The sequence below is a fragment of the Podarcis liolepis genome (assembly GCF_965112155.1).
Source record: "Podarcis liolepis genome assembly, chromosome: 2".
NCBI classification, from domain to species: domain Eukaryota; kingdom Metazoa; phylum Chordata; class Lepidosauria; order Squamata; family Lacertidae; genus Podarcis; species Podarcis liolepis.
The window spans coordinates 108,183,361-108,304,478 of record NC_139555.1 but is presented as its reverse complement, the minus strand read 5'-3'; the positions used below and the strand labels follow the sequence as shown (position 1 = coordinate 108,304,478).

Genomic DNA, 121,118 nt, shown 5'->3' with positions numbered 1-121,118 from the left:
CGCTACGCTTAGCTCACGCCTGGCCGCTTGGAGTCTGTGTTTTGCTCTGCTTCAGTTGTGGAGGTAAGTCCCACCTGCAGAACATAAAATAAGGCAGACCACCAGTAAACATGTGCTGTATGTCCTTGGAGAAGAAAATTTATTCCTGCCAGCAGCACTCTGACAGAAGCATCTTCTGTCCTTGTAATCCCTGCACAGTCCCAACTTTGGGTAGTTTTCTGCTGGAATGACGTTATGTTGGGTGGTGGGTATTATTTACTTGTTTAATAAATAGTCTCCTACAATTTCAATTTGTAAAAAAACAAACAAAAAACCCAACTTCCAAGCAGTTTACTGTATTCATAGCACAATCTCCACCCACATCCCTGCAAAAACACAGTTCACTGGCTAAGTATTCTGCAGAAAGCGTTTGATAATTGTCTGCCTGTTTCCGGCAGTGGAAAATGGCTGATCCCACACGATCGGACCTCAGCCGTTCCGATAATTCAGGGCTGATATGGGGGTAATTAGCCCTGGCAGCCACCCCAGGGCAGGGGAGGACTGTCTTGACGACCCGCGGTCTGCCCCAGATTGCCGATGTGGCAGACGGCAGGGGCACTGGGTCACGGAGCAAGGGGCGGTTGACACTCCTGCGACGCCACCCCATAGCCGGATGCATCTGTTTGGGAAAATATAAAGATTTGGAAAACAAACAGACACACTCTGAATTGAAGAAGCTGGGAAAAACCTGCAGTATGTACAGTCTCTGGTAAAGGTAAAGGTAAAGGTACCCCTGCCCGAACGGGCCAGTCTTGACAGACTCTGGGGTTTGTGCGCCCATCTCACTCTATAGGCCAGGGGCCAGCGCTGTCCGGAGACACTTCCGGGTCACGTGGCCAGCGTGACAAAGCTGCATCGGGCGAGCCAGCGCAGCACACGGAATGCCGTTTACCTTCCCGCTGGTAAGCGGTACCTATTTATCTACTTGCACCCGGGGGTGCTTTCGAACTGCTAGGTTGGCAGGCGCTGGGACCGAGCAGCGGGAGCGCACCCCGCCACAGGGATTCGAACCGCCGACCTTACGATCGGCAAGCCCTAGGCGCTGAGGCTTTTACCCACAGCGCCACCCGCGTCCAGCGTCTCTGGTACCAGCGTCTCTGGTACAAAACATCAAACTTCAAAGAGATCCTCATCATGACGTTTGGAATGTGGGGGGGCTTGGTATGTAAAATACATTATTTTATCCTTAACATCAACAATCCGTAATGCATGCCAAGCCTCATTAAGAATTTAAATTGCTCTTCAAAAAGTGAGTTCAGATGGACTTTCATATATAATTGGGATCTACTCGCAGCCGCTTCTCTTCTAAGACCGGAAATGGCTGTTAAAGATGAAAACAAACGACAAAGGACAAAGGACAAAATGGCTTCTACCCACCACGTCTTTATGGAATATCTGAAATACTTTCCTGATTAAGAGAAACAGGAGCTAACTGATGGTTGGTTATAAAGACTGGAAACAATATTACATATACAACTGTTTGCAAAAAGATGTTTTTTTGATTACGAGCGAGAGGGGGGCTAAATGGATGTCTGGCAGCCCCCTTCTAGGGCCTGGAGCGGGGACGGGGAGGATTCCATTTTTTAAAAAAAGATATTTATTAAAATTTTCAAAATGTTACAAAAAGAAAAAACAAAGAAAGTAGCAACAGAAGAAAATACACAGAGTCCCCTTCCCACCGTGTAAAAAAGAAGAAGAAAGAAAATTCCAAAAATTAAAAAAAACAAAAAAGTGGCAAAATTACAAAAATCCCAAGCTTTTTAAAAAAAACGTTTAAAAAAGCAAATTCATTATTTTCAGACCCTTGACTGTCATTACCTTCTTTCTCAGACCTCCTCCTCCTCCCTTCCTTTGTATCCTAGTTATTAATTATCCCAGCGAATCCTTTCCTTTCCATGTTTCATAAAATTCTATCATTACAAAACCCTAGACTATTTTAATCCTATCTTTCTATAATAAAATAAACCTTAAAATTTAAAACTTAAGTCTTAACCTTACCAGCTTCTTATAATCATAATATTCTTTCATAATTCTTTAAGCATCTTTGCTAAAGCCAGGTAATTTCTTCCAACATTTTTCTATCATTCATCAACTTTATAAAACATTCTAATAATGAAAAAAAGAAAGAAAGGTATAAACAAGTCCAATCTTTATCCAACGCCCCTTCCTCCTGGTTCCGGGATTTGTCAGTCCTTGTTCCCATCAGTCTAACCCGGTAACCTTATGTCCGAGGCACTCAAGTCAATCCCATGGCCCTTCTGCGGCTCTTCTTCATATTTGTAGTTGTAATTTCCCTTATCTCCTGCTCGTGGTAACTCCAGCTTAACAATGTCTCCTGCTCCTGGTAGCTCCAACTTGACAATGTTTTTAGCTCTTCTCGGCAGATCAGACCCTTTTCCGTATTCATCGCTGCATTCCATGTAGTATTTAAAAGCATGCTTTAAGGGCCCTCCAAAACTGAGAGCCCCCACATTCCCAAACATTTCGCAGCCCATTACCATATTTGAAGAGTCCAGACATCCCAACATAGGGGGGTCGATCCAGCCCCCCATTTCCAAACCACGCCAAACTTTTCCTTTCCAAATCTGGCTTTTTCCAAATTCATTTGACCATTCTGAAAGATCATACTCCTGTTGGGTCTGTTCTGTCAAAACACACTCCTGATTTAATGCCACAAACTCCTGTTCTGTCAAAACACACTCCTGGTTTGAATCCTGAGTGGGCTCCACATATTTTCCCACTGTCTGGTCAAAACATTCCACTGCCTGTTTAAGATTTCTAGTTGAAATGACTACCTGTATCCAGTTCACCTTTTCGTGTAATTCTTCCAGTAGAGCATTTGTTTTGTAAAAAGCAGACACCAAGGCTTCTGGATACATTGTCCTGCAAGGTCAAATACTTTCCCACGGTTATTCTGTAACAGCTGTCAGTTCCCTGAAGTTAGTTACAGTTTCACAAGCTCCCCCTAGGGGGAAGACTTATGTTTATTCTTGCTACAGAGTTTCCTTTTTTTAAGATGCTTTAGATACTTTGTCCATATATATTCCTTTAAAATGCGAAAGGAGACAGTGGAATCGCAAGGTTTCTCTTCTTTTAGCTATCTGTCAAAAAGTGATTGTCTTGATGAATTCCACGTCAGTCCTGACACCCCGCTCCAGGATCAGGACGGAGGAAAGTTACTTCCCTTTAAAGTCACTTCAAATAGTCCAGAAAAAGATTCACAATTTAAAATGTTGAAATCCAATCTTTTAAAGACGATTTTCTGAGCTCTAGCATAAATTGCCTTTGCTTTATTCTATTTACAAAAGAACGAAAGGGTGACTTCCTGTTTAGCCCTTCCCACTCCGTACCAAATGCAATAAAAAATTTTATAGTCCGATTCTGTCCTTCTCACAAATCTTTGTTTCATATCCAATTGTTCAAGTTTTAAGTACTCACGGGTGCTTATTTTAGAGTCCAAATTGTTCCAGGAAAAAAAGGCAGCACTCTCCGGCAACAGCTATGTGGCTTCGCTCCACGGAAATAGCGATTGACTCACAGCACCGCGCCACTTCCCCCTCCTCACTTCGGAGCCCGTTGGTGGGTTCCTTAGCAGATTGGGGGGGCGCTAAAGGTGCCCGCCGAGTTCCACGGTCACAGGATTCATCCGCCTGTGATTTTAAAAGGGTCCCCGCTTCGCCATAGTGGAGAAGACCCTGTTTACCGCGGAGGACTGGGAGGATTCCAAAGGCCAATTGCTAACTGTCTGATATATGGCTACATTGCAAACAGTCTGTTTAAGATAAATCAACAAGGAAGTTACAGAAGGAAATTTCTCTCTGTTTCTTTGATAACACCTGGACGGGAAAGATTAACGATCTGGGAGCTGCCAAAATAACAACTCTCAAAGAGCTGGACAGAACTTTGAAATTGGATGCAATTAAATGAAGTGGTGCAATGAAAAAACAGCTGAAGGAGTACAATATACGGACAAATCTGCACTCCATGGGCGGGGGGAGTATCTGTTTTCTGACATGAATGAGGATCGTAGAACCAGAGTCAAAATGTGGAGGGGGGAAATCGGACATGGAATTATGAATAACATTGAGGATGATGAGAGGCAGGACTATGATGTTGAATGCGCTTCGAAATTCAGACCGTGGGAAGTCAAAACAAAATTATTACAATTTGGAAGACAATTGGACCTTTTTTATTTTTTTATTTTTATTGGATTTGATTTGATATGTTAATTGGATGTCTTTATTGGAAAATTAATACACGCTTTAAAAAAAAAGATAATTATCTGTGTGGCTTAATGTATCAGCTGCAGGCAGCACTCCTATGAACACGCCTTTAGAGTTTAATGTGTGCAATCCAGTGGAAGCTGCAGCCTCTGCTCCTTCTAAGACAGATGCCCTGTCTCCTTCTGTGGACTCTCTACTGTTAACACTTGCTGAAGCTGCCATTCCAGCTGCTGCTGCCTGCCACCTGCTACTCACAGGAGGCTCAATGAAGGACGCTTTCTCCAAGATACCTTCAATGCTGGAGCTGTCCTGACAATTAGATACCTGTTATGGGGATGTGGTTGTAGGCAGCCTGAGACGCAGCCAAAACTCATTGAAAGGAACAAGCATGCCTCCACAAAAGATAGCATCAGATGGCCCCAGAGGTCTGGGACATTCTGTAGAGCATCCATCAGAACCCATGAGGATTTGTCCTTAACAGCTGAAGGAACCACAACCTCTGCTGCTCTCCAGAGCAACCCCAACTTATTGCCAGAGACTTCATGTACCTTTCAAGGCCATTAAAATAGGGTGAGGAGCCAAGAAGGCCCCTCTTGGCCTTATATAATGACTGTTTTTAGCTTGGCTCCACAGACAGAGAGTTCAATAAAGACGGAGCTCTTCCTCCTTCTTATTACCAGGAAGCCTAGCCTGCTGTCTCCAAGTTTTCAGCCTTCAAAACAGTCTTTCTAATCGGACAGGGCTTTTTCCTTGCTAACATGAAGCCACGCTTGGCTCACGTCTGGCTGCTTGAAGTCTGTGTTTTGCTCTGCCTCAGCTGCGGAGGTAAGTCCCACCTGCCAATGGAAAAACATGGTAGGCCACCAGTTCAAATGTGCTGTTTGTCCAGCACCTATCTTCCTAAGAACTAGCGAACCCGTAAGCTATTTTCTTTTTAGCTCTGGCACCTACTTGGGGGTAATCATTGAAAGTCTAACTTTGGAAATAACGCAGACCTGGAGAAAGGTTTAGATGCTATTAAGTAACAGATCAATACAGGCATCATCACCCACCATGCTTTGGTCAATGTCAGGTTATTGGCAGAGATGATTTCCACAGATAACGCTATGCCTCCTGTCCTTGTTATCCCTGCACAGTCCCAACTTCGGATAGTTTTTCAGTGGAATGATGCTCTGTTGCCATTCTAATGAAGTTGCTGTAGGGTTGCCATATGTCGGTGTCCGGGTGGAAATCGCTAAAAAATAGCAACCCATGTTGGCAGTATCGTTTTTGGCGATTTCCCTTTAAAATGGCTCAAAAACTTCATTCTTAACTTTTTTTAGGTTTTTCTTTCCAATTTTGCCCAACAAGGTCAACAGCTTTGGCCAAAAGAAAATAATAATAATAAAAGATCGACATCTTTTGTGTTCGGATTTTCACTTTTTGAAATATGGCAACTCTAAGCTGCTGCTTGGCACCTGCCACTCTCAGGAGGCTCACTAGAGCAGTGTTTCCCAACCTTTTTTGGGCAAAGGCACACTTGTTTCATGAAAAAAATCTCGAGGCACACCACCATGCCAGATGGGGAAAGGTCACTTTTTACTTATGTAAAAATAGTAACAGCATAGAAGGTAATGGTAGATGACTGTTAGGGTCTCCCCCCAAATGCAGAATTCTATTAATATCTTCCTTAGCGAGCCGCGTTAACCCCTGTAATGCTTTCTATAGAGTAAGCATAGGGGACACTGGGGGATGTGGAACCAAGGGGGCAGTGGGCCAAAAGAGTTCGGGATCTACTGCTTTAAACAGAAATAAGAGCCAGTGGGTTCTTCCTTTTTTAAAGTATCGTTTCAGCGGGGACAGCAGTCCGGATTTCCAAAAAGCGGCGCTTTTTTGCGTCTGAGCAAAGAAGAGAGAGAGGGGAAAAAAGAGAGAGAGATTGATTTGTGGCTGCGCAAAGGGGGGAGGAGCCCAGGAGTAAAAGTAGGAAGGACGAAGGGAGGGGAAAGGAAAGTTAATAGAAGGAAAGGCGGGTGGGAGAGAAAGAGAAAGAAAGAGGGAAGGAAGGGGGGAAGAGAAGTGGAAAGGAGGGAGACTGAGGCGGGGGAGAAGCGTCTGGAGAGTTGCTCCGAAGTTTGGGGGGCCGCGGGGGTGGGTGCGCGTCCCAGGAGGCGAGGGGGGCCGCGATCCCGCGCGCCGCGAACATGGCCTCCTTCCCCGCGGGCCCCGCCGAGCCCCCCGGCCGGGGAGGGCGGCGCGCCCCCGCCGCCGGAGGAGAGCAGAGGCAGGAGGAGGAGGACGAAGGCGCTGCCGAGGAGGCGCGCCAACTTCTGCCAACTTCGGCGCCCGCCCCGTCGCCGCAGGCTCCTCCCGGCCGAGTCACGTGGCCAGCGTGACGAAGCTGCTCTGGTGAGCCAGCAGCAGCGCAGCACACGGAAACGGTCCCTATTTATCTACTTGCACATAAGGGTGCTTTCGAACTGCTAGGTTGGCAGAAGCTGGGACTGAACGACTGGAGCTTGCCCCGCCGCGGGGATTCGAACCGCCAACCATGCGATCGGCAACCCCTAGGTGCTGAGGTTTTACCCACAGCGCCACCCGCATCCCTAGTGCTGCATGGTACAGCATAATTTATCATCTCCCCACTTCTGATATAAATGATATACAGAGGATGTAATTGTACTAAAGTTACATGAAGAGAACTTTTAAAATAAGGTTGTCTACAACTGCTTGTCGTCGTCCCCCCCTGCACTGGATCAGGGGTAGGGAACCAAGCTTCTTCTGCCTAATTTTATGCTGATAGGGGAAGTCTGGAGAGAAAGTTGAAAAAGAAACAGGGGGGGGGGCAGTCAAGACAGACAGAATGGTGGAAAGCAGGGAATCCTCTCAAGTCCATCACATCTGACCTCTGGCAAGAGCAATCTGTTCCTCTCCAGGCAGAGAAAAGAGATGGCCTGGCATTTATAGCTAAATAAAAAAGATAAAAAAATGTAACTTATTGATTAGTGTCAAAAGGATGTTAAAGGATATGTTGATGGTTCAAAGGGGAGTCAAGAGAAAACTTGCTTCACCAGCAGATCAGTAAGCAATTAGGAAATAAACTTTGGTGCTCTGAGGTATACAAAAGTTAACCGTGGAAAAGAATGTATATGCTTGCTGCAAATAGTGAGATGATGCAACATTAGTTATGGGGGCGATCCGTCCAAATGTAACACTTTTAGGTCATTTTCAGTAGGAAAGATTTAAGAATGGGTTGCATCTCCCCCCCCCCCCCGAATGGCTTCAAATAGTGATTCACTTGGGTTGCACACCCTGTTCGATGCATTTGTTGTTGAGAACTGGCGCATCTGGGACTCCTGGGCCAGGTGAGAGGGACGTTGGCTTTGCCTCTTGGCGGTTTGAGAAGCATCCCTGACCTTTGCGGGTGTCCACACACTTCCACGTCACGCTCCTGGGATCGTGTGGGGACTAAGAGACGGCCGGAGGGGGATCTGGCGAGCCCCTGTGGATCCCCGCAGGATAATCCTCGATTACAGGGATCAGGGGGCTCTTCTGAGGGAAAAGCGGAGCGCAAGAGGGGGGAGAGAGCGCGCTCCCTGACAGAACCGAAAGGAAGAGCCGGTTCGGGGCAGGGGGGAGCCAGAGCAGCGGCTGCCCCCCTCCCGGCTCCCACGGGGCCTTCCGCCTGAGGGAAACCCTTTTCCCGCCCCCGGAGAGCCTCACGCGCGGGGTCCAGAGGGGGGAGGGGGAGAGAGGCAAAGAGCAGAGGGCGCGCACCCCCCCAGCCACGCATGCGCGCCTCAGCCGTGCCTGCTGGGCGGTCCTTTCCCCTGGGCTCCGCCCCTCGCGACACAGGCCGCCCGTCGCAGCGTCGTCCCGCGGGGCTGGCGCCGGGCGCGGCCACGGAAACAGCGAGCGAGGAGCGAGAGCGGCCCGCCCTCGGCTGGCTGACTGGCTGGGCCGGCACGGCGAGGGGCAGAGGCGAGAGGCTGCGCGCGGATCCGGCGGCGGCGCGCCCCCGCCGCCGGAGGAGAGCAGAGGCAGCAGGAGGAGGACGAAGGCGCTGCCGAGGAGGCGCGCCAACTTCAGCGCCCGCCCCGTCGCCGCAGGCTCCTCCCGGCCGAGAGCCAGAGGACGGCGGCGGAGCAGGAGGAGGAGGATCGCGTTTGGCAACGGCTGCTGCGTCCTCTCCAAGCGCGGGGCTGGCCTCCGCCGCGCCCGATCCTCTCGCCGCCCGACTCGCCCGCCTCCCTCCCACGGCACACCAGGCAACGTCTCGCGGCACACTAGTGTGCCGCGGAACACCGGTTGGGAAACACTGCACTAGAGGACCCTTTCTGCAAAGTCTCTACAATGCTGGAGCTGGCTGCACCCTCAGATGCCTAAATAAAAAAAAATCCTTCCAGTAGCACCTTAAAGACCAACTAAGTTAGTTCTTGGTAACTTAGTTGGTCTTTAAGGTGCTACTGGAAGGATTTTTTTTTTTTTTTTGACTATGGCAGACCAACACGGCTACCTATCTACTACTGGAACCTCAGATGCCTGTTATGGGGATGTGGCAGAGGGGAGGGTCTCCTGGTTCTAGGCAGCCTGAGACACAGCCAGGCACGTTCTGCGGAACTCCGTGGGGCTCAATTTACACCTTCTGTAAGAACCACCAATGTCCTTTTTAGACTCAGGGCATCTCAGCATTTTTCTTCTTTGAAGGAAACAACGAGTTTGGTGACTTAGACTTTCTTTCTTTTGGTGACTTTCTTTCTTTCTTCTTTTAACAGCAAATGCCTTAAAATGCAGTGTGTGCACTTCAGGAGGTCCAGAAGAGCCGTGTCTACCACATCCCCCCAAAATACAGACATGCACTGATCATCCAAAAACAGGACACCCTGCAGCCTGCGTCTTGTACACAATCTCAGCAAGTGAGCAATCCTTCTCATCTTTCTCTCCCCCTTATTTTCAGTGCATTTCCATGGGTGGGTGGTGGGCATGGCTAGTACAACTGGGTGCAGAGGAGGCCGGGGATCTTGCAACTTCAATAGTACAAGAACGAGAGAAGCACCTTGTTCAAATGGAAGCGCTAAGCTATACTCATGCAATCTCTATACGAAACCTGATTGCAAGCACTCAGGAACATGACGGCATGTATCCCCCTGAAAATTCTTTGAAGCAACAATACCTGCAGGCAGTGAGAGAAACATGAATTTTCTAAGTTTACTTTTAATTCTTGAGGTATCTCGAGTCAGGGTCCAGGTTGGGCCCTCTAGCCAGTGGCGTCCCAATTACAGTGCTTCACCTAATGCCAGGGAAGAGTTGCCATTCATTCTTGAGGATAAGCAGGGGGTTGGGTGCTATACCTGGCAACAGTGGTGGCAATAACCTGCCTTTCAGCACAGACCTCCATTTCCCCAGCTGTCTCTGATGCAAAGAGTGCATCCTTCCGTTTCCATCAGGCATCTTTCACTACTTGTTAACAGTAACCCAGATACTTTTCTTTCTCTTCCCAGCGTTTTCCGGTACTAAAAATGTGATGCGCTACTACAAAAAATGTGGCTACTATACAAAAGCGTGTGGAACTCGAAAAGTCGATAAGGATTTACCGCAAGAGTATGAACTCAAGTGCTGTAAAGACAGAGACCACTGCCTTTGAAAGCAGTCTAAGGAAGATGCTGTATTAAAAGAACTCCTATGTAAACAAATGGCTGTGCAATTTGTGTTACGTTGCTGTCTAGGGATGTCTATGTGAGTGGGCTCTGTGTGTGCCCAGTGGCGTGCGTGGGTGCAGGGTCAAAGCAGGTGAGTGGGTGGGCATCTCAGGTGAGCTGGGATGTCAGCAAGGTTTCCCCTGGCTGTATGCCATGGCTGCATTGAGCCTGGGTCTTCAAACCCAGTGGCGTAGCGTGGGTTGTCAGCACCTGGGGCAAGGCAAGTAATTTGCGCCCCCTAACCTGTGGATTTGCGCCCCCTAACCCGTGGATTTGCGCCCCCTAACCCTAACCACCAGATGTTGCGCCCGGTGCGGCCGGCCCCCCTGCACCCCCCCACGCTACGCCACTGTTCAAACCAAGTGACATCTTCCTTATTAGAGGTTCAGCTACTATGACTACTTATTGCCTGGTATTTTCTGCCTAGGAACAAGTGGGTGGGACCACCTCACCACAACAATCCTTTTGCAGAGAGCTGATTATCCAGAGAACGGGAGATTGACAGAAAAATATTCAGGATTCTCTCTCCATTGAAATTCAGTACTGGAGGTTGGGGAAAATAGAAAGAGTGTAGTTTGGGGATCTAGTGGAAACTTGAAAATAAGTAGTAGTAGACCAGCCTCCCCTGAACTTAGTTTTTACATCTGGAGGGAGGACTGCTTTCCGTTCATATCTTTCTGGTGAATGAGTGATTGGGAAAATCCAAAACTTTCTGCCATGGCAGAGGTGGGGCAAGAGGCTTCGAAACTTCTTTCTTTCTTTCTTTCTTTCTTTCTTTCTTTCTTTCTTTCTTTCTTTCTTTCTTTCTTTCTTTCTCCCTGTAACACAATACTCATAGAATCATAGAATCATAGAGTTGGAAGAGACCACAAGGGCCATCGAGTCCAACCCCCTGCCAAGCAGGAAACACCATCAGAGCACTCCTGACATATGGTTGTCAAGCCTCTGCATAAAGACCTCCAAAGAAGGAGACTCCATCACACTCCTTGGCAGCAAATTCCTCTGTCGAACAGCTCTTACTGTCAGGAAGTTCTTCCTAATGTTTAGGTGGAATCTTCTTTCTTGTAGTTTGGATCCATTGCTCCGTGTCCGCTTCTCTGGAGCAGCAGAAAACAACCTTTCTCCCTCCTCTATGTGACATCCTTTTTATATATTTTTCATATCTTCGGTTCATTGTAAAATAGCCTTCTACTGAGGATTCTGGATTGAAGTCTATTTGAGAGGGAAAGGTTCCATTTAATTAGTCCAACTAACCACCCTTGGGAGCTTCTGAGGCTGTACAGAAAGGACCGCACAGAAATCCATTCAGGGGCTGCAGGGTCAGTAGCTGTGTGACCTCCCAGCCCATTCACCCGGTAGCGCTGGTGAAATATGCCCTTTAGGTCCTCGAGTGAAATATACCTTTCTGTATCCAAACCTTTTAAAGTAAAAACTGATCTTTGGTCCAGGTCTAATGGTCCCTAGTCAGCTGACATTTAGTGTGATGCAACAATCACGTATGCCTGGCTGCAGCTTCCTGGTGGGGAACACATACTGCAATCCTTCCCCATAAGATAGCATCAGGGGCCCAGGGAGGCCTAGGACTATGAAACAACCATGTGAGTAGCACATATGGGCCTGGCTGAAGCTTCCTGGTGGTGAACAAGTAATCCCTACATGTAAGAGGGTTGCTGAAGTCTGGGACACTCTGTACTGCATCTGTCTGGTATCTCAGCTTCAGCCCATTTGGATTTGTCCAAACAAGCAGTATATTATGCACTTATAAAACTCCTTGTGCCTTTCAAGCCTAGCAGGGACAGGTGCCCTGACGAACAAAGATGGTGCCTCTGAGCCTTATATAATGAAAGTCTTGTTAATTGAAAGGAATACACTTCCTTCCCATGTAAGACAGCATCATTTGGAAGATGAGCTCTAGGACATTCTGTACAGGATTTCAGAATTTCGGGTTGGATCAGTCCCAGCTCTGGCCAACCTAGCAATCCAAAAATGCACCAGTGCAAGTAGATAAATAAGTACCGCTGTGGCGGAAAGGGACGTTGCATTACCGTGCACTCTGGCTTCAGTCATGTTGTTCCGTTGTGCCAGAAGCAGTTTAGTCCTGCTGGTCACATGACCCGGAAAGCTGTCTGTGGACAAATGCCGGCTCCCTCTGCCTGAAAGCGAGATGAGCGCCTCAACCCCATAGTTGCCTTCGACTGGACTTTACCGTCCAGGGGTCCTTTACCTTTTTACTGGGGTATTACAAGCACTTAGGATTGTTAAAATTAAAAGCTGTATGTTCTGGGCCTCAGAGCCAAAGCAGCTACTGAACTTGCCTACCCTGGTGCACCATGCTCCTGTTTTGGTTTGTGTGGCTCAGTCAACCAAGAAATGTGGAGCTGGGGAAAGAACTCATTGAAAGGAATGGGCATGCCTCCACAAAAGATAGCATCAGAGAACCACTGAGGTCTCAAGGAACTACCACCCACATCTCTGCTGCTCTTCAGAGCCAGCCCAGAGTCCTCTTGTAGGTGAGCCTGAGGCACAAAGAAGGTGCCTCTGAGCCTCATATAATGAAAGTCTTGTTAAGTGAAAGGAATACACTTCCTTCCCATGTAAGACAGCATCATTTGGAAGCTGAGCTCTAGGACATTGTAGGGACGCAGGTGGCGCTGTGGATAAAACCTCAGCGCCTAGGACTTGCCGATCGCATGGTTGGCAGTTCGAATCCCCGCGGCGGGGTGAGCTCCCGTCATTCAGTCCCAGCTCCTGCCCACCTAGCAGTTCGAAAGCACCCTTAAGTGCAAGTAGATAGATAGGTACCGCTTTATAGCGGGAAAGTAAACTGCGTTTCCGTTGCTGCTCTGGTGCCGGTTCACCAGAGCAGCTTCGTCACACTGGCCACATGACCCGGAAGTGTCTGCTGAGAGTGCTGGCTCCCAGCCTCTAGAGTGAGATGAGCGCACAACCCTAGAGTCTGTCAAGACTGGCCCGTACGGGCAGGGGCACCTTTACCTTTACCTCTAGGACATTCAGAATCTTGAGTTGGGTCAGTCCCAGCGCCTGCCAACCTAGCAGTTTGAAAGCGCACCAATGCAAACAGATAAATAGGTACCACTGTGGGGGGAAGGTACATTGGTACCTGAGATTAAGAACTTATTTCTTCCTGGAAGACCGTTCTTAACCTGAAACTGTTCTTAACCTGAGGTACCACTTTAGCTAATGGGGCCTCCCACTGCTGCCGCTGCACGATTTCTGTTCTCATCCTGAAGCAAATTTCTTAACCCAAGGTACTATTTCTGGGATAGCGGAGTCTGTAACCTGAAGTGTCTGTAACCTGAAGCATCTGTAACATGAGGTACCACTGTACAGGGTGTTTCCATGTGCTCTGGCTTTTGTCATGTTGTTCTGTTGCTCCAGAAGCGGTTTAGTCATGCTGGCCACATGACCTGGAAAGCTGTCTGTGGTCAAACGCTGGCTCCCTCGGCCTGAAAGTGAGATGAGTGCCTGAACCCCATACTTGTCTTTGACTAGACTTATCCGTCCACAGGTCCTTTGCCTTTTACCTTTTTACTGGGGTATCACAATCACTTAGCATTGTTAAAATTAAAAGATGTATGCTCTGGGCCTCAGAGCCCAATCAGCTTCTGAACTTGCCTGCCCTGGTGCACCATGCTCCTCTTTTGGTTTGCGTGGCTCCGTCAACCAGGAAATGTGGAGCTGGGCAGAGAACCCATTAAAAGGAACGGGCATGCCTCCACAAAAGATAGCATCAGAGGACCACTGAGGTATGGAATATTCTATAGAGGATCCAGCTGAACCCACATCCCATTAGGATCTGTTAAACAATCAGGACATAATGCACTTAATGGCTCAAGGAACCACCACCCACATCTCTGCTGCTCTTCAGAGCCACCCCAGAGCCCTCTTGTACCTTGAAGCCCATTAGAATGGGTTGAGCAGCCAAGTAGGCCCCTCTCGGCCTTATATAATGACAGTATTGAGCCTCAGAAGGAGAGAGGTATTTGAGCTCTTCCTCCTCCTTATTACCAGGAAGCCTAGTCCTCTGTCTCCAAGCAATCACTCTTAAAACAGTCTTTCTAATCAGACACAGCATTTTCCTTGCTAACATGAAGCCACGCTTGGCTCAGGTCTGGCTGCTTGGAGTCTGTCTTTTGCTCTGCCTCAGCTGTGGAGGTAAGTCCCACCTGCCAATGGAAAAACATGGTAGGCCACCAATTCAAATGTGCTGTATGTTCACCACCTATCTTCCTAAGAAGTGGCGAACTCTTTTTAGCTCTGGCACCTATTTGGGGATAATGATTGAAAGGCTAACTTTGGAAATAATGCAAACGTTGCCTGGAGAAAGGCTTGGATGGTAACAAGTGCCAGATCTATACAAGCATCATCACCCACCGTGCTTGGGTCAGGGTATTGGCAGAGATGATTTCCACAGATCCCACTATGTCTCCTGTCCTTGTAATCCCTGCACGGTCCCAACTTCAGAAGGTTTTTCAGGGGAATGATGCTCTATTGCACAGGGCGGGGGGGGGGGGCGGCTTATTTTAACATTATTTATTTACTTATTAAAACATTTGATTTAAAAAAACATAGTAATTTGCAATAGTCATAAGTGCAGCCTTTCCCCTCCCCATGCAGTTCACCAACTAGTTTTTGAAAAATGTTTAATTGTCTGCATAAACCTGGCAGCTTAAAATGGGAGCTGTAGGCAGTGCTCCTTCTAATATAGCTGCAGTGAGACACTCTCTCTCTCTCTCTCTCTCTCTCTCTCTCTCTCTCTCTCTCTCTCGTTGGTGCAAACTCTCTGGTGTTCACATCTATTGACGTTGCCCATCCGGCTGTTCTAGGGTAGCCATACGTCAGAAGCAGTGTCCAAACAGAAATCACTAAAATGTTCATGGAAATCCAGACATATGGCAACCCATGTCAGCATTATCATATTGGGAAATTTCCCTTAAAAATAGCTCAAAAAGCTCTTTATTCTTTTCTCTCTTTTTTGCAATTATATCCCAAAAATCAACAACCCTGGCTAATAAGGAGAAGAAGAATAAAAGCTCTACAACTTTAGTGTCTAGATTTTCACTTTTTGAAATATGGCAACTCTAAGCTGCTGCTTGGCACCTGCCACTCTCAGGAGGCGCACTAGAGAACCCTTTCTGCAAAGTCTCTACAATGCTGGAGCTGGCCGCACCCTCAGGTGCCTGCTATGAGGATGTGGCAGAGGGGAGGGTGCTCCTGGTTGTAGGCACAGCCAATCACGTTCTGCGGAACTCCATGGGGATCAATTTACACCTTCTGTAAGAACCACCAATGTCCTTTTTAGACTCAGGGCATCTCAGCATTTTTTGTTCTTTGAAGGAAACGAGCTTGGTGACTTAGAAGCTCAGGAAGGGACAAGACATGTAAACAAAGAAGCATGCCTTACAGCATGTGCCTCCCTCCCTCCCTCCCTTCCTTTCTTCTTTTAACAGCAAATGCCTTAATCTGTAGGAAGTGCAGTTCAAAGTATTCAGGAGAGCCATGTAAATCAAATTTCCCACATGAAGAGAAATGCCCTGATGATCCACATTCAGGACACCCTGCAGCCTGCGTCTTGTACAGAATCACTTCAAGTGAGTGGTCCTTCTTGTCTTTCTCTCCCCATCCCCCTTATTTTCAGTGCACTTCCATGAGTGGCTGATGGGGCATGGCTAGTATGACTGGGTGCAGAGGAGGCCGGGGATCTTGCAACTTCAGTAGTACAAGTAGTACAATGGAAGCTTAGAGCTTCCATTGGAATGAGGTGCTTCTCTCGTTGTTCAAGCACCTCGTTCCAATGGAGCTCTAAGCTATCCTAATGCAGCCTCCATACAAAACCTGATTGCAAGCCTTCAGTCACATGACGGTACATATCCCCCTGGAAATTCTCTGAAGCAACAATACCTCCAGGCAGTGAGAGAAACAGGAATTTTCTAAGTTCACTTTTGATTCTCCAGTCAAACTCTAGCATGCCAAGGTACAGAGGGGATCCTGGATAAGTCCATGTGATGCAGTCCACCTGGCTGAGGTATCTCAAGTCAGGGTCCAGGTTGGGCCCCCTGGCCAGTGGCGTCCCAATTGCAGTGCTTCACCTAATGCCAGGGAAGAGTTGCCATTCATTCCTGAGGATAAGCAGGGGTGCTGGGTGCTATACCTGGCAACAGTGGTAGCAAAAACCTGCCCTTCAGCACAGACCCCCGGTTCCCCAGCTGTCACTGATGGGGACCTAGCAAGGGGTGGATCCTGACATTATCATCAAGCATCTTTCACCAGTTACTAACAGTAACCCAGATACTTTTCTTTCTCTTCCCAGTGTCAACTAAACGTGTCATGAGCTACTACAAAAAATGCGGCTTCTATACCAGCGACTGCAAAACGCGAAAAGTCCACCAGGACGTAGAGGAAGTGCACGAGCTCTACTGCTGTAACGACAGAGACCACTGCCTTTGAATGCCGTCTAAGGAGGATGCTGTATTAAAAAAACTCCTATGTGAACAAATGGCTGTGCAATTTGTGTTACGTTGCTGTCTGGGGATGTCTATGTGAGTGGGCTCTGTGTGTGCCCAATGGCGTGCGTAGGTGCTGGGTCTCATCAGGTGAGTGGGTGGCCATCTCAGGTGAGCTGGGATGTCAGCAAGGTTTCTCCTGGCTGTATGCCATGGCTGCATTGTGCCTGGGTCTTCAAACCAAGAGACATCTTCCTTACTCAAAGTTCAGCTACTATGACTACTTATTGCCTGGTATTTTCTGCCTAGGAACAAGTGGGTGGGAGCTCCTCCCCACAACAATCCTTTTGCAAAGAGCCGATTAGCTAAAGAGGGGGAGATTGACAGAAAAATGTTCAGGATTCTCTCTCCATTGAAATTCAGTACTGGAGGTTGGGGAAAATTGAAAGAGTGTAGTTTGTGAATCTAGTAGAAAGTTAAGAATAAGTAGTAGTAGACCAGCCTCCACTGAACTTAGGTTTTTCATCTGGAGAGAGGACTGCTTTCCGTTCATATCTTTTTGGTGAATGAGTGATTGGGAAAATCCAAAATTTTCTGCTGTGACTGAAGCCAAGCAAGAGGCTTCGAAACTCATTTCTTCAATTCATTGTAAAGTGGCTTTTTACTGAAGATTCTGGGTGAAGTCTTTTTGAGGGAAAAAGGTTCCATTTAATTAGTACAACTTACCACCCTTGAGAGCTTATGAGGACCGTACAGAAATCCACTCAGTGGGTGCAGGGTCAGTAGCTGTGTGGCCTCCCAGCCCATTCACCCGGTAGCGCTGGTGAAATATGCCCTTTAGGTCCTCGAGTAAAATATACCCTTCTGTATCCAAACCTTTAAATGTAAAAACTGGTCTTTGATCCAGGTCTAATACTGCCTAGTCAGCTGAAGTTTCGTGTGATGCAACAATCACGTATGCCTGGCTGCAGCTTCCTGGTGGGGAACACATACTGCAATCCTTCCCCATAAGATAGCATCAGGGGCCCAGGGAGGCCTAGGACTATGAAACAACCATGTGTGTAGCACATATGGGCCTGGCTGAAGCTTCCTGGTGGTGAACAAGTAATCCCTACATGTAAGAGGGTTGCTGAAGTCTGGGACACTCTGTACTGCATCTGTCTGGTATCTCAGCTTCAGCCCATTTGGATTTGTCCAAACAAGCAGTATATTATGCACTTATAAAACTCCTTGTGCCTTTCAAGCCTAGCAGGGACAGGTGCCCTGAGGTACAAAGAAGGTGCCTCTGAGCCTTATATAATGAAAGTCTTGTTAATTGAAAGGAATTGTAGGGACGCAGGTGGCGCTGTGGGTAAAACCTCAGTGCCTAGGACTTGCCGATCGCATGGTTGGCGGTTTGAATTCCCGCGGCGGGGTGAGCTCCTGTCATTCAGTCCCAGCTCCTGCCCACCTAGCAGTTCGAAAGCACCCTTAAGTGCAAGTAGATAAATAGGTACCGCTTTATAGCGGGAAGGTAAACGGCGTTCCGTGTGCTGCGCTGGCTCGCCAGATGCAGCTTGTCACACTGGCCACGTGACCCGGAAGTGTCTGTGGACAGCTCTGGCCCCCGGCCTCTAGAGTGAGATGAGCGCACAACCCTAGAGTCTGTCAAGACTGGCCCGTGCGGGCAGGGGCACCTTTACCTCTAGGACATTCAGAATCTTGAGTTGGGTCAGTCCCAGCTCCTGCCAACCTAGCAGTTTGAAAGCTCACCAATGCAAGCAGATAAATAGGTACCACTGTGGGGGGAAGGTACATTGGTACCTCAGATTAAGAACTTATTTCTTTCTGGAGGTCCGTACTTAACCTGAAACTGTTCTTAACCTGAGGTACCACTTTAGCTAATGGGGCCTCCCGCTGCCGTTGCGCTGCCGCCGCACAATTTTTGTTCTCATCCTGAAGCAAACTTTTTAACCCAAGGTACTATTTCTGGGATAGTCTGTAACGTGAAGCGTCTGTAACCTGAAGCATCTGTAGCACGAGGTACCACTGTACATGGTGTTTCCGTGTGCTCTGGCTTCAGTCATGTTGTCTCGTTGTGCCAGAAGCAGTTTAGTCCTGCTGGCCACATGACCTGGAAAGCTGTCTGTGGACAAACACCGGCTCCCTTGGCCTGAAAGTGAGATGAGTGCCTCAACCACAAAGTTGTCTTTGACTGGACGTAACCGTCCAGGGGTCTTTTACCTTTTACCTTTTTACTGGGGTATCACAAGCACTTGTCCCTCGCAAGCACTTAGGATTGTTAAAATTAAAAGCTGTATGTTCTCGGCCTCAGAGCCCAATCAGCTTCTGAACTTGCCTGCCCTGGTGCACCATGCTCCTCTTTTGGTTTGCGTGGCTCAGTCAACCAAGAAATGTGAAGCTGGGCAGAGAACCCACTGAAAGGAACGGGCATGCCTCCACAAAAGATAGCATCAGAGAACCACTGACGTCTGGGACATTCTGTAGAGCATCCAGCTGAACCCAGATCCCATTAACATTTGTTAAACAATCAGGACATGATGCACTTAATGGCTCAAGGAACCACCACCCACACCACCCCAGAGCCCTCTTGTACATTGAAGCCCACTAGAATGGGGTGAGCAGCCAAGAAGGCACGTCTCGGCCTTATATAATGACAGTATTGAGCCTCAGACGGAGAGACGTGTTGCTCAACAGAGATAGAGCTGCCCCTTCTACTTACTGCCAGGAAGCCTAGTCCGCTGTCTCCAAGTTTTCAGCCTTCAAAGCAGCCTCAACGTACCAAAAGTCTTTCCCATGGGTCAGGGCTTTTTCCTTGCTAACATGAAGCCACGCTTAGCTCACGCCTGGCCGCTTGGAGTCTGTGTTTTGCTCTGCCTCAGCTGTGGAGGTAAGTCCCACCTGCAAATGGAAAAACATGGTAGGCCACCAGTTCAAATGTGCTGCATGTTCACCACCTATCTTCCCAAGAACTGGGGAACCCATAAGCTTTTTTCTTTCTCTTTTTAGCTCTGGCACCTATTTGGGGATAATGATCGAAAGGCTAACTTTGGAAATAGCGCAGACCTGGAGAAAGGTTTAAATGCTATTAAATGCCAGATCTATACAGGCATCGTCACCCACTGTGCTTGGGTCAGGGTATTGTTGTTGTTGTTTGGTCGTTTAGTCGTGTCCGACTCTTCGTCACCCCATGGACCAGAGCACGCCAGGCACTCCTGTCTTCCACTGCCTCCCGCAGTTTGGTCAGACTCATGTTTGTAGCTTCGAGAACACCGTCCAAACATCTCGTCCTCTGTCGTCCCCTTCTCCTTGTGCCCTCCATCTTTTCCAACATCAGGGTCTTTTCCAGGGAGTCTTTTCTTCTCATGAGGTGGCCATGAGTCTTGGAGCCTCAGCTTCAGGATCTGTCCTTCCAGTGACCACTCACGGCTGATTTCCTTAAGAATGGATACGTTTGATCTTCTTGCAGTCCATGGGATTCCTCCAGCACCATAATTCAAAGGCACCAATTTTTCGGCGATCAGCCTTCTTTATGGTCCAGCTCTCACTTCCATACATCACTACTGGGAAAACCATGGCTTTAACTATACGGACCTTTGTTGGCAAGGTGATGTCTCTGCTTTTTAAGATACTGTCTAGGTTTGCCATCGCCTTTCTCCCAAGGAGCAGGCGTCTTTTAATTTCGTGACTACTGTCACCATCTGCAGTGATCATGGAGCCCAAGAAGGTAAAATCTCTCACTGCCTCCATTTCTTCCCCTTCTATTTGCCAGGAGGTGATGGGACCAGTGGCCATGATCTTCGTTTTTTTGATGTTGAGCTTCAGACCATATTTAGCGCTTTCCTCTTTCACCCTCATTAAAAGGTTCTTTAATTCCTCCTCACTTTCTGCCATCAAGGTTGTGTCATCTGCATATCTGAGGTTGTTGATATTTCTTCCGGCAATCTTAATTCCAGTTTGGGATTCATCCAGCCTAGCCTTTAGCATGATGAATTCTGCATATAAGTTAAATAAGCCGGGAGACAATATACAGCCTTGCTGTACTCCTTTCCCAATTTTGAACCAATCAGTTGTTCCATATCCAGTTCTAACTGTAGCTTCTTGTCCCACATAGAGATTTCTCAGGAGACAGATGAGGTGATCAGGCACTCCCATTTCTTTAAGAAGTTGCCATAGTTTGCTGTGGTCGACACAGTCAAAGGCTTTTGCATAGTCAATGAAACAGAAGTAGATGTCTTTCTGGAACTCTCTAGCTTTCTCCATAATCCAGCGCATGTTTGCAATTTGGTCTCTGGTTCCTCTGCCCCTTTGAAATCTAGCTTGCACTTCTGGGAGTTCTCGGTCCACATACTGCTTAAGCCTGCCTTGTAGAATTTTAAGCATAACCTTGCTAGCGTGTGAAATGAGTGCAATTGTGCGGTAGTTGGAGCATTCTTTGGCACTGCCCTTCTTTGGAATTGGGATGTAGACTGATCTTCTCCAATCCTCTGGCCACTGCTGAGTTTTCCAAACTTGCTGGCATATTGAGTGTAGCAGCTTAACAGCATCATCGTTTAAAATATTAAATAGTTCAGCTGGAATATCATCACTTCCACTGGCCTTGTTGTTAGCAGTGCTTTCTAAGGCCCATTTGACTTCACTCTCCAGGATGTCTGGCTCAAGGTCAGCAACCACACTACCCGGGGTGTACGAGCCATCCATTTCTTTCTGGTATAGTTCCTCTGTGTATTCTTGCCACTTCTTCTTGATGTCTTCTGCTTCTGTTAGGTCCTTTCCACTTTTGTCTTTTATTATGGTAATCTTTGTACGAAATGTTCCTTTCATATCTCCAGTTTTCTTGAACAGATCTCTGTTTTTTCCCATTCTATTGTTTTCCTCTATTTCTTTGCATTGCTCGTTTAAGGAGGCCTTCTTGTCTCTCCTTGCTATTCTTTGGAAATCTGCATTCAATTTCCTGTATCTTTCACTATCTCCCTCACATTTTGCTTCCCTTCTCTCCCTCACTATTTGTAAGGCCTCATTGGACAGCCACTTTGCTTTCTTGCATTTCCTTTTTGTTGGGATGGTTTTAGTTGCTGCCTCCTGTATAATGTTACGAGCCTGCATCTATAGTTCTTCAGGCACTCTGTCCACCAAATCTAAATCCTTAAACCTGTTTCTCACTTCCACTGTGTATTCATAAGGGATTTGACTTAGATTGTATCTTACCAGCCCAGTGGTTTTTCCTACCTTCTTCAGTTTAAGCTTGAATTTTGCTATAAGAAGCTGATGATCTGAGCCACAGTCAGCTCCAGGTCTTGTTTTTGCTGACTGTATAGAGCTTCTCCATCTTTGGCTGCAGAGAATATAATCAATCTGATTTCAATGCTGCCCGTCTGGTGATGTCCATGTGTAGAGTCGTCTCTTGTATTGTTGGAAAAGAGTGTTTGTGATGACCAGCTTGTTCTCTTGGCAGAACTCTATTAGCCTTTGCCCTGCTTCGTTTGGAACTCCAAGGCCAAACTTGCCAGTTGTTCCTTTTATCTCTTGACTCCCTACTTTAGCATTCCAATCCCCTATAATGAGAAGAACATCCTTCTTTGGTGTCATTTCTATAAGGTGTTGTAAGTCTTCATAGAATTGGTCAATTTCAACTTCTTCAGCACCAGTGGTTGGTGCATAAACTTGGATTACTGTGATGTTAAAAGGTCTGCCTTGGAATCGTATCAAGATCATTCTATCATTTTTGAGATTGCATCCCAGTACAGCTTTCGCCACTCTTCTGTTGACTATGAGGGCCACTCCATTTCTTTTACGGGATTCTTGCCCACAGTAGTAGATATGATGGTCATCCGAACTGAATTCACCCATTCCCATCCATTTTAGTTCACTGATGCCCAGGATGTCAATATTTATTCTTGCCATCTCATTTTTGACCACATCCAACTTACCAAGGTTCATGGTTCTTACATTCCAGGTTCCTATACAATATTTTTCTTTACAGCATTGGATTTTCCTTTCGCTTCCAGGCATATTTGCAACTGACCGTCCTTTCGGCTTTGGCCCAGCCACTTCATCAGCTCTGGATCTACTTGTACTTGTCCTCCGCTCTTCCCCAGTAGCATGTTGGATGCCCTCCGACCTGAGGGGCTCATCTTCCAGCGTCATAACTTTTATATGCCTGTTGTCTTTGTCCATGGAGTTTTCTTGGCAGGGATACTGGAGTGGCTTGCCGGTTCCTGCTCCAGGTGGATCACGTTTGGTCAAAACTCTCCACTATGACCTGTCCATCTTGGGTGGCCCTGCAAGGTATAGCTCATAGCTTCTCTGAGTTATCCAAGCCCCTTTGCCATGGCAAGGCAGTGATCCATGAAGGGGTCAGGGTATTGGCAGAGATGATTTCCACAGATCCCGCTATGTCTCCTGTCCTTGTAATCCCTGCACGGTCCTAGCTTCAGGAAGGGGAATGATGCTCTAATGCACAGGGCAGGGGGGATTATTTCAACTTTATTTATTTACTTATTTTTTTACTTATTAAAACATTTGATTTTAAAAAAATCAAAGTAGTTTGCAACAGACATAAGTGCAGCCTTTCCCCTCCCCATGCAGTTCACCAACTAGCTTTGAAAAAATGTTCAATTGTCTGCACAAACTTGACAGCTTACAATAGCAGCTGCAGGCAGTGCTCCTCCTATTATAGCTGCAGTGACACACACACACACACACACACACACACACACACACACACACACACCGTTGGTGCAAACTCTCTGGTGTTCACATCTGTTGATGTTGCCTATCTGGCTGTTTTAGGGTTGCCATATGTCGGAAGCAGTGTCCAAGCAGAAATCACTAAAAATGTCTGTGGAAATCCGGACATATGGCAACCCATGTCAGTATTATCATATTGGGAAGTTTCCCTTAAAAATAGCTCAAAAACCTCTTTATTCTTTTCTCTCTTTTTTGCAATTATGTCCCAAAAATCAACAACCCTGGCTAATAAGGAGAAGAAGAATAAAAGCTCTACAACTTTAGTGTCTAGATTTTTACTTTTTGAAATATGGCAACTCTAAGCTGCTGCTTGGCACCTGCCACTCTCAGGAGGCTCACTAGAGGACCCTTTCTGCAAAGTCTCTACAATGCTGGAGCTGGCTGCACCCTCAGATGCCTGTTATGGGGATGTGGCAGAGGGGAGGGTGCTCCTGGTTCTAGGCACAGCCAATCACGTTCTGCAGAACTCCATGGGGATCAATTTACACCTTCTGTAAGAACCACCTGTTGGGATACTGCCAGGGAGACAAAGTCCATCATGGCCCCAGAAGTGCTTGTACCATCCATGGTGTCACTTCCAAAACTAGCATCTGCAAAGATTTCAAGACCTCCAGTCTTCTGACTGGTGAACCTCAGCCTGTAGTGCAAAGTCCCTTTCAAATAGTGGGCTATGTGCTTCAGAGCTTTCCAATCCTGAACAGTAGGATTATTAGCATGTCTGCTAAGCAAGTTAGTGCTTACAGCTATGTCAGGTCTTGAGCATCTAGCAATGAAATTCAACTTGCCTAGAATGCATCTGTACAGCCTAGTGTCAGAAAACGCTTCAGCAGTACTATCTACCTGGTAACCTGTCACCATCGGTGTGTCTGCTAGGTTTGCATCAACCAAATTCAACCTGGTTAACACATCAGCAATTTTCCGTGTTTGGTGTACCAGAAAATTACCTGCTTGGTCCCTCTCCACCTGCAGAGAAAGATAGTTGGATACCTCACCAAGATCCTTCATGTCAAAGTGCTCCTTCAGCTGAGCTAGGGTGCTTTGGTACAAAGCCTGATTCTTCCAAAACATCAGAAGATCATCAACAAAACATAAACAATACAGTTTGTTTTGCCCCTCCTCCTTGACAAAAACACATGGATCAGCTTTGCCCTGGTGAAAACCTAGGGAAAGCAATGTCTCAGTGAGTTTTGTGTTCCAACACCTGGCACTCTGCTTGAGACCATATAAGGATTTCCGCAGTTTACAGACCATTCCCTTCTGTATCTGCATTCCATCAGGTGGAAGCATATACAGCTCCTCCCCCAAAACCCCGTACAAAAAAGCTGTATTAATGTCATGATGGGAAACATGCAGTTTCTCCTCTGCAGCAATTTTGAGCATTAGCCGAATGCTCTCATACTTGACGGTGGGTGAGTAGGTCTCGTGGTAACCCTGTCCTGGTACCTGTGAAAAACCTCTGGCAACCAATCTGGCTTTGTGTCTAACTACCTTGCCATTCTGGTCTGTCTTGGCCCATTTGCTGCCAACCAGTCTCATTCCTGGGATTACCGGTACCAGTTCCCAAGTTTGGTTCCTATTCAAGGAATCAACTTCAGCCTTCATGGCATTAAGCCAAGGCTCAGCATCTTTAGAGGTTAACTCCTGAACCTCTTTGAAACTTGAAGGTTCCCACACCTTCTCTGAGCTACTAAGAACAGCAGTTGCTGTCTTAGCAAACTCATCAGCAAATCTCTTTGGAGGTCTGCCTTTGGTCGCCCTTTCAGATCTGCGTACTAGACGCAAGTCTTCTGGACTCATCTCCTCCTTCTTAGGAGAAAAGTGACCAATGGTGAACAGTGGTTCTTACAGTTCATTGTCAGATGCATCAGATAGTCTGACTGAGGCCTTTGCGCTCTTGTAGTCTGCTGTGTCATCACTGTTGCTGACACCAGCAGCAGCGCCGCCCAATGAACTGGAATCCGAACTCTGATCATCATCATCATCATCCTCTTCTTCCTCAACACCATCTGCTTTTTTCACATCACCTTCATCCTCCTCTGGGTAACTCTGGAAAATTCCCACATTTCCCCCCCACTTAGGATTGTACTCAACACTCTTTGTGAACTTAATGGACTTAGAGTCAGTCATCCATACCCTGTATGCACCTTTTTCGTACCCCATGAACAAACCATGTGCCCCACGCTTCCCAAGCTTGTTGCTCTTTGGGGTGTGTACCCACATATCAGAACCAAAGATTCTCATGTGCTTGACGCAAGGTTTCTTACCGAACATCTTCTCATAGGGGGTACAACCAATAGGTGATGACAGTCTGCGATTATAAGTGTAAACAAAAGTCAACAGAGCCTCCCCCCAATACTTATCAGGGAGATTGGCATCATGCAACAAGGTTTTTAGGCCTTGAAGCAATGTTTGATTTGCTTGCTCCGCAAGTCCATTCATCCATGGCGATCTAGGCGCTGACAAGTCATGCTGGATTCCTTTCTCAGTCAGGAAAGCTTGAAACTGCTGAGAAGTGAACTCCCCGCCCCGATCAGTAAAGAGACAGCTGATAGGTTTACTGTGAACATTCTCCAACCAAGCACAGAATGCCTTGAACTTCGGAAACACTTGCGATTTCTGCTCGAGCATAAACACATGAATGTACCTGGAAAAAGAATCAATCAGAACCATGAAGTACCTTGCTCCACCCAAAGAGGGTGCAAGTGGACCAACCAGGTCTGCGTGGACTAGCTGGTAGGGTTTGGAAGCCTGCCTGCTAGACTCTGTGCCTTTTGGAGCAACCTTCACCTTGTTCTCTGCACAAGATACACATTTCATGTGAAACTTACAGGGTTTGATGTTCAAACCCTGAACCAATCCTGGCATCTTGGCCAGTGCCTGCCAAGACATGTGACAAAATCTTCTGTGTGCTTCATGAATGCATCCTGCATGAAGAATTTTGTTAGTTTGTGCAACACAACAAGAATCAACATTAGACACAACAGGACCATTGTCATCATATAGAACAATCCATCTATAAACTTTGCATGCAAAATGTCCTCTTTGCCTTTCCTGATGACACAGACGTTCCTCTTGAAGGAAATCTCAAAGCCATGCCCAGTCAGCTGTGGGACACTGAGCAAATTGTCTGCAGCACCTGGAACATAAAGTACACCTTTGATGGTTGTGTGCAGACTTGCCAGTCTCACAGTCCCTTCTCCTGCGATTCGCAACGTCTTTCCGTCAGCCAGGTGGATCTCACCATGTGAGGTTTGAAGGAGATAAAGAGATGCCGGTCTTTTGCCAAATGGCGGGTGCATCCAGAATCTACAATAAATCTGGCCTTGGCCTTTGGAGCAGTTTTTCTGGCAAGCAAAACCTTGTTTTCCACGGGCGTGGGCTTTTGCTGCTTGCCCCCCTGCTCCTGGCCATCAGACTTGCCTTTAGCCTTTGGTGAAGCTGTGCCAGCAAACAAAGCCTTGTTTTCCACTGGCGTGGGCTCTTCACCCCCCCCTTCTGCTTCGGGCCATCTGCAGGCACCGGTCTCTGTTTACCTCTGGCCTTCCGGCCTCTGCAAAGGCGATGACCTTGGTTCTCATGAGAAACAGAGCTCTCAGCTGCTGACTCCTTGGCTCCCCCTGGAGGCTGGAATGCTGCCTGGGATGACATCACAGTCAGCTCCCCCTGCAGCTTGAAACCGGTGCCCTCAGCATCCCTGCATTCACTCGCCTTCTGGGAAACAGCCAGGACCTCCAATGCAGTCAAACTCTGGGCTGGGATGACTGGCGGATGGGCTATCTTCAAAGCATTCCACATCTTGCGTGCAGTTGTGTTACCAGCTAACGTGGCAATTTCCTCCAGAGAGACGGACAAGACTATTACGTCTATGGCCTTTAAATTTTGGGCCCTCCATCTATCTGTCAGAGGAACTGGAGGGGCTTCAGACACAGTATGCCACACTCCAAACTGACGTAGTAGACTTTCACACCATTTTGCCCAGGTCTGATAATTGTGCCAATTTAACTTTGGGCACTCAGCAGCTTCAGAAGCTTGGAAAAACTCCATTCCAACTCTTTACTTGAGCCGTGAGTCTTTTTCACTTCAGAGACTTCTTATCTCGGCAGCTCATAAATCTTGAGGCCTGCTTGGCTCGACTCCCAGACCAATTAGTTGGCCGGAGTTCAAAGAAACTTTGCTGCGGCAACAAAAAGCCTCACTTTCGCTTTTCCCACACATAACTTCACAGCCTTTTTTGCAGTCTTTACTCTCCTGTAAGTGCCGTGAATCTGGGCCCAAAACCTGTTGTTGGGATACTGCCAGGGAGACAAAGTCCATCATGGCCCCACAAGTCATCCCTGGACGTCCATTGATCTCTCGTAGACACACAGTATCAGCAATTAGCGACACGAGCTCCAGAAATAGCTTGCCACATTCCAGAGCTGATGCACGCTCTATCAGCTGATAATGCACAGCGAAAGATGCACTCAGGAGAGCATTATTTACAAGTTTATTCAGTGTTGATCAGAACAAAGAAAACATGACTGCCTGCTTCATGTTTCAGACACAGAGAGAGAAATGAAAGCATAGACACAACTGAAACATCCTGTGAACAGGAAATACGCAGACTCTGTGACTCACAAAGCCTGCTCCCTTTTAAGGTGGAACGGAAATATCCTAATACCACCAATGTCCTTTATAGACTCAGGGCATCTCAGCATTTTTCTTCTTTGAAGGAAACAACGAGTTTGGTGACTTAGAAGCTCAGGAAGGGACAAGGCATGTAAACAGAAAAACATGCCTTACAGCAGGTGCCTCCCTCCCTCCCTCCCTCCCTCCCTCCCTCCCTCCCTCCCTTCCTTTCTTCTTTTAACAGCAAATGCCTTAATCTGTAGCCTGTGCAGTTCAGAGGGTCCAGGACAGCCGTGTATACAGGCTGCCCCATATGAAGAGAAATGCGCTGATGATCCACATACAGGACACCCCGCAGCCTGCGTCTTGTACAGAATCACTTCAAGTGAGTGGTCCTTCTTGTCTTTCTCTCCCCGTCCCCCTTATTTTCAGTGCATTTCCATGAGTGGCTGATGGGGCATGGCTAGTATGACTGGGTGCAGAGGAGGCCGGGGATCTTGCAACTTCAGTAGTACAAGTAGTACAATGGAAGCTTAGAGCTTCCATTGGAATGAGGTGCTTCTCTCGTTGTTCAAGCACCTCGTTCCAATGGAGCTCTAAGCTATCCTAATGCAGCCTCCATACGAAACCTGATTGCAGTCACATGACGGAACGTATCCCCCCTGGAAATTCTCTGAAGCAACATTACCTGCAGGTAGTAAGAGAAACATGAATTTTCTAAGTTCACTTTTGATTCTCCAGTCAAACTCTAGCATGTCAAGGTACAGATGGGATCCTGGATAAGCATTCTTCAGGATAAGCAGGGGGGTTGGGTGCTATACCTGGCAACAGTGGTAGCAAAAACCTGCCCTTCAGCACAGACCCCCGTTTCCCCAGCTGTCACTGATGGGGGCCTAGCAAGGGGTGGATCCTGACATTATCTTTTTTTAAAAAAACATTTATTAAAAAAAGATTTTTTAAAAAAATTACATAGAAAAAAGACAAAAACAGAAAAAGAAAAAAGAAAACCATCATTTTCAGATTCTCCACTTTCATTACCTTCTTTCCATGACCTCCTCCTCCTCCCATCTCTTGTATCTTGATTAATAATTGTCACAGCAAATCCTTTCCCCAATTCATAATATTCTGTCATTACATTACCTTACTCTATTTTCATCTTATCTTATAAAAAACCTTAAAACTTAAGACTTAAATCTTATTTTTACCAGCTTCTCATAACCATTACCTTTTTACCTGATTCTTTAAACATTTTTACAAGAGCCAAGTAATTTCATTTCAACATTTTTCCAACATTCATAAAACATTTCTAACTATAAAAAACGAAAATAAAAACAATCCAATCTTCTTCCAGCGTCCCCTCCCCCCGGTCCCGGGATTGTCAGTCCTTTTTATCCCATTAGTCTGGCACATTAACCTGGTGATCTTATATCTGAGGCCTTCAAATCTCTTCCATGTCCCTTCCGCAGCTCTTCTTCATATTTTCCTTTCACTCGTGGGAACTCCAGCTTGGTAGTGTTTTTGACCCTTTTCAACAAATCAGCCCCTTTCCCATAGTCCAGACTAGACTCCATGTGGTACTTTAAGACATGTTTCAAATTCCCTCCAAAATTGGAAGTCCCAACAGCTCCAAACCTCTGACGGCCCATTGCCAGACTCAGAAAGTCCAAACATCCCTGCATAGGGGGGTCAGTCCAACCCCCCATTTCCAAATCAATCCAAACTTTGTCTTTCCAAATCTGGTTTTTTCCAAGTTCATTTGTCAAATCCAAAGGCTCATTTTCCTGCTGGGCCAAAAGTCCCTCCATCTCTGGCGCCCAAGATTCTGCATCCTCCTCTTCTCTCATCTGCTCTGTCAGGACACACTCCTGTTTAAGTTCCTGGGTGGGCTCCATATAATTTCCCACTACCTGTTCAAATGCTCTGGCCTCATTTGTCATCAAATCCGTCTTCTGACTTAACTAATCCAATAGGGCATTTATTTTACAGAAAGCACCCAACAGTGCTTCTGAAAACATTGTCCTGCAAGGTCACAAGTCCTTTCCCACGGTTGTAATCTGTGGCAGCTGCAAGCTCCCTAGAATTGGTTACAGTTTCACAGTCCCCCTCTAGGGGGAAAACTTCTGGTTCTTTTTTCTTTTAAGGACAATAGCAACAAAGTTTCTTTTTTTAAGATATTTTGTCAATATTTGTTCCTTTAAAATGCAAAAGGAAACAGTGGAATCACAATGTTACTCTTCTTTTAACTATCTGTCAAAAACATTTGTCTCTGGTCAATGAGCTTCAAAACGTCAATTCTGACACCCCGCTCCAGAGTCAGGACGGTGGAAAGTTACTTTACTTTAAACTCACTTCTGTAGGTTTAAACAGTCCAAAAAAAGATCCCCCTTCTTCTCCTGCTACCGAAGGAGGGTTCAACGATTTTAAATGGTGAAAACCAATCCTTTAAAAGTGATTTTCTAAGCTCTAGTGTATGTTATCTTTGCTTTCTTCTGACTACAAGGAAATGGAAGGCTGACTTCCTGTTTAGACCTTCCCGTTTCAGTACCAAATTAAGGTGAATTTTTAAGTTCAATTCCTTTCTAATCGCCAGTTCTTATTTGTAGACCAATTGTTCAATGTTTAAGCACTCACGGGTGATTATTTTAGATGCCAAATTGTCCCAGGAAAAAGGCAGCGCTCTCCAGCAACAGCTATGTGGCTTCGCTCCACGGAAAAAGCAATTGACTCACAGCACCGTGCCACTTCCCCCTCTTTGCTTTGGAGCCCGTTAGTGGGTTCCGTGGTGGGTTGGGGGGGCGCTAAGGGTGCCCGCTGAGTCCCACGGTCACAGGCTTCATCCGCCTGTGATTTCTAAAAGGGTCTCCGCTTCGCCGGAGCGGAAAGGACCCGTTTCACGCGGAGCTGGTCCCTCCGGTTCAGAGGGAATCCACCATTGCCGATGGCGCCACCCCGGAAGCCGGATCCTGACATTATCATCAAGCAACTTTCACCAGTTACTAACAGTAACCCAGATACTTTTCTTTCTCTTCCCATCAGAAACTGGACGTGTGTTGCGCTACTACAAAAAATGCGGCTTCTATACCAGCGACTGCAAAACTCAAAAAGTCTACGATGACGTACCGGAAGTGCACGAGCTCCACTGCTGTAACGACAGAGACCACTGCCTTTGAATGACGTCTAAGGAGGATGCTGTATTAAAAGAACTCCTATGTGAACAAATGGCTGTGCAATTTGAGTTACGTTGCTGTGTGGGGATGTCTATGTGAGTGGGCTCTGTGTGTGCCCAGTGGCGTGCGTGGGTGCAGGGACTCAGCAGGTGAGAGGGTGGGCATCGCAGGTGAGCTGGGATTTCAACAAGGTTTCTCCTGGCTGTATGCCATGGCTGCATTGAGCCTGGGTCTTCAAACCAAGTGACATCTTCCTTACTAGAGGTTCAGCTACTATGACTACTTATTGCCTGGTATTTTCTGCCTAGGAACAAGTGGGTGGGACCACCTCACCACAACAATCTTTTGGCAGAGAGCTGATTATCCAGAGAACGGGAGATTGACAGAAAAATATTCAGGATTCTCTCTCCATTGAAATTCAGTACTGGAGGTTGGGGAAAATAGAAAGAGAGTAGTTTGGGAATCTAGTGGATACTTAAGAATAAGTAGTAGTAGACCAACCTCCCCTGAACTTAGGTTTTTCATCTGGAGAGAGGACTGCTTTCCGTTCATATCTTTCTGGTGAATGAGTGATGGGAAAAATTTTCTGCTGTGACAGAGTCCAAGCAAGAGGCTTTGAAACTCATTTCTTCAATTCATTGTAAAGTGGCTTTTTACTGAAGATTCTGGGTGAAGTCTTTTTGAGGGGAAAAGATTCCATTTAATTAGTCCAACTTATCACCCTTTGGAGCATCTGAGGACCGTACAGAAATCCACTCAGTGGGTGCAGGGTCAGTAGCTGTGTGGCCTCCCAGCCAATTCACCCGGTAGCGCTGGTGAAATATGTCCTTTAGGTCCTCGAGTAAGACAGCATCATTTGGAAGCTGAGCTCTAGGACATTCTGTAGAGGATTTCAGAATCTCGGGTTGGATTAGTCCCAGCTCTGGACAACCTAGCAGTCCAAAAGTGCGCCAGTGCAAGTAGATAAATAAGTACCACTGTGGCGGAAAAGGACATTGCATTTCCGTGCACTCTGGCTTCAGTCATGCTGTTCCATTGTGCCAGAAGCAGTTTAGTCCTGCTGGCCACATGACCCGGAAAGCTGTCTGCGGACAAACGCCGGCTCCCTCAGCCTGAAAGCGAGATGAGCACCACAACCCCATAGTCGCCTTTGACTGAACTTTACCGTCCAGGGTCCTTTACCTTTTTACTGGGGTATCACAAGCACTTAGGATTGTTAAAATTAAAAGCTGTATGCTCTGGGCCTCAGAGCCAAAGCAGCTACTGAACTTGCCTACCCTGGTGCACCATGCTCCTCTTTTGGTTTGCGTGGCTCCGTCAACCAGGAAATGTGGAGCTGGGCAGAGAACCCATTCAAAGGAACGGGCATGCCTCCACAAAAGATAGCATCAGAGAACCACTGACGTATGGAACATTCTGTAGAGCATCCAGCTGAACCCACATCCCATTAGGATCTGTTAAACAATCAGGACATAATGCACTTAATGGCTCAAGGAACCACCACCCACATCTCTGCTGCTCTTCAGAGCCACCCCAGAGCCCTCTTGTACCTTGAAGCCCATTAGAATGGGTTGAGCAGCCAAGAAGGCCCCTCTCAGCCTTATATAATGACTGTATTGAGCCTCAGACGGAGAGAAGTATTTGAGCTCTTCCTCCTCCTTATTACCAGGAAGCCTAGTCCTCTGTCTCCAAGCAATCACTCTTCAAAACAGTCTTTCTAATCAGACACAGCTTTTTCCTTGCTAACATGAAGCCACGCTTGGCTCAGTTCCGGCTGCTTGGAGTCTGTCTTTTGCTCTGCCTCAGCTGTGGAGGTAAGTCCCACCTGCCAATGGAAAAACATGGTAGGCCACCAATTCAAATGTGCTGTATGTTCACCACCTATCTTCCTAAGAACTGGCGAACCAGTAAGCTTTTTTCTTTCTCTTTTTAGCTCTGGCACCTATTTGGGGATAATGGTTGAAAGGCTAACTTTGGAAATAATGCAAACGTTGCCTGGAGAAAGGCTTGGATGGTAACAAGTGCCAGATCTATACAAGCATCATCACCCACCGTGCTTGGGTCAGGGTATTGGCAGAGATGATTTCCACAGATCCCACTATGTCTCCTGTCCTTGTAATCCCTGCACGGTCCCAACTTCAGAAGGTTTTTCAGGGGAATGATGCTCTATTGCAAAGGGCAGGGGGGGATTATTTTAACTTTATTTATTTACTTATTAAAACATTTGATTTAAAAAAACATAGTCATTTGCAATAGTCATAAGTGCAGCCTTTCCCCTCCCCATGCAGTTCACCAACTAGTTTTTAAAAAATGGTTAATTGTCTGCATAAACCTGGCAACTTAAAATGGGAGCTGTAGGCAGTGCTCCCTCTAACATAGCTGCAGTGACACACACACACACACACACACACACACACACACTCGTTGGTGCAAACTCTCTGGTGTTCACATCTGTTGATGTTGCCCATCCGGCTGTTTTAGGGTTGCCATATGTCGGAAGCAGTGTCCAAGCAGAAATCACTAAAATGTTCGTGGAAATCCAGACATATGGCCACCCATGTCAGCATTATCATATTGGGAAATTTCCCTTAAAAATAGCTCAAAAAGCTCTTTATTCTTTTCTCTCTTTTTTGCAATTATGTCCCAAAAATCAACAACCCTGGCTAATAAGGAGAAGAAGAATAAAAGCTCTACAACTTTAGTGTCTAGATTTTCACTTTTTGAAATATGGCAACTCTAAGCTGCTGCTTGGCACCTGCCACTCTCAGGAGGCTCACTAGAGGACCCTTTCTGCAAAGTCTCTACAATGCTGGAGCTGGCCGCACCCTCAGGTGCCTGCTATGGGGATGTGGCAGAGGGGAGGGTGCTCCTGGTTGTAGGCACAGCCAATCACGTTCTGCGGAACTCCATGGGGATCAATTTACACCTTCTGTAAGAACCACCAATGTCCTTTTTAGACTCAGGGCATCTCAGCATTTTTTGTTCTTTGAAGGAAACGAGTTTGGTGACTTAGAAGCTCAGGAAGGGACAAGACATGTAAACAAAGAAGCATGCCTTACAGCAGGTGCCTCCCTCCCTCCCTCCCTCCCTCCCTTCCTTCCTTTCTTCTTTTAACAGCAAATGCCTTAATCTGTAGCGTGTGCAGTTCAGAGGGTGAAGGACAGCCATGTGTACCAGATACCCCACATGAAGAGAATTGCCCTGATGATCCACACTCAGGACACCCTGCAGCCTGCGTCTTGTACAGAAGCACTTCAAGTGAGTGGTCCTTCTTGTCTTTCTCTCCCCATCCCCCTTATTTTCAGTGCATTTCCATGAGTGGCTGATGGGGCATGGCTAGTACGACTGGGTGCAGAGGAGGCCGGGGATCTTGCAACTTCAGTAGTACAAGTAGTACAATGGAAGCTTAGAGCTTCCATTGGAATGAGGTGCTTCTCTCGTTGTTCAAGCACCTCGTTCCAATGGAGCTCTAAGCTATCCTAATGCAGCCTCCATACGAAACCTGATTGCAAGCCTTCAGTCACATGACGGTACATATCCCCCTGGAAATTCTCTGAAGCAACAATACCTCCAGGCAGTGAGAGAAACAGGAATTTTCTAAGTTCACTTTTGATTCTCCAGTCAAACTCTAGCATGCCAAGGTACAGAGGGGATCCTGGATAAGTCCATGTGATGCAGTCCACCTGGCTGAGGTATCTCGAGTCAGGGTCCAGGTTGGGCCCCCTGGCCAGTGGCGTCCCAATTGCAGTGATTCACCTAATGCCAGGGAAGAGTTGCCATTCATTCCTGAGGATAAGCAGGGGTGCTGGGTGCTATACCTGGCAACAGTGGTAGCAAAAACCTGCCCTTCAGCACAGACCCCCGGTTCCCCAGCTGTCACTGATGGGGACCTAGCAAGGGGTGGATCCTGACATTATCATCAAGCATCTTTCACCAGTTACTAACAGTAACCCAGATACTTTTCTTTCTCTTCCCAGTGTCAACTAAACATGTCTTGCACTACTACAAAAAATGCGGCTTCTATACCAGCGACTGCAAAACGCGAAAAGTCCACCAGGATGGACAGCAAGTGCACGAGCTCTACTGCTGTAACGACAGAGACCACTGCCTTTGAATGCCGTCTAAGGAGGATGCTGTATTAAAAAAACTCCTATGTGAACAAATGGCTGTGCAATTTGTGTTACGTTGCTGTCTGGGGATGTCTATGTGAGTGGGCTCTGTGTGTGCCCAATGGCGTGCGTAGGTGCTGGGTCTCATCAGGTGAGTGGGTGGCCATCTCAGGTGAGCTGGGATGTCAGCAAGGTTTCCCCTGGCTGTATGCCATGGCTGCATTGAGCCTGGGTCTTCAAACCAAGAGACATCTTCCTTACTCAAAGTTCAGCTACTATGACTACGTATTGCCTTGTATTTTCTGCCTAGGAACAAGTGGGTGGGAGCTCCTCCCCACAACAATCCTTTTGCAAAGAGCCGATTAGCTAAAGAGGGGGAGATTGACAGAAAAATGTTCAGGATTCTCTCTACACTGAAATTCAGTACTGGAGGTTGTGGGAAATAGAAAGAGTGTAGTTTGGGGATCTAGTGGAAACTTGAAAATAAGTAGTAGTAGACCAGCCTCCCCTGAACTTAGTTTTTACATCTGGAGGGAGGACTACTTTCCGTTCATATCTTTCTGGTGAATGAGTGATTGGGAAAATCCAAAACTTTCTGCCATGGCAGAGGTGGGGCAAGAGGCTTCGAAACTTCTTTCTTTCTTTCTTTCTTTCTTTCTTTCTTTCTTTCTTTCTTTCTTTCTTTCTTTCTTTCTTTCTTTCTTTCTTTCTTTCTTTCTTTCTTTCTCCCTGTAACACAATACTCATAGAATCATAGAGTTGGAAGAGACCACAAGGGCCATCGATTCCAACCCCCTGCCAAGCAGGAAACACCATCAGAGCACTCCTGACATATGGTTGTCAAGCCTCTGCATAAAGACCTCCAAAGTAGGAGACTCCACCACACTCCTTGGCAGCAAATTCCTCTGTCGAACAGCTCTTACTGTCAGGAAGTTCTTCCTAATGTTTAGGTGGAATCTTCTTTCTTGTAGTTTGGCTCCATTGCTCCGTGTCCGCTTCTCTGGAGCAGCAGAAAACAACCTTTCTCCCTCCTCTATGTGACATCCTTTTTATATATTTTTCATATCTTTGGTTCATTGTAAAATAGCTTTCTACTGAGGATTCTGGATTGAAGTCTATTTGAGAGGGAAAGGTTCCATTTAATTAGTCCAACTTATCACCCCTGGGAGCTTGTGAGGCTGTACAGAAAGGACCGCACAGAAATCCATTCAGGGGCTGCAAGGTCAGTAGCTGTGTGACCTCCCAGCCCATTCACCCGGTAGCGCTGGTGAAATATGCCCTTTAGGTCCTCGAGTGAAATATACCTTTCTGTATCCAAACCTTTTAAAGTAAAAACTGATCTTTGGTCCAGGTCTAATGGTCCCTAGTCAGCTGACATTTAGTGTGATGCAACAATCACGTATGCCTGGCTGCAGCTTCCTGGTGGGGACCCATACTGCAATCCTTCCCCATAAGATAGCATCAGGGGCCCAGGGAGGCCTAGGACTATGAAACAACCATGTGAGTAGCACATATGGGCCTGGCTGAAGCTTCCTGGTGGTGAACAAGTAATCCCTACATGTAAGAGGGTTGCTGAAGTCTGGGACACTCTGTAATGCATCTGTCTGGTATCTCAGCTTCAGCCCATTTGGATTTGTCCAAACAAGCAGTATATTATGCACCTAAAAAGCTCCTTGTGCCTTTCGAGCCTAGCAGGGACAGGTGCCCTGACGAACAAAGAAGGTGCCTCTGAGTCTTATATAATGAAAGTCTTGTTAAGTGAAAGGAATACACTTCCTTCCCATGTAAGACAGCATCATTTGGAAGATGAGCTCTAGGACATTCTGTACAGGATTTCAGAATCTCGGGTTGGATCAGTCCCAGCTCTGGCCAACCTAGCAGTCCAAAAATGCACCAGTGCAAGTAGATAAATAAGTACCGCTGTGGCGGAAAGGGACATTGCATTACCGTGCACTCTGGCTTCAGTCATGTTGTTCCTTTGTGCCAGAAGCAGTTTAGTCCTGCTGGCCACATGACCCGGAAAGCTGTCTGTGGACAAATGCCGGCTCCCTCTGCCTGAAAGCGAGATGAGTGCCTCAACCCCATAGTTGCCTTCGACTGGACTTTACCGTCCAGGGGTCCTTTACCTTTTTACTGGGGTATTACAAGCACTTAGGATTGTTAAAATTAAAAGCTGTATGTTCTGGGCCTCAGAGCCAAAGCAGCTACTGAACTTGCCTACCCTGGTGCACCATGCTCCTGTTTTGGTTTGTGTGGCTCAGTCAACCAAGAAATGTGGAGCTGGGTAGAGAACTCATTGAAAGGAATGGGCATGCCTCCACAAAAGATAGCATCAGAGAACCACTGAGGTCTCAAGGAACTACCACCCACATCTCTGCTGCTCTTCAGAGCCAGCCCAGAGTCCTCTTGTAGGTGAGCCTGAGGCACAAAGAAGGTGCCTCTGAGCCTCATATAATGAAAGTCTTGTTAAGTGAAAGGAATACACTTCCTTCCCATGTAAGACAGCATCATTTGAAAGCTGAGCTCTAGGACATTGTAGGGACGCAGGTGGTGCTGTGGGTAAAACCTCAGCGCCTAGGACTTGCCGATCGCATGGTTGGCGGTTCGAATCCCCGCGGCGGGGTGAGCTCCCGTCATTCAGTCCCAGCTCCTGCCCACCTAGCAGTTCGAAAGCACCCTTAAGTGCAAGTAGATAGATAGGTACCGCTTTATAGCGGGAAAGTAAACTGCGTTTCCGTTGCTGCTCTGGTGCCGGTTCACCAGAGCAGCTTCGTCACACTGGCCACATGACCCGGAAGTGTCTGCTGAGAGTGCTGGCTCCCAGCCTCTAGAGTGAGATGAGCGCATAACCCTAGAGTCTGTCAAGACTGGCCCGTACGGGCAGGGGCATCTTTACCTTTACCTCTAGGACATTCAGAATCTTGAGTTGGGTCAGTCCCAGCGCCTGCCAACCTAGCAGTTTGAAAGCGCACCAATGCAAACAGATAAATAGGTACCACTGTGAGGGAAGGGTACATTGGTACCTGAGATTAAGAACTTATTTCTTTCTGGAAGACCGTTCTTAACCTGAAACTGTTCTTAACCTGAGGTACCACTTTAGCTAAAGGGGGCCTCCGACTGCTGCCGCTGCATGATTTCTGTTCTCATCCTGAAGCAAATTTCTTAACCCAAGGTACTATTTCTGGGATAGCGGAGTCTGTAACCTGAAGTGTCTGTAACCTGAAGCATCTGTAACATGAGGTACCACTGTACAGGGTGTTTCCGTGTGCTCTGGCGGTTTAGTCATGCTGGCCACGTGACCTGGAAAGCTGTCTGTGGTCAAACGCTGGCTGCCTCGGCCTGAAAGTGAGATGAGTGCCTCAACCCCATAGTTGTCTTTGACTGGACTTATCCGTCCACGGGTCCTTTACCTTTTACCTTTTTACTGGGGTATCACAATCACTTAGCGTTGTTAAAATTAAAAGATGTATGCTCTGGGCCTCAGAGCCCAATCAGCTTCTGAACTTGCCTGCCCTGGTGCACCATGCTCCTCTTTTGGTTTGCGTGGCTCCGTCAACCAGGAAATGTGGAGCTGGGCAGAGAACCCATTAAAAGGAACGGGCATGCCTCCACAAAAGATAGCATCAGAGAACCACTGACGTATGGAACATTCTGTAGAGCATCCAGCTGAACCCACATCCCATTAACATTTGTTAAACAATCAGGACACGATGCACTTAATGGCTCAAGGAACTACCACCCACATCTCTGCTGCTCTTCAGAGCCACCCCAGAGCCCTCTTGTACCTTGAAGCCCATTAGAATGGGTTGAGCAGCCAAGAAGGCCCCTCTCGGCCTTATATAATGACAGTATTGAGCCTCAGACGGAGAGAAGTATTTGAGCTCTTCCTCCTCCTTATTACCAGGAAGCCTAGTCCTCTGTCTCCAAGCAATCACTCTTCAAAACAGTCTTTCTAATCAGACACAGCTTTTTCCTTGCTAACATGAAGCCACGCTTGGCTCAGGTCTGGCTGCTTGGAATCTGTCTTTTGCTCTGCCTCAGCTGTGGAGGTAAGTCCCACCTGCCAATGGAAAAACATGGTAGGGCACCAGTTCAAATGTGCTGTATGTTCACCACCTATCTTCCTAAGAACTGGCGAACCCGTAAGCTTTTTTCTTTCTCTTTTTAGCTCTGGCACCTATTTGGGGATAATGATTGAAAGGCTAACTTTGGAAATAATGCAAACGTTGCCTGGAGAAAGGCTTGGATGGTAACAAGTGCCAGATCTATACAAGCATCATCACCCACCATGCTTGGGTCAGGGTATTGGCAGAGATGATTTCCACAGATCCCACTATGTCTCCTGTCCTTGTAATCCCTGCACGGTCCCAACTTCAGAAGGTTTTTCAGGGGAATGATGCTCTATTGCACAGGGCGGGGGGGCTTATTTTAACTTTATTTATTTACTTATTAAAACATTTGATTTCAAAAAACATAGTAATTTGCAATAGTCATAAGTGCAGCCTTTCCCCTCCCCATGCAGTTCACCAACTAGCTTTGAAAAAATGTTCAATTGTCTGCACAAACTTGACAGCTTACAATAGCAGCTGCAGGCAGTGCTCCTCCTATTATAGCTGCAGTGACACACACACACACACACACACACACACACACACACCGTTGGTGCAAACTCTCTGGTGTTCACATCTGTTGATGTTGCCTATCTGGCTGTTTTAGGGTTGCCATATGTCGGAAGCAGTGTCCAAGCAGAAATCACTAAAAATGTCTGTGGAAATCCGGACATATGGCAACCCATGTCAGTATTATCATATTGGGAAGTTTCCCTTAAAAATAGCTCAAAAACCTCTTTATTCTTTTCTCTCTTTTTTGCAATTATGTCCCAAAAATCAACAACCCTGGCTAATAAGGAGAAGAAGAATAAAAGCTCTACAACATTGGTGTCTAGATTTTTACTTTTTGAAATATGGCAACTCTAAGCTGCTGCTTGGCACCTGCCACTCTCAGGAGGCTCACTAGAAGATCCTTTCTGCAAAGTCTCTACAATGCTGGGGCTGGCTGCGCCCTCAGATGCCTGTTATGGGCATGTGGCAGAGGGGAGAGTGCTCCTGGTTCTAGGCACAGCCAATCACGTTCTGCGGAACTCCATGGCGATCGATTTAAACCTTCTGTAAGAACCACCAATGTCCTTTTTACACTCAGGGCATCTCAGCATTTTTATTCTTTGAAGGAAACAACGAGTTTGGTGACTTAGAAGCTCAGGAAGGGACAAGACATTTAAACAAAGAAGCATGCCTTACAGCAGGTGCCTCCCTCCCTCCCTCCCTCCTTCCCTCCCTCCCTTCCTTCCTTCCTTTCTTCTTTTAACAGCAAATGCCATAATCTGTAGCGTGTGCAGTTCAGAGGCTGAAGGACAGCCATGTGTACCAGCTACCCCAGATGAAGAGAATTGCCCTGATGATCCACATTCAGGACACCCTGCAGCCTGCGTCTTGTACAGAATCACTTCAAGTGAGTGGTCCTTCTTGTCTTTCTCTCCCCACCCCCTTTATTTTCAGTGCATTTCCATGAGTGGCTGATGGGGCATGGCTAGTATGACTGGGTGCAGAGGAGACCGGGGATCTTGCAACTTCAGTAGTACAAGTAGTACAATGGAAGCTTAGAGCTTCCATTGGAATGAGGTGCTTCTCTCGTTGTTCAAGCAGCTCGTTCCATAGGAGCTCTAAGCTATCCTAATGCAGCCTCCATACGAAACCTGATTGCAAGCCTTCAGTCACATGACGGTACATATCCCCCTGGAAATTCTCTGAAGCAGCAATACCTGCAGGCAGTGAGAGAAACATGAATTTTCTAAGTTCACTTTTGATTCTCCAGTCAAACTCTAGCATGCCAAGGTACAGAGGGGATCCTGGATAAGTCCATGTGATGCAGTCCACCTGGCTGAGGTATCTCAAGTCAGGGTCCAGGTTGGGCCCTCTAGCCAGTGGCGTCCCAATTGCAGTGCTTCTCCTAATGCCAGGGAAGAGTTGCCATTCATTTCTGAGGATAAGCAGGGGTGCTGGGTGCTATACCTGGCAACAGTGGTAGCAAAAACCTGCCCTTCAGCACAGACCCCCGGTTCCCCAGCTGTCACTGATGGGGACCTAGCAAGGGGTGGATCCTGACATTATCATCAAGCATCTTTCACCAGTTACTAACAGTAACCCAGATACTTTTCTTTCTCTTCCCAGTGGCAACTAAACATGTCTTGCGCTACTACAAAAAATGCGGCTTCTATACCAGCGACTGCAAAACGAGAAAAGTCCACCAGGACGTACAGCAAGTGCACGAGCTCTACTGCTGTAACGACAGAGACCACTGCCTTTGAATGCCGTCTAAAGAGGATGCTGTATTAAAAAAACTCCTATGTGAACAAATGGCTGTGCAATTTGAGTTACGTTGCTGTCTGGGGATGTCTATGTGAGTGGGCTCTGTGTGTGCCCAATGGCGTGCGTGGGTGCTGGGTCTCATCAGGTGAGTGGGTGGCCATCTCAGGTGAGCTGGGATGTCAGCAAGGTTTCCCCTGGCTGTATGCCATGGCTGCATTGAGCCTGGGTCTTCAAACCAAGAGACATCTTCCTTACTCAAAGTTCAGCTACTATGACTACGTATTGCCTTGTATTTTCTGCCTAGGAACAAGTGGGTGGGAGCTCCTCCCCACAACAATCCTTTTGCAGAGAGCCGATTAGCTAAAGAGGGGGAGATTGACAGAAAAATGTTCAGGATTCTCTCTACACTGAAATTCAGTACTGGAGGTTGTGGGAAATAGAAAGAGTGTAGTTTGGGGATCTAGTGGAAACTTGAAAATAAGTAGTAGTAGACCAGCCTCCCCTAAACTTAGTTTTTACATCTGGAGGGAGGACTGCTTTCCGTTCATATCTTTCTGGTGAATGAGTGATTGGGAAAATCCAAAACTTTCTGCCATGGCAGAGGTGGGGCAAGAGGCTTCGAAACTTCTTTCTTTCTTTCTTTCTTTCTTTCTTTCTTTCTTTCTTTCTTTCTTTCTTTCTTTCTTTCTTTCTTTCTTTCTCCCTGTAACACAATACTCATAGAATCATAGAGTTGGAAGAGACCACAAGGGCCATCGATTCCAACCCCCTGCCAAGCAGGAAACACCATCAGAGCACTCCTGACATATGGTTGTCAAGCCTCTGCATAAAGACCTCCAAAGTAGGAGACTCCACCACACTCCTTGGCAGCAAATTCCTCTGTCGAACAGCTCTTACTGTCAGGAAGTTCTTCCTAATGTTTAGGTGGAATCTTCTTTCTTGTAGTTTGGATCCATTGCTCCGTGTCCGCTTCTCTGGAGCAGCAGAAAACAACCTTTCTCCCTCCTCTATGTGACATCCTTTTTATATATTTTTCATATCTTTGGTTCATTGTAAAATAGCTTTCTACTGAGGATTCTGGATTGAAGTCTATTTGAGAGGGAAAGGTTCCATTTAATTAGTCCAACTTATCACCCCTGGGAGCTTGTGAGGCTGTACAGAAAGGACCGCACAGAAATCCATTCAGGGGCTGCAAGGTCAGTAGCTGTGTGACCTCCCAGCCCATTCACCCGGTAGCGCTGGTGAAATATGCCCTTTAGGTCCTCGAGTGAAATATACCTTTCTGTATCCAAACCTTTTAAAGTAAAAACTGATCTTTGGTCCAGGTCTAATGGTCCCTAGTCAGCTGACATTTAGTGTGATGCAACAATCACGTATGCCTGGCTGCAGCTTCCTGGTGGGGAACACATACTGCAATCCTTCCCCATAAGATAGCATCAGGGGCCCAGGGAGGCCTAGGACTATGAAACAACCATGTGAGTAGCACATATGGGCCTGGCTGAAGCTTCCTGGTGGTGAACAAGTAATCCCTACATGTAAGAGGGTTGCTGAAGTCTGGGACACTCTGTAATGCATCTGTCTGGTATCTCAGCTTCAGCCCATTTGGATTTGTCCAAACAAGCAGTATATTATGCACCTAAAAAGCTCCTTGTGCCTTTCGAGCCTAGCAGGGACAGGTGCCCTGACGAACAAAGAAGGTGCCTCTGAGTCTTATATAATGAAAGTCTTGTTAAGTGAAAGGAATACACTTCCTTCCCATGTAAGACAGCATCATTTGGAAGCTGAGCTCTAGGACATTGTAGGGACGCAGGTGGCGCTGTGGATAAAACCTCAGCGCCTAGGACTTGCCGATCGCATGGTTGGCAGTTCGAATCCCCGCGGCGGGGTGAGCTCCCGTCATTCAGTCCCAGCTCCTGCCCACCTAGCAGTTCGAAAGCACCCTTAAGTGCAAGTAGATAGATAGGTACCGCTTTATAGCGGGAAAGTAAACTGCGTTTCCGTTGCTGCTCTGGTGCCGGTTCACCAGAGCAGCTTCGTCACACTGGCCACATGACCCGGAAGTGTCTGCTGAGAGTGCTGGCTCCCAGCCTCTAGAGTGAGATGAGCGCACAACCCTAGAGTCTGTCAAGACTGGCCCGTACGGGCAGGGGCACCTTTACCTTTACCTCTAGGACATTCAGAATCTTGAGTTGGGTCAGTCCCAGCGCCTGCCAACCTAGCAGTTTGAAAGCGCACCAATGCAAACAGATAAATAGGTACCACTGTGGGGGAAGGGTACATTGGTACCTGAGATTAAGAACTTATTTCTTTCTGGAAGACCGTTCTTAACCTGAAACTGTTCTTAACCTGAGGTACCACTTTAGCTAAAGGGGGCCTCCGACTGCTGCCGCTGCATGATTTCTGTTCTCATCCTGAAGCAAATTTCTTAACCCAAGGTACTATTTCTGGGATAGCGGAGTCTGTAACCTGAAGTGTCTGTAACCTGAAGCATCTGTAACATGAGGTACCACTGTACAGGGTGTTTCCGTGTGCTCTGGCTTTTGTCATGTTGTTCTGTTCCTCCAGAAGCGGTTTAGTCATGCTGGCCACGTGACCTGGAAAGCTGTCTGTGGTCAAACGCTGGCTGCCTCGGCCTGAAAGTGAGATGAGTGCCTCAACCCCATAGTTGTCTTTGACTGGACTTATCCGTCCACGGGTCCTTTATCTTTTACCTTTTTACTGGGGTATCACAATCACTTAGCGTTGTTAAAATTAAAAGATGTATGCTCTGGGCCTCAGAGCCCAATCAGCTTCTGAACTTGCCTGCCCTGGTGCACCATGCTCCTCTTTTGGTTTGCGTGGCTCCGTCAACCAGGAAATGTGGAGCTGGGCAGAGAACCCATTAAAAGGAACGGGCATGCCTCCACAAAAGATAGCATCAGAGAACCACTGACGTATGGAACATTCTGTAGAGCATCCAGCTGAACCCACATCCCATTAACATTTGTTAAACAATCAGGACACGATGCACTTAATGGCTCAAGGAACTACCACCCACATCTCTGCTGCTCTTCAGAGCCACCCCAGAGCCCTCTTGTACCTTGAAGCCCATTAGAATGGGTTGAGCAGCCAAGAAGGCCCCTCTCGGCCTTATATAATGACAGTATTGAGCCTCAGACGGAGAGAAGTATTTGAGCTCTTCCTCCTCCTTATTACCAGGAAGCCTAGTCCTCTGTCTCCAAGCAATCACTCTTCAAAACAGTCTTTCTAATCAGACACAGCTTTTTCCTTGCTAACATGAAGCCACGCTTGGCTCAGGTCTGGCTGCTTGGAATCTGTCTTTTGCTCTGCCTCAGCTGTGGAGGTAAGTCCCACCTGCCAATGGAAAAACATGGTAGGGCACCAGTTCAAATGTGCTGTATGTTCACCACCTATCTTCCTAAGAACTGGCGAACCCGTAAGCTTTTTTCTTTCTCTTTTTAGCTCTGGCACCTATTTGGGGATAATGATTGAAAGGCTAACTTTGGAAATAATGCAAACGTTGCCTGGAGAAAGGCTTGGATGGTAACAAGTGCCAGATCTATACAAGCATCATAACCCACCGCACTTGGGTCAGGGTATTGGCAGAGATGATTTCCACAGATCCCACTATGTCTCCTGTCCTTGTAATCCCTGCACGGTCCCAACTTCAGAAGGTTTTTCAGGGGAATGATGCTCTATTGCACAGGGCGGGGGGGCTTATTTTAACTTTATTTATTTACTTATTAAAACATTTGATTTCAAAAAACATAGTAATTTGCAATAGTCATAAGTGCAGCCTTTCCCCTCCCCATGCAGTTCACCAACTAGCTTTGAAAAAATGTTCAATTGTCTGCACAAACTTGACAGCTTACAATAGCAGCTGCAGGCAGTGCTCCTCCTATTATAGCTGCAGTGACACACACACACACACACACACACACACACACACACACCGTTGGTGCAAACTCTCTGGTGTTCACATCTGTTGATGTTGCCTATCTGGCTGTTTTAGGGTTGCCATATATCGGAAGCAGTGTCCAAACAGAAATCACTAAAAATGTCTGTGGAAATCCGGACATATGGCAACCCATGTCAGTATTATCATATTGGGAAGTTTCCCTTAAAAATAGCTCAAAAACCTCTTTATTCTTTTCTCTCTTTTTTGCAATTATGTCCCAAAAATCAACAACCCTGGCTAATAAGGAGAAGAAGAATAAAAGCTCTACAACATTGGTGTCTAGATTTTTACTTTTTGAAATATGGCAACTCTAAGCTGCTGCTTGGCACCTGCCACTCTCAGGAGGCTCACTAGAAGATCCTTTCTGCAAAGTCTCTACAATGCTGGGGCTGGCTGCGCCCTCAGATGCCTGTTATGGGCATGTGGCAGAGGGGAGAGTGCTCCTGGTTCTAGGCACAGCCAATCACGTTCTGCGGAACTCCATGGCGATCGATTTAAACCTTCTGTAAGAACCACCAATGTCCTTTTTACACTCAGGGCATCTCAGCATTTTTCTTCTTTGAAGGAAACAACGAGTTTGGTGACTTAGAAGCTCAGGAAGGGACAAGACATTTAAACAAAGAAGCATGCCTTACAGCAGGTGCCTCCCTCCCTCCCTCCCTCCCTCCCTTCCTTCCTTTCTTCTTTTAACAGCAAATGCCATAATCTGTAGCGTGTGCAGTTCAGAGGCTGAAGGACAGCCATGTGTACCAGCTACCCCAGATGAAGAGAATTGCCCTGATGATCCACATTCAGGACACCCTGCAGCCTGCGTCTTGTACAGAATCACTTCAAGTGAGTGGTCCTTCTTGTCTTTCTCTCCCCACCCCCTTTATTTTCAGTGCATTTCCATGAGTGGCTGATGGGGCATGGCTAGTATGACTGGGTGCAGAGGAGACCGGGGATCTTGCAACTTCAGTAGTACGAGTAGTACAATGGAAGCTTAGAGCTTCCATTGGAATGAGGTGCTTCTCTCGTTGTTCAAGCAGCTCGTTCCATAGGAGCTCTAAGCTATCCTAATGCAGCCTCCATACGAAACCTGATTGCAAGCCTTCAGTCACATGACGGTACATATCCCCCTGGAAATTCTCTGAAGCAGCAATACCTGCAGGCAGTGAGAGAAACATGAATTTTCTAAGTTCACTTTTGATTCTCCAGTCAAACTCTAGCATGCCAAGGTACAGAGGGGATCCTGGATAAGTCCATGTGATGCAGTCCACCTGGCTGAGGTATCTCAAGTCAGGGTCCAGGTTGGGCCCTCTAGCCAGTGGCGTCCCAATTGCAGTGCTTCTCCTAATGCCAGGGAAGAGTTGCCATTCATTTCTGAGGATAAGCAGGGGTGCTGGGTGCTATACCTGGCAACAGTGGTAGCAAAAACCTGCCCTTCAGCACAGACCCCCGGTTCCCCAGCTGTCACTGATGGGGACCTAGCAAGGGGTGGATCCTGACATTATCATCAAGCATCTTTCACCAGTTACTAACAGTAACCCAGATACTTTTCTTTCTCTTCCCAGTGGCAACTAAACATGTCTTGCACTACTACAAAAAATGCGGCTTCTATACCAGCGACTGCAAAACGAGAAAAGTCCACCAGGACGTACAGCAAGTGCACGAGCTCTAGTGCTGTAACGACAGAGACCACTGCCTTTGAATGCCGTCTAAGGAGGATGCTGTATTAAAAAAACTCCTATGTGAACAAATGGCTGTGCAATTTGAGTTACGTTGCTGTCTGGGGATGTCTATGTGAGTGGGCTCTGTGTGTGCCCAATGGCGTGCGTGGGTGCTGGGTCTCATCAGGTGAGTGGGTGGGCATCTCAGGTGAGCTGGGATGTCAGCAAGGTTTCCCCTGGCTGTATATGATTCTATGATTCTATGCCATGGCTGCATTGAGCCTGGGTCTTCAAACCAAGTGACATCTTCCTTACTCGAAGTTCAGCTACTATGATTACTTATTGCCTGGTATTTTCTGCCTAGGAACAAGTGGGTGGGAGCTCCTCCCCACAACAATCCTTTTGCAGAGAGCCGATTAGCTAAAGAGGGGGAGATTGACAGAAAAATATTCAGGATTCTCTCTCCATTGAAATTCAGTACTGGAGGTTGGGGAAAATAGAAAGAGTGTAGTTTGTGAATCTAGTGGAAAGTTAAGAATAATAGTAGTAGACCAGCCTCCCCTAAACTTAGTTTTTACACCTGGAGGGAGGACTGCTTTCCGTTCATATCTTTCTGGTGAATGAGTGATTGGAAAAATCCAAAATTTTCTGCTGTGACTGAAGCCAAGCAAGAGGCTTCGAAACTCATTTCTTCAATTCATTGTAAAGTGGCTTTTTACTGAAGATTCTGGGTGAAGTCTTTTTGAGGGAAAAAGGTTCCATTTAATTAGTACAACTTACCACCCTTGAGAGCTTATGAGGACCGTACAGAAATCCACTCAGTGGGTGCAGGGTCAGTAGCTGTGTGGCCTCCCAGCCCATTCACCTGGTAGCGCTGGTGAAATATGCCCTTTAGGTCCTCGAGTAAAATATACCCTTCTGTATCCAAACCTTTAAATGTAAAAACTGGTCTTTGATCCAGGTCTAATAGTGCCTAGTCAGCTGAAGTTTCGTGTGATGCAACAATCACGTATGCCTGGCTGCAGCTTCCTGGTGGGGAACACATACTGCAATCCTTCCCCATAAGATAGCATCAGGGGCCCAGAGAGGCCTAGGACTATGAAACAACCATGTGAGTAGCACATATGGGCCTGGCTGAAGCTTCCTGGTGGTAAACAAGTAATCCCTACATGTAAGAGGGTTGCTGAAGTCTGGGACACCTTTTACTGCATCAGGCTGGTTCCTCAGCTTCAGCCCATTTGGATTTGGCCAAACAAGCAGTATATTATGCACCTATAAAACTCCTTGTGCCTTTCAAGCCTAGCAGGGACAGGTGCCCTGAGGAACAAAGAAGGTGTCTCTGAGCCTTATATAATGAAAGTCTTGTTAATTGAAAGGAATTGTAGGGATGCAGGTGGCACTGTGGGTAAAACCTCAGCGCCTAGGACTTGCCGATCGCATGGTCGGCAGTTCGAATTCCCGCGGCGGGGTGAGCTCCTGTCGTTCGGTCCCAGCTCCTGCCCACCTAGCAGTTCGGAAGCACCCTTAAGTGCAAGTAGATAAATAGGTACCGCTTTATAGCGGGAAGGTAAACGGCGTTCCGTGTGCTGCGCTGGCTCGCCAGATGCAGCTTGTCAGGCTGGCCACGTGACCCGGAAGTGTCTGCTGAGAGTGCTGGCCCCTGGCCTCTAGAGAGAGATGAGCACACAACCCTAGAGTCTGTCAAGACTGGCCCGTGCGGGCAGGGGCACCTTTACCTCTAGGACATTCAGAATCTTAAGTTGGGTGAGTCCCAGCTCCTGCCAACCTAGCAGTTTGAAAGCTCACCAATGCAAGCTGATAAATAGGTACCACTGTGGGGGGAAGGTACATTGGTACCTCGGATTAAGAACTTATTTCTTTAAGGAGGTCCGTACTTAACCTGAAACTCTTCTTAACCTGAAGCACCACTTTAGCTAATGGGGCCTCCCGCTGCCGTTGCGCTGCCGCCGCACGATTTTTGTTCTCATCCTGAAGCAAACTTTTTAACCCAAGGTACTATTTCTGGGATACTCTGTAACGTGAAGTGTCTGTAACCTGAAGCATCTGTAACACGAGGTACCACTGTACATGGTGTTTCCGTGTTCTCTGGCTTTTGTCGTGTTGTTCTGTTGCTCCAGAAGCGGTTTAGTCATGCTGGCCACATGACCCGGAAAGCTGTCTATGGACAAACACCAGCTCCCTTGGCCTGAAAGTGAGATGAGTGCCTCAACCACAAAGTTGTCTTTGACTGGACATATCTGTCCACGGGTCCTTTACCTTTTACTTTTTTACTGGGGTATCACAATCACTTAGGATTGTTAAAATTAAAAGATGTATGCTCTGGGCCTCAGAGCCAAAGCAGCTACTGAACTTGCCTGCCCTGGTGCACCATGCTCCTCTTTTGGTTTGCGTGGCTCAGTCAACCAAGAAATGTGAAGCTGGGCAGAGAACCCACTGAAAGGAACGGGCATGCCTCCACAAAAGATAGCATCAGAGAACCACTGCCGTCTGGGACATTCTGTAGAGCATCCAGCTGAACCCACATCCCATTAGGATCTGTTAAACAATCAGGACATGATGCACTTAATGGCTCAAGGAACCACCACCCACACCACCCCAGAGCCCTCTTGTACATTGAAGCCCACTAGAATGGCGTGAGCAGCCAAGAAGGCACGTCTTGGCCTTATATAATGACAGTATTGAGCCTCAGACAGAGAGAAGTGTTGCTCAACAGAGATAGAGCTGCCCCTTCTACTTACTGCCAGGAAGCATAGTCCTCTGTCTCCAAGTTTTCAGCCTTCGAAGCAGCCTCAGCGTACCAAAAGTCTTTCCCATGGGGCAGGGCTTTTTCCTTGCTAACATGAAGCCACGCTTAGTTCACGCCTGGCCGCTTGGAGTCTGTGTTTTGCTCTGCCTCAGCTGTGGAGGTAAGTCCCACCTGCAAATGGAAAAACATGGTAGGCCACCAGTTCAAATGTGCTGTATGTTCACCACCTATCTTCCTAAGAACTGGCGAACCCGTAAGCTATTTTCTTTCTCTTTTTAGCTCTGGCACCTATTTGGGGATAATGATCGAAAGGCTAAGTTTGGAAATAGCACAGACCTGGAGAAAGGTTTAGATGCTATTAAGTGCCAGATCTATACAGGCATCATCACCCACTGTGCTTGGGTCAGGGTATTGTTGTTGTTTGGTCGTTTAGTCGTGTCCGACTCTTCGTGACCCCATGGACCAGAGCACGCCAGGCACTCCTGTCTTCCACTGCCTCCCGCAGTTTGGTCAGACTCATATTTGTAGCTTCGAGGACACCGTCCAACCATCTCGTCCTCTGTCATCCCCTTCTCCTTGTGCCCTCCATCTTTCCCAACATCAGGGTCTTTTCCAGGGAGTCTTCTCTTCTCATGAGGTGGCCATGAGTCTTGGAGCCTCAGCTTCAGGATCTGTCCTTCCAGTGACCACTCACAGATGATTTCCTTAAGAATGGATACGTTTGATCTTCTTGCAGTCCATGGGACTCTCAAGAGTCTCCTCCAGCACCATAATTCAAAGGCATCAATTTTTCAGCGATCAGCCTTCTTTGTGGTCCAGCTCTCACTTCCATACATCACTACTGGGAAAACCATGGCTTTAACTATACGGACCTTTGTTGGCAAGGTGATGTCTCTGCTTTTTAAGATACTGTCTAGGTTTGCCATTGCCTTTCTCCCAAGGAGCAGGCGTCTTTTAATTTCATGACTACTGTCACCATCTGCAGTGATCATGGAGCCCAAGAAAGTAAAATCTCTCACTGCCTGCATTTCTTCCCCTTCTATTTGCCAGGAGGTGATGGGACCAGTGGCCATGATCTTCTTTTTTTGATGTTGAGCTTCAGACCATATTTAGCGCTTTCCTCTTTCACCCTCATTTAAAGGTTCTTTAATTCCTCACTTTCTGCCATCAAGGTTGTGCCATCTGCATATCTGAGGTTGTTGATATTTCTTCCGGCAATCTTAATTCCGGTTTGGGATTCATCCAGCCTAGCCTTTAGCATCATGAATTCTGCATATAAGTTAAATAAGCAGGGAGACAATATACAGCCTTGCTGTACTCCTTTCCCAATTTTGAACCAATCAGTTGTTCCATATCCAGTTCTAACTGTAGCTTTTTGTCCCACATAGAGATTTCTCAGGAGACAGATGAGGTGATCAGGCACTCCCATTTCTTTAAGAAGTTGCCATAGTTTGCTGTGGTCGACACAGTCAAAGGCTTTTGCATAGTCAATGAAACAGAAGTAGATGTCTTTCTGGAACTCTCTAGCTTTCTCCATAATCCAGCACATGTTTGCAATTTGGTCTCTGGTTCCTCTGCCTCTTCTAAATCCAGCTTGCACTTCTGGGAGTTCTCGGTCCACATACTGCTTAAGCCTGCCTTGTAGAATTTTAAGCATAACCTTGCCAGCGTGTGAGATGAGTGCAATTGTGCGGTAGTTGGAGCATTCTTTGGCACTGCCCTTCTTTGGGATTGGGATGTAGACTGATCTTCTCCAATCCTCTGGCCACTGCTGAGTTTTCCAAACTTGCTGGCATATTGAGTGTAGCACCTTAACAGCATCATCGTTTAAAATTTTAAATAGTTCAGCTGGAATATCATCACTTCCACTAGCCTTGTTGTTAGCATTGCTTTCTAAGGCCCATTTGACTTCACTCTCCAGGATGTCTGGCTCAAGGTCAGCAACCACACTACCCGGGGTGTACGAGCCATCCATTTCTTTCTGGTATAGTTCCTCTGTGTATTCTTGCCACTTCTTCTTGATGTCTTCTGCTTCTGTTAGGTCCTTTCCACTTTTGTCTTTTATTATGGTAATCTTTGTACGAAATGTTCCTTTCATATCTCCAATTTTCTTGAACAGATCTCTGTTTTTTCCCATTCTATTGTTTTCCTCTATTTCTTTGCATTGCTCGTTTAAGAAGGCCTTCTTGTCTCTCCTTGCTATTCTTTGGAAATCTGCATTCAATTTCCTGTACCTTTCACTATCTCCCTCGCATTTTGCTTCCCTTCTCTCCCTCACTATTTGTAAGGCCTCGTTGGACAGTCACTTTGCTTTCTTGCATTTCCTTTTTGTTGGGATGGTTTTAGTTGCTGCCTCCTGTATAATGTTACGAGCCTGCATCCATAGTTCTTCAGGCACTCTGTCCACCAAATCTAAATCCTTAAACCTGTTCCTCACTTCCACTGTGTATTCATAAGGGATTTGACTTAGATTGTATCTTACCGGCCCAGTGGTTTTTCCTACTTTCTTCAGTTTAAGCTTGAATTATGCTATAAGAAGCTGATGATCTTCTTGATGGTGGGAGAGGAAGGTGCTCCAGAAGGTCATAACCACAGCCCAAAGGATTATTGGTCACCCTCTCCCACCTTTGGAAGAACTGTACGGTTCCCGTTGCCTTAGGAAAGCAAACAACATCCTGCAGGATCCATCTCACCCGGGATACAGTCTGTTTGCACTACTGCCTTCCGGCAGGAGGTATAGAAACATCAAGTCAAGGACAAATAGACTGAAAAACAGTTTCTATCCAAGAGCTGTGGCCTTTTTGAATGCTGTAATTCGATAGTGAGATCTGGGAGTTTGATGGGTGTGGGTGTGGGTGTGGTCGGAAGGGGGTTTGTTTGGTTGTTGCTGTTGTTTTGCTTTTGTTGTTTTTAAGGGATGGCATCCAATTTCGTTGCACTTGTGCAATGTTGCACTAGTGTAATGACAATAAAGAATCTATCTATCTATCTATCTATCTATCTATCTATCTATCTATGATCTGAGCCACAGTCAGCTCCAGGTCTTGTTTTTGCTGACTGTATAGAGCTTCTCCATCTTTGGCTGCAGAGAATATAATCAATCTGATTTTGATGCTGCCCATCTGGTGATGTCCATGTGTAGAGTCATCTCTTGTATTGTTGGAAAAGAGTGTTTGTGATGGCCAGCTTGTTGTCTTGGCAGAACTCTATTAGCCTTTGCCCTGCTTCGTTTTGAACTCCAAGGCCAAACTTGCCAGTTGTTCCTTTTATCTCTTGACTCCCTACTTTAGCATTCCAATCCCCTATAATGAGAAGAACATCCTTCTTTGGTGTCATTTCCATAAGGTGTTGTAAGTCTTCATAGAATTGGTCAGTTTCAACTTCTTCAGCACCAGTGGTTGGTGCATAAACTTGGATTACTGTGATGTTAAAAGGTCTGCCTTGGAATCGTATCAAGATCATTCTATCATTTTTGAGATTGCATCCCAGTACAGCTTTCGCCACTCTTCTGTTGACTATGAGGGCCACTCCATTTCTTTTACGGGATTCTTGCCCACAGTAGTAGATATGATGGTCATCCGAACTGAATTCGCCCATTCCCATCCATTTTAGTTCACTGATGCCCAGGATGTCAATATTTATTCTTGCCATCTCATTTTTGACCACATCCAACTTACCAAGGTTCATGGTTCTTACATTCCAGGTTCCTATGCAATATTTTTCTTTACAGCATTGGATTTTCCTTTCGCTTCCAGGCATATTCGCAACTGACCGTCCTTTCGGCTTTGGCCCAGCCGCTTCATCAGCTCTGGATCTACTTGTACTTGTCCTCCGCTCTTCCTCAGTAGCATGTTGGACGTCTTCCGACCTGAGGGGCTCATCTTCCAGCGTCATAACTTTTATATGTCTGTTGCCTATGTCCATGGAGTTTTCTTGGCAGGGATACTGGAGTGGCTTGCCGGTTCCTGCTCCAGGTGGATCACGTTTGGTCAAAACTCTCCACTATGACCTGTCCATCTTGGGTGGCCCTGCACGGTATAGCTCATAGCTTCTCTGAGTTATCCAAGCCCCTTTGCCATGGCAAGGCAGTGATCCATGAAGGGGTCAGGGTATTGGCAGAGATGATTTCCACAGATCCCGCTATGTCTCCTGTCCTTGTAATCCCTGCACGGTCCTAACTTCAGGAAGGGGAATGGTGCTCTAATGCCCAGGGCAGGGGGGCTTATTTCAACTTTATTTATTTACTTATTTATTTACTTATTAAAACATTTGTTTTTTTAAAAATCAAAGTAGTTTGCAACAGTCATAAGTGCAGCCTTTCCCCTCCCCATGCAGTTCAACAACTAGCTTTGAAAAAATGTTCAATTGTCTGCATAAACTTGACAGCTTACAATAGCAGCTGCAGGCAGTGCTCCTCCTATCATAGCTGCAGTGACACACACACACACACACACACACACACACACACACCGTTGGTGCAAACTCTCTGGTGTTCACATCTGTTGATGTTGCCTATCTGGCTGTTTTAGGGTTGCCATATGTCAGAAGCAGTGTCCAAGCAGAAATCACTAAAAATGTCCGTGGAAATCCAGACATATGTCAACCCATGTCAGCATTATTGTATTGGGAAATTTCCCTTAAAAATAGCTCAAAAACCTCTTTATTCTTTTCTCTCTTTTTTGCAATTATGTCCCCAAAATCAACAACCCTGGCTTATAAGGAGAAGAAGAATAAAAGCTCTACAACTTTGGTGTCTAGATTTTTACTTTTTGAAATATGGCAACTCTAAGCTGCTGCTTGGCACCTGCCACTCTCAGGAGGCTCACTAGAGGACCCTTTCTGCAAAGTCTCTACAATGCTGGAGCTGGCTGCACCCTCAGATGCCTGTTATGGGGATGTGACAGAGGGGAGGGTGCTCCTGGTTCTAGGCACAGCCAATCACGTTCTCCGGAACTCCATGGGGATCAATTTACACCTTCTGTAAGAACCAGAGAGAGACACAGAGAGAGAAACGAAAGCATAGACACAACAGAAACATCCTGTGAACAGGAAATACACAGACTCTGTGACTCACAAAGCCTGCTCCCTTTTAAGGTGGAACGGAAATATCCTAACACCACCAATGTCCTTTATAGACTCAGGGCATCTCAGCATTTTTCTTCTTTGAAGGAAACAACGAGTTTGGTGACTTAGAAGCTCAGGAAGGGGCAAGGCATGTAAACAGAAAAACATGCCTTACAGCAGGTGCCTCCCTCCCCCCCTCCCTCCCTTTCTTCTTTTAACAGCAAATGCCTTAATCTGTAGCCTGTGCAGTTCAGAGGGTCCAGGACAGCCGTGTATACAGGCTGCCCCATATGAAGAGAAATGCGCTGATGATCCACATACAGGACACCCCGCAGCCTGCGTCTTGTACAGAATCACTTCAAGTGAGTGGTCCTTCTTGTCTTTCTCTCCCCGTCCCCCTTATTTTCAGTGCATTTCCATGAGTGGCTGATGGGGCATGGCTAATATGACTGGGTGCAGAGGAGGCCGGGGATCTTGCAACTTCAGTAGTACAAGTAGTACAATGGAAGCTTAGAGCTTCCATTGGAATGAGGTGCTTCTCTAGTTGTTCAAGCACCTCGTTCCAATGGAGCTCTAAGCTATCCTAATGCAGCCTCCATACGAAACCTGATTGCAGTCACATGACGGAACGAATCCCCCCTGGAAATTCTCTGAAGCAACAATACCTCCATTTCTAACTATAAAAAACGAAAATAAAAACAATCCAATCTTCTTCCAGCGTCCCCTCCCCCCGGTCCCGGGATTGTCAGTCCTTTTTATCCCATTAGTCTGGCACATTAACCTGGTGATCTTATATCCGAGGCCTTCAAATCTCTTCCATGTCCCTTCCGCAGCTCTTCTTCATATTTTCCTTTCACTCGTGGGAACTCCAGCTTGGTAGTGTTTTTGACCCTTTTCAACAAATCAGCCCCTTTCCCATAGTCCAGACTAGACTCCATGTGGTACTTTAAGACATGTTTCAAATTCCCTCCAAAATTGGAAGTCCCAACAGCTCCAAACCTCTGACGGCCCATTGCCAGACTCGGAAAGTCCAAACATCCCTGCATAGGGGGGTCAGTCCAACCCCCCATTTCCAAATCAATCCAAACTTTGTCTTTCCAAATCTGGTTTTTTCCAAGTTCATTTGTCAAATCCAAAGGCTCATTTTCCTGCTGGGCCAAAAGTCCCTCCATCTCTGGCGCCCAAGATTCTGCATCCTCCTCTTCTCTCATCTGCTCTGTCAGGACACACTCCTGTTTAAGTTCCTGGGTGGGCTCCATATAATTTCCCACTACCTGTTCAAATGCTCTGGCCTCATTTGTCATCAAATCCGTCTTCTGACTTAACTAATCCAATAGGGCATTTATTTTACAGAAAGCACCCAACAGTGCTTCTGAAAACATTGTCCTGCAAGGTCACAAGTCCTTTCCCACGGTTGTAATCTGTGGCAGCTGCAAGCTCCCTAGAATTGGTTACAGTTTCACAGTCCCCCTCTAGGGGGAAAACTTCTGGTTCTTCTTTCTTTTAAGGACAATAGCAACAAAGTTTCTTTTTTTAAGATATTTTGTCAATATTTGTTCCTTTAAAATGCAAAAGGAAACAGTGGAATCACAATGTTACTCTTCTTTTAACTATCTGTCAAAAACATTTGTCTCTGGTCAATGAGCTTCAAAACGTCAATTCTGACACCCCGCTCCAGAGTCAGGACGGTGGAAAGTTACTTTACTTTAAACTCACTTCTGCAGGTTTAAACAGTCCAAAAAAAGATCCCCCTTCTTCTCCTGCTACCGAAGGAGGGTTCAACGATTTTAAATGGTGAAAACCAATCCTTTAAAAGTGATTTTCTAAGCTCTAGTGTATGTTATCTTTGCTTTCTTCTGACTACAAGGAAATGGAAGGCTGACTTCCTGTTTAGACCTTCCCGTTTCAGTACCAAATTAAGGTGAATTTTTAAGTTCAATTCCTTTCTAATCGCCAGTTCTTATTTGTAGACCAATTGTTCAATGTTTAAGCACTCACGGGTGATTATTTTAGATGCCAAATTGTCCCAGGAAAAAGGCAGCGCTCTCCAGCAACAGCTATGTGGCTTCGCTCCACGGAAAAAGCAATTGACTCACAGCACCGCGCCACTTCCCCCTCTTTGCTTTGGAGCCCGTTAGTGGGTTCCGTGGTGGGTTGGGGGGCGCTAAGGGTGCCCGCCGAGTCCCACGGTCACAGGCTTCATCCGCCTGTGATTTCTAACAGGGTCTCCGCTTCGCCGGAGCGGAAAGGACCTGTTTCACGCGGAGCTGGTCCCTCCGGTTCAGAGGGAATCCACCATTGCCGATGGCGCCACCCCGGAAGTCGGATCCTGACATTATCATCAAGCAACTTTCACCAGTTACTAACAGTAACCCAGATACTTTTCTTTCTCTTCCCATCAGAAACTGGACGTGTGTTGCGCTACTACAAAAAATGCGGCTTCTATACCAGCGACTGCAAAACTCGAAAAGTCTACGATGACGTACCGGAAGTGCACGAGCTCCACTGCTGTAACGACAGAGACCACTGCCTTTGAATGACGTCTAAGGAGGATGCTGTATTAAAAAAACTCCTATGTGAACAAATGGCTGTGCAATTTGAGTTACGTTGCTGTGTGGGGATGTCTATGTGAGTGGGCTCTGTGTGTGCCCAGTGGCGTGCGTGGGTGCAGGGTCTCAGCAGGTGAGAGGGTGGACATCGCAGGTGAGCTGGGATTTCATCAAGGTTTCTCCTGGCTGTATGCCATGGCTGCATTGAGCCTGGGTCTTCAAACCAAGTGACATCTTCCTTACTAGAGGTTCAGCTACTATGACTACTTATTGCCTGGTATTTTCTGCCTAGGAACAAGTGGGTGGGAGCTCCTCCCCACAACAATCCTTTTGCAGAGAGCTGATTATCCAGAGAACGGGAGATTGACAGAAAAATATTCAGGATTCTCTCTCCATTGAAATTCAGTACTGGAGGTTGGGGAAAATAGAAAGAGAGTAGTTTGGGAATCTAGTGGATACTTAAGAATAAGTAGTAGTAGACCAGCCTCCCCTGAACTTAGGTTTTTCATCTGGAGAGAGGACTGCTTTCCGTTCATATCTTTCTGGTGAATGAGTGATGGGAAAAATTTTCTGCTGTGACAGAGTCCAAGCAAGAGGCTTTGAAACTCATTTCTTCAATTCATTGTAAAGTGGCTTTTTACTGAAGATTCTGGGTGAAGTCTTTTTGAGGGGGAAAGATTCCATTTAATTAGCCCAACTTATCACCCTTTGGAGCATCTGAGGACCGTACAGAAATCCACTCAGTGGCTGCAGGGTCAGTAGCTGTGTGGCCTCCCAGCCAATTCACCCGGTAGCGCTGGTGAAATATGTCCTTTAGGTCCTCGAGTAAGACAGCATCATTTGTAAGCTGAGCTCTAGGACATTCTGTAGAGGATTTCAGAATCTCGGGTTGGATCAGTCCCAGCTCTGGACAACCTAGCAGTCCAAAAGTGCGCCAGTGCAAGTAGATGAATAAGTACCACTGTGGCGGAAAAGGACACTGCATTTCCGTGCACTCTGGCTTCAGTCATGTTGTTCCGTTGTGCCAGAAGCAGTTTAGTCCTGCTGGCCACATGACCCAGAAAGCTGTCTGCGGACAAACGCCGGCTCCCTCCGCCTGAAAGCGAGATGAGCACCACAACCCCATAGTCGCCTTTGACTGAACTTTACCGTCCAGGGGTCCTTTACCTTTTTACTGGGTATCTCAAGCACTTAGGATTGTTAAAATTAAAAGCATTGTATGTTCTGGGCCTCAGAGCCAAAGCAGCTACTGAACTTGCCTACCCTGGTGCACCATGCTCCTGTTTTGGTTTGCGTGGCTCCGTCAACCAGGAAATGTGGAGCTGGGCAGAGAACCCATTAAAAGGAACGGGCATGCCTCCACAAAAGATAGCATCAGAGGACCACTGAGGTACGGAATATTCTGTAGAGCATCCAGCTGAACCCACATCCCATTAGGATCTGTTAAACAATCAGGACATAATGCACTTAATGGCTCAAGGAACCACCACCCACATCTCTGCTGCTCTTCAGAGCCACCCCAGAGCCCTCTTGTACCTTGAAGCCCATTAGAATGGGTTGAGCAGCCAAGAAGGCCCCTCTCAGCCTTATATAATGACTGTATTGAGCCTCAGACGGAGAGAAGTATTTGAGCTCTTCCTCCTCCTTATTACCAGGAAGCCTAGTCCTCTGTCTCCAAGCAATCACTCTTCAAAACAGTCTTTCTAATCAGACTGTTTTTTCCTTGCTAACATGAAGCCACGCTTGGCTCAGGTCTGGCTGCTTGGAGTCTGTCTTTTGCTCTGCCTCAGCTGTGGAGGTAAGTCCCACCTGCCAATGGAAAAACATGGTAGGCCACCAGTTCAAATGTGCTGTATGTCCACCACCTATCTTCCTAAGAACTGGCGAACCCGTAAGCTATTTTCTTTCTATTTTTAGCTCTGGCACCCATTTGGGGATAATGATTGAAAGTCTAACTTTGGAAATAATGCAGACCTGGAGAAAGGTTTTGATACTGCAGTATTAAGTGCCAGATCTATACAGGCATCATCACCCACTGTGCTTGGGTCAGGGTATTGGCAGAGATTATTTCCACAGATCCCACTATGTCTCCTGTCCTTGTAATCCCCGCACGGTCCCAACTTCAGAAAGTTCTTCAGGGGAATGATGCTCTATTGCATAGGGTGGGGGGGCTTATTTTAACTTTATTTATTTACTTATTAAAACATTTGATTTAAAAAACATAGTAATTTGCAATAGTCATAAGTGCAGCCTTTCCCCTCCCCAAGCAGTTCACCAACTAGTTTTTTTTAAAATGTTTAATTGTCTGCATAAACCTGGCAGCTTACAATGAGAGCTGTAGGCATTGCTCCTTCTAACATAGCTGCAGTGACACACACACACACACACACACTCGTTGGTGCAAACTCTCTGGTGTTCACATCTGTTGATGTTGCCCATCCGGCTGTTGTAGGGTTGCCATACATCGGAAGCAGTGTCCAAGCAGAAATCACTAAAAATGTTCGTGGAAATCCGGACATATGGCAACCCATGTCAGCATTATCATACTGGGAAATTGCCCTTAACAATAGCTCAAAAAGCTCTTTATTCTTTTCTCTCTTTTTTGCAATTATGTCCCCAAAATCAACAACCCTGGCTAATAAGGAGAAGAAGAATAAAAGCTCTACATCTTTAGTGTCTAGATTTTCACTTTTTGAAATATGGCAACTCTAAGCTGCTGCTTGGCGCCTGCCACTCTCAGGAGGCTCACTAGAGGACCCTTTCTGCAAAGTCTCTACAATGCTGGAGCTGGCTGCACCCTCAGATGCCTGTTATGGGCATGTGGCAGAGGGGAGGGTGCTCCTGGTTGTAGGCAGCCTGAGACGCAGCCAATCACGTTCTGCGGAACTCCATGGGGATCAATTTACACCTTCTGTAAGAACCACCAATGTCCTTTTTAGACTCAGGGCATCTCAGCATTTTTCTTCTTTGAAGGAAACAACGAGTTTGGTGACTTAGAAGCTCAGGAAGGGACAAGACATGTAAACAAAGAAGCATGCCTTACAGTAGGTGCCTCCCTCCCTCCCTCCCTCCCTCCCTTCCTTCCTTTCTTCTTTTAACAGCAAATGCCTTAATCTGTAGCGTGTGCAGTTCAGAGGCTGAAGGACAGCCATGTGTACCAGCTACCCCACATGAAAAGAAATGCCCTGATGATCCACGTACAGGACACCCTGCAGCCTGCGTCATGTACAGAATCACTTCAAGTGAGTGGTCCTTCTTGTCTTTCTCTCCCCGTCCCTTATTTTCAGTGCATTTCCATGAGTGGCTGATGGGGCATGGCTAGTATGACTGGGTGCAGAGGAGGCCGGGGATCTTGCAACTTCAGTAGTACGAGTAGTACAATGGAAGCTTAGAGCTTCCATTGGAATGAGGTGCTTCTCTCGTTGTTCAAGCACCTCGTTCCAATGGAGCTCTAAGCTATCCTAATGCAGCCTCCATACGAAACCTGATTGCAAGCCTTCAGTCACATGACGGTATATATCCCCCTGGAAATTCTCTGAAGCAACAATACCTGCAGGCAGTGAGAGAAACATGAATTTTCTAAGTTCACTTTTGATTCTCCAGTCAAACTCTAGCATGCCAAGGTACAGATGGGATCCTGGATAAGTCCATGTGATGCAGTCCACCTGGCTGAGGTATCTCAAGTCAGGGTCCAGGTTGGGCCGTCTGCCCAGTGGCGTCCCAATTGCAGTGCTTCACCTAATGCCAGGGAAGAGTTGCCATTCATTCTTTTGTTTTAAAAAATATATATTTATTAATAATTTCAAAATTACAGAAAAGAAAGAAAATAATTTAAAAACAACACTACAATACATAGGAAAAACAAGACATAAAAACCAATGCAACAATACAGCAAAAAGATAAAAAAGAAGGAAAAAAAGACACAAATCCCATATTACATATCTTTAACTTCCATTTGCTTGTTTCATTGACCTCCTCACACCTCCCTTTTTGTATTCTAGTTTGATTGATTATTTCAGCAAATTCTTTCCATCTTTCTCAATTTTTACTAAATAATTTATCTTCACAATTTAACCTATTAGTTAACTCAACAAATCCTTTCCACCCTTTCCCCATATTCTGTTGTTCAAATTACCTTAAGTTATTTATCCTTATCTTACCAAAAAATACTTTAGAGCTTAACGCTTAATACTTGATTATACATAACTCCTGATATCTTTTCTACTAGTCATATAGTTTCATTCCAACATTTTCCCTAATGTTCATTTATTTTAGGCTAATTCCGTAGGGGGGGGGAATTCATTATAAATTTTCTTCCAGTCTTCATCCAATGTCTCTTCTTCCTGGTCTCGGGTCGTGTCAGTCCTTACTGTCCATTCCATCTAGTCCATCAACCTGGTAATCTAATGTCCGAGGCCCTTAAGTCTCTTCCATGTCCCTTCTGCAGATCTTCTTCTTCTTGTTTATACTTGCACTTTTCCTTGTCTTTTGTTAGTCTCTTTCTTAGTTTCTTTCCTTTCTCATTGGGGAGTAGGTCTCTGGGGGATTCCAACCCAAAATTATCTTTGTCTCCCTTCATCCAACCAGCCCATTCCCCAGAGTCCCACTCCCCACAATCATCAATGTAGTCCAAAAAATATTTAAAAACATATTTCGAGGTCTCTCCAAAGTTAAGAACCTCCTCAGCTACAGAGTGTTGGTATTAAAGGGTTAAGAAGCTCTAATCAGGACGCTCTAATCACTGAGCAGCTGGAGATCGTTAGGCTTCCAGGAATGTGAGTTTGTATAAATAGTCAACTCACTTGTGTGTTTGCCTCTCTTTCCCTTCCCCCTTCCTTTTCCTTTGGGGCGTGTTTGCTGATATGTGTGATTCTTCACCAGGGTTTTTGTTTTGTGTAAATAAACCTTTTATTTGAGTTCCAAACCGCTTGCTCCAAGATTCCTTTATTGAAGAGATGCTGACTCTCCAGCCCTTCTTGAGCCGCTGTGCGAAATGCTCTGCTGTAATGGGACATTGTGGCATCGGAAGCGCACTGGACATGTGCTAACCATTAAACTAATTAAAGTTTAATGGGACAGGTTATGGCTGTTTGTACGTCAAGAAGGAGATAAGGAGTGCAGTTAAGAGTGATTTATGCAAGGACTGGAGCGAAGACAGAAGCGGTTGCCGACAACGAAAGCCTTCAAAGCAGCTTGAGTCCTGCAACGTGCCTAGGAAAAGTTTTAAAGAGGCACTGCGCAGTTTGTACTCGCTGGAAGACGTCTTATTCCTCGAGGAGCCACCTCAGCAGCTGGGAGACGGTCTACAGGTCTGTGAGTATCGTTCCTAAGCCCCAGGGAGGATGGCAGAGTCCCAGGAAAGTTTTACTGTCCCCTTTACGCGACTCAATGGGAAAAATTGGCAAGATTGGAAGGCTAGAGTAAGGGTTTGGTTGCAAGCAAAAGAGTTGTGGAGTTGTACTGAAGCACCGCCTTTGCAGGCAGCTGCAGACGCGTCTGCAGAAGACAAAGCAGCAGCAGCAGCTTCTCAGAAACGCGACAAGAAAGCCCAAGGTCTACTAGTTTTGGCAGTGGGACCAGAGCAAATGCCTTATGTTTCTGAGTTAAAGAACACGCATGAGGTCTGGACGGTTCTGCAGCGGTTAAATTCCAGAAACACTGCGGGGGCCAAGATCCATGCTACAAGATGTTTGTTTGATTTACGTCTCCAACCGGGAGCATGTGTGAAAGCACATATTGCCAAAATGGTGTCTGCCTTTAATCAACTAAGACAGCTGGGCATTCCTTTCTCTATGGAGCAGCAGTCATATATTTTGTTGTCTTCTCTTGATAAAAGCTATGAGATTCTAGCTTTAACTTTGGAAGCTATGCCTTCATCTGAATTAACCCTTGAATACATTTCTTCTCAACTTGCTGATGAACAGGATAAAAGGCAAAGAGAAAGAGGTTTGTCTTCAAAGGGGAGTTATGCTGTGCCTAAGAGTGGGGATGCTGAGTTTGAGAACACAGTAAATGCTTTCGCAGCTAGACACTGTTTTCGCTGTGGTTCTTCTTCCCATTTAATCAGGAATTGTACACGTGAACCTGGTCAAGACAGCACCAAGGCCGTTACCCCTAGTTACCAGACAAGGAGTTCCAGGGGACGTCGAAGAAGAGGAGGAGGTCGTGGCTACTCCCACAGCACACAGCACATGGCTTCAGCAATGGCGTTGATGCAAGGGCATGGCCAAGGCAGCAAGCTACGCTGGTTGATCGACAGTGGTGCATCTCATCACCTGGTGGCGCCATCTAGTGTCCGTTTGCAGAATTGCAGAAATTTGCAAACCCTTAAAGTTGTGACAATGGCAGATTCAACTAAACGTTCCTTAGAGACCGTAGGCACAGTGTTTTTGAAGTGTTTGCAAACAGAAATTGATGCCTACGTGCTAAAGGGAATGAAGGGGTGTATTTTGTCTGTGTCAGAACTTGATAGAAATGGGTTTAAAACTGTGTTTGAAAATGGGGTTTGCACTATTTCAAAGAATAACGTATCTCTTTTGCAGGTGGAATGCAGAAATGGGTTATATTATTTTGAGACAGGTCCAGATGAAGTTGAACAGGTTCATGCTGGTTGTGTGAACTCGCCTACCCATAATTCTTGTGTTCATTTATGGCATCGCCGTTTGGGACATATTAATTTTCAGTATGTTAAAAGACAACCTGAATTATCAGAAGGGTGCAAATTGAACAAATGTACTAAGTATTTGGATTGTACTGCATGCAAAAGGGCGAAGGTTCATAGATGCAGCTGTCCCAGTTCAAATAGGAAATCTGACAAAGTATTCCAACTTGTGCATATGGACCTATGTGGCCCAATGCCTGTTGCTAGCATGGGAGGTTCGAGGTATGCACTGTATCTCTCAGATGACAAAACAAAGGTCACATGGTTTTTTCCTCTCAAAACAAAAGCAGATACTGCAGAAACAGTTAAAAATTGGGTTCATGCAGTAGAACTTGAATTCGGTACTAGAGTTCTTGCTTTTCAAACAGACAGAGGGTCAGAATTTACCGGGTCTGTGTTGCAGAATTTCTTTAAGAAAAAGGGAATTAAGCACCGTCTGTCTACACCTTATTCCCCCCAAGAAGGAGGCGTGGCCGAACGTAAAAACAGGGTTCTGCAAGAGTTGGCAAATTCCATGTTGTTTGATGCTAAACTTCCTCAAAGTTACTGGGCGGAAGCCTGGCAGACGGCTACTCATGTTCTGAACCGAGTATATAATTCGGTAATTGATACTACGCCATATTTTGCTTTATATGGGAAGAAGCCCAAAGTTAATTACTTTCGGGTGTTTGGATCTCAAGCCTATGTACTTATCCCAAAAGCGTTAAGGAAAAAGGGAAGTCCAAGGGCTAGGAAACTCATCTTTTGTGGGTACGAACCACACGCCAAATCTTGGAGGTTCGTGAACCCAGATGGGGATACTACAAGAGTGGTCCTCAGTAGGAGCGCTGAATTTTGTGAGCAATCCGGATGGACTCACTTACATGCTAACCCTGACATTTTGAGAGATGATTTAGGCATTTATGCTGAGAAAGAAAGTTCAGAGGGTGATGAGCCAGAAGGGGATGGTGCACATGGTCCAGATGCAGATTCTGACCAGGCACAAGGTTCTTCTCCTAAGGTAGAAAAGCCAGAATCTAAGAGTGCTCCAACATCGCCAGTCGTTAGGCCTAGCAGACAGCAAAAGCGAAGCAGGTCGCCTGCAACACCAAGCCCAAGGGAGGTATCTAAACGGAGGTCTTTATCCCTAGAGGCACGTCCAGACATAAAGTCTGAGACAGATTCTGACAGCCAACGGTCAGAGGGGGCACAAGAGGAGCAATTGCGCAGGTCAAAACGTGCCACAAAGGGCAAGCCGCCAGAGCGGTTTAAGGTGACAAATGTATACGTAAATATGGCACAGTGTGAGCCAGATAGCTATGTAGAGGTACAACAGCTTCCAAGCTCAGAAGCCGCAAAATGGCAGGAAGCAATGGAAAAAGAGATGGCTTCAATGAAGTCTCTTGGTGTGTTTACAAGTACAGAGCTTCCAGAAGGGCAACAAGCTGTAGGTTGTCGATGGGTATATCGTTTAAAGCCCACAACTACTGAGGAGTTGCAATATAAAGCCCGACTAGTTGCAAAAGGGTTTTCGCAGCGCAAAGGAGTTCACTATTCTCAAATTTATGCCCCTACTTCAAGATCGGAGTCGTTAAGAATGCTTTTAGCCTCTTCAGCTAAGAAGGGAAATAAGCTGTTTCATTTTGATGTCAATGTGGCTTATTTAAATGCAGACTTACAGGAGGAAGTCTATATGACGCCACCACCAGGTTTTGAAGGAGACAAGCCAAACCAGGTCTGGCGCCTACACAAATCCATGTATGGGTTGAAACAGTCCGCCCGTAATTGGAATTCCTGCTTAAACGATGCTCTAGAGAGCATGGGGTTCAGAAAGAGCGCAGCAGATGCGTGTCTTTATCTAAAAGGCTCGGGATGTGAACAAGAAGCAGTCTTGATATTTGTTGACAATTTATTATACAGTGGAAAGGACGATAAACTTGCACAACAATTTGCCACAAAGCTTGGAGAAAGGTTTCAGATAAAATCACTAGGCAATGTATCTGTTTATCTAGGAGTTAAAATTCAGCAAGATGAAGATGGGAACTATTGGCTCAGCCAAGAAGCTAAGATCCAGCAGTTGCTGGAAAGGTTTAAAATGGACAACTGTGCTGGTGTTAAAACCCCAATGGAGTTAAGTTACACAAAGGATGCTCAAACTGAGCAACAGGCAGAGTTCAGTAATCCCGGGGTTTACCAGTCAGCGATTGGCAGTCTACTCCACATTGCACAGTGGACTCGGCCCGATATAACATATGCTGTCAACATGCTGTGTAGACAAGCTGAAAAACCCTCAATGCATGCTTGGCAAGGAGTAAAAAGAGTTTTACGGTATCTCCAAACTACCAAAAGGTTTCGCTTAAAACTATCAGCAGAGGGCAGCACACAACTTGAATGTTGGGCTGACAGCAGTTGGGCTGATGCTGGACCAGATAGAAAATCAGTGTCAGGAATGGCGATAAAATTTGGAAATGCGCTAATTGGTTGGAGATCAAGAAAACAATCACTTATAGCTTTAAGTTCAACTGAATCTGAGTTCAATGCATTATCAGATGTATGTAGAGAACTGGAATTTTATAAGCAACTGGTACAAGAATTGTTTGGAGAATGTTCCCTACCTATCAGAGTGTGGGAAGACAATCAACCTTGTATTAAACTAGCTAAATCAGGCCAATTCAAGGCACACACAAAACATTTGGATATCCGTTATCAAAATGTATGCCAAAGTGTAAAACAAGGTTTAATTGAACTAAAGTATTGTCCAAGCCAAGAAAATCTTGCAGATGGTTTTACAAAAGCTTTGAGTCCGCAATCTCATAAATGTTTCTGTTCAGGTTTAAATTTGAATTAAGGTTGGTACAGCTCAGTGTTACGAGCGAGAGGGAGTGTTGGTATTAAAGGGTTAAGAAGCTCTAATCAGGACGCTCTAATCACTGAGCAGCTGGAGATCGTTAGGCTTCCAGGAATGTGAGTTTGTATAGTCAACTCACTTGTGTGTTTGCCTCTCTTTCCCTTCCCCCTTCCTTTTCTTTTGGGGCGTGTTTGCTGATATGTGTGATTCTTCACCAGGGTTTTTGTTTTGTGTAAATAAACCTTTTATTTGAGTTCCAAACCGCTTGCTCCAAGATTCCTTTATTGAAGAGATGCTGACTCTCCAGCCCTTCTTGAGCCGCTGTGCGAAATGCTCTGCTGTAATGGGACATTGTGGCATCGGAAGCGCACTGGACATGTGCTAACCATTAAACTAATTAAAGTTTAATGGGACACAGACTCCCCCTGGCCGACTCCAACTTCAATCTTCAAAGACAGCGGCTTATACTCCTGTAGGGCCTCGGGTCTCTCCATTTGTATTATTTGAGGTGCAACCGCAACCTCCTCCATTATCTTCTGCACTTGTCCAATCAGTAAAGGTTCCTGAGTTGGTCCCTGAATAGTTTCTGTATCAATATTCCCTGTTTGTCCACAGTTATTAACCACAACAGTCATCAAATCCATTTTCTCATTCATCAAATCCATCTTCTCATGCATCTGTTCCATCAAGGCACTTGTCTTGCATAAAGCAAGCACCAAAACTTCCTCCCAGCTCATATTTAGTCAAGGTCAAAAAGGACTGGTCCCACGATCTTAGTCTGACAGCTGTAGAGTCCTCAAATAGACGCAGCAACAATTTAGCAAGCTCCCTCTAGAGGAGACAATTTCTATTTGTATCCATTTTTTTTAAGGCAAGTCCAACAAAGGAAAATTACTTTCATTTTTCAGATATTTTGTTTCTTTAGAATGCAGAAGGCAACATTGGAATCAATTTATTTCTCTTCTTTAGCTATCTGTCAAAGTATTCCATTGACAGTCAATGAACCTCTCCAAGAATTTCTGTCTCTGACACCCCGTTCCCAGGTTAGAGACGGTGGAAACTTATCTTTCTTCACTCCCTCTCCTGCAGGCGTTAAACAAAGCCCCCCCCCCCATTTTCTCCTGCTTCCAAGGGGGTTTCAGTAATTATAAATGAAGGAAATTTAAACTTTTTTAACGACTTTCCAGACTTTAGCTTACAAGGTTTTTGCTTCAGTCTGTGTACAAAAAGCGGAAGGCGGACTTCCTGTCTTGAACCTTCCCGCTTCGGTGCCAAATTAAGATATTTCTTGATCCAATTTTCTGTTTCTACTCACGGGTACTTGTTTTAAATCCAATTGTCCACAGAAAAAAGTCAGCGCTCTCCGGCAATGGCTGTGCGGCTTCACTCCGTGAAAGTAGCAATCAGTTCGCAGCACCGCTCACTCCACTTCACTCCGGAGCCCCGAAATGGGGTTCCCGGTGTGGGGGGGGGGCGCTCCTGCTGCCCTGCCGAACCCCACGGAGTTGCCATTCATTCTTGAGGATAAGCAGGGGTGCTGGGTCCTATACCTGGCAACAGCGGTATCAAAAACCTGCCCTTCAGCACAGACCCCCGTTTCCCCCACTGTCACTGATGGGGACCTAGCAAGGGGTGGATCCTGACATTATCATCAAGCAACTTTCACCAGTTACTAACAGTAACCCAGATACTTTTCTTTCTCTTCCCAGTGGTAACTAACCATGTCTTGCGCTACTACAAAAAATGTGGCTTATATAGCAGCGACTGCAAAACTCGAAAAGTCCACCAGGACGTACAGCAAGTGCACGAGCTCCACTGCTGTAAAGACAGAGACCACTGCCTTTGAATGCCGTCCAAGGAGGATGTTGTATTAAAAGAACTCCTATGTGAACAAATGGCTGCGCAATTTGTGTTACGTTGCTGTGTGGGGATGTCCATGTGAGTGGGCTCTGTGTGTGCCCAATGGCGTGCGTGGGTGCTGGGTCTCATCAGGTGAGTGGGTGGCCATCTCAGGTGAGCTGGGATGTCAGCAAGGTTTCCCCTGGCTGTATGCCATGGCTGCATTGAGATTGGGTCTTCAAACCAAGTGACATCTTCCTTACTCAAAGTTCAGCTACTATGACTACGTATTGCCTTGTATTTTCTGCCTAGGAACAAGTGGGTGGGACCTCCTCCCCATAACAATCCTTTTGCAAAGAGCCGATTAGCTAAAGAGTGGGAGATTGACAGAAAAATGTTCAGGATTCTCTCTACACTGAAATTCAGTACTGGAGGTTGTGGGAAATAGAAAGAGTGTAGTTTGGGGATCTAGTGGAAACTTGAAAATAAGTAGTAGTAGACCAGCCTCCCCTAAACTTAGTTTTTACATCTGGAGGGAGGACTGCTTTCCGTTCATATCTTTCTGGTGAATGAGTGATTGGGAAAATCCAAAACTTTCTGCCATGGCAGAGGTGGGGCAAGAGGCTTCGAAACTTCTTTCTTTCTTTCTTTCTTTCTTTCTTTCTTTCTTTCTTTCTTTCTTTCTTTCTTTCTTTCTCCCTGTAAGACAATACTCATAGAATCATAGAATCATAGAGTTGGAAGAGACCACAAGGGCCATCGATTCCAACCCCCTGCCAAGCAGGAAACACCATCAGAGCACTCCTGACATATGGTTGTCAAGCCTCTGCATAAAGACCTCCAAAGAAGGAGACTCCATCACACTCCTTGGCAGCAAATTCCACTGTCGAACAGCTCTTACTTTCAGGAAGTTCTTCCTAATGTTTAGGTGGAATCTTCTTTCTTGTAGTTTGGATCCATTGCTCCGTGTCCGCTTCTCTGGAGCAGCAGAAAACAACCTTTCTCCCTCCTCTATGTGACATCCTTTTTATATATTTTTCATATCTTTGGTTCATTGTAAAATAGCCTTCTACTGAGGATTCTGGATTGAAGTCTATTTGAGAGGGAAAGGTTCCATTTAATTAGTCCAACTTACCACCCTTGGGAGCTTCTGAGGCTGTACAGAAAGGACCGCACAGAAATCCATTCAGGGGCTGCAGGGTCAGTAGCTGTGTGACCTCCCAGCCCATTCACCCGGTAGCACTGGTGAAATATGCCCTTTAGGTCCTCGAGTGAAATATACCTTTCTGTATCTGTTATGTACTGAGTTGAATAGGATCCAAACTGCAGCAGTCTGATTGGTCCTAGAACAATAGGATCCAAATTGCAGCAGTCTGATTGGTCCTAGAACAATAGGATTCAGAATGCAGCAGTCTGATTAGTCCAAGAACAATGCAGCAGTACGATTGGCTGGCAGGAACCACCCAATCATGCTCCAGATATAAGTGAATCCACAACCTGATTGGCTTACAGTAGAATTCCAGAATTAACCAATCATGTGCAGCCCATTGTGTAAATAATGTATATAAAGCAGATACTGTGAGGGGACTTTCATTCATTCCTCCTCACCACTATGAGCTGAATAAAGAGCATGAAATCACAGTTGCGACTCTGAGTATATTTCACTGGCGACTAGGTGGGATCCCGCTGAGCTGACTGCCACACACAGCACCGCAGCACCGCCACCTGCCGCACCGCTGCCTCGCGCCGTGTATCCAGGCTTCAGCTCCGGGACACAAGGAACTCAGAATGGCAACCGACAGCAGCTTCTCGCCATTCAACCCAGCATCTGGAGACTGGGAAGCGTACGCCTCCCGTTTCACCTTCCTTCTAGAAGCCAAAGGGGTCACCGATGAAGAAGACGCCAAGAAGAGGGCGATATTCTTCAGCATCTGTGGAGAGGAGACATTTGAAATCGCCCGGGCTCTCCTTGCACCTGAAGACGTCGCTACTGTTCCATACAAAACAATAATGGAACAGCTGAAGGGGCACTTTTCGCCACAGCCCTCAGTGGTGGCTCGTCGAAATGCCTTCTACGCAAAGCGGCAAGCCCCTGGGGAAACCATAACTGGGTTTGTGACCTCTCTCCGCCAAGCCGCCCGGATCTGCAACTTCTCAGAGCTGGAGAACATGCTTCGTGACCGCCTCGTCGGTGGCCTGAAGGATGAGAAGCTGCAACGACGCCTCTACGCTAAGAAGGACCTAACGTTCCAGGTCGCTCTGGAGGAGGCCCTGGCAACGGAAGCTGCCAAGAGGTCGACGCAAGAGGCACGGCCGAGCCTGCCACCCCAACCGAGGGTCCACCATGAAGACATCACCGACGACTCAGGATCTGACAGGGAGGAGGTGCACCGAGTACAGCAGCGCACTCAAGCAGCCCACATACCATAGCTGCCTCGACGAGAAGGAGGGAACTGCGCAAGCTGCGGGGAAAGTCACGAGAGGAGGACCTGCCGTTTCCGCAACGCAGAGTGCAGGCAGTGCAGAAAATTGGGACACATCGCCCGGGTGTGTCGAGCTCGGCCAACCCGACGCCAGGCATCAGATGACCAATCCAAGAGCCCCAGATCCCGGGGCCCAACGCACCAAGGCAACTCTACGGAGCTCACGGACTTCCAGGTATACCAGTTGCCCCACCCCAACGTAGAGAAAATTTATGTAGAGGTACAGATAGAGGGGGCCCCATGCCGCATGGAGCTTGACACGGGTTCAACTCTATCCATAATCTCGGCAAGGACCTTAAGGAAACTGTGTCCTACTGGGGGTCCCAAACTCAGGCCGGCCCCCTTCACCCTCCGGGACTTCCAGAAACGTAAGGTCCCCACAATGGGGGTGGGGACCTTCAGGGTGCAATACCGAGGGCGGACGCGGCAACTGGACTTGCTCGTGGTCAAGGGCCCCTACATTAGCTTACTGGGATTGGCATGGTTTGGACCACTGGGGCTAGCCATCACTGGGGTGAACCACACTACCTTACAAGTGGACGTGGACGCCATCTGCAAGGAATTTCCAGGGGTTTTCGATGGGAAATTGGGACAGTATACGGGCCCCCCCATTGCTCTACAGCTTGACCCCGCAGTACGACCGGTCAGGCTCAAGGCCCGCCGGGTCCCGTTCGCCCTGAAACCGCGTATAGACGAGGAATTGGACCGGCTCATGGAGCAAGGAGTGCTGGAGCCGGTGCCTAATGCCCCCTGGGAAACCCCAATCGTCACACCCGTCAAGCCTAATGGTTCGGTCCGCATCTGCGCAGACTACAAATGTACCATAAACAAGGCCCTCACGGCCCATGCATACCCAGTGCCAGTGGTCAGCCATGTCCTTGCCACCCTGGCTGGGTCGAAAATTTTTGGCAACCTGGACTTGGCCCAAGCATATCAACAGCTGCCAGTAGATGAGGCCACAGCAGAGGCACAGACGATTGTGACGCACAGAGGAGCGTTCAGGGTAAAGCGGCTGCAATTCGGTGTCAGCGTGGCACCAGGCATATTCCAGAATCTAATGGACTCGCTCCTTAAAGGGATTCCTGGTGTCACCCCCTTCTTCGATGATGTGTTGATTGCCGGGCCCACACCAGAGGAGTTTGAGGACCGCCTCCGCACCGTTCTGCACCGTTTCCAGACGGCGGGTCTCAAGGTGAAGCGGGAAAAATGTCTACTAGGAGTGCCTCAGGTGGACTTTCTGGGATTTATGGTGGACGCAGAAGGGGTCCACCCGACTGGGGACAAGGTACAGGCCATCTGTGATGCCCCAGCGCCCAAGAGCAAGACTGAACTTCAGGCCTTCTTGGGACTATTGAACTTTTACCATTCCTTCCTTCCACACAAGGCAGCGGTAGCAGAGCCCCTACACAGACTCCTGGACAAGCGGGCCCCTTGGATGTGGGGCCAGCGCCAGGAGGCTGCATTCCAGGCAGTCAAGGACTTGCTTGTCTCAAACTCGGTCTTGGCACACTTCGACGAGAGGCTGCCGGTGGTGCTAGCATGCGACGCCTCACCCTATGGCATTGGCGCTGTCCTGGGACACCAACTCCCGGATGGAAGAGAGGTACCGGTGGCATACTTTTCCCAGACACTCAACGCAACCGAGCGGAACTACTCGCAAATAGACAAGGAGGGTCTGGCAATCGTGAAGGGAGTGAAAAAATTCCATGATTTCTTGTACGGGCGGCCCTTCACCGTGGTGACTGACCACAAGCCGTTGCTTGGCTTGTTTGCCCCCAAAAAGCAGACCCCCCAAGTGCTGTCTCCTCGCGTCCTCAGGTGGTCAATTTTCCTTGCCAGCTACCAGTATGCACTGATTCACCGACCTGGGAAGGCGATGGGCCATGCGGACGCCCTCAGCAGGCTACCACTACCGGAAACAGGCCCTGACCCAGCACCTGCACAAGAGGTTATGAGCCTGGAGCTGCTTCCCGACCGCCCCATTCAGGCACAAGAAGTTGCACACCATTCCAAGAAAGATAGGGTCATCTCTCGGGTCCTGGACTGGGTGTGGAGGGGATGGCCCAGCAGCAGCCCTGGGCCAGAATTCGCTGGCTACACAACCCGCAAACATGAACTGTCAGCCCACAAGGGGTGCCTGTTATGGGGAAGCAGGGTCGTTGTTCCCCAGCCCCTCCGCAAAAGGGTCCTCACAGCCCTACACGAGACACACCCAGGGGTAGTAAGAATGAAGGCCCTTGCCAGGAGTTATGTGTGGTGGCCAGGGATCGACGGAGAGATAGAGGCCTGGGTCAAACACTGCCAGGCCTGCCAAGAATCCCGCCCAGATCCCCCAAGGGCCCCAGTCCAGTCCTGGGAGTCCGCCCGAGCACCATGGTCACGCCTGCATGTGGACTTCGCTGGCCCCTTTCAGGGGAAAACATTCTTCATAGTGGTGGACTCCTACACCAAATGGCTGGAAGTCGCACTGGTACCATCCACTTCCACGTCCGCAGCCATCCGGGTACTACGCAGGCTGTTTGCAACCCACGGGCTCCCTGACACTCTCGTCTCAGACAACGGGACTGCATTTACGTCAGGAGAATTCCAAACCTTCACAGCGCAGAACGCCATCCGCCACATCCGTTCGGCGCCATTCCACCCTGCCACCAATGGCCAAGCAGAACGCATGGTGTGGACCACCAAGGACACCCTTCGCCGCATGACGCAAGGGGATTGGGAGTACCGCCTTGCCACATTCCTCCTAGCACAGCACAGCACCCCCAGCTCAACGACTGGCCGGAGCCCCGCTGAACTACTAATGGGTCGGCGCCTTGCAATCAGATTGGACCGCCTTCACCCCGATAGAGCTCAGGATGAGGTAGTGGTGGGGGAAGGCAGGAACCCCCGGACCTTCGAGGCCCAGGACCCAGTGTACGCAAAGAATTTTGGGGCAGGCCCAGCATGGGTACCCGCCACAGTCACCAGGGTCACTGGCCCCGTGTCGTACGAGGTGCTAACGGATGGGGGGCAATGCTGGCGCCGCCACTGCGACCAGATACGGCGACGATTCCCGGGAGAAAACCAGGAGGAGGAAAGGTCAGAGGAGTCCCAAGGGAACAGAGGGGCAGTGAGGCCCATAGACCAGGAGGGGCCAGCAGGAGAGGCAGAATCAGCAAATACAGAGAGGACCCGCGAGGCCGAAAGGGCACCGGAACCAGAACCACGACTGAGCGAGCCGGTTGCGCCAGACCAAACAGGCCCATCACAGCCAGCATCCTTGGAACACGAGCCAGAACCTGAACCCCAGACCAGGGAACACCACAGGCCGCAACACACACGTAGGCCGCCGGCGTACCTCGAGGACTATGAATGCGACCTCCCGGGCAGGACTGGAACTTAGAGGGGAGGGGTGTTATGTACTGAGTTGAATAGGATCCAAACTGCAGCAGTCTGATTGGTCCTAGAACAATAGGATCCAAATTGCAGCAGTCTGATTGGTCCTAGAACAATAGGATTCAGAATGCAGCAGTCTGATTAGTCCAAGAACAATGCAGCAGTACGATTGGCTGGCAGGAACCACCCAATCATGCTCCAGATATAAGTGAATCCACAACCTGATTGGCTTACAGTAGAATTCCAGAATTAACCAATCATGTGCAGCCCATTGTGTAAATAATGTATATAAAGCAGATACTGTGAGGGGACTTTCATTTATTCCTCCTCACCACTATGAGCTGAATAAAGAGCATGAAATCACAGTTGCGACTCTGAGTATATTTCAGTATCCAAACCTTTTAAAGTAAAAACTGATCTTTGGTCCAGGTCTAATGGTCCCTAGTCAGCTGACATTTAGTGTGATGCAACAATCACGTATGCCTGGCTGCAGCTTCCTGGTGGGGAACACATACTGCAATCCTTCCCCATAGATAGCATCAGGGGCCCAGGGAGGCCTAGGACTATGAAACAACCATGTGAGTAGCACATATGGGCCTGGCTGAAGCTTCCTGGTGGTGAACAAGTAATCCCTACATGTAAGAGGGTTGCTGAAGTCTGGGACACTCTGTACTGCATCCGGCTGGTTCCTCAGCTTCAGCCCATTTGGATTTGTCCAAACAAGAAGTATATTATGCACCTAAAAAGCTCCTTGTGCTTTTCGAGCCTAGCAGGGACAGGTGCCCTGACGAGCAAAGAAGGTGCCTCTGAGCTTTATATAATTAAAGTCTTGTTAACTGAAAGGAATACACTTCCTTCCCATGTAAGACAGCATCATTTGGAAGATAAGCTCTAGGACATTCTGTACAGGATTTCAGAATTTTGGGTTGGATCAGTCCCAGCTCTGGCCAACCTAGCAATCCAAAAATGCACCAGTGCAAGTAGATAAATAAGTACCGCTGTGGCGGAAAGGGACATTGCATTTCCGTGCACTCTGGCTTCAGTCATGTTGTTCCGTTGTGCCAGAAGCAGTTTAGTCCTGCTGGCCACATGACCCGGAAAGCTGTCTGTGGACAAATGCCGGATCTCTCTGCCTGAAAGCGAGATGAGCGCCTCAACCCCATAGTTGCCTTCGACTGGACTTTACCGTCCAGGGGTCCTTTACCTTTTTACTGGGGTATCACAATCACTTAGGATTGTTAAAATTAAAAGCTGTATGTTCTGGGCCTCAGAGCCAAAGCAGCTACTGAACTTGCCTACCCTGGTGCACCATGCTCCTGTTTTGGTTTGTGTGGCTCAGTCAACCAAGAAATGTGGAGCTGGGTAGAGAACTCATTGAAAGACAGCATCATTTGGAAGCTGAGCTCTAGGACATTGTAGGGACGCAGGTGGCGCTGTGGGTAAAACCTCAGCGCCTAGGACTTGCCGATCGCATGGTTGGCGGTTCGAATCCCCGCGGCGGGTTGAGCTCCCATCATTCGGTCCCAGCTCCTGCCCACCTAGCAGTTCGAAAGCACCCTTAAGTGCAAGTAGATAGATAGGTACCGCTTTATAGCGGGAAAGTAAACTGCGTTTCCGTTCCTGCTCTGGTGCCGGTTCACCAGAGCAGCTTCGTCACACTGGCCACATGATCCGGAAGTGTCTGCTGAGAGTGCTGGCTCCCGGCCTCTAGAGTGAGATGAGCGCACAACCCTAGAGTCTGTCAAGACTGGCCCGTACGGGCAGGGGCACCTTTACCTTTACCTCTAGGACATTCAGAATCTTGAGTTGGGTCAGTCCCAGCGCCTGCCAACCTAGCAGTTTGAAAGCGCACCAATGCAAACAGATAAATAGGTACCACTGTGGGGGGAAGGTACATTGGTACCTGAGATTAAGAACTTATTTCTTTCTGGAAGACCGTTCTTAACCTGAAACTGTTCTTAACCTGAGGTAACACTTTAGCTAATGGGGCCTCCCACTGCTGCCGCTGCACGATTTCTGTTCTCATCCTGAAGCAAATTTCTTAACCCAAGGTACTATTTCTGGGTTAGCGGAGTCTGTAACCTGAAGTGTCTGTAACCTGAAGCATCTGTAACATGAGGTACCACTGTACAGGGTGTTTCCGTGTGCTCTGGCTTTTGTCATGTTGTTCTGTTGCTCCAGAAGCGGTTTAGTCATGCTGGCCACATGACCTGGAAAGCTGTCTGTGGTCAAACGCTGGCTCCCTCGGCCTGAAAGTGAGATGAGTGCCTCAACCCCATAGTTGTCTTTGACTGGACTTATCCGTCCACGGGTCCTTTACCTTTTACCTTTTTACTGGGGTATCACAATCACTTAGCATTGTTAAAATTAAACGATGTATGCTCTGGGCCTCAGAGCCCAATCAGCTTCTGAACTTGCCTGCCCTGGTGCACCATGCTCCTCTTTTGGTTTGCGTGGCTCCGTCAACCAGGAAATGTGGAGCTGGGCAGAGAACCCATTAAAAGGAACGGGCATGCCTCCACAAAAGATAGCATTAGAGGACCACTGAGGTATGGAACATTCTATAGAGGATCCAGATGAACCCACATCCCATTAGGATCTGTTAAACAATCAGGACATAATGCACTTAATTGCTCAAGGAACCACCACCCACATCTCTGCTGCTCTTCAGAGTCACCCCAGAGCCCTCTTGTACCTTGAAGCCCATTAGAATGGGTTGAGCAGCCAAGAAGGCCCCTCTCGGCCTTATATAATGACAGTATTGAGCCTCAGACGGGGAGAAGTATTTGAGCTCTTCCTCCTCCTTATTACCAGGAAGCCTAGTCCGCTGTCTCCAAGCAATCACTCTTCAAAACCGTCTTTCTAATCAGACACAGCTTTTTCCTTGCTAACATGAAGCCACGCTTGGCTCAGGTCTGGCTGCTTGGAGTCTGTCTTTTGCTCTGCCTCAGCTGTGGAGGTAAGTCCCACCTGCCAATGGAAAAACATGGTAGGCCACCAATTCAAATGTGCTGTATGTTCACCACCTATCTTCCTAAGAACTGGCGAACCCGTAAGCTGTTTTCTTTCTCTTTTTAGCTCTGGCACCTATTTGGGGATAATGATTGAAAGGCTAACTTTGGAAATAATGCAAACGTTGCCTGGAGAAAGGCTTGGATGGTAACAAGTGCCAGATCTATACAAGCATCATCACCCACCGTGCTTGGGTCAGGGTATTGGCAGAGATGATTTCCACAGATCCCACTATGTCTCCTGTCCTTGTAATCCCTGCACGGTCCCAACTTCAGAAGGTTTTTCAGGGGAATGATGCTCTATTGCACAGGGCGGGGGGGGGCTTATTTTAACTTTATTTATTTACTTATTAAAACATTTGATTTCAAAAAACATAGTAATTTGCAATAGTCATAAGTGCAGCCTTTCCCCTCACCATGCAGTTCACCAACTAGTTTTTTAAAAATGTTTAATTGTCTGCATAAACCTGGCAGCTTAAAATGGGAGCTGTAGGCAGTGCTCCTTCTAACATAGCTCAATGACACACACACACACACACACACACACACACACACACACACACACTCGTTGGTGCAAACTCTCTGGTGTTCACGTCTGTTGATGTTGCCCATCCGGCTGTTGTAGGGTTGCCATACGTCGGAAGCAGTGTCCAAGCAGAAATCACTAAAAATGTTTGTGGAAATCCGGACATATGGCAACCCATGTCAGCATTATCATATTGGGAAATTTCCCTTAAAAATAACTCAAAAACCTCTTTATTCTTTTCTCTCTTTTTTGCAATTATGTCCCAAAAATCAACAACCCTGGCTAAAAAGGAGAAGAAGAATAAAAGCTCTACAACTTTAGTGTCTAGATTTTTACTTTTTGAAATATGGCAACTCTAAGCTGCTGCTTGGCACCTGCCACTCTCAGGAGGCTCACTAGAGCAGTCAGTAAATTCCTTCGTAGATACGAGAAAGACCTTGGAGGGCTGGTAGAGAGATCTGGGGGAAGGGGTAGAGAGAGGGAGGGAGAAGGGGGAATGGGATTGGGAGGGAGACTGGAAGAGGAGGGAGGACCGGGGGAGGGGGGGAGGAGGGGGAGGAGGAAGAGACGAAGGAGGAAGAGTTAGGTGAGGAACAGGAGGAAGTAGAGAATCAAAACACCCGAATTTAAATCAGCCAAAACTCCAAACCTAGTCTGACAAATTACTGACTTTTTGATAGATAAAAGCGATAATGAATCTTAAAATTTTAACATGGAATGTAAACGGAGTGAATGAAAAAGCAAAAAGGAATAAAATTACAAATGTGCTGAAGAAGAAAAAATTGGATGCAATTTGTATACAAGAGACTCATGTAGCCAAAAAACACAAACACGTATTAGTAAATAAGAAATTGGGTACAGAATTTATAAATTCCGGGAGAGAGAAAAAAAGGGGAGTGGTAACATATGTTGATGAAAAATGGGAACCCAAATTGACCTACAAGGATGAAGAAGGAAGGATACTGGGGGTTCAAATAAGCTTTCAGGGAGAGAAGATTAATGTGATAAACATCTATGCCCCAAACTCAAATAGGTCAGAGTTCTATGAAAAGTTGGAACAAGTACTACTAGAACTAGGAAATAATAAGACGATACTACTGGGAGATTTCAACGCAGTGCCGACATTAGAAATGGACAGACAAACAGAGAAGAGAAAACGAAAACAAGGAAAGTTACCGAAATCATTTCTGGATCTGGAAGAGAATTTGGACTTAACGGATGTATGGAGACACAAACACCCAACAGAAAAACAGTTCACCTTCTTCTCAGAAGCGCATAAAAGCTGGGGAAGAATAGACCAAATTTGGGCTTCAAGAGAAATTACTCTAAGAACCGTCAAGTGCGAAATCCAACCGAGAACTTTCTCTGACCATAATTCAATAACCTTGGAACTTAAAGGAGAATCACAAGGAGGCTTTAGATGGAGATTAAATGAATATTTACTAGATAACGAGGAGGTTATCGAAAAAGCCAAGGCCACGCTAAAAGAGTATTTAGAGATGAATCTCAACATGGGAACAAACATAGAAATAGTTTGGGACGCCAGTAAGGCGGTTTTAAGAGGATTCTTCATCCAGCAGAATAACTACAAGAAAAAATTAAAGCAGCAAAAAACAGACGAAATACTCAAACAGCTAAGGGAGCACGAGAAAAAATTAAAAGAACACCCAAAAGACGAACAAAGTATACAAACAATAAAAATATTACAAAGACAATATTCAATGTTAACGAGCCAAGAAATAGAGTGGAAAATCAAATCAATGAGGCAGAGATATTTTGAATCCGCAAATAAAACGGGGAAATTCCTAGCCTGGCAATTGAGGGAAAGACAAAAACAGAATGTCATAAATAAAATAATGGTGGAAAAAGAATTAATAGTAGATCCAAAAAAAATACAAAAAAAAATCTTAAATTCTATGAGGAGTTATATAAAAAAGGAGAAGAGGACCCAGCACAAATAGAAAAATATCTAGAGGGCTGTACAGGGAAGACTGTCACAGAAAAAGAAAGAACCCAACTAAACAGACCGATAAGCATAGAAGAAATTGAAACTGCGATAAAAAAAAATGAAATCAGGAAAGGCGCCAGGCCCAGATGGCTTATCAGCCAAATATTACAAAGTCCTGGGAGATCAACTGAAACAGGTATTGTGTGAAACCATGAACAACATTCTGAAAGGAGGGAAAATACCCGAGTCGTGGAGGGAAGCTTACATAACACTTATTCCTAAACCAGATACAGACAAACAGAACATGAAGAACTACAGGCCAATATCGTTATTAAAGAATGACTATAAGTGTGCATGCACACGAAAGCTCATACCAAGAACTAACTTTGTTGGTCTTTAAGGTGCTACTGGAAGGAATTTTTTATTATAAAATATATGCTGATATTATGGCGAACAGATTGAAAAAATGTCTAACAAATTTAATTCACAAAGATCAAGCGGGCTTCCTCCCAAACAGATACCTGAAAGATAATGTGAGGCACGTTATAAACATAATTGAATATCTGGAGATCAACAACAATATACCGGCGTCTTTGATTTTTATAGATGCAGAAAAGGCGTTCGATAACGTCTCTTGGCGGTTTCTATTAAAATCTATAGAAAAGGCAGGGATCGAGGGTGAATTTCTGAAAGGAATACAGGCAATATATTCTAACCAACATGCCAAACTGGTAATAAATAACAGCATCACGAAGAGATTTAAAATAGAAAAAGGAACAAGGCAGGGTTGCCCTCTTTCTCCACTTCTGTTCATTTTAGTTTTAGAAGTCCTGGCGAACAAAATAAGGTTAAAGTCAGAGATAAAAGGGATTAAATTAGGATTGAAAGAGTATAAGTTAAAAGCGTATGCGGACGATCTGATGTTATCCCTAGAAGAGCCACAAGAAAGCATGGGTAAAGCATTGGAGATACTGGAGGAGTACGGTAAACTTTCGGGCTTCAAGCTGAACAAAATTAAAACAAAAATGTTGACGAAGAACCTGAGAAATGATGCGCAAGAAAGATTAGAATCCCAATATGGAATTAAAGTAACCAAAAAAATAAAATATTTAGGAATTTGGCTTACACCCAAAAATATAAATTTAATTGAAGACAACTATACAGCAACATGGAACAAAGTGAAAAAAGATCTGGATGTCTGGAACAGGGTGAATCTCTCGTGGCTGGGCAGGATGGAAGCAATAAAAATGAACATACTCCCTAAGATGTTGTTCCTATTTCAAAATATACCAGTTATCAGAGGACCCAAATTATTTAAGGATTGGCAGAAAACCCTTTCAAGATTCATATGGCAGGGAAGAAGGCCAAGAATTAGATTCAAATTACTTACAGACCGAAAGGAGAGAGGAGGATTGGCAGTACCAAATTTAAAACTATACTATGAAGCGGCCTGCCTCTGTTGGGTCAAAGACTGGATAACTCTAGAGAACACGGACTTACTAGACCTAGAAGGGGCGGACAACAGGCTCAGCTGGCATGCCTACCTTTGGTCAAATAAAGAAAAAGCACATAAAAGGTTCTCGAGTCATATTATCAGAAGCCCCTTGTATGAAGTCTGGGGAAAAAATAAGAAACTGCTAGAACAGAGAATACCTTGGTGGCTATCCCCAACAGACATCTTATCAATCAAAAAAGTAAACCTGGAAGAGCGAAAACTGACATATGAAGATCTACTGGTAAGATTCCAAGATAACTGGAGGTTAAGACCATATGAAGAATTAAAGGAGAGGCTATCAGGCTGGCTACAGTACCATCAGATAAATGCAAAATGGTCAGAGGATAAGAAAATTGGAATGAACGAAAAGAAGTCTAAATTTCAAATCGAAATAATTGAAAGCAAATCCAAAATATTATCCAAGATGTACAACATTCTATTGGAATGGGAAACGAAAGACGAGGAAATTAAGGAAGTTATGGTCAAGTGGGCAAGGGATTTGGGGCATAGTATAGAATATGAAAAATGGTCAAAACTGTGGAATGAGGGAATAAAATTCACGACAAGCGCTGCAATTAGAGAAAACCTAGAAAAGATGATACATCGATGGTACTTAACACCAGAAAAATTAGGCAGAATGTATAAAACTGTAAATAAGACCTGTTGGAAATGTAAAACAAAAGAAGGCAATTTTATACATATGTGGTGGACATGCGAGGAAATAAAAAAAATTTGGGATCAGATATATATAGAGTTAAAAAAGATACTTAGATATACATTTCCCAAAAACCCAGAGGCCTTCTTACTAGGGATGGTCGGGATAGAAATCCAAGAAAAAGATAAAACTTTATTCCAATATTCAACAGCAGCGGCCAGAATTTTAATCGCTCAAAATTGGAAAAGCACAAACCTCCCAACGGTGAAGGAATGGCAGTTAAAACTATACGACTTTATTGAATTGGCAAGAATGACACAAAGAATCAGAAATCAAAAAAATACAAAGTTAAAAGAAGACTGGAATAAATTCATGGTTTATTTTGAAAGTAATTTTAAAAACGTACCAACTACAGCGGATTTGTTATAAAACTCCCGATGTATAAACTAGAAACAAACACCAGCGGTAAAAATGAAATCGTTAAAAGTAAAACCCGAACTCAGTAGGGAAGGAAGTCGATGTTTTATGTTCTACGTTTTATGATGTAACTTTTTTGAATGTATTTGTCTCTTTTTGCGTGTATGTTTTCTTTTTTCTTCTTTTTTTTTCTTTCTTTTCTTTGTGTACAAAAGAAATCCAATAAAAAGTATTAAAAAAAAATATGCCAAGGTACAGATGGGATCCTGGATAAGTCCATGTGATGCAGTCCACCTGGCTGAGGTATCTCAAGTCAGGGGCCAGGTTGGGCCCTCTGGCCAGTGGCGTCCCAATTGCAGTGCTTCACCTAATGCCAGGGAAGAGTTGCCATTCATTCCTGAGGATAAGCAGGGGTGCTGGGTGCTATACCTGGCAACAGTGGTAGCAAAAACCTGCCCTTCAGCACAGACCCCCATTTCCCCAGCTATCACTGATGGGGACCTAGCAAGGGGTGGATCCTGACATTATCATCAAGCATCTTTCACCAGTTACTAACAGTAACCCAGATACTTTTCTTTCTCTTCCCAGTGGCAACTAAACATGTCATACGCTACTACAAAAAATGCGGCTTCTATACCAGCGACTGCAAAACGCGAAAAGTCCACCAGGACGTACAGCAAGTGCACGAGCTCCACTGCTGTAACGACAGAGACCACTGCCTTTGAATGCCGTCCAAGGAGGATGTTGTATTAAAAGAACTCCTATGTGAACAAATGGCTGTGCAATTTGTGTTACGTTGCTGTGTGAGGATGTCTATGTGAGTGGGCTCTGTGTGTGCCCAATGGCATGCGTAGGTGCTGGGTCTCATCAGGTGAGTGGGTGGGCATCTCAGGTGAGCTGGGATGTCAACAAGGTTTCCCCTGGCTGTATATGATTCTATGATTCTATGCCATGGCTGCATTGAGCCTGGGTCTTCAAACCAAGTGACATCTTCCTTACTCGAGGTTCAGCTACTATGACTACTTATTGCCTGGTATTTTCTGCCTAGGAACAAGTGGGTGGGACCACCTCACCACAACAATCCTTTTGCAAAGAGCTGATTAGCCAGAGAACGGGAGATTGACAGAAAAATATTCAGGATTCTCTCTCCATTGAAATTCAGTACTGGAGGTTGGGGAAAATAGAAAGAGTGTAGTTTGTGAATCTAGTGGAAAGTTAAGAATAAGTAGTAGTAGACCAGCCTCCACTGAACTTAGGTTTTTCATCTGGAGAGAGGACTGCTTTCCGTTCATATCTTTCTGCTGAATGAGTGATTGGAAAAATCCAAAATTTTCTGCTGTGACGGAGGCCAAGCAAGAGGCTTCGAAACTCATTTCTTCAATTCATTGTAAAGTGGCTTTTTACTGAAGATTCTGGGTGAAGTCTTTTTGAGGGAAAAAGGTTCCATGTAATTAGTACAACTTACCACCCTTGAGAGCATATGAGGACCGCACAGAAATCCACTCAGTGGCTGCAGGGTCAGTAGCTGTGTGGCCTCCCAGCCAATTCACCCAGTAGCGCTGGTGAAATATGCCCTTTAGGTCCTCGAGTAAAATATACCCTTCTGTATCCAAACCTTTAAATGTAAAAACTGGTCTTTGATCCAGGTCTAATGGTCCCTGGTAAGCTGAAGTTTCGTTTGATGCAACAATGACATATGCCTGGCTGCAGCTTCCTGGTGGGGAACACATACTGCAATCCTTCCCCATAGATAGCATCAGGGGCCCAGGGAGGCCTAGGACTATGAAACAACCATGTGAGTAGCACATATGGGCCTGGCTGATGCTTCCTGGTGGTAAACAAGTAATCCCGACACGTAAGAGGGTAGCTGAAGTCTGGGACACCTTTTACTGCATCAGGCTGGTTCCTCCGCTTCAGCCCATTTGGATTTGTCCAAACAAGCAGTATATTATGCACCTATAAAACTCCTTGTGCCTTTCAAGCCTAGCAGGGACAGGTGCCCTGAGGAACAAAGAAGGTGTCTCTGAGCCTTATATAATGAAAGTCTTGTTAATTGAAAGGAATTGTAGGGACGCAGGTGGCGCTGTGGGTAAAACCTCAGCGCCTAGGACTTGCCGATCGCATGGTCGGCGGTTCGAATTCCCGAGGCGGGGTGAGCTCCTGTCGTTCGGTCCCAGCTCCTGCCCACCTAGCAGTTCGGAAGCACCCTTAAGTGCAAGTAGATAAATAGGGACCGCTTTATAGCGGGAAGGTAAACGGCGTTCCGTGTGCTGCGCTGGCTCGCCAGATGCAGCTTGTCAGGCTGGCCACGTGACCCGGAAGTGTCTGCTGAGAGTGCTGGCCCCTGGCCTCTAGAGAGAGATGAGCACACAACCCTAGAGTCTGTCAAGACTGGCCCGTATGGGCAGGGGCACCTTTACCTCTAGGACATTCAGAATCTTGAGTTGGGTCAGTCCCAGCTCCTGCCAACCTAGCAGTTTGAAAGCTCACCAATGCAAGCAGATAAATAGGTACCACTGTGGGGGGAAGGTACATTGGTACCTCGGATTAAGAACTTATTTCTTTCTGGAGGTCCGTACTTAACCTGAAACTCTTCTTAACCTGAAGCACCACTTTAGCTAATGGGGCCTCCCGCTGCCGTTGTGCTGCCGCCGCACGATTTTTGTTCTCATCCTGAAGCAAACTTTTTAACCCAACGTACTATTTCTGGGATACTCTGTAACGTGAAGTGTCTGTAACCTGAAGCATCTGTAACACGAGGTACCACTGTACATGGTGTTTCCGTGTGCTCTGGCTTTTGTCGTGTTGTTCTGTTGCTCCACAAGCGGTTTAGTCATGCTGGCCACATAACCCGGAAAGCTGTCTGCGGACAAACACCGGCTCCCTCGGCCTGAAAGCGAGATGAGCACCACAACCCCATAGTCGCCTTTGACTGAACTTTACCGTCCAGGGGTCCTTTACCTTTTACTTTTTTACTGGGGTGTCACAAGCACTTAGCATTGTTAAAATTAAAAGCATTCTATGTTCTGGGCCTCAGAGCCAAAGCAGCTACTGAACTTGCCTGCCCTGGTGCACCATGCTCCTCTTTTGGTTTGCGTGGCTCAGTCAACCAAGAAATGTGAAGCTGGGCAGAGAACCCATTAAAAGGAACGGGCATGCCTCCACAAAAGATAGCATCAGAGAACCACTGACGTCTGGGACATTCTGTAGAGCATCCAGCTGAACCCACATCCCATTAACATTTGTTAAACAATCAGGACATAATGCACTTAATGGCTCAAGGAACCACCACCCACACCACCCCAGAGCCCTCTTGTACATTGAAGCCCACTAGAATGGGGTGAGCAGCCAAGAAGGCACGTCTCGGCCTTATATAATGACAGTATTGAGCCTCAGACGGAGAGACATGTTGCTCAACAGAGATAGAGCTGCCCCTTCTACTTACTGCCAGGAAGCCTAGTCCGCTGTCTCCAAGTTTTCAGCCTTCAAAGCAGCCTCAACGTACCAAAAGTCTTTCCCATGGGTCAGGGCTTTTTCCTTGCTAACATGAAGCCACGCTTAGCTCACGCCTGGCCGCTTGGAGTCTGTGTTTTGCTCTGCCTCAGCTGTGGAGGTAAGTCCCACCTGCAAATGGAAAAACATGGTAGGCCACCAGTTCAAATGTGCTGTATGTTCACCACCTATCTTCCCAAGAACTGGGGAACCCATAAGCTTTTTTCTTTCTCTTTTTAGCTCTGGCACCTATTTGGGGATAATGATTGAAAGGCTAACTTTGGAAATAGCGCAGACCTGGAGAAAGGTTTAGATGCTATTAAGTGCCAGATCTATACAGGCATCATCACCCACTGTGCTTGGGTCAGGGTATTGTTGTTGTTGTTTGGTCGTTTAGTCGTGTCCAACTCTTCGTCACCCCATGGACCAGAGCACGCCAGGCACTCCTGTCTTCCACTGCCTCCCGCAGTTTGGTCAGACTCATGTTTGTAGCTTCGAGAACACCGTCCAAACATCTCGTCCTCTGTCGTCCCCTTCTCCTTGTGCCCTCCATCTTTTCCAACATCAGGGTCTTTTCCAGGGAGTCTTCTCTTCTCATGAGGTGGCCATGAGTCTTGGAGCCTCAGCTTCAGGATCTGTCCTTCCAGTGACCACTCACGGCTGATTTCCTTAAGAATGGATACGTTTGATCTTCTTGCAGTCCATGGGATTCCTCCAGCACCATAATTCAAAGGCATCAATTTTTCGGCTATCAGCCTTCTTTAGGGTCCAGCTCTCACTTCCATACATCACTACTGGGAAAACCATGGCTTTAACTCTACGGACCTTTGTTGGCAAGGTGATGTCTCTGCTTTTTAAGATACTGTCTAGGTTTGCCATCGCCTTTCTCCCAAGGAGCAGGCATCTTTTAATTTCGTGACTACTGTCACCATCTGCAGTGATCACGGAGCCCAAGAAGGTAAAATCTCTCACTGCCTCCATTTCTTCCCCTTCTATTTGCCAGGAGGTAATGTGCCCAGTGGCCGTGATCTTCATTTTTTTGATGTTGAGCTTCAGACCATATTTTGCGCTTTCCTCTTTCACCCTCATTTAAAGGTTCTTTAATTCCTCCTCACTTTCTGCCATCAAGGTTGTGTCATCTGCAAACTTGCTGGCATATTGAGTGTAGCACCTTAACAGCATCATCGTATAAAATTTTAAATAGTTCAGCTGGAATATCATCACTTCCACTGGCCTTGTTGTTAGCAGTGCTTTCTAAGGCCCATTTGACTTCACTCTCCAGGATGTCTGGCTCAAGGTCAGCAACCACACTACCCGGGGTGTACGAGCCATCCATTTCTTTCTGGTATAGTTCCTCTGTGTATTCTTGCCACTTCTTCTTGATGTCTTCTGCTTCTGTTAGGTCCTTTCCACTTTTGTCTTTTATTATGGTAATCTTTGTACGAAATGTTCCTTTTATATCTCCAGTTTTCTTGAACAGATCTCTGTTTTTTCCCATTCTATTGTTTTCCTCTATTTCTTTGCATTGCTCATTTAAGAAGGCCTTCTTGTCTCTCCTTGCTATTCTTTGGAAATCTGCATTCAATTTCCTGTATCTTTCACTATCTCCCTCGCATTTTGCTTCGCTTCTCTCCCTCACTATTTGTAAGGCCTCGCTGGACAGCCACTTTGCTTTCTTGCATTTCCTTTTTGTTGGGATGGTTTTAGTTGCTGCCTCCTGTATAATGTTACGAGCCTGCATCTATAGTTCTTCAGGCACTCTGTCCACCAAATCTAAATCCTTAAACCTGTTTCTCACTTCCACTGTGTATTCATAGGGGATTTGACTTAGATTGTATCTTACCGGCCCAGTGGTTTTTCCTACTTTCTTCAGTTTAAGCTTGAATTTTGCTATAAGAAGCCTTTGCCCAAAAAAGGTTGGGAAACACTGCTATAAGAAGCTGATGATATGAGCCACAGTCAGCTCCAGGTCTTGTTTTTGCTGACTGTATAGAGCTTCTCCATCTTTGGCTGCAGAGAATATAATCAATCTGATTTCGATGCTGCCCATCTGGTGATGTCCATGTGTAGAGTCGTCTCTTGTATTGTTGGAAAAGAGTGTTTGTGATGACCAGCTTGTTCTCTTGGCAGAACTCTATTAGCCTTTGCCCTGCTTCGTTTGGAACTCCAAGGCCAAACTTGCCAGTTGTTCCTTTTATCTCTTGACTCCCTACTTTAGCATTCCAATCCCCTATAATGAGAAGAACATCCTTCTTTGGTGTCATTTCTATAAGGTGTTGTAAGTCTTCATAGAATTGGTCAATTTCAACTTCTTCAGCACCAGTGGTTGGTGCATAAACTTGGATTACTGTGATGTTAAAAGGTCTGCCTTGGAATCGTATCAAGATCATTCTATCATTTTTGAGATTGCATCCCAGTACAGCTTTTGCCACTCTTCTGTTGACTATGAGGGCCACTCCATTTCTTTTACGGGATTCTTGCCCACAGTAGTAGATATGATGGTCATCCGAACTGAATTCGCCCATTCCCATCCATTTTAGTTCACTGATGCCCAGGATGTCAATATTTATTCTTGCCATCTCATTTTTGACCACATCCAACTTACCAAGGTTCATGGTTCTTACATTCCAGGTTCCTATGCAATATTTTTCTTTACACCATTGGATTTTCCTTTCACTTCCAGGCATATTCGCAACTGACCGTCCTTTTGGCTTTGGCCCAGCCACTTCATCAGCTCTGCATCTACTTGTACTTGTCCTCCGCTCTTCCTCAGTAGCATGTTGGACGCCTTCCGACCTGAGGGGCTCATCTTCCAGCGTCATAACTTTTATATGCCTGTTGCCATGGAGTTTTCTTGGCAGGGATACTGGAGTGGCTTGCCGGTTCCTGCTCCAGGTGGATCACGTTTGGTCAAAACTCTCCACTATGACCTGTCCATCTTGGGTGGCCCTGCACGGTATAGCTCATAGCTTCTCTGAGTTATCCAAGCCCCTTTGCCATGGCAAGGCAGTGATCCATGAAGGGGTCAGGGTATTGGCAGAGATGATTTCCACAGATCCCGCTATGTCTCCTGTCCTTGTAATCCCTGCACGGTCCTAACTTCAGGAAGGGGAATGATGCTCTAATGCACAGGGCAGGGGGGATTATTTCAACTTTATTTATTTACTTATTTATTTACTTATTAAAACATTTGATTTTTAAAAAATCAAAGTAGTGTGCAACAGACATAAGTGCAGCCTTTCCCCTCCCCATGCAGTTCACCAACTAGCTTTGAAAAAATGTTTAATTGTCTGCACAAACTTGACAGCTTACAATAGCAGCTGCAGGCAGTGCTCCTCCTATCATAGCTGCAGTGACACACACACACACACACACACACACACACACACACACCGTTGGTGCAAACTCTCTGGTGTTCACATCTGTTGATGTTGCCCATCCGGCTGTTTTAGGGTTGCCATATGTAGGAAGCAGTGTCCAGACAGAAATCACTAAAAATGTCTGTGGAAATCCAGACATATGTCAACCCATGTCAGCATTATTGTATTGGGAAATTTCCCTTAAAAATAGCTCAAAAACCTCTTTATTCTTTTCTCTCTTTTTTGCAATTATGTCCCAAAAATCAACAACCCTGGCTAATAAGGAGAAGAAGAATAAAAGCTTTACAACTTTAGTGTCTAGATTTTTACTTTTTGAAATATGGCAACTCTAAGCTGCTGCTTGGCACCTGCCACTCTCAGGAGGCTCACTAGAGGACCCTTTCTGCAAAGTCTCTACAATGCTGGAGCTGGCTGCACCCTCAGATGCCTGTTATGGGGATGTGGCAGAGGGGAGGGTGCTCCTGGTTGTAGGCACAGCCAATCACGTTCTGCAGAACTCCGTGGGGATCAATTTACACCTTCTGTAAGAACCACCTGTTGGGATACTGCCAGGGAGACAAAATCCATCATGGCCCCAGAAGTGCTTGTACCATCCATGGTGTCACTTCCAAAACTAGCATCTGCAAAGATTTCGAGACCTCCAGTCTTCTGACTGGTGAACCTCAGCCTGTAGTGCAAAGTCCCTTTCAAATAGCGGGCTATGTGCTTCAGAGCTTTCCAATCCTGAACAGTAGGATTATTAGCATGTCTGCTAAGCAGGTTAGTGTTTACAGCTATGTCAGGTCTTGAGCATCTAGCAATGAAATTCAAGTTGCCTAGAATGCATCTGTACAGCCTAGTGTCAGAAAACGCTTCAGCAGTACTATCTACCAGGTAACCTGTCACCATCGGTGTGTCTGCTAGGTTTGCATCAACCAAATTCAACCTGGTTAACACATCAGCAATTTTCTGTGTTTGGTGTACCAGAAAATTACCTGCTTGGTCACTCTCCACCTGCAGAGAAAGATAGTTGGATACCTCACCAAGATCCTTCATGTCAAAGTGCTCCTTCAGCTGAGCTAGGGTGCTTTGGTACAAAGCCTGATTCTTCCAAAACATCAGAAGATCATCAACAAAACATAAACAATACAGTTTGTTTTGCCCCTCCTCCTTGACAAAAACACATGGATCAGCTTTGCCCTGGTGAAAACCTAGGGAAAGCAATGTCTCAGTGAGTTTTGTGTTCCAACACCTGGCACTCTGCTTGAGACCATATAAGGATTTCCGCAGTTTACAGACCATTCCCTTCTGTATCTGCATTCCATCAGGTGGAAGCATATACAGCTCCTCCCCCAAAACCCCGTACAAAAAGCTGTATTAATGTCATGATGGGAAACATGCAGTTTCTCCTCTGCAGCAATCTTGAGCATTAACCGAATGCTCTCATACTTGACGGTGGGTGAGTAGGTCTCGTGGTAACCCTGTCCTGGTACCTGTGAAAAACCTCTGGCAACCAATCTGGCTTTGTGTCTAACTACCTTGCCATTCTGGTCTGTCTTGGCCCATTTGCTGCCAACCAGTCTCATTCCTGGGACTACCGGTACCAGTTCCCAAGTTTGGTTCCTATTCAAGGAATCAACTTCAGCCTTCATGGCATTAAGCCAAGGCACAGCATCTTTAGAGGTTAACTCCTGAACCTCTTTGAAACTTGAAGGTTCCCACACCTTCTCTGAGCTACTAAGAACAGCAGTTGCCATCTTAGCAAACTCATCAGCAAATCTCTTTGGAGGTCTGCCTTTAGTCGCCCTTTCAGATCTGCGTACTAGACGCAAGTCTTCTGGACTCATCTCCTCCTTCTTAGGAGAAAAGTGACCAATGGTGAACAGTGGTTCTTCCAGTTCATTGTCAGATGCATCAGATGGTCTGACTGAGGCCTTTGCGCTCTTGTAGTCTGCTGTGTCATCACTGTCGCTGACACCAGCAGCAGCGCCGCCCAATGAACTGGAATCCGAACTCTGATCATCATCATCATCATCCTCTTCTTCCTCAACACCATCTGCTTTTTTCACATCACCTTCATCCTCCTCTGGGTAACTCTTGAAAATTCCCACATTTCCCCCCCACTTAGGATTGTACTCAACACTCTTTGTGAACTTAATGGACTTAGAGTCAGTCATCCATACCCTGTATGCACCTTTTTCGTACCCCATGAACAAACCATGTGCCCCACGCTTCCCAAGCTTGTTGCTCTGTGGGGTGTGTACCCACATGTCAGAACCAAAGATTCTCATGTGCTTGACGCAAGGTTTCTTACCGAACATCTTCTCATAGGGGGTACAACCAATAGGTGATGACAGTCTGCGATTATAAGTGTAAACAAAAGTCAACAGAGCCTCCCCCCAATACTTATCAGGGAGATTGGCATCATGCAACAAGGTTTTTAGGCCTTGAAGCAATGTTTGATTTGCTCGCTCCGCAAGTCCATTCATCCATGGCGATCTAGGTGCTGACAAGTCATGCTGGATTCCTTTCTCAGTCAGGAAAGCTTGAAACTGCTGAGAAGTGAACTCCCCGCCCCGATCAGTAAGGAGACAGCCGATAGGTTTACTGTGAACATTCTCCAACCAAGCACAGAATGCCTTGAACTTCGGAAACACTTGCGATTTCTGCTCGAGCATAAACACATGAATGTACCTGGAAAAAGAATCAATCAGAACCATGAAGTACCTTGCTCCACCCAAAGAGGGCGCAAGTGGACCAACCAGGTCTGCGTGGACTAGCTGGTAGGGTTTGGAAGCCTGCCTGCTAGACTCCTTGCCTTTTGGAGCAACCTTCACCTTGTTCTCTGCACAAGATACACATTTCATGTGAAACTTACAGGGTTTGATGTTCAAACCCTGAACCAATCCTGGCATCTTGGCCAGTGCCTGCCAAGACATGTGACAAAATCTTCTGTGTGCTTCATGAATGCATCCTGCATGAAGAATTTTGTTAGTTTGTGCAACACAAGAATCAACATTAGACACAACAGCACCATTGTCATCATAAGTTATACAGAACAATCCATCTATAAACTTTGCATGCAAAATGTCCTCTTTGCCTTTCCTGATGACACAGACGTTCCTCTTGAAGGAAATCTCAAAGCCATGCCCAGTCAGCTGTGGGACACTGAGCAAATTGTCTGCAGCACCTGGAACATAAAGTACACCTTTGATGGTTGTGTGCAGACTTGCCAGTCTCACAGTCCCTTCTCCTGCGATTCGCAACGTCTTTCCGTCAGCCAGGTGGATCTCACCATGTGAGGTTTGAAGGAGATAAAGAGATGCCGGTCTTTTGCCAAATGGCGGGTGCATCCAGAATCTACAATAAATCTGGCCTTGGCCTTTGGAGCAGTTTTTCTGGCAAGCAAAACCTTGTTTTCCACAGGTGTGGGCTTTTGCTGCTTGCCCCCCTGCTCCTGGCCATCAGACTTGCCTTTAGCCTTTGGTGAAGCTGTGCCAGCAAACAAAGCCTTGTTTTCCACTGGCGTGGGCTCTTCAGCCCCCTTCTGCTTCAGGCCATCTGCAGGCACTGGTCTCTGTTTACCTCTGGCCTTCCGGCCTCTGCAAAGGCGATGACCTTGGTTCTCACGAGAAACAGAGCTCTCAGCTGCCGACTCCTTGGCTCACCCTTGGGGCTGGAATGCTGCCTGGGATGACATCACAGTCAGCTCCCCCTGCAGCTTGCAACCGGTGCCTTCAGCATCCCTGCATTCACTCGCCTTCTGGGAAACAGCCAGGACCTCCAATGCAGTCAAACTCTGGGCTGGGATGACTGGCGGATGGGCTATCTTCAAAGCATTCCACATCTTGCGTGCAGTTGTGTTACCAGCTAACGTGGCAATTTCCTCCAGAGAGACGGACAAGACTATTACGTCTATGGCCTTTAAATTTTGGGCCCGCCATCTATCTGTCAGAGGAACTGGAGGGGCTTCAGACACAGTATGCCACACCCCAAACTGACGTAGTAGACTTTCACACCATTTTGCCCAGGTCTGATAATTGTGCCGATTTAACTTTGGGCACTCAGCAGCTTCAGAAGCTTGGAAAAACTCCATTCCAACTCTTTACTTGAGCCGTGAGTCTTTTTCACTTCAGAGACTTCTTATCTCGGCAGCTCATAAATCTTGAGGCCTGCTTGGCTCGACTCCCAGACCAATTAGTTGGCCAGAGTTCAAAGAGACTTTGCCGCGGCAACAAAAAGCCTCACTTTCGCTTTTCCCACACATAACTTCACAGTCTCTTTTGCAGTCTTACTCTCCTGTAAGTGCCGTGAATCTGGGCCCGAAACCTGTTGTTGGGATACTGCCAGGGAGACAACGTCCATCATGGCCCCACAAGTCGTCCCTGGACGTCCATCGATCTCCCGTAGACATGCAGTATCAGCAATTAGCAACATGAGCTCCAGAAATAGCTTGCACATTCCAGAGCTGATGCACGCTATATCAGCAGATAATGCACAGCGAAAGATGCACTCAGGAGAGCATTATTTACAAGTTTATTCAGCATTGATCAGAACAAAGAAAACATGACTGCCTGCTTCATGTTTCAGACACACAGAGAGAAACGAAAGCATAGACACAACTGAAACATCCTGTGAACAGGAAATACACAGACTCTGTGACTCACAAAGCCTGCTCCCTTTTAAGGTGGAACGGAAATATCCTAACACCACCAATGTCCTTTTTAGACTCAGGGCATCTCAGCATTTTTCTTCTTTGAAGGAAACAACGAGTTTGGTGACTTAGAAGGTCAGGAAGGGACAAGACATGTAAACAGAAAAACATGCCTTACAGCAGGTGCCTCCCTCCCTCCCTCCCTCCCTCCCTCCCTCCCTCCCTCCCTCCCTTTCTTCTTTTAACAGCAAATACCTTAATCTGTAGCCTGTGCAGTTCAGAGGGTCCAGGACAGCCGTGTATACAAGCTGCCCCATATGAAGAGAAATGCCCTTATGATCCACGTACAGGACACCCTGCAGCCTGCGTCTTGTACAGAATCACTTCAAGTGAGTGGTCCTTCTTGTCTTTCTCTCCCCATCCCCCTTATTTTCAGTGCACTTCCATGAGTGGCTGATGGGGCATGGCTAGTATGACTGGGTGCAGAGGAGGCCGGGGATCTTGCAACTTCAGTAGTACAAGTAGTACAATGGAAGCTTAGAGCTTCCATTGGAATGAGGTGCTTCTCTCGTTGTTCAAGCACCTCGTTCCAATGGAGCTCTAAGCTATCCCAATGCAGCCTCCATACGAAACCTGATTGCAGTCACATGACGGAACGTATCCCCCCTGGAAATTCTCTGAAGCAACAATACCTGCAGGCAGTAAGAGAAACATGAATTTTCTAAGTTCACTTTTGATTCTCCAGTCAAACTCTAGCATGTCAAGGTACAGATGGGATCCTGGATAAGTCCATGTGATGCAGTCCACCTGGCTGAGGTATCTCAAGTCAGGGGCCAGGTTGGGCCCTCTGGCCAGTGGCGTCCTAATTGCAGTGCTTCTCCTAATGCCAGGGAAGAGTTCCCATTCATTCTTCAGGATAAGCAGGGGGGTTGGGTGCTATACCTGGCAACAGTGGTAGCAAAAACCTGCCCTTCAGCACAGACCCCCGTTTCCCCAGCTGTCACTGATGGGGACCTAGCAAGGGGGGGATCCTGACATTATCTTTTTTAAAAAAATATTTATTAAAAAAAGATTTTTTAAAAAAATTACAAAGAAAAAAGACAAAAACAGAAAAAGAAAAAAGAAAACCATCATTTTCAGATTTTCCACTTTCATTACCTTCTTTCCATGACCTCCTCCCATCTCTTGTATCTTGATTAATAATTGTCACAGCAAATCCTTTCCCCAATTCATAATATTCTGTCTTACTCTATTTTCATCTTATCTTATAAAAAACCTTAAAACTTAAGACTTAAATCTTATTTTTACCAGCTTCTCATAACCATTACCCTTTTACCTGATTCTTTAAACATTTTTACAAGAGCCAAGTAATTTCATTTCAACATTTTTCCAACGTTCATAAAACATTTCTAACGATAAAAAACGAAAATAAAAACAATCCAATCTTCTTCCAGCGTCCCCTCCCCCCGGTCCCGGGATTGTCAGTCCTTTTTATCCCATTAGTCTGGCACATTAACCTGGTGATCTTATATCTGAGGCCTTCAAATCTCTTCCATGTCCCTTCCGCAGCTCTTCTTCATATTTTCCTTTCACTCGTGGGAACTCCAGCTTGGTAGTGTTTTTGACCGTTTTCAACAAATCAGCCCCTTTCCCATAGTCCAGACTAGACTCCATGTGGTACTTTAAGACATGTTTCAAATTCCCTCCAAAATTGGAAGTCCCAACAGCTCCAAACCTCTGACGGCCCATTGCCAGACTCGGAAAGTCCAAACATCCCTGCATAGGGGGGTCAGTCCAACCCCCCATTTCTAAATCAATCCAAACTTTGTCTTTCCAAATCTGTTTTTTTCCAAGTTCATTTGTCAAATCCAAAGGCTCATTTTCCTGCTGGGCCAAAAGTCCCTCCATCTCTGGCGCCCAAGATTCTGCAACATCCTCTTCTCTCATCTGCTCTGTCAGGACACACTCCTGTTTAAGTTCCTGGGTGGGCTCCATATAATTTCCCACTACCTGTTCAAATGCTCTGGCCGCATTAGCCATCAAATCCGTCTTCTGACTTAACTAATCCAATAGGGCATTTATTTTACAGAAAGCACCCAACAGTGCTTCTGAAAACATTGTCCTGCAAGGTCACAAGTCCTTTCCCACGGTTGTAATCTGTGGCAGCTGCAAGCTCCCTAGAATTGGTTACAGTTTCACAGTCCCCCTCTAGGGGGAAAACTTCTGGTTGTTCTTTCTTTTAAGGACAATAGCAACAAAGTTTCTTTTTTAAAGATATTTTGTCAATATTTGTTCCTTTAAAATGCGAAAGGAAACAGTGGAATCACAATGTTACTCTTCTTTTAACTATCTGTCAAAAACACTTGTCTCTGGTCAATGAGCTTCAAAACATCAATTCTGACACCCCGCTCCAGGGTCAGGACGGTGGAAAGTTACTTTACTTTAAACTCACTTCTGCAGGTTTAAACAGTCCAGAAAAAGATCCCCCTTCTTCTCCTGCTACCGAAGGGGGGTTCAACGATTTTAAATGGTGAAATTCGATCCTTTAAAAGTGATTTTCTAAGCTCTAGTGTACGTTATCTTTGCTTTCTCCTGACTACAAGGAAACTGAAGGCTGACTTCCTGTTTAGACCTTCCTGTTTCAGTACCAAATTAAGGTGAATTTTAAAGTCCAATTCCTTTCTAATCGCCAGTTCTTATTTGCAGACCAATTGTTCAATGTTTAAGTACTCACGGGTGATTATTTTAGATGCCAAATTGTCCCAGGAAAAAGGCAGCGCTCTCCGGCAACAGCTATGCGGCTTCGCTCCACGGAAAAAGCAATTGACTCACAGCACCACGCCACTTCCCCCTCTTTGCTTCGGAGCCCGTTAGTGGGTTCCTTTGCGGGTTGGGGGGCGCTAAGGGTGCCCGCCGAGTCCCACGGTCACAGGCTTCATCCGCCTGCGATTTCTAAAAGGGTCTCCGCTTTGCGGGAGCGGAAAGGACCCGTTTCACGCGGAGCTGGTCCCTCCAGTTCAGGGGGAGTCCACCATTGCCGATGGCGCCACCCCGGAAGTCGGATCCTGACATTATCATCAAGCAACTTTCACCAGTTACTAACAGTAACCCAGATACTTTTCTTTCTCTTCCTATCAGAAACTGGACGTGTATTGCGCTACTACAAAAAATGCGGCTTCTATACCAGCGACTGCAAAACTCGAAAGGTCTACGATGACGTACCGGAAGTGCACGAGCTCCACTGCTGTAACGACAGAGACCACTGCCTTTGAATGCCGTCTAAGGAGGATGCTGTATTAAAAGAACTCCTATGTGAACAAATGGCTGTGCAATTTGAGTTACATTGCTGTGTGGGGATGTCTATGTGAGTGGGCTCTGTGTGTGCCCAGTGGCGTGCACTTCAAACCAAGTGACATCTTCCTTACTCAAAGTTCAGCTACTATGACTACTTATTGCCTGGTATTTTCTGCCTAGGAACAAGTGGGTGGGACCACCTCACCATAACAACCCTTTTGCAGAGAGCTGATTATCCAGAGAACGGGAGATTGACAGAAAAATATTCAGGATTCTCTCTCCATTGAAATTCAGTACTGGAGGTTGGGGAAAATAGAAAGAGAGTAGTTTGGGAATCTAGTGGATACTTAAGAATAAGTAGTAGTAGACCAGCCTCCCCTGAACTTAGGTTTTTCATCTGGAGAGAGGACTGCTTTCCGTTCATATCTTTCTGGTGAATGAGTGATTGGAAAAATTTTCTGCTGTGAGTCCAAGCAAGAGGCTTTGAAACTCATTTCTTCAATTCGTTGTAAAGTGGCTTTTTACTGAAGATTCTGGGTGAAGTCTTTTTGAGGGGAAAATATTCCATTTAATTAGTCCAACTTATCACCCTTGGGAGCATCTGAGGACCGTACAGAAATCCACTCAGTGGCTGCAGGGTCAGTAGCTGTGTGGCCTCCCAGCCAATTCACCCAGTAGCGCTGGTGAAATATGTCCTTTAGGTCCTCGAGTAAGACACCATCATTTGGAAGCTGTGCTCTAGGACATTCTGTAGAGGATTTCAGAATCTCGGGTTGGATCAGTCCCAGCTCTGGCCAAGCTAGCAGTCCAAAAGTGCGCCAGTGCAAGTAGATGAATAAGTACCACTGTGGCGGAAAAGGACACTGCATTTCCGTGCACTCTGGCTTCAGTCATGCTGTTCCGTTGTGCCAGAAGCAGTTTAGTCCTGCTGGCCACATGACCCAGAAAGCTGTCTGCGGACAAACGCCGGCTCCCTCCGCCTGAAAGCGAGATGAGCACCACAACCCCATAGTCGCCTTTGACTGAACTTTACCGTCCAGGGGTCCTTTACCATTCTACTGGGGTATCACAAGCACTTAGGATTGTTAAAATTAAAAGATGTATGTTCTCGGCCTCGGAGCCAAATCAGCTACTGAACTTGCCTACCCTGGTGCACCATGCTCCTCTTTTGGTTTGTGTGGCTCAGTCAACCAAGAAATGTGGAGCTGGGTACAGAACTCATTGAAAGGAACAGGCATGCCTCCACAAAAGATAGCCTCAGAGAACCACTGAGGTCTGGACATTCTGTAGAGCATCCAGCTAAACTCACGTCCCATTAGCATTTTTTAAACAATCAGGACATGATGCACTTAACGGCTCAAGGAACTACCACCCACATCTCTGCTGCTCTTCAGAGCCAGCACAGAGTCCTCTTGTAGGTTTAAGCCCACTAGAATGGGGTGAGCAGCCAAGAAGGCCCCTCTCGCCCTTATATAATGTCTGTAATGAGCCTCAGACAGAGAGACGTGTTGCTCAACAGAGATAGAGCTGCCCCTTCTACTTACTGCCAGGAAGCCTAGTCTGCTGTCTCCAAGCTATCACTCCAAGCTATCATTTCTTCAGTTCATTGTAAAAGGTCTTGTTCCTGAGGATTCTGGATGAAGCCTTTTTGAGGGGAAAAGGTTCCATTTAATTATTCCAACTTACCACCATTGGGAGCTTCTGAGGACTGTACAGAAATCCACTCAGTGGCTGCAGGGTCAGTAGCTGTGTGGCCTCCCAGCCCATTCACCCAGTAGCGCTGGTGAAATATGCCCTTTAGGTCCTCGAGTAAAATATACCCTTCTGTATCCAAACCTTTTAATGTAAAAACTGGTCTTTGATCCAGGTCTAATAGTGCCTAGTCAGCTGAAGTTTCATGTGATGCAACAATCACGTATGCCTGGCTGCAGTTTCCTGGTGAGGAACACATACTGCAATCCTTCCCCATAGATAGCATCAGGAGCCCAGGGAGGCCTAGGACTATGAAACAGCCATGTGAGTAGCACATATGGGCCTGGCTGAAGCTTCCTGGTGGTAAACAAGTAATCCCTACATGTAAGAGGGTTGCTGAAGTCTGGGACACTCTGTACTGCATCCGGCTGGTTCCTCAGCTTCAGCCCATTTGGATTTGTCCAAACAAGCAGTATATTATGCACCTAAAAAGCTCCTGTGCCTTTCGAGCCTAGCAGAGACAGGTGCCCTGAGGAAGAAAGAAGGTGCCTCTGAGCCTCATAAAATGAAAGTCTTGTTAACTGAAAGGAATACACTTCCTTCCCATGTAAGACAGCATCATTTGGAAGATGGGCTCTAGGACATTCTGTACAGCATTTGGCATCTCCAGTTGGATCAGTCCCAGCTCCGGCCAACCTTGCAGTCCAAAAGTGCGCCCGTGCAAGTAGATAAATAAATACCACTGTGGCGGAAATGGAAATTGCATTACCGTGCACTCTGGCTTCAGTCATGTTGTTCCGTTGTGCCAGAAGCAGTTTAGTCCTGCTGGTCACATGACCCAGAAAGCTGTCTGTGGACAAATGCCGGCTCCCTCGGCCTGAAAGGAGATGAGTGCCGCAACCCCATAGTTGCCTTCGACTGGACTTTACCATCCAGGGGTCCTTTACCTTTTTACTGGGGTATCACAAGCACTTAGGATTGTTAAAATTAAAAGCTGTATGTTCTCGGCCTCAGAGCCAAAGCAGCTACTGAACTTGCCTACCCTGGTGCACCATGCTCCTCTTTTGGTTTGTGTGGCTCAGTCAACCAAAAATGTGGAGCTCCGTAGAGAACTCATTGAAAGGAACAGGCATGCCTCCACAAAAGATAGCATCAGCGAACCACTGAGGTCTGGGACATTCTGTAGAGCATCCAGCTAAACTCACGTCCCATTAGTATTTGTTAAACAATCAGGACATGATGCACTTAACGGCTCAAGGAACTACCACCCACATCTCTGCTGTTCTTCAGAGCCAGCCCAGAGCCCTCTTGTAGGTTTAAGCCCACTAGAATGGGGTGAGCAGCCAAGAAGGCCCCTCTCGGCCTTATATAATGTCTGTATTGAGCCTCAGACAGAGAGACGTGTTGCTCAACAAAGAGCTGCCCCTTCTACTTACTGTCAGGAAGCCGCACAATATGTGTTCTCAGCCTGAAGCAAAGTTCTTAACCCGAGGTACTATTTCTGGGTTAGTGGAGTCTGTAACCTGAAGCATCTGTAACCTAAGTGTCTGTAACCTGAGGTATCACTGTACATGGCATTTCCGTGTGCTCTGGCTTTTCTCATGTTGTTCTGTTGCTCCAGAAGCAGTTTAGTCCTGCTGGCCACATGACCTGGAAAGCTGTCTGTGGTCAAACGCTGGCTCCCTCGGCCTGAAAGTGAGATGAGTGCCTCAACCCCATAGTTGTCTTTGACTGGACTTATCCGTCCACAGGTCCTTTACCTTTTACCTTTTTACTGGGGTATCACAATCACTTAGGATTGTTAAAATTAAAAGCATTGTATGTTCTGGGCCTCGGAGGCCAATCAACTTCTGAACTTGCCTGCCCTGGTGCACCATGCTCCTCTTTTGGTTTCCGTGGCTCTGTCAACCAGGAAATGTGGAGCTGGGCAGAGAACCCATTGAAAGGAACGGGCATGCCTCCACAAAAGATAGCATCAGAGGACCACTGGGGTATGGAACATTCTGTAGAGCATCCAGCTGAACCCACATCCCATTAACATTTGTTAAACAATCAGGACATAATGCACTTAATGGCTCAAGGAACCACCACCCACATCTCTGCTGCTCTTCAGAGCCACCCCAGAGCCCTCTTGTACCTTGAAGCCCATTAGAAGGGGTTGAGCAGCCAAGAAGGCCCCTCTTGGCCTTATATAATGACTGTATTGAGCCTCAGACGTAGAGAAGTATTTGAGCTCTTCCTCCTCCTTATTACCAGGAAGCCTAATCGTTTGTCTCCAAGCAATCACTCTTCAAAACAGTCTTTCTAATCAGACACAGCTTTTTTCTTGCTAACATGAAGCCACGCTTGGCTCAGGTCTGGCTGCTTGGAGTCTGTCTTTTGCTCTGCCTCAGCTGTGGAGGTAAGTCCCACCTGCCAATGGAAAAACATGGTAGGCCACCAATTCAAATGTGCTGTATGTCCACCACCTATCTTCCTAAGAACTGGCGAACCCGTAAGCTATTTTCTTTCTCTTTTTAGCTCTGGCACCTATTTGGGGATAATGATTGAAAGGCTAACTTTGGAAATAATGCAGACCTGGAGAAAGGTTTTGATACTATTAAGTGCCAGATCTATACAGGCATCATCACCCACCATGCTTGGGTCAGGGTATTGGCAGAGATGATTTCCACAGATCCTGCTATGTCTCCTGTCCTTGTAATCCCTGCATGGTCCCAACTTCAGAAAGTTTTTCAGGGGAATGATGCTCTTTTGCACAGTGCAGGGGGGGCTTATTTTAACTTTATTTATTTACTTGTTAAAACATTTGATTTAAAAAAATATAGTAATTTGCAATAGTCATAAGTGCAGCCTTTCCCCTCCCCAAGCAGTTCACCAACTAGTTTTTTTAAAAATGTTTAATTGTCTGCATAAACCGGGCAGCTTAAAATGGGAGCTGTAGGCAGTGCTCCTTCTAACATAGCTCAATGACACACACACACACACACACACACACACACTCGTTGGTGCAAACTCTCTGGTGTTCACATCTGTTGATGTTGCCCATCCGGCTGTTGTAGGGTTGCCATACGTCGGAAGCAGTGTCCCAACAGAAATCACTAAAAATGTTCGTGGAAATCCGGACATATGGCAACCCATGTCAGCATTATCATATTGGGAAATTTCCCTTAAAAATAGCTCAAAAACCTCTTTATTCTTTTCTCTCTTTTTTGCAATTATGCCCCAAAAATCAACAACCCTGGCTAATAAGGAGAAGAAGAATAAAAGCTCTACAACTTTGGTGTCTAGATTTTCACTTTTTGAAATATGGCAACTCTAAGCTGCTGCTTGGCACCTGCCACTCTCAGGAGGCGCACTATGTCAGTGTTTGTAGAAAGCAAAAAAAAGAAGGAAAGGGTTCTGACCTCCCTTTATCTTCTCAGCCTCCTTGTCGGCACAAAAAGAGTCCACGGGAATATCCTTACAGAGTTTTATTAAAAGTCTTTGTGCAAAACACGACTGAATACCACACCAGCACCAACCAACCCAAACACCAGCCAACACGACACCAGCCAACAGTTCTCACCTATATATACAGCCTGCTGCAAGCCGCTGAGTCATGCTGACCCAGCTTTATTCACATTAAAGAAACAGCGGCCATTTTAGCCGTGACACCCCTTCTGTTTCTTAAATGCGAAAAACCCCAACAGAAACAATACATACATACATTATATACATAAACCCAGTTTTGTCATCAATTCATTATGGCATGTTGCTGGCAAAGGCTTGGTAAACAAATCAGCAATATTATCTTGTGATTGACAGTACTCCAGTTTGATTACCCCATTCTGTACACAATCTCTCACATTCGCATGACGGATAGCAATATGTTTTGATGCAGATTTCATTATTTCCGAGCCCGCTAATGCAATGCACGATTGGCTATCTTCATACACTTGGATAGGCAAATCTACTTTACAATCTAGATCTTTTAGTATCTGTATAAACCACATGATTTCATTGCATGCTAGCGACAGGCTCCCATATTCTGCCTCACAGGATGAGGTTGCAACAAATCCTTGTTTCTTTGACCTCCATCCAATTATGGAATTGGCAAACATCATAACCATTCCACTTGTAGATTTTCTAGTAGCTACACAGCTTCCCCAGTCCGCATCAACAAATACTTCTAGTTTTTCATCTTGTGTACTAGAGATCTTTAAACATACATTTAATGTCCCCTTTAGATATCTCATAAGCCTTTTCAAAGCACACCAATCGGCAGTACTGGGTTTAGATACACGTTGGCTCAGAACATTTGTAGCACATGCAATGTCTGGCCTTGACCACTGGCTTAAATACAACAGTGATCCTATTTTTGAGTGATACAACTCAGGCTGATCAAATTCATCATCACACACTGTCTTTGGGAAATCTGGTGTCATGGGAGTCTGAACTGGCTTGCAGTTTTCCATGCCAAACTGCTCTATTAAATGAAGAATTTTCTCTTTCTGACTCAATAGGAAGCTTCCATCAGCTTCCTGCCTTACTTCTATTCCCAAGTAATTGCTTACAGGCCCTAAGGCTTTAAGCTTAAACCTCTTTTCTAGTTGACTTGTGAGCTTCTGGATCTCATCTGTGGAACTCCCTGCCACAAGCAAATCATCAACAAAGACTAAGAGCATTAGATATTTGTTGCCTGTCCCCTTGGTGTACAAGCATGGATCAGCCACACTCCTTTTAAAACCAATTTTTACAAGGGCTTCATTTAAACACTGGTTCCAACACCTTCCACTTTGTTTGAGACCGTAAACAGCCTTTCTCAAACGCCAGACTGCACCATTTCCCTCTTCAAACCCAGGGGGTTGTCTCATTAACACTTCATGGTCTAAATTTGCATGCAGATATGCAGCGTCAACATCAAAATGGTGCACTGCTAGTTGTCTTACAGCAGCAATGGAAAGCATTAAACGAAAAGTTTCACTCTTTACCGTGGGAGAAAACACTTCATCATAACTCTCCCCTTTAATTTGAGTGAACCCTCTGGCTACTAATCTGGCTCGAAAACGTGGTTCCCCAGATGCAAGGGTTTTCCTTTTGTAAACCCACTTGCATGACACCACTCTGCCACCAGGGGGTGGCATTATGACCTCAAACACTTTGTTACGTTTAAAAGAGTCCATTTCTTCTTTCATAGCTTGTTCCCACAAAGCACGTTCCCCAGGGGGTAAGTCTAAGACTTCATTATAACTTTGTGGTTCCACACAACTCACATTGCATACTCTCACTCCTCCTAGGGTCAAACGCTGAGGAGGTACACCCTTGTTTGAACGCTGGGAGCGCCTAGGCACAACTACTTCTTCTTCCCCCCTTATCTCTGGCTCTTCTTCCTCTTCCTCTAGAGAAGTATTATCTATTGCCACATCTTTTGGGGAAATCTGTGCCTCCTCCTCATTCTGCTCCTGTGTTGCCAATGGCTGAGAAGAAGCCTCTTCTCTTACTTGCAGGGGCAGTAGGCAATCAGGGTTGGCATGGATCGCAGTCCATCTGTCCTGGTCAGCGAAGTCTGCACTTCGTGACAGAACCACGCGTCCTGGGCGTAAATTGAAACGCCACCCTTTGCCATAGGACTGGTATCCCACAAACCGCAGTTTCTGCGCTCTAGCGCCCCCTTTCTGGCGCTGAGCTTTGGGAATGTTTACATGTGCCCAAGAACCCCAATTATGGAGCATTGTCCACTCTGGTTCTTTCCCAAACAACACACGATATGGAATATCTTTTATAGAACTAGACCAGGTTCTATTAATCAAAAAGTTCGCGGTCAGAAAAGCCTCGCCCCACAGCCTATGGTTGTGGCCCAATCCTGCATCCACTAGCAGGCAGTCCTTTACTGACTGTATTACAGCCCCACGTCTTTCACACAGACCATTTTCAGCAGGGCTATAAGGGTTAGTCAAACGATGAGTGATCCCCTTACGTCGCAACCATGCCCCAAATTGTTTGTTCAGAAATTCTCCGCCCCTATCTGTTTGCAACTGCACAACAGGGCGAGCGAAGAGCTTTTCAGCTTGGGCAACCCATTCTCTGAATGTGGGGAAACACTCAGATTTCTGCTTTAACAAAAACAGCCAACTAAAACGTGATTTGTCATCTATTACCAGAAAAGCATATCTGGCGCCCCCTTCAGTCTTCTGTGGAAAAGGGCCTATCACGTCACAATGGACAAGTTCTAAAACCTCTTTAGATACTCTGTCGCTTTTAGAAGCCACAGGCTTCCTCTTAGATTTAGCCATTTTACATACATTGCAATCTAGGAAACAGTTACAGCTATTTACTTTTAAGTTCTTGCACACCTTTTGCATCTCTGAAAGCACACGGAAACTGGCGTGACCCAGTTTTCTGTGCAGTTCATGTACACACCCCTTATGAACTGGCAAATTATCCTGAACCACCTGGGCTGCTTTAACTGGCTTGTCCTGCATTACATATAACCCATTTTCCAACTTTGCATGGCCACATACCTGAGTTCCATTCTTTATCAGACAGCCATCCTGCGTGAACTTAACACTATACCCTGCATTAATCAAACAGCTTACAGACAGTAAACAATAGTCCAAACTGCTGACAAACAGAGTCTCTGGTAGAGTAGTGTTCAAGCACTGCAGGAAACATGTTCCCTGGCCATCAATCTTGCTTCTACGACCATCAGCAAGATAAATTGAGTCTTTTCCATCAACTGGCTTCTCCAGGGTCTTAAAGTCCTCCCGACTGTTGCAGATAATCCTGCTGCTGCCAGAGTCCAGCAACCATGTTCCCCGAGGTATCTTTCTCTCCTCCCGAGAAAATGCAGACACAAACTGAGCAGAACGCGTGTTCTTCTTCCCTGAAGAGAACCCCTTCTGCTTACATTTCTGTGTCGATTGCTGTCTCTGCTCCACGTCGTCTCCTGGAAGTCTTGCCCTGCATTGACGTTGGAGATGCCCGGGTTGGTTGCATCTATAGCATCTCCTCACCGCCATGGCCAAGTCCAAACCTTGGCGCTGCTCCATTGGCAGATTCTGCTGCTGGCCCCCTTTGCTGTAACTCCTCCGCTCTTGGAGTTCAGCCTGTCTATCTGACCTTCTTTCTGCTTCTTCGGTCAATCTGCCAACCACATACTCAAGGGTCAGATCTCGGGGACGCATACTCTCCATGCTGTTAATCACAGGCAACCAGCTTTCAGGCAAACTTGAAAGGATAATGTAGGTTTGGTCAGTCTCATCATAACGCTTACCTCTCTGCTGTAGTTGAAGAAACAGAGATTTCAGCGTTTGAAGATGAGTTGCCAAACTCTCACCTTCTTTCATAACAGTCCTGAACAGCCTTCTGGTCAGAGAAATTATAGTTCCAGCAGTTTCTCTGACATGCATTGCCCTTAATAAATTCCAGCACTCAAACGCTGTGCTGGCATTTGCTACATGCAATAACTGAGAGTTGCTCAAACACAGCATAATTTGGGCACGGGCCCTTTCATCTAGCCGTTTTTTCTCAGCAGAGTCCCGTCTCAAAACCTCAGTTTCAACACAGTCCCATAGTCCATCTCTCCTTAACAACTGCTGCATTTTAATTGACCAACTCAGCCAGTTGCTTTCTGAGAGAAGTTCAAAAGGGATGCCTCCCCCAATATTTACAACTTGGGAAGACTGGAAATCTGCCATCTCTGCTGGTGCTTGCTGAGCCCCTTACGTGGGGTCTCCAGCAATCTCTCCTGACTCTCTCTTTAGAGTCCAACTGGATGGTCCTGGCTGGCACTCACCGGCTTCTAGCTGCTACCTCTGTTGACCCTCAGGTCCCGCCTGGCTCTGCAACTGGTGTAGCCGCTCTGTGAGTCGCCTACTGTGGTCCTCTAGCAGTTCAAACTGTTCCAGTAGCCGACGCTGAGTGCTTTCCTGATCCTCAGATCCTAGCCGCTCCAGCGTCGCTGCAGACAGTTACAGCTTGCCACCAACTGCTCCAACGCACAGCCACTGTCTCTGTACACCACCAGGACTCACCAGCTCCTTGCTGAAATGCTGTTAGTCGTTTTGCACTCTGCACATGCTCAGAAACACTGGGCCCATAACCTGTCAGTGTTTGTAGAAAGCAAAAAAAAGAAGGAAAGGGTTCTGACCTCCCTTTATCTTCTCAGCCTCCTTGTCGGCACAAAAAGAGTCCACGGGAATATCCTTGCAGAGTTTTATTAAAAGTCTTTGTGCAAAACACGACTGAATACCACACCAGCACCAACCAACCCAAACACCAGCCAACACGACACCAGCCAACAGTTCTCACCTATATATACAGCCTGCTGCAAGCCGCTGAGTCATGCTGACCCAGCTTTATTCACATTAAAGAAACAGCGGCCATTTTAGCCGTGACACACTAGAGGACCCTTTCTGCAAAGTCTCTACAATGCTGGAGCTGGCTGCACCCTCAGGTGCCTGTTATGGGGATGTGGCAGAGTGGAGGGTCCTCCTGGTTGTAGGCAGCTTGAGACGCAGCCAATCACGTTCTGCGGAACTCCATGGGGATCAATTTACACCTTCTGTAAGAACCACCAATGTCCTTTTTAGACTCAGGGCATCTCAGCATTTTTCTTCTTTGAAGGAAACAACGAGTTTGGTGACTTAGAAGCTCAGGAAGGGACAAGACATGTAAACAAAGAAGCATGCCTTACAGCAGGTGCCTTCCTCCCTCCCTCCCTCCCTTCCTTCCTTCCATCCTTTCTTCCTTTCTTCTTTAAACAGCAAATGCCTTAATCTGTAGCGTGTGCAGTTCAGAGGCTGAAGGACAGCCATGTGTACCAGGTACCCCTCATGAAAAGAAATGCCCTGATGATCCACGTACAGGACACCCTGCAGCCTGCGTCTTGTACAGAATCACTTCAAGTGAGTGGTCCTTCTTGTCTTTCTCTCCCCGTCCCCCTTATTTTCAGTGCGTTTCCATGAGTGGCTGATGGGGCATGGCTAGTACGACTGGGTGCAGAGGAGGCCGGGGATCTTGCAACTTCAGTAGTACAAGTAGTACAATGGAAGCTTAGAGCTTCCATTGGAATGAGGTGCTTCTCTCGTTGTTCAAGCACCTCGTTCCAATGGAGCTCTAAGCTATCCTAATGCAGCCTCCATACGAAACCTGATTGCAGTCACATGACGGAACGTACCCCCCCCCTGGAAATTCTCTGAAGCAACAATACCTGCAGGCAGTGAGAGAAACATGAATTTTCTAAGTTCACTTTTGATTCTCCAGTCAAACTCTAGCATGCCAAGGTACAGATGGGATCCTGGATAAGTCCATGTGATGCAGTCCACCTGGCTAAGGTATCTCAAGTCAGGGTCCAGGTTGGACCCTCTGGCCAGTGGCGTCCCAATTGCAGTGCTTCACCTAATGCCAGGGAAGGGTTGCCATTCATTCCTGAGGATAAGCAGGGGGGTTGGGTGCTATACCTGGCAACAGTGGTAGCAAAAACCTGCCCTTCAGCACAGACCCCCGTTTCCCCAGCTGTCACTGATGGGGACCTAGCAAGGGGTGGATCCTGACATTATCATCAAGCATCTTTCACCAGTTACTAACAGTAACCCAGATACTTTTCTTTCTCTTCCCAGTTGCAACTAAACATGTCTTGCGCTACTACAAAAAATGCGGCTTCTATACCAGCGACTGCAACACTCGAAAAGCCCACCGGGAGCTTCCTCAAGCGCTGTACGTCCACTGCTGTAACGACAGAGACCACTGCCTTTGAATGCCGTCTAAGGAGGATGCTGTATTAAAAGAACTCCTATGTGAACAAATGGCTGTGCAATCTGTGTTACGTTGCTGTGTGGGGATGTCTATGTGAGTGGGCTCTGTGTGTGCCCAATGGCGTGCGTGGGTGCTGGGTCTCAGCAGGCGAGTGGGTGGGCATCTCAGGTGAGCTGGGATTTCAACAAGGTTCCCCCTAGCTATATGCCATGGCTGCATTGAGATTGGGTCTTCAAACCAAGTGACATCTTCCTTACTCAAAGTTCAGCTACTATGACTACTTATTGCCTTGTATTTTCTGCCTTGGAACAAGTGGGTGGGACCTCCTCCCCACAGCAATCCTTTTGCAAAGAGCCGATTAGCTAAAGAGTGGGAGATTGACAGAAAAATGTTCAGGATTCTCTCTACACTGAAATTCAGTACTGGAGGTTGTGGGAAATAGAAAGAGTGTAGTTTGGGGATCTAGTGGAAACTTGAAAATAAGTAGTAGTAGACCAGCCTCCCCTGAACTTAGTTTTTACATCTGGAGGGAGGACTGCTTTCCGTTCATATCTTTCTGGTGAATGAGTGATTGGGAAAATCCAAAACTTTCTGCCATGGCAGAGGTGGGGCAAGAGGCTTTGAAACTTCTTTCTTTCTTTCTTTCTTTCTTTCTTTCTTTCTTTCTTTCTCCCTGTAACACAATACTCATAGAATCATAGAGTTGGAAGAGACCACAAGGGCCATCGAGTCCAACCCCCTGCCAAGCAGGAAACACCATCAGAGCACTCCTGACATATGGTTGTCAAGCCTCTGCATAAAGACCTCCAAAGAAGGAGACTCCACCACACTCCTTGGCAGCAAATTCCACTGTCGAACAGCTCTTACTGTCAGGAAGTTCTTCCTAATGTTTAGGTGGAATCTTCTTTCTTGTAGTTTGGATCCATTGCTCCGTGTCCACTTCTCTGGAGCAGCAGAAAACAACCTTTCTCCCTTCTCTATGTGACATCCTTTTTTTAAAAAATATTTTTTATTACATTTTCCAGATAAAAATAAACAGCTCAGAACGAAAAAGAAAACAAGAAAAAGAAAGAAAGAAAAGAAAAACAGATTATTTCCAAAGCTTGTTTCAATCCACCAACGGACTTCCCCGCATCTCCCGCACAGTGCATTCTCAACAATAAATTTGACAGCAAATTATAACCTTGTTTCGTATGTTTCTTTTGTACTTTCAAATGCATTTTAAGTTTAAATTACTTATTATCCAAATTACTCAATAAACTCATATATTATCCTTTTTTAAACATTTAAACATTGGTTCTTTCATTATTATTATCTAATTTCATATATATTCCACTCTCATTGCTGGGGCTATCCTTCCAAATCGTACACTCCTATAGTTCATATAACTTATAAAATTTTTGCAAATAGTCCTTAAATTTTTTCCAGTCCTCCTCCATTGCTTCTTCTCCCAGATCTCGAATCCTGACAGTCATCTCGGCCAATTCCATGTAGTCCATCAGTTGTGTTTGCCACTCTTCCAGTGTGGGCAAATCTTGAGTCTTCCAGTGTTTAGCGATAAGAATTCTTGCTGCTGTAGTTGCATACATAAAAAACGTTCTATCCTTCTTTAACACCTTTTGGCCCACAATGCCCAAGAGGAAGGCCTCCGGTTTCTTGGGAAAGGTGTACTTAAACACCTTTTTTAACTCATTGTAGATCATTTCCCAGAAGGCCTTCACTCTTGGACAAGTCCACCAAAGGTGAAAGAATGTCCCTTCAGCCTCCTTACACTTCCAACATTTATTATCAGACAAATGGTATATCTTAGCAAGCTTGACTGGGGTCATGTACCACCTGTATATCATTTTCATAATGTTTTCTTTCAGGGCATTACATGCCGTAAATTTAATACCAGTGGTACATAACTTTTCCCAGTCTTCAGACATAATGTTGTACCCAATGTCTTGAGCCCACTTTATCATGGCTGACTTAACTGTCTCATCCTGAGTGTTCCATTTAAGCAGCAAGTTATACATTCTCGATAAAGCCTTGGTCTTTGGTTCTAACAACTCTGTCTCAAGTTTCGATTTTTCCACCTGGAATCCTATTTTTTTGTCCAACTTAACCACTTCATTAATTTGGGCATAATGAAACCAATCTTGCACCTTATCCTTTAATTTTTCATAGCTCTGCAACCTCCAGTTATCTCCAATGTTTTCTATTATTTCCCAATATTTCGGCCAGCCGGCCTCCATATTGGGTTTTTTCCGAGCCTTGGCCTCTATTGGTGATAGCCACCTTGGGGTCTTACTTTCAAGTAAGTCTTTGTATTTCATCCAGACCATGAAAATTGCTTTCCTGACAATATGGTTTTTGAACATTCCATGTGTTTTTACCTTGCCGTACCACAAATACGCATGCCATCCTAACGAATTATTAAAACCTTCCAGATCTAGGACATCTGTGTTCTCTAGTAAAATCCAATCTTTCATCCAGCAGAAGGCTGCAGCTTCGTAGTATAACCTTAAGTCTGGCAGGGCAAACCCCCCTCTTTCTTTTGCATCAGTTAGTATTTTAAACTTAATTCGGGGCTTTTTGCCCTGCCAAACAAACTTTGAAATATCCTTCTGCCACTTTCCAAAACATTCCACTCTGTCCACGATCTGCAAGGTTTGAAATAAAAACAACATCTTTGGCAAAACATTCATTTTTACAGCTGCAATTCGGCCCAGCAAGGAAAGCTTCAATCTTGACCAAGTTTCTAAATCTTTCTTAATTTCTAGCCAGCATTTTTCATAGTTGTCTTTAAACAGATTCAAATTTTTAGACATCAAGTTTACCCCCAGGTACTTCACTTTTTGAACCACAGTTAGCTCTGTTTCCTTCTGAAACCTATGTGACATCCTTTTTATATATTTTTCATATCTTCGGTTCATTGTAAAATAGCCTTCTACTGAGGATTCTGGATTGAAGTCTATTTGAGAGGGAAAGGTTCCATTTAATTAGTCCAACTTACCACCCTTGGGAGCTTCTGAGGCTGTACAGAAAGGACTGCACAGAAATCCATTCAGGAGCTGCAGGGTCAGTAGCTGTGTGACCTCCCAGCCCATTCACCCGGTAGCGCTGGTGAAATATGCCCTTTAGGTCCTCGAGTGAAATATACCTTTCTGTATCCAAACCTTTTAAAGTAAAAACTGATCTTTGGTCCAGGTCTAATGGTCCCTAGTCAGCTGACATTTAGTGTGATGCAACAATCACGTATGCCTGGCTGCAGCTTTCTGGTGGGGAACACATACTGCAATCCTTCCCCATAAGATAGCATCAGGGGCCCAGGGAGGCCTAGGACTATGAAACAACCATGTGAGTAGCACATATGGGCCTGGCTGAAGCTTCCTGGTGGTGAACAAGTAATCCCTGCATGTAAGAGGGTTGCTGAAGTCTGGGACACTCTGTAATGCATCTGTCTGGTATCTCAGCTTCAGCCCATTTGGATTTGGCCAAACAAGCAGTATATTATGCACCTAAAAAGCTCCTTGTGCCTTTCGAGCCTAGCAGGGACAGGTGCCCTGACGAGCAAAGAAGGTGCCTCTGAGCCTTATATAATGAAAGTCTTGTTAATTGAAAGGAATACACTTCCTTCCGATGTAAGACAGCATCATTTGGAAGATGAGCTCTAGGACATTCTGTACAGGATTTCAGAATCTTGGGTTGGATCAATCCCAGCTCTGGCCAACCTAGCAGTCCAAAAATGCACCAGTGCAAGTAGATAAATAAGTACCGCTGTGGCGGAAAGGGACATTGCATTACCGTGCACTCTGGCTTCAGTCATGTTGTTCCGTTGTGCCAGAAGCAGTTTAGTCCTGCTGGCCACATGACCCGGAAAGCTGTCTGTGGACAAATGCCAGCTCCCTCGGCCTGAAAGCGAGATGAGCGCCTCAACCCCATAGTTGCCTTCGACTGGACTTTACCGTCCAGGGGTCCTTTACCTTTTTACTGGGGTATCACAATCACTTAGGATTGTTAAAATTAAAAGCTGTATGTTCTGGGCCTCAGAGCCAAAGCAGCTACTGAACTTGCCTACCCTGGTGCACCATGCTCCTGTTTTGGTTTGTGTGGCTCAGTCAACCAAGAAATGTGGAGCTGGGTAGAGAACTCATTGAAAGGAAAGGGCATGCCTCCACAAAAGATAGCATCAGAGAACCACTGAGGTATGGAACATTCTGTAGAGCATCCAGCTGAACCCACATCCCATTAGGATCTGTTAAACAATCAGAGAACCACTGAGGTCTCAAGGAACTCCCACCCACATCTCTGCTGCTCTTCAGAGCCAGCCCAGAGTCCTCTTGTAGGTGAGCCTGAGGCACAAAGAAGGTGCCTCTGAGCCTCATATAATGAAAGTCTTGTTAAGTGAAAGGAATACACTTCCTTCCCATATAAGACAGCATCATTTGGAAGCTGAGTTCTAGGACATTGTAGGGACGCAGGTGGCGCTGTGGGTAAAACCTCAGTGCCTAGGACTTGCCGATCGCATGGTTGGCGGTTCGAATCCCCGCGGCGGGGTGAGCTCCCATCATTCGGTCCCAGCTCCTGCCCACCTAGCAGTTCACGTGACCCGGAAGTGTCTGCTGAGAGTGCTGGCTCCCGGCCTCTAGAGTGAGATGAGCGCACAACCCTAGAGTCTGTCAAGACTGGCCCATACGGGCAGGGGCACCTTTACCATTACCTCTAGGACATTCAGAATCTTGAGTTGGGTCAGTCCCAGCTCCTGCCAACCTAGCAGTTTGAAAGTGCACCAATGCAAACAGATAAATAGGTACCACTGTGGGGGGAAGGTACATTGGTACCTCAGATTAAGAACTTATTTCTTTCTGGAGGTCCGTACTTAACCTGAAACTGTTCTTAACCTGAGGTACCACTTTAGCTAATGGGGCCTCCCGCTGCTGTTGCGCTGCCGCCGAACGATTTTTGTTCTCATCCTGAAGCAAATTTCTTAACCCAAGGTACTATTTCTGGGATAGCGGAGTCTGTAACCTGAAGTGTCTGTAACCTGAAGCTTCTGTAACACGAGGTACCACTGTACGTGGTGTTTCCGTGTGCTCTGGCTTTTGTCGTGTTGTTCTGTTGCTCCAGAAGCGGTTTTGTCATGCTGGCCACATGACCTGGAAAGCTGTCTGTGGTCAAACGCTGGCTCCCTCGGCCTGAAAGTGAGATGAGTGCCTCAACCCCATAGTTGTCTTTGACTGGACTTATCAGTCCACAGGTCCTTTGCCTTTTACCATTTTACTGGGGTATCACAAGCACTTAGGATTGTTAAAATTAAAAGCTGTATGCTCTGGGCCTCAGAGCCAAATCAGCTTCTGAACTTGCCTGCCCTGGTGCACCATGCTCCTCTTTTGGTTTGCGTGGCTCAGTCAACCAGGAAATGTGGAGCTGGGCAGAGAACCCATTCAAAGGAACGGGCATGCCTCCACAAAAGATAGCATCAGAGGACCACTGAGGTATGGAACATTCTGTAGAGCATCCAGCTGAACCCACATCCCATTAGGATCTGTTAAACAATCAGGACATAATGCACTTAATGGCTCAAGGAACCACCACCCACATCTCTGCTGCTCTTCAGAGCCACCCCAGAGCCCTCTTGTACCTTGAAGCCCATTAGAATGGGTTGAGCAGCCAAGAAGGCCCCTCTCGGCCTTATATAATGACAGTATTGAGCCTCAGACGGAGAGAAGTATTTGAGCTCTTCCTCCTCCTTATTACCAGGAAGCCTAGTCCTCTGTCTCCAAGCAATCACTCTTCAAAACCGTCTTTCTAATCAGACACAGCTTTTTCCTTGCTAACATGAAGCCACGCTTGGCTCAGGTCTGGCTGCTTGGAGTCTGTCTTTTGCTCTGCCTCAGCTGTGGAGGTAAGTCCCACCTGCCAATGGAAAAACATGGTAGGCCACCAATTCAAATGTGCTGTATGTTCACCACCTATCTTCCTAAGAACTGGCAAACCCGTAAGCTCTTTTCTTTCTCTTTTTAGCTCTGGCACCTATTTGGGGATAATGATTGAAAGGCTAACTTTGGAAATAATGCAGACCTGGAGAAAGGTTTTGATACTATTAAGTGCCAGATCTATACAGGCATCATCACCCACCATGCTTGGGTCAGGGTATTGGCAGAGATGATTTCCACAGATCCTGCTATGTCTCCTGTCCTTGTAATCCCTGCATGGTCCCAACTTCAGAAAGTTTTTCAGGGGAATGATGCTCTATTGCACAGGGCGGGGGGGCTTATTTTAACTTTATTTATTTACTTATTAAAACATTTGATTTTAAAAAACATAGTAATTTGCAATAGTCATAAGTGCAGCCTTTCCCCTCCCCAAACAGTTCACCAACAAGTTTTGAAAAAATGTTTAATTGTCTGCATAAACCTGGCAGCTTAAAATGGGAGCTGTAGGCAGTGCTCTTTCTAACATAGCTGCAGTGACACACACACACACACACACACACACACACACACACACACACACACAAACATACATTGGTGCAAACTCTCTGGTGTTCACATCTGTTGATGTTGCCCATCCGGCTGTTGTAGGGTTGCCATACGTCGGAAGCAGTGTCCAAGCAGAAATCACTAAAAATGTTCGTGGAAATCCGGACATATGGCAACCCATGTCAGCATTATCATATTGGGAAATTTCCCGTAAAAATAGCTCAAAACCCTCTTTATTCTTTTCTCTCTTTTTTGCAATTATGTCCCAAGAATCAACAACCCTGGCTAAACAGGAGAAGAAGAATAAAAGCTCTACAACTTTGGTGTCTAGATTTTTACTTTTTGAAATATGGCAACTCTAAGCTGCTGCTTGGCGCCTGCCACTCTCAGGAGGCTCACTAGAGGACCCTTTCTGCAAAGTCTCTACAATGCTGGAGCTGTCTGCACCCTCAGATGCCTGTTATGGGCATGTGGCAGAGGGGAGGGTGCTCCTGGTTCTAGGCACAGCCAATCACGTTCTGCGGAACTCCATGGGGATCAATTTACACCTTCTGTAAGAACCACCAATGTCCTTTTTAGACTCAGGGCATCTCAGCATTTTTCTTCTTTGAAGGAAACAACGAGTTTGGTGACTTAGAAGCTCAGGAAGGGACAAGACATGTAAACAAAGAAGCATGCCTTACAGCAGGTGCCTTCCTCCCTCCCTCCCTCCCTCCCTTCCTTCCTTCCTTTCTTCTTTTAACAGCAAATGCCTTAATCTGTAGGCTGTGCAGTTCAGAGGGTGAAGGACAGCCATGTGTACCAGCTGTCCCAGATGAAGGGAAATGTGTTGATGATCCACATTCCGGACACCCTGCAGCCTGCGTCTTGTACAGAATCACTTCAAGTGAGTGGTCCTTCTTGTCCTTCTTGTCTTTCTCTCCCCGTCCCCCTTATTTTCAGTGCATTTCCATGAGTGGCTGATGGGGCATGGCTAGTACGACTGGGTGCAGAGGAGGCCGGGGATCTTGCAACTTCAGTAGTACAAGTAGTACAATGGAAGCTTAGAACTTCCATTGGAATGAGGTGCTTCTCTCGTTGTTCAAGCAGCTCGTTCCATAGGAGCTCTAAGCTACACTAATGCAATCTCTATACGAAACCTGCTTGCAAGCACTCAGGAACATGACGGTATATATCCCCCTGGAAATTCTCTGAAGCAACAATACCTGCAGGCAGTGAGAGAAACATGAATTTTCTAAGTTCACTTTTGATTCTCCAGTCAAACTCTAGCATGTCAAGGTACAGATGGGATCCTGGCTAAGTCCATGTGATGCAGTCCACCTGGCTGAGGTATCTCAAGTCAGGGGCCAGGTCGGGCCCTCTGGCCAATGGCGTCCCAATTGCATTGCTTCACCTAATGCCAGGGAAGAGTTGCCATTCATTCTTGAGGATAAGCAGGGGGGTTGGGTGCTATACCTGGCAACAGTGGTAGCAAAAACCTGTCCTTCAGCACAGACCCCCGTTTCCCCAGCTGTCACTGATGGGGACCTAGCAAGGGGTGGATCCTGACATTATCATCAAGCATCTTTCACCAGTTACTAACAGTAACCCAGATACTTTTCTTTCTCTTCCCAGTGGCAACTAAACATGTCTTGCGCTACTACAAAAAATGCGGCTTCTATACCAGCGACTGCAAAACTCGAAAAGTCTACAATGACGTACAGCAAGTGCACGAGCTCCACTGCTGTAACGACAGAGACCACTGCCTTTGAATGCCGTCGAAGGAGGATGCTGTATTAAAAGAACTCCTATGTGAACAAATGGCTGTGCAATTTGTGTTACGTTGCTGTGTGGGGATGTCTGTGTGAGTGGGCTCTGTGTGTGCCCAATGGCGTGCATGGGAGCAGGGTCTCAGCAGGTGAGTGGGTGGGCATTGCAGGTGAGCTGGGATGTCAACAAGGTTCCCCCTGGCCGTATGCCATGGCCGCATTGAGCCTGGGTCTTCAAACCAAGTGACATCTTCCTTACTCGAAATTCAGCTACTATGACTACTTATTGCCTGGTATTTTCTGCCTTGGAACAAGTGGGTGGGACCTCCTCCCCACAGCAATCCTTTTGCAAAGAGCCGATTAGCTAAAGAGTGGGAGATTGACAGAAAAATGTTCAGGATTCTCTCTACACTGAAATTCAGTACTGGTGGTTGTGGGAAATAGAAAGAGTGTAGTTTGGGGATCTAGTGGAAACTTGAAAATAAGTAGTAGTAGACCAGCCTCCCCTGAACTTAGTTTTTACATCTGGAGGGAGGACTGCTTTCCGTTCATATCTTTCTGGTGAATGAGTGATTGGGAAAATCCAAAACTTTCTGCCATGGCAGAGGTGGGGCAAGAGGCTTTGAAACTTCTTTCTTTCTTTCTTTCTTTCTTTCTTTCTTTCTTTCTTTCTTTCTTTCTTTCTTTCTTTCTCCCTGTAACACAATACTCATATCTTCGGTTCATTGTAAAATAGCCTTCTACTGGGCATTCTGGATTGAACTCTATTTGAGAGGGAAAGGTTCCATTTAATTAGTCCAACTTACCACCCTTGGGAGCTTCTGAGGCTGTACAGAAAGGACCGCACAGAAATCCATTCAGGAGCTGCAGGGTCAGTAGCTGTGTGGCCTCCCAGCCCATTCACCCGGTAGCGCTGGTGAAATATGCCCTTTAGGTCCTCGAGTGAAATATACCTTTCTGTATCCAAACCTTTTAAAGTAAAAACTGATCTTTGGTCCAGGTCTAATGGTCCCTAGTCAGCTGACATTTAGTGTGATGCAACAATCACGTATGCCTGGCTGCAGCTTCCTGGTGGGGAACACATACTGCAATCCTTCCCCATAGATAGCATCAGGGGCCCAGGGAGGCCTAGGACTATGAAACAACTATTGAGTAGCACATATGGGCCTGGCTGAAGCTTCCTGGTGATGAACAAGTAATCCCTGCATGTAAGAGGGTTGCTGAAGTCTGGGACACTCTGTACTGCATCCGGCTGGTTCCTCAGCTTCAGCCCATTTGGATTTGTCCAAACAAGCAGTATATTATGCACCTAAAAAGCTCCTTGTGCCTTTCAAGCCTACCAGGGACAGGAGCCCTGAGGAACAAAGAAGGTGCCTCTGAGCCTCATAGAATGAAAGTCTTGTTAAGTTAAAGGAATACACTTCCTTCCCATGTAAGATATCATCATTTGGAAAATGAGCTCTAGGACATTCTGTACAGGATTTCAGAATCTCGGGTTGGATCAGTCCCAGCTCTGGCCAACCTAGCAGTCCAAAAATGCACCAGTGCAAGTAGATAAATAAGTACCGCTGTGGCGGAAAGGGACATTGCATTTCCGTGCACTCTGGCTTCAGTCATGTTGTTCCGTTGTGCCAGAAGCAGTTTAGTCCTGCTGGCTACATGACCCGGAAAGCTGTCTGTGGACAAATGCCGGCTCCCTCGGCCTGAAAGCGAGATGAGTGCCTCAACCCCATAGTTGCCTTCGACTGGACTTTACCGTCCAGGGGTCCTTTACCTTTTTACTGGGGTATCACAATCACTTAGGATTGTTAAAATTAAAAGCTGTATGTTCTGGGCCTCAGAGCCAAAGCAGCTACTGAACTTGCCTACCCTGGTGCACCATGCTCCTGTTTTGGTTTGTGTGGCTCAGTCAACCAAGAAATGTGGAGCTGGGCAGAGAACCCATTCAAAGGAACGGGCATGCCTCCACAAAAGATAGCATCAGAGAACCACTGAGGTCTGGGACATTCTGTAGAGCATCCAGCTAACCTCACGTCCCATTAGCATTTGTTAAACAATCAGGACACGATGCACTTAACGGCTCAAGGAACCACGACCCACATCTCTGCTGCTCTTCAGAGCCAGCCCAGAGTCCTCTTGTAGGTGAGCCTGAGGCACAAATTAGGTGCCTCTGAGCCTCATATAATGAATGTCTTGTTAAGTGAAAGGAATACACTTCCTTCCCATGTAAGACAGCATCATTTGGAAGCTGAGCTCTAGGACATTGTAGGGACGCGGGTGGCGCTGTGGGTAAAACCTCAGCGCCTAGGACTTGCCGATCGCATGGTCGGCGGTTCGAATCCCCGCGGCGGGGTGAGCTCCCGTCGTTCGGTCCCAGCTCCTGCCCACCTAGCAGTTCGAAAGCACCCTTAAGTGCAAGCAGATAAATAGGTACCGCTCTATAGCGGGAAGGTAAACTGTGTTTCCGTGTGCTGCTCTGGTGCCGGTTCACCAGAGCAGCTTCGTCACGCTGGCCACGTGACCCGGAAGTGTCTGCTGAGAGTGCTGGCTCCTGGCCTCTAGAGTGAGATGAGCGCACAACCCTAGAGTCTGTCAAGACTGGCCCGTACGGGCAGGGGCACCTTTACCTTTACCTCTAGGACATTCAGAATCTTGAGTTGGGTCAGTCCCAGCTCCTGCCAACCTAGTAGTTTGAAAGCGCACCAATGCAAACAGATAAATAGGCACCACTGTGGGGGGAAGGTACATTGGTACCTCGGATTAAGAACTTATTTCTTTCTGGAGGTCCGTACTTAACCTGAAACTGTTCTTAACCTGAGGTACCACTTTAGCTAATGGGGCCTCCCGCGGCCGTTGCGCTGCCGCCGAACGATTTTTGTTCTCATCCTGAAGCAAATTTCTTAACCCAAGGTACTATTTCTGGGATAGCGGAGTCTGTAACCTGAAGTGTCTGTAACCTGAAGCATCTGTAACACGAGGTACCACTGTACATGGTGTTTCCCTGTGCTCTGGCTTTTGTCATGTTGTTCTGTTGCTCCAGAAGCGGTTTAGTTAGGCTGGCCACATGACCAGGAAAGCTGTCTGAGGTCAAACGCTGGCTCCCTCGGCCTGAAAGTGAGATGAGTGCCTCAACCCCATAGTTGTCTTTGACTGGACGTATCCGCCCACAGGTCCTTTACCTTTTACCTTTTTACTGGGGTATCACAAGCACTTAGCATTGTTAAAATTAAAAGCATTGTATGTTCTGGGCCTCAGAGGCCAATCAACTTCTGAACTTGCCTGCCCTGGTGCACCATGCTCCTCTTTTGGTTTCCGTGGCTCTGTCAACCAGGAAATGTGGAGCTGGGCAGAGAACCCATTCAAAGGAACGGGCATGCCTCCACAAAAGATAGCATCAGAGGACCACTGAGGTATGGAACATTCTGTAGAGCATCCAGCTGAGCCCACATCCCATTAACATTTGTTAAACAATCAGGACATAATGCACTTAATGGCTCAAGGAACCACCACCCACATCTCTGCTGCTCTTCAGAGCCACCCCAGAGCCCTCTTGTACCTTGAAGCCCATTAGAATGGGTTGAGCAGCCAAGAAGGCCCCTCTCGGCCTTATATAATGACAGTATTGAGCCTCAGACGGAGAGAAGTATTTGAGCTCTTCCTCCTCCTTATTACCAGGAAGCCTAGTCCTCTGTCTCCAAGCAATCACTCTTCAAAACCGTCTTTCTAATCAGACACAGCTTTTTCCTTGCTAACATGAAGCCACGCTTGGCTCAGGTCTGGCTGCTTGGAGTCTGTCTTTTGCTCTGCCTCAGCTGTGGAGGTAAGATCCACCTGCCAATGGAAAAACATGGTAGGCCACCAATTCAAATGTGCTGTATGTTCACCACCTATCTTCCTAAGAACTGGCGAACCCGTAAGCTTTTCTCTTTCTCTTTTTAGCTCTGGCACCTATTTGGGGATAATGATTGAAAGGCTAACTTTGGAAATAATGCAAACGTTGCCTGGAGAAAAGCTTAGATGCTATTAAGTGCCAGATCTATACAGGCATCA

General features: G+C 46.4%; 4 protein-coding genes and 1 long non-coding RNA gene across 15 annotated transcripts; all 5 read left to right on the top strand.

Annotated features, from left to right (window-relative positions):
• The first annotated feature begins 4,880 nt into the window (after positions 1 to 4,880).
• Positions 4,881 to 9,934, top strand: LOC310702058. Its single transcript, XR_014523176.1, has 3 exons — positions 4,881 to 5,087; positions 9,017 to 9,157; positions 9,743 to 9,934. It is a non-coding gene; the product is annotated as an uncharacterized lncRNA (long non-coding RNA).
• Positions 9,935 to 14,037: 4,103 nt separating this feature from the next.
• LOC310702020 (uncharacterized protein) lies at positions 14,038 to 35,054 on the top strand. 2 transcript variants are annotated; one of them, XM_083493629.1, is made up of 3 exons: positions 14,038 to 14,116; positions 28,007 to 28,147; positions 34,907 to 35,054. In XM_083493629.1, exons 1-3 carry the CDS (start codon positions 14,050 to 14,052, stop codon positions 35,041 to 35,043), a joined length of 345 nt encoding a protein of 114 aa, XP_083349755.1. In that variant the 5' UTR covers positions 14,038 to 14,049; the 3' UTR covers positions 35,044 to 35,054. The 2 variants fall into 2 exon arrangements, 1 of the variants encoding a protein (XP_083349755.1); XR_014523148.1 differs by lacking the exons at positions 14,038 to 14,116; positions 34,907 to 35,054 and adding exons at positions 19,039 to 19,294; positions 30,799 to 30,913.
• A 3,868-nt stretch (positions 35,055 to 38,922) lies between these two features.
• LOC310702017 (uncharacterized protein) lies at positions 38,923 to 41,413 on the top strand. The gene is made up of 3 exons (XM_083493625.1): positions 38,923 to 39,087; positions 40,406 to 40,546; positions 41,266 to 41,413. The coding sequence occupies exons 1-3, from the start codon at positions 39,021 to 39,023 to the stop codon at positions 41,400 to 41,402; spliced, it is 345 nt and encodes a 114-aa protein (XP_083349751.1). The 5' UTR covers positions 38,923 to 39,020; the 3' UTR covers positions 41,403 to 41,413.
• Positions 41,414 to 44,581: 3,168 nt separating this feature from the next.
• LOC310702018 (uncharacterized protein) lies at positions 44,582 to 68,734 on the top strand. Of its 5 annotated transcripts, XR_014523140.1 has the most exons (4): positions 44,582 to 44,746; positions 46,055 to 46,113; positions 55,122 to 55,203; positions 68,588 to 68,734. XR_014523140.1 is itself a non-coding variant. In XM_083493626.1 (3 exons), exons 1-3 carry the CDS (start codon positions 44,680 to 44,682, stop codon positions 68,722 to 68,724), a joined length of 345 nt encoding a protein of 114 aa, XP_083349752.1. In that variant the 5' UTR covers positions 44,582 to 44,679; the 3' UTR covers positions 68,725 to 68,734. The 5 variants fall into 5 exon arrangements, 2 of the variants coding, with proteins under 2 accessions (XP_083349752.1, XP_083349753.1); XM_083493626.1 differs by lacking the exon at positions 46,055 to 46,113 and having other exon boundaries at positions 55,063 to 55,203; XM_083493627.1 differs by lacking the exons at positions 55,122 to 55,203; positions 68,588 to 68,734 and adding an exon at positions 46,915 to 47,061 and having other exon boundaries at positions 46,055 to 46,195.
• Positions 68,735 to 77,369: 8,635 nt separating this feature from the next.
• On the top strand, positions 77,370 to 117,120 carry LOC310702019 (uncharacterized protein). Of its 6 annotated transcripts, none has more exons than XM_083493628.1 (3): positions 77,370 to 77,534; positions 94,381 to 94,521; positions 116,935 to 117,120. In XM_083493628.1, exons 1-3 carry the CDS (start codon positions 77,468 to 77,470, stop codon positions 117,069 to 117,071), a joined length of 345 nt encoding a protein of 114 aa, XP_083349754.1. In that variant the 5' UTR covers positions 77,370 to 77,467; the 3' UTR covers positions 117,072 to 117,120. The 6 variants fall into 6 exon arrangements, 1 of the variants encoding a protein (XP_083349754.1); XR_014523143.1 differs by lacking the exon at positions 77,370 to 77,534 and adding an exon at positions 86,051 to 86,240; XR_014523147.1 differs by lacking the exons at positions 77,370 to 77,534; positions 116,935 to 117,120 and adding exons at positions 86,051 to 86,240; positions 97,271 to 97,453.
• Positions 117,121 to 121,118: the final 3,998 nt, after the last annotated feature.

Bases quoted from the DNA above. Each gene is read 5' to 3' on its own strand.
- LOC310702019 (XM_083493628.1), top strand. From the start codon at position 77,468: ATGAAGCCACGCTTGGCTCAGGTCTGGCTGCTTGGAGTCTGTCTTTTG. The intron at 77,535-94,380 runs GTAAGTCCCACC...TTCTTTTAACAG, and splicing joins GCTCTGCCTCAGCTGTGGAG to CAAATACCTTAATCTGTAGC. The intron at 94,522-116,934 runs GTGAGTGGTCCT...TTCTCTTCCCAG, and splicing joins CTTGTACAGAATCACTTCAA to TGGCAACTAAACATGTCTTG.
- LOC310702020 (XM_083493629.1), top strand. From the start codon at position 14,050: ATGAAGCCACGCTTGGCTCAGGTCTGGCTGCTTGGAGTCTGTCTTTTG. The intron at 14,117-28,006 runs GTAAGTCCCACC...TTCTTTTAACAG, and splicing joins GCTCTGCCTCAGCTGTGGAG to CAAATGCCTTAATCTGTAGC. The intron at 28,148-34,906 runs GTGAGTGGTCCT...TTCTCTTCCCAG, and splicing joins CTTGTACAGAATCACTTCAA to TGTCAACTAAACATGTCTTG.
- LOC310702017 (XM_083493625.1), top strand. From the start codon at position 39,021: ATGAAGCCACGCTTGGCTCAGGTCTGGCTGCTTGGAATCTGTCTTTTG. The intron at 39,088-40,405 runs GTAAGTCCCACC...TTCTTTTAACAG, and splicing joins GCTCTGCCTCAGCTGTGGAG to CAAATGCCATAATCTGTAGC. The intron at 40,547-41,265 runs GTGAGTGGTCCT...TTCTCTTCCCAG, and splicing joins CTTGTACAGAATCACTTCAA to TGGCAACTAAACATGTCTTG.
- LOC310702018 (XM_083493626.1), top strand. From the start codon at position 44,680: ATGAAGCCACGCTTGGCTCAGGTCTGGCTGCTTGGAATCTGTCTTTTG. The intron at 44,747-55,062 runs GTAAGTCCCACC...TTCTTTTAACAG, and splicing joins GCTCTGCCTCAGCTGTGGAG to CAAATGCCTTAATCTGTAGC. The intron at 55,204-68,587 runs GTGAGTGGTCCT...TTCTCTTCCCAG, and splicing joins CTTGTACAGAATCACTTCAA to TGGTAACTAACCATGTCTTG.